The sequence below is a fragment of the Diospyros lotus genome, chromosome 3, assembly GCF_014633365.1.
Source record: "Diospyros lotus cultivar Yz01 chromosome 3, ASM1463336v1, whole genome shotgun sequence".
NCBI classification, from domain to species: Eukaryota; Viridiplantae; Streptophyta; class Magnoliopsida; order Ericales; family Ebenaceae; genus Diospyros; species Diospyros lotus.
The window spans coordinates 24087329-24210034 of NC_068340.1; the positions used below are offsets into that span (position 1 = coordinate 24087329).

At 36.0% G+C, this 122706-nt stretch overlaps 3 protein-coding genes across 3 annotated transcripts; all 3 read right to left on the minus strand.

The window, feature by feature from the left end:
* Positions 1-4649: 4649 nt before the first annotated feature.
* LOC127797253 (ACD11 homolog protein) lies at positions 4650-16278 on the minus strand. Its single transcript, XM_052329974.1, has 5 exons — positions 16082-16278; positions 15721-15976; positions 14312-14484; positions 10513-10658; positions 4650-5161 (listed from the first exon to the last, which is right to left on the minus strand). Exons 1-5 carry the CDS (start codon positions 16129-16131, stop codon positions 5055-5057), a joined length of 732 nt encoding a protein of 243 aa, XP_052185934.1. The 5' UTR covers positions 16132-16278; the 3' UTR covers positions 4650-5054.
* A 9019-nt stretch (positions 16279-25297) lies between these two features.
* On the minus strand, positions 25298-30174 carry LOC127797250 (protein NRT1/ PTR FAMILY 3.1-like). Its single transcript, XM_052329971.1, has 4 exons — positions 30063-30174; positions 29678-29895; positions 28775-29337; positions 25298-26417 (listed from the first exon to the last, which is right to left on the minus strand). The coding sequence occupies exons 1-4, from the start codon at positions 30133-30135 to the stop codon at positions 25514-25516; spliced, it is 1758 nt and encodes a 585-aa protein (XP_052185931.1). The 5' UTR covers positions 30136-30174; the 3' UTR covers positions 25298-25513.
* A 2527-nt stretch (positions 30175-32701) lies between these two features.
* LOC127797251 (ubiquitin receptor RAD23c-like) lies at positions 32702-87885 on the minus strand. Its single transcript, XM_052329972.1, has 12 exons — positions 87703-87885; positions 85895-86056; positions 83192-83239; positions 71628-71683; positions 71412-71513; positions 71122-71299; positions 36407-36559; positions 36266-36334; positions 36140-36187; positions 35894-36003; positions 35736-35814; positions 32702-33193 (listed from the first exon to the last, which is right to left on the minus strand). Exons 1-12 carry the CDS (start codon positions 87766-87768, stop codon positions 33077-33079), a joined length of 1188 nt encoding a protein of 395 aa, XP_052185932.1. The 5' UTR covers positions 87769-87885; the 3' UTR covers positions 32702-33076.
* Positions 87886-122706: the final 34821 nt, after the last annotated feature.

Sequence of the window (122706 nt, forward strand, 5' to 3'; positions counted from 1 at the left end):
AGAACAAGCTAACAAATAACCCCCTATTTTAGTTTACTGAAAAATATATAATTTCTTTTAATCTAAATACTAAATAAGTTAATAAACATCCCACTTTTAACTTTAAAGATTTCCTATGTATATATTATGCGTTCTAAAAAGACCAAATATTAATGTTCATTAAATTCATTTTTTTTTGTGCTGTAACACTTTTTATTAGTTAATGTTAAAATAAATATATTTATTAACATAAACATAACCAATAAAATTTATTTAAACTCAAAAAAATAAAAAATAAAAACATATTTAGTACATCTTATTTTGTGCCCTAGCAACGCAAGAAGAAAAAAACCCTAAATTTAATAGAGTTGCTCATATTTAATTTTTGCTTAAAATATTAAAGGTTTGTTTGATGTGGATTAAGGGAAAGTTTAAGTTCAAGTTAACGAATGTTTTTGATAAGCAAGATTATGAAAACTTTGTAGAGTGTGTGGGATACAAAAATTCAAAAAAGTTGCTTATTAATGAGATTTTGATTTTTTGAGAAGTCAAAAATTCCTTTTAAAGTGTTGCTATAAGCCTAATAATAAAACATTTGAATTTTTAAGTTCAAGTTAAAAATTTAAGCCTAATAATAAAGTTTAAGTTCAAGTTAAAAGTTGTTTGTAACTTTATAATCAAACATTTGAATTTTTAAATAAGTTTCTAATAATAATAATAAAAATTAAGTGAAAAACTCATATTAAAACACAAGTCCTAATAAGAGATTATGCAAACATTCATACACTTTGAAAAATAAGATAAAAGTGTGTTTATCATCCTGGCTGATCATTTGGAAATGGTTAGTTTCCCTTTTATTTTAGGAGAAAATATATTTTGCATTCTTAAAATTTGATATAATTATAAAGAGTATATTTTTTAATATTTTAAAGATTATACACTAATCATTTTATTATTCACAAGTTGTGTTTTTATCATTTTTTTACCATTAAATTTACGTTATAATAAATTACCCTTGATATTTTATAATCTACACAAATTTCTTAACCTTCATTTAATGGTGTTATTATTTGAATACAATAATAAAATTTATATGTGGAGAAGCATGCTAAACAAAAACTAGTTAGAAGACATATGATATATTTTTTTTCTCCATGTAAACACTTAAATACTTAAGTTGGTTCAGTCAAAAATTAAAAAGGAACTCAAAGAGCTATTGTAGTATTTTTGGAATATTTAGAGAGGTGAAAGCTCATAAATGGCAAAGTCCTTATGTTTTTCAGGATTAATTTTATCATCGTTTATTTCGACATTCAAGACAAAGATATTGAAAATGAATTAACGTGTTCTTGATAATGATATGATTCTCTCAGTTCTTTAAATTTGTCTTAGGTTTAGTTTTATTGGGTCATGTCACATCAATTGGAGATAAAGGTCAATATAATCGTAAAAATTAGGAGTGAGCAAAAGTTCGATTCAACCAAACTAATCGAACCGAACCGACAAATTTGGTCGATTTGGTTTGGTTTGGTTATTTTTGCCCTTAAAAATCGGTTCTTCGGTTTGGTTCGATTATTTTAGTAAAAATAATCGAAAAACCGAACTGAACCAAATAGCAATACCCCCTCCCCCCGAACTGAACCGCCCCTCTCCCTAACGCGGGCGCGGCAACCCCCCTGTCGAACCAAACCGGCCCTCCCTCCCTCACGCGGGAGTGGCAACCCATGTCTGCTACAGTCTTCTCTTTACTCTTCTCTTCATTATTCTCTCTCTAAGACTCTATCCCTCTCGCCATTTCGTCTTTCTCTTTGAGATCTGGCCGGCTGCAACACTACCTCATCTCATCTCTTTATAGATCTCAAATCTAGTCGCACTGCAGCATTGCATCATGGTCATCTCTTCGTCCCTTCTCACTCCCTCCACCATTACTCGCCGTCCCCGATGGCGAAGACGAAGGCTCTTCGAGTTCGAGGCTTCGTAGATCAGGCCGCCTCATCTCTTCGTCTCTTCTTTTTCTCTCTACCATCCCTCGTCGTCGTCGATGGCGAAGATGAAGACGAAGGTCGAAGACTAAGATGACGCGAATGCAAGCTGCTGCCGATGGCCAGAGACGAAGATGATGCTGATGGTTTTTAGGTTAGTTTTCTAGGTACAACTTCTTTTTTTCATTGAAAGTTTGAAACCTAGATCTACTAAAATCTAACCATTAGATGTTTTGAATTTTTTGGTATGTGGGTCATCGTGATTGGGGGAATCCAATGATCGGTTTCGATCATAAGAATCATCGGCCGACTAGGTGGCCGGCGATAACAGCAAGGCAGTCTCTTGTTTATTTTTGTGTTCTAGTTTATTTTCGATTCATTTTCGGTTCGATTAGTATGGTGTAGGCTTCGGTTAGTTGGGGTGGGTTGGTCAGTTCAGTTCGGTTATTACATATAGTCTGGTTCAGTTCGGTTCATAATTTTTGAGCAGTTCGGTTCGGTTATAATCGATTGTACACTCCTAGTAAAAATATGAAGAGAACACACATAATTAGTGAAAATTTATGTGTTAAGTGTAATTTATATTTGTAAATACATATTTTATTAATATCAATAACATATTGATGTAATCTGAACGGTGACATTATATATATATATATATATATATATTACTAAACATTCAATCAGTGAACTATGGATCGAATTCAAACCAGTATTTTCAATTCAATTATTGTTCAACTTTAATAACTTTTTTTTTGGGGGGGGGGGGGGATTTTAACAAAATTGAGTCCAAAAATACAAGTAGATTTAATTGTTTCTTATGAAATATTATCTGAAATGAAAATATATTTGTAAATACATTACTATAAAATTAAAGTTTAGTTCCTATTATTACAAAATTTGCTAAAAATTTAAGGATCATGCTACATGTATCAACAAGATATACAAGCCCGATAATAGAATTAAATTTCATCTAATAATAAAGTCCGATCGGACTTCATCATTAATCATTGGGCTTCATCCATAAGCGACAATGGCAAATTAGGTGAGAACATTTTTATATTTTGATGTCTTCGATCATCCTCTCGGTAACCTAATTATTTGTACAAGTAACATTTTCAAAATTTAAATATTCACAAACAAATTGAAAACTAGATCATAAACATTTTTTTTTTTATTCGATTGGAGTATTCGAGTTTCGCCGATTAATCTCCAGGGGCGGGTAACCTTCCCCTCTAATACACTCCGGGTAAATTCGAATACGGACATAACTTATACACACTCAGAACTGGACATTTAGAGCAGTCCATACAGAACTTAAACTTTTCAGTAAGTTTCTGCACTGATTCGAACCCTAATACTCCATGTAAAACTTTAAATGCTTTACCACTACACCATACCCATACCCGTGAGAACAAACATAAATTATTTTAATTAGACACCATTATGTAGATTAAGACATCAAACATCATACATGTAATCTAAATAACTAACAAGAAATAATATTTTTAGGATATTTCTATATAAAAAAATTTAATTGAGTAATTTGGAAAAGTATTTTTCCTTTTAATATAATTATTATGGAAAAATACTACTTGTGCAAACAACTGGGTTACGAAGACGTTAAAATACAAAAATGCCCTGGACTAATTTGCCTTTACTATCTTTGGATAAAGCTCGATCGGGCTTCATCTTCATCTGAGCCTGAGCGGGCTTCATCCCATGATGAAGTTCGGTCGAGGTTCATGATTGATGATGAAGTCCGATTAGACTTCATCATCGGATGAAGTTCGATTTGGTCGTTGAACTTGTATATCTTATCGGTACATATAGCACGACTCATTATTATGAGTGACATTACTTTATCTAAAAATTTCACTCTTTCAGTTAACTATTCTAATTATTAATCATAATCAGTACAATAACAAACGACATATCCGGTCTTTATCCCATTATATGAGGTCAGCTATATAAATTCTAGACTTCCATGCATTTTTGTCTTATATCATATCTTCATTTATACCTATATATACATTTCATATCAAATTTTAATGTCTCTCTCAAAGTCTTTTTGGGTCTAGTTTTACCTTTATTTTTTGACTAATTATTCTATTTCATCAACTCTTTTCATAAGAGCGTCTCTTATCTTTTTCTCACATAATCAGACTATCCTATCATGGGGTGAGAAACCTTTTCCCTCGCAGAAAAAGCAAATGGAGGTGGCTGGCTCTGGCTGCAAGGCATTTTGAGTGGCGGCCACTGGGAAGCAAGGCATGTGCTGAGCCACAAGCCACACCCAACCTTCAAACGTATATAACAAGAAGAGACATGCACGATCCTCGTGCGAGCGTGGGACAAGGTGGTCCAATTTTGTCATTCTCCTTTAACCATGCTCACTGTGGGATGATGTGCATGTGTTGGATATAGATTCATTGCGCTGTATAATAATCTATAATTTACACGTATTAAATAAATAAATATATGGGTAAATTGCAAACATCATCCTACCAAAATTTGAATCTTGATTTTAAGCAATATTATTAGAATCTCTTATCATATTGCCAACCCAGCCAACAAACTGGAAAGCTTAAGCTTCATCTCATCCTTCAATGTTCATTTGTGGAGTGCCTTTTTTGTATCACGACACGAGGGCCACCGTAAAATGGTGAAGAGAGAGCTTGAGAGCAGCAAACAACACATTCAACGAGGTAGACTATACATACATCCATACACAAGAATCCATTGTACACAGAAACTCGTATCTCTGGCGCTAATGATTCATATACAATCAAACGAATGGAATGGTTAAATAAAACAAAAAAGGAAGGGGAGAATTGCCTGAAATTTTTAGCTACAGATGATATTTCCTACCAGCTAGTGACATCTCTCTCTCTCTCTCTCTCTCTATATATATATATATATACTGCTGCTAAGACTGCTTTCAGTACAACTGGGGCAAAGTTCACTGACAACATGGAGTCGGCGATCCCCAAGTGCATTAGCTTTGAGAGACTCATGGCAACAATGCAGACTTGTTTCTTAAAGAAAAAGAGAGCTGCATCTTCTCCAAACCCTCCCAGAACAGGTAACAAGTTACCAATCCAAGCTGATATTCTTTGAAATATACAGCTTATCTATGTACTCTATAACTGGGAGTGAAGCTTTTATATACTTTCTCATTTCCCTCTCTGCTGATTCATCTGTGGCAAAGATTGATGGTTTCGGTCAAGAACACAATCAAAATTTTGATTTCACCAACAATAGAGTAAACTAACAACGTGAAACTTAAATAAGCATAGAAACATGGACATATCCAAAAGATGAATTAACCAAGAGGTCAAAACTTAAAATGTTTTGCCTACAAAATAAATCCACACTGCTCCTATGATTGATACAGAAGTAGTTTCTGATGGGGGATGTGAATTTGATCCTAACGATCAGGACTTGCTCTGCTCCCAATGGTAAGTATAGGATTTGCTGTAATACCACGGGTCATCACTTAAAGTGCTAATTGAAGGTAATTTATGAGTTTCATGGAGTAAGTAGTATACTCAAAACCTCCAAAATATACTATCAATGTGGGATTGCTCATGACAAACTCCCCTCTTTTTAATCCCTGGCGTACTCGCCAGGTAAAAAGGATACGTGGCAACCTGGCATCCCTTTCTTGAGGAGGACAGGCCATGGCATCAAACCTACCAAAGTGGCATCCTCTTTTGGGTCCAATCAGGGAAGACAATCCTTGAACTAAAATCCCTAACTGGTTGAACAAAAAGTTGAACCTGGTCAAGTTGCAGAAACAGTAGCACATCTTGCACTGAACTCCGGGGTGGTTTCCTAGGGATTTTGGGAGGTACAATGGCTGGCCATTTCTCTTGGTCACCTAAGGTTATGTTTAGAAGTTTTTGGAGCTGAGGGAAAGAAGCGTTTATAAAACAAAGGAATGGGAAGGGAAGGAAAGGAAAGAAGGGGGAGTCACCCTACTCTTGTTTGGATGTTTAATGAAAAAGAGGGAATTTTCTCCCCCCTTGTTTGGGACTTTAAGTAAAAATGAAACAAAATGGAAGGGTTATATTATTAAATTTTCAATATAATCCTTATATTTTATATTCAAATGACCGTACAAAGGACAATAAAGTAAAAAAACAAATTAATTAAAAAGACCTACATCCCCTCCCGTATCTTCCAATTTGTGGGGATGAGATTTTAGAGGAAGGAGGGGGATTGGGTCCCCTCCAAATTGGATTCCCTTCCCTCTTCAAACCTTTCCTTCTCCCTCCATTCCCTTAATCCAGACATTGCCTAAATAGGACATCATCATAGATTCCTTGCCTTTAGACTTTGTTTGAGAGGGGGTTAGCAATGGAATGTAATAGAAATGGGCATTGAGTGAAAAGAAAAAGTGTGGAACAGAATGCAGAACATTTTCTTCTTGACTGGGACAGTAGGGGATGAAAAGTAATGTAAAATACTTTGTCCGTGTTTGGGAGAGTAGTGGAAATGGATAGAATGGACAAATATTTAAATCAAAATTGATGATTATACCCTTTTAACAGATGCAATTAAATGAGGTTAATTCAATTTCAATTTTATCTGATCTGTGCCCATCTCTACTTCATTCAGTAAGCATATAACCTTGATGTAAGTTATTAATAAATGAAAACAGCAATAAAATCTTGTCTCAGACTTGAAAAGATGGAGTGATATAAGTTTATTAATAAATTAAAAGTATCATTAAATCTTGTCTCTAAATTGGCAAGATGGAAGAATGTTTGTTACCAGAAGAGAACACAGAAAATCATCGAGTATGCAATTAGAAAGCCAGATGGTAAATGAAGGGATAGATAGAGTTTTTGAAGTTGCCGGATGAATTTGGATTTTCATAAAATCATTGAAGGTTAATGATGTCAAAACACAAAAATGAAACTTTCTGCCTATTTCCTTTCTATCCATTCTCACCTAATTAAAGGAGACAAAAAGTGGAGTTTTGGAGGAGAATGGATGAAAAATTTATATTTCCATTCCATTCTATTATTATTAATATCATCGCCACCAACATCATCATCATCTTTCTCAAACAGCGAGAAACTGAGAAACTCTTTCCACCAATTTCCACTCCATTAGTTTCCATTTCATTCCTCTCCCAACGCACTCTTACTGTTGTGAGGTGGCAAATCATTTCTATGGACATTTCTGTGGTAAGCACAATAATTGGGGGAGGCCTATTCCTGAGCATTGAGTCTCATCCAACTTTAGGAATGTGACCTGGCCATCTGTCACCTAGGCAATGAGAATGACAATCGCTTCTCAAACAAAAACTAGGAACGGGGCCACATAATAATATTTTTACTGATTTGATCCTCCTTAGTTTCCACAAGGGATGCAATCTGTGACGTAAATCATAGGTGCCTTGCAGTCTATAGCCAACTTTTCTTTCTCTGAAGGCAAGGGAGGAGATCATGTTATACAGGTTTTAATGCTTTGCTTAAATGTCAAGCGGCTTGGGATAAGCTCAAGAACTCTAAGAAATTATGATTGATGATGTGCACTTTGTGCTGAAATTGCATTCCTTTCCACATCTTTACCGAACTCTCCTCAAAACTAGGGTCTTGTGTGTCCATTGCCATTTCTTGGAAGCACCTAAAGAAAGAAAGTGGATCTTCTCTGTCGTGTAGTGTTTCTGTGATCAGATGAAAGGCAATAAGATGATCATCAACACACACAAAAAAAAAAAAAAAAAACTTACCATGAAATGGCTGTTACCAATTCAGTATAATTCCCAAGTTGTAACTGAATGGAGTGGCAAATTAGCATACTAGTGTAGGCTTTTTTTAATAAGGATTTCTCTTAGTTGCATATTTGGGGCAAATTTGTGAATCCCTGGAGTATCTATGAAACACAGGATATGTTCTTTATTGTTACCCTTTGGTCCATAAAAGCCTATAAATTTTGGGAGAATGTACCTCCTCCAAATACAGGTCATAAGTGATAGCAAGAGGGTATGGCAGGCGAGATATCTAGATTTTTCCTAGTAGACAACGGCTTGGACTTGTTCTTGCAGGTTTACTGTTGCAATTAACAAGACAATAATTGGCTGTTCAAATGGTTGGGAAGGGGCCTGGGAGCAGAGGGTCTGCCATCTTGCATGGCAGGGGAGGCCCCTTGCTCTAATTCTGGGCCCCTGCCCAAGCAGTCAGTTTTGGACCCATCTTGACTCCCCGTTTCTAAGCGAGGGCTAAGTAAAGGCAAACTCTATGACAAGCATAAGGCCTTTGAGGGGTGAATATGGTTTCCATCATAACTTGTTGGTCTTTCTGTGCATCTGCTTTGCTAGTCAATGTACTGGGAATCTGCTTTCTTTCTAGGGAAATTAACAACAGGGGAGGTGTTTCTTCCTCTGGCAAAGCCTATAAGGACCTGCTGAGCTCGGTTCCACTTTGCTGGGGCAGCAACGTTGCACTTCCCATTTTGACAGGTGGTATTAGTAGTCGATAGGCAAAAATCATAGGTTCCTCAGTGGACTACGTTGCTGGCAGTTTAAGTGATTTTTTTTTTTGGGGGGGAAAAAATACTACAATTTTAAAACTTATTTAAAAAAGTAATGCAACATTCAAACTATTTACAAAAATACTACAAATTATGCCAAGTCAGCATCATCTGCCAGCATGATGATTTTAACTGGACATAACTTGCTAGCGTGAGGAGCGAGTTTATAAGCTTCTCACTCCTCATAGGAGTGAGTTGCACCAGTGCAAGTGCAAGCACTTGCAACTCATTCCTGTGAGGAACGATTATGTCAGAAACTTGGTCCTCACGTGAGTGAGTTCCTTTTTAGTTGAAGTCCTTAGCGACTGTGAATTCTGAAGTGGAACAATATGTAGTATCTAGTTTGAAGTAGTATTTTTTCAAATAAGTTCTAAAATTTTAGTATTTTTATAAAAAATTCCAGTTATATGGATAATTGGTATGCTATGAGAATTTCCTCCACATAACTGAGCCACCAGAGGGAGAAGGAGCAGAGAGAGGGTCACTATGAAAGATACAGAAGGTTATGTTCATCCTCTTTGTTCTTGTTGCCCGGTCTTTGGAGCTTTACCCACATATATATAGACAGTGGCCTTCCATGTGACCCACACAGGCTTCCCGTAGAACATGGCCAAAAGATATGTGATAACCTGACATCCCACATCCCTTTCTTGAGATGATGGCCTGTTGCATGCCAACTGAAGTGACAATGTGGCATCCCCTTTTGGGCACAATCAGGGAAGATAGACCTTCCTTTTGTCGGCTAACTTCCAAGAAGACTCTTTCAGCTAGACAATTCTCTGGGATCCTAGCCCTCCAGGCTGCATTCTCAGATGGATCCTGAGGCTAGATTCCAAGCTACTGTCAAGTCTTCGAATTGGGGAGGCTAAACAACCCAGGAAATGGGCTCAGGGAGAGTAAACAGGGGATAGCTGGCCAACCCAAGGGGTGTGGCCACAGGGAATAGATGGAGGTGCATTGGCTGAGTTAGGTGGTTACAAATATTCGTTCTAAGGAATGTCACATGGTGTGATGGAAATATGTCTCTTTCATGTTTCATGACTTGGCATAGCCCACACCAACCCGTTGACTTATGGGAGCAGGGGATGGAATGAGGTTGATTGAGAGGTTTGGACCTATCATGGGTGTGGGAAGAGTTCTTATTGGAGGCTGGCAGGGTTTACTAAACCTGTCCTGAACCATCACCTTACCATTCCAGTTTCTGAAGATCAGTTGTCAAGCATGCCAACTTTGCTTTGTCACAGCTTTTTGTACTACTCAAATAAATTAAAAGCTTGTTGGAAAACAAAGCCAGCTTTAATTTATTTTTTCAATTATCATTTCTGTTATATAAAACCGACATGCATGTGAAGAAAAAGACGACATCACATAATCTCAGTGTTATGTCTAAAGCAAATTAATATCAGGTAAAACCATTCCTAGGATTGACACAATAAAATCTCAAAATGATATTAAATACTACAATTTTAGAACATACCAAATTTCCATTCTCAATTATCATTTCAAATTAGTAAAAACAGTTAAGGAGGACATGGACAAATATGGGAGCCTAATATATTTCAGTATTATATACAACAGGAGTAATATGAAACTAAACTATTCCTGGAAGACTATAATCAATCTAAAAAAATTTTAGCACTCCAAGTTCTACAACATGCTGACATAAATGCAGGCAATGTCTTCTCAATTTCTCCATGGCATCATTAGTCCAAGCACCAATTTTTGTAACTCATACACATTACTCAGACCCATTAGTCTGCTGATATTTTCCTCATACGTTACTCATTATTTACTGTTACATGCTATTAGTAATATGGTACACACTATTAATACTGTCCACTTGGTTTCATGTAACCAGATAGGTTGCCTCCTGTATCAAAAGAAAGCCTAGGGGTCCAATTCAAACTTTGATCATCCAGTTCAGATAGTCATTAGTATTGCCTTTTGATGCTGAAAAAACCTGTAAAACCATATTTTTCTGCCCATAAAGAGATTATAAACTCACCGGTTTCATTTAGGTTCAGCAGAAGTTGTTCCCTTGTTGGGAGAGCACACATTCCAGCATAAACTGCTGTCCTAATTGCCCAAGTATGGTATGGTGCAAAAACTTGTGCATAAGCTGTTGATGCTGCTTCTTTTAAAGAGCCATAGCTGACAGAAAGAAAGAAAAATGTGATTCATTGCCAAAGAGAAACAGAAGCAAAAAAATAAAATATCCATATAATTGATGACAGGATTGGAAACCTCAAAAAATTAACTAAAGCACTAGGGTTGGTCTGAGAGGTGCTATTATGTTTATCATAAACTCAAAATTTGATTTTGGAAGTTTATATACTGCAGTATCTTGCTGCTCAAAAGATAAAATTCCTGGTTCAACCAGAGGTATATATATAAGCATACAAGAATGACAGGAATAAAAGAGAGTCAATCACACTATGAAGGTATGACACCAGAACTTTCAAACGATTCAAGAGATTGGCGTGCAAAAAATCCATGTTCAAAGCTCATTTCTCTAAAATCATTAAAGTGTTGCAAACACAGTTATTAAAACTCGACCGAACTGGCCAGTTGGAAAAAGACAAAAGAGATGTATATAGAATGGTTAAAACAGGCAGATATTTCTTTTTATCTAAAGTACTTAATAGCCCACAATTTTTAAAGATCTCTTTCCTCTAATAGGTGGGCAAATTAGTCTTTGGAAAAAACAAGAAAGACGGTCTAAACAGTCCTGACACCTTCATTTGCTTAAAATCTAATCTCTGGTAAGTGTAAACTCTTTGCTTCAATCCCCTACTCTCTGTCTTGATGAAGGCCATTCCATCCAGCCATTGCTTTGCCTCCATCACCAATAGTTTATATCAAACTCTACTTGCATGTATTGTGATAATGAGATTTGAACATCTTAGTTAACTTTTTATATTTTTAATTAGTTTGTAATTATGGAATTTGATGTTTTAGTTAGTGATTCATGTTCTTATGTTATTTTAATAATTTTTCTTATTAATAACTGCTAATAATATTTTAATAATTTTATATATAAACCTTTGAACCAGCGGTTCAACCAGTGCCCCTGCCAGTTTGATGACCAGTTCGGTTTTAATAACTATGGTTGCAAACAGATAATTCATTGGAGTATCTCACTCTTGCCCCTTTTCTTATACAACATGGTACTCTTTTTGGACACTGCTCTAGGAACATCTCAACAAAATGGTTGTATCATATACAAACATCATTATAGTTTAAACTCTGTAAGTACCCTATTTCTTGTCCTGAAAACTTTTAGGGAGAAGTTGTTCTTACTGTAGTATATGTAATATCAATTGTGTTTGCTTGCTTATCACCAACAACTGATCTACTTTTGAATGTTCGCATGGAATTTCCCCCAACTATAACCTCCCAAAAGATTCTGGTTGTGCTTGTTTTGTCCTCCTCCAACCTCATGAACATAACGTCTTAAAAGCTTGTGCCCAAATATGTTGTTTTTTTGGCTTATCAAATTGAACATAAAGGTTATTGTTATTGGGATCCCTTCCCTCAGCACCTCTATCTCTCTCATTATGTTATATAAGTGTAATGTACCTTCATCCTCTCATCCTTTTCCCTTCACTATTTTATCTTGTGAATTATTTTCTAATGATTCTAACATACTTATCACTACAAAGCTCCCACGATTTGTCACCTTCAACTCTCCCTTATGAATTGGCACCACTTGTTGGCCTCCTCGTCTTGAATTTTTTGACCAATTCCACATCTCCAGTTCCTTCTTGTTTGACTTAGGTAAAACATAAGTTCTTCTTCATGACTATCATTGTTTTTCCATCATTATTTCTATACATGAGCTCATTCTTATCATAAGGCCAGTTCTGACCCTCTTTGACAGCATGCCATGCAGAGCAATTGCATAATTTAGAGAAATTCACACTTGAACTTCATTGATATTCTTGTCAATAAGATTTCCATTGATTATAAGTTGATTTACAAAATCAAAACTGGCTTTAATGGTTCCATGGAGCACTACAAAGCTCATCTTGTGAACAAAAGTTTTATTATGAATATGGCATTAATTATGAGAAGATATTTGCTCGTCTTACCTCAATTTGCAATTTGTTAGCTATTGTTGTGGCCCATTAATGAATATTTTGGATGAATGTTTAAAATACCTCTTTGAACGATCTTGAAGAGGAAGTTTACATGCAACATTAACTAGACTATTGTTATCTTCTTACCAAAGTCTGTTGACTTTGTCGAGCCCTCTATGGTCTTAAGCAAGCTCCTCTAGCATGGTTTGTCAAATTCAGTACCACAACGACAACAACATATCAAGCCTTAATCCCATCATGTGGGGGTCAGCTAATTGAAATTTAGTACCACACTTGGTATTTTCGTTTCTTTGCTAGTCCCCGTGATTTTGCTCTTTTTACTAGCAAAACAACTCACAATATGTTCTACTCCTTTACGTAGATAATATGATCACACCGGCAATGACACTTTAGGAATTTATGATCTCAAACACTTTCTCAGATAAACATTTTTAGATGAAATATCTTGGTTCTCTTATCTATTTCTTGGGTTTTGTAGTAATCTCCACTTCTGATGGTTATCACATCTCTCAAGCCAAATAAGCTTCAGTTTTCATCTCAAGTGTTGTCCTATAAATCTGTCTTAGCTTCTCAGTAATTGTAGCACAATCTTCATGATTAATTAGCTTGATTGAGAAAGAGTGAATCATGTTAGGCAATCTTTTATTATAAAAATCATCTGCAATATACCTAATCTATACTGAATACATTATACATCAATACAACTCAGTTTTTCTCCTCAACTTACTATGTGATTATTGGATGTGCAATATCAGGATACAGCAAGTGTACACACCCCATTCCCCAGCATACACCAGATGTGCAACTTACTCCAGTTGATGCACATTTTTGTTAGTGACATATATCCTTCCCAATTTTGAGACATCGTAGACAGCAGCATAACCAATTTAATATAAAATAAGATAAAAGGAAAGTACAATTTTGTGCAGATTGAAGCAAGCAAACAATACTAAAATATTGAATAGAAGAAGCAGAATAATTTCCGGTTTCCTTTTCCAATTTTCAGCAGAAAGCATCCAAACAAATGTTATTGAGCTCAGAAAATGATGGTGATGCAATTAATTGACAAGAGACTTCAAACTAAATATATGCAATAATCCAAGCAATGTAAAATAAAATGACATTTCTGAACCATAATGTTCATAAAAGGAAAATGCATCTAGTTGGATGTAGCAACTTCCCATCTGAGACATGCATGCATAATAGGGGATAACAATACTTCCCATCTATATTTATGATGGTGATGCATGCATGCATCTAGTTGGTGAGCTAGAATTCATGTAGACAACACCCAACCTAGACGAATTAAGGCTTAATATGTTGTTTTTAATAACCAGAGTACATAAATGAAAAAAAAAAAAAGGATAATCATAGAATAACAAGCTACACTCGGAGGTATTGGATGTGAACAAATTACTTATATTGCAAACTTCAATTCCTTAAAGAGATTCAAACTTTTCATTTGTTAGGCCACCGCACAAGAAAGAAAATAAGGAGATCAGATAACTCGATGACAAATACTCAAATATCAAAATAAAAATATTCTTCAATTTATATTCTGGAGAAACATGATCTATTACCAAAGCATGCGACTGCATTAACAAGCTTCAACAACAGGCCACTGAAGAGTTCAGGCTTACAAGTACCAGTAAACCTTGTAGTAGATAAAAGAAAAGGAAGATGATATAGAGGAGTGGAGCATACTCTGAGGACAAAAAATTTTCAAATAATGCTCTAATGAGGTCAAGGCCCTGCCTGACTCTGCGCAAATTACGTGAGAGGCTTCCTGCTGTTCTCACTGTGTTATTTCCAACATCAACTTCGAGTATCTCATTTAAAGTGCCATATTTATCTGATGCTTCCACAAGATTGCGTACCTGAAGGAGTCAATATAGCATTACTACAGAATTTTCTGATTTGAAACAAACAACACTACATCTTTGCATATTTTATGTACAAAAGGGAAACTCAACACCTGTCCTTCACTCCAGGCTTTCATAAATATAAACTCTGTCCCAAGCTTTTCTTTTAAAAAACAGATAAAAAAAGCCCAAAAGAACGTAAAAAGTAAAATAAAAGTTGCAGTGCTACATAAAATACAATCCACCCATAGGACTGAAGGTCCCTTCTTTAAAATAACTGTAAGTGAGAGTTCAAATAAGACCTCTTTACTCTTCTGGTGGACAAAGTAAGACAATGCCTGAATTGCTAACTCAAGACAACCAACACCAGAAAGTGATGAACTGAAAGACCCAACTAGACATTTAGTCTCTCCATCCTTATTGGGTTTTCAGTAAATGTCCCATAGACTTTTACTCCTTCTACAACAGTCGAAGGGAGACCTTAGATGTGTTCAACTTGATCAATGTGCAATCTTACAAGCTGGTAGCATCGGGTATGAACTATACTACACCACTTATAATTGTCCTCTACGATAAGAAAGGATGGTCCCAAAACTGAAAGTCATATGTAGGGAAGGGAGATCAGGGGATCCATAACCAAATTAAATGGTATATCTATTCTAAGGAAAATGCTTGAAGAGAAGGATTTTGACCAAGTAATCCCACTTTTCCTTTTTTGTTTATTGATAAAGCACGTAGTACAACAAGCTTTAATCCCAGGTGGGGTCAGCTATGAGAAATCATCTAGTAATTTCAATACTTTTGCGTTTTCTTTTTCTTTTTCTTTCTTTTAAGTAGCCGGCAATCTCATTGTTTTTTTTTTTTTTTTTCGTTTTTGACTAAGTAGCTAGTAAATAGTAATACTACTATTCTTTTTTCCTTTGGTTTTGTTTTTGGATAGCTGGGAATCCCGTCTAAGAATTGCATGCCAGTGTTCTTCATTAGATTGGGATTGATATTGTCCTTGTTTCATGCGATAGAAAATTGTAAGAAGCCCACATTTTGTCCCATGATGGAGCTTGTGTTTGAGTGATCTATTTATGTAACAGTAGTCTAAATCTCCATGTCTATTTATCTAATCACCTCGTTCTCCCTCATATACTATGATCACGAGAGTAATTTTCATTTCGTTGCACGCTTTCTATAAACATTGATATAATATCTTGTACCCCAGATAGGGCCTAGTGGAAAAGAGGGGGAATTCGATTAGACCTTGGAGCAGTATTCCAATTCGGCGAATTTGAAGGCGATGCCGAGGCAGCCGAAGAGGACGGAGGCGAGGGAGCAGGCGTCGCAGAAGGACTTCAAAGGGAGGTGGCCCTGGCCGGAGGAGAAGGAAGCAATGCCAATAGAATTAACAAATTCGGAGAGATCCTGAAAGGCGACGGCCACGGCGCAGAGAGGCGTACGTTCGTCCTTGGGTTCTTCGGAGGCAGCAGCTTCGTCCTCTTCCGAGCTGCTCATTATCCTTCCCAAATCAAACAACAAAGATTAATTCGCATTTCTGAATTGTTAGCAGCAAAAGAAAAAAGAAAGAGGAAATCGAGAAGGAGATAGATTGGGGGGAACTGACTGTTGATCGACCTCCTTATCTCTTCGGTTGAAGAGGAATTGGAAGGCCATTGCTTCCTAGCGTTGCGGTCGGTTTCTGTCCCAAACCCAATTTCCAGAGAGAGAGAGAGGGAGAGAGAGAGAATTTTTGAGGGAGGAAGGGAAGGTGCTGGTTATGGTCATTATTCATTCGTTGGGGAGAATGAAGAATTAGAAATGAGGGTTTACCGTTTACCAATCGATTCGACTTTCGCGCCACCCGTCCAAAGCCCAGTGCCGTTTCCACCTCTTCTCATCTCTTATAATAATATTAATTAATTAATAATAATAACAATAATATTAAATAACCTTTCTGCGTCGTAGGTTCCTTGCTTAGGCGATGATGTGGCATTAACGGTGCCGACAACAATGTCAAACCGGCTATCCAACCGGTTGGGTACTATTCCAGCAAGTGGACGAGTTACCTTCCTATATACATTTGTAACAAATAAAAATATGCTGAATAAAGGGGTAATTTTTTTTTGGTTTAATTGAAATAATTTAATTAAATTAATTAAAATTATTAGTTTGGTTCGATTTGATTTTAAAATGTGTAAATTTCAATTCAATTTAGTTTTCGTATTAGAAAAATCAAAATAATTGAACAGATCTAATTTTAAAATAATATTATTTTTGGCTAAGTTAAACAAAAGAATGAAACAAGTCGAACCAAATAGAATGAAGTGACCTTTTGGCTTTGGCCTTTCCCCTTTATCTCTCGTCATCATTTCTAACCGATCTCAAGTTCCCAACAATCAACCTTGTTCCCATCACTACGAGCATCTCTCTCCCACCGCAAGTTGCTAGTTTCATCACACCATACTTGCCCATTGAAGCCATCTTTGCAACCACCATTGCCTCAAATGTCACTTTTATTTCTTTCAACGATTTACAATATTTGAGCTTAGACCCCTTTAGTGAGGTTTTTGTTGGTCTCTTAAGGTATGACTACTTAAAAATAATTTTAATGAAAAATACCTCTTTTGAAAATACATATATTATAAAAAATATTTTATAAATTAATCAAAAATAATTAGGTACTACAATTTGTATATTTATTTAAAATATTCTTTTTATTAATCATCAAAACTTAATTAGAAATTAAATAGAGTAAGTTAATTCAATATTCTCTTCTTTTTTTATGACGACAAAAACATGATTTTTGAGATTATTAATTTATTTAAAAATATTTTTATAACACCCTGCTTTCTCAGGGCGTTAGTTAATGTAAGATTTCGAGGATATATATTTTTTTTCAACAGAAACTCAACACATAAACCGATCCCCGAAGATCCCGTTATATATTTTCGGTATATCAACTTAGAATCATTAATAAATTAATACAGGTAAATCACTTCAAATGCGGAAGTTAGATCAAAATCTCAATAGAACATAAGTGAAACCACTTTATTCATGACATAAAGCCGAACCAATGTTTTACATGACGTCGACAAAAGGTAAAACATACTTGAAAACGACATATTATAAACTATTCACTAATCGCCGTCATTTCTCGACAATCCCTTTTCCTTTCGCACTACTGCATTCGCTTGGAATGTTTGAATATTCCAGGGACAAAGTCCATATTAGATAATGAATCATTTAAGTGAGAGTTCAAAACACGTTTTCATGAATAAATGCAAGACATGAAATAAATCAACACATCCCGATAAGCCCTACCCCAAGAGAATCTCACATAACGCTTAACCCTACCACAGGGAAAAAATAATATCTCTAAAAGCAATACCACCATACCGACACATTGGCACAACATGGTTCTAGCTTAAGAGGGGCAAGGTTAATGCATCTCCGCAACACCTCGGGAACAATCGTTACCACTCCCGGCCTAGGAGGGTCACATCAACGTAGGAATCCGGCTCACCACAATTACGTCAGAGATTACGTTCCCACTCAAAAGCTTCCAAGAACCATTACCCAATCCTAAATCAAATCTCATATGGACCACCAGTCGTCCTAGTGTAACTTTCCTGGCCATACGGTCTGGCACGGAAACCTAGGCAACTATCCCTGCCTACACACCAACACAAGATACCCCTATATATTATTCTAACAACACCCTTGGGGAATTACGGCTATACTATCCAAACAATATTCCATATAAATAACACAAAACGCATGACAATGGCACATATCCCAACTCAATGCATCATATAAACACAATTTTATAAAATACAATGCACATGTATAAAATATTTAGGGATGAACCTTCCTCATCAAACCAACCGTCACCGGTTATCATTTGCATGAAATTACAACATATTTAGGTAGCACAAATACCAAGTTTTTAGAGTAGAAACACCTACAATAAATCAAGTTTTAGGAGCGAACACTCACCTCGAACGTATTCGGAATGCCTCGATTTTCGTGCACTACCTCAATTTGCGTGCTAAACCTCAAACACCCGTACTTTATACTCAACCTCGAGCCACAACACTTCCTAAACATCATATTTATTTAAAGGAACATCAAAATCTATTTTTCCTTAATTTTTCATAATTTCCTCTATTTTTCTCTTAATTTTTACATTGATAATTCCAAATAAATACTTTCTTAACTAATTTATCAAATTTTTCTCCACAACAATTCATAATATGCGAAGTACTTCAAAAAAAAAATTTAGAACTTACCCTATTGCTTCGTTTGCACGAAAAACGAGGTTGATAGTTATAAAAATCGAGAAACTGGAAAGGCCAACACTAAAACTTTTTACACAAACACCTAGATCTTATTTTTCTCAATTTTTCAAGAATTTTTTCAGAATTTTCCATCCCTTCACGCACCCACATGCGCTGCGCGTGAAAGAGAGAATGAGACTGGCGTGTGAGCTTCACGTGCCGATCGTCTTCTTCGGCACCGGTACACTAGAGATACTGGATTCCGATGCCATCTTCTTCTATACCTTCAATCGATCATCATGACACCAAGAATGGCTTGAAACAAACCCTGGAAGACCCCCAATTGATCGGCCAAAGCTTCGGCCAAGACGTCTACTGCACTTTCCAGCGACGCTTCGAAACAGCTTCAAACATGTTTCAAAACACACCAAATTCTCCAGAATTTGTCCCCTTGATGCAAGAATCAAAAGCCCTTTATCCACTCCATTCGAATCACTCTCAATCATGAGTAATTTGTGTGCTAAGTTTCGACCGAAAACCTAGCTATTTATTGGCGAAATTCGACCATTTTGCAACCAATTAGAGGCCAAGGCTTGGCCCCCAAGCCTCCCCATGCCGTATAAGACATTCCCCAGCCCTCTCTCGGCAGTCCCATCGCCGGAAATAGGCTCTACGTGTGGTGGCAGTGCAGCGGCCGTTTTCTGCAGGTTTCACATTACTTTTTGCTTTATTACACTTTGGGCCCATTGTTTCTTCCAAATGCCATTTTGACCCTTTCCATAACACCCATAATCTTTCCAATGCTACCATTAAGGCCCACAAATTTTGTACTCCTCATTTCATTCTCGAAATTTTTGAAAAATTATCTTTTTGACCTCCATTCGGTAAAATTAATAAATTATACTTTGACCCAATTGATTGATTTGACCCTCAGTCCTTTCGTTTCAACCCAAAATCGTTCAAGGATTGTTCTACATATAAAATATTGGTCCTCAAAACACTCTGTTAACTTTTTGAAAGTTTCATACGTCGATTCAATTTTTTAGCTTGATCCACAACTGTACTGAAAATCGTTCCCGATCCAATTTCTTTTAACACCTAAAATCATGTCTCGAGTCACTTGTCAGTACTATTCCATTTCCCTTAACTATCTAGGGTCTGGGATACTCCATTCGGTCGATTCGGTCACTTAAAACTGTGTTAGTGTATCCTATAGTCTCATTCTTTCGAAAATTTCATTTATACCCTTCGTAAAATCCCATTTATAACCTTGAGAATTTCCCGGATATTACAATTTTAAACTCCCCTTTAATTTTATACTATTAACTCCCCATTTCAAAAATACTAATAGCGTACATAATAAATAATACGTAAATAAATTTTGGTGAAAATTTCAAGGACCAAAAAACCTGATTGCCTAACTCTCGTACATACAATTTCTCATTACATAAAATTTTTCATACTTACATAAAATCTCATTCTTCTTTCCCTTTTTTATCATAATCAAAAGAGACATTGTTAATGAAAAGGGTAAAGATGTAAACATAATAATCCATAAAAGAAATTAACCAATCATAATTCATATAAACATAAGCATGATGGATGATAACTAGAAAGTACTAAATATATAGAAATGTCATGAAACACCAAAAATAGTACATAACAACCATCATGAACATTATTAGAAACATCACAGTATTTTAAACTATGATGTAGTAAAATTATTTGAAGATAATATTTTTCATAAATTAAAAATAAATATAGTTGGCGATAATATATGTAGCCATACATATGCATCGTATAAGATTTTTTGTAAAAATATTTCAAAAAACTTTGATCATTTGCTGTTAAGAACATAAATAATAAAAGCAAGTATCACGAACATCATAAGATACAAAAAATAGTCACCTCAATCATAAGCCCAAAATACAATAGTAAAACCTAGGCATCCCTAGGTTGGCTTGCAAGCTCTAGTCGACTATTCTGATTTTGTAGTCGACTTTCATGGGCAAGTTGACTTCCCTAGCATGGGAGTCGACTGTGCTTCCAGATATGAGACCATACTAAAAGGATCATTGACCTTAGGCAAAAAATAAATACTTTTATTATTCAAAACGTATAATCAACCGGGATATACATAATCATGAAACATAAAATAGTACATCAAAAGTATCAGGATTAATATCACAAATGTCACATCAAAATATATAATATGTAACAGCAAAATAGTTCATGATACAAACAATAAGCATTTATCACATATGTATAATCATATTTATCATTCATATATAAGAGAACACAGTTAGACATTTGGGAATAAACAAATAAAACATTAATGGTTAAAATTGTTCTCTTTCTGAGTAACGTTTATATTTTTCAAAATCAAGTACTAGATACTCGACTAGTATATGAACATATTCAATTGGATTTTACAAGTAATCGATAAGTCTCACTCGAGTGTGATTAAGTCATTACTTGACTAACTCAAAATCTACAGAGACCTTTTATTAAGCACTCGACTGTGTCAAGCTAAACTTACTTGACTAACAAAAGCATATACTCGAGTCGATTGATGAGAAATATGTACTCGACTAAAAAGATATTTGGAATTTCGACACCAAAAATATACTTGATTAAAAAATTCTTACTCAATTGACTTTTACTAAGAGAAGTCGACTTTTACATAGAGTTGACTCTTTAAGATAGATTTGAAAAAATTGAAGACCTTAAGCAAAAGTAGACAACCCAATCTATTCAAATTCATTTTTTTAAAGCTAGATCTATGCAAGTTGGCTCAACTTTTGATATGAAGGCCACATTGTTACAATATTGATGCAAGGATGCCTTAGTCCTCACACCTTGACTTGGTTCTTCAATAATTTGATCCATAGGATGATTTTGTATAATTTTTTAACTTTTGGGAAGCTTACTTAAATCATCTTCATCTAAGGGTTTCTCTTGGATTTTAGATTGAGAATTTGATAGATCATCCTTAACATCTTCTTGAATATTTGACTTCTCAATTTCTTTAGGTAGGTCTATAAATATTGTCTCTTCATTTTCATTTCTTCTTTTTGTCTCAAGAGACTCATTAAATTTTACATGAATGAATTCTTCTAAAGTGTTTGTTTTAATATTACACACTCTATAAGCCTTACTAGTGCTTGAGTATCGAAGGAATATGCCTTGGTTACTTTTACTCTCAAATTTTCTTACATTGTCCTTTGTATTTAGAATAAAACATTTACATTCAAAAGCTCTAAAATAGGATATGTTAAGCTTTTTGTCATAATATATTTTAAATGGTATTTTCTTGATGACTTGCCTTAGATTGAATTTATTTAGAATATAGCAAACGGTATTAATTGTTTCTACCCAAAAATAAGTTGGCAAGTTATTCTCCAAAAGCATAGTCTTAGCCATCTTTTGAAGAGTCTTATTTCTCCTTTCAACAATACCATTTTGTTGCGGGGTTCTAGGTGTGGAGAATTGATGAAGAATACCATTCTCTTCACAAAACTCTATAAAATACATATTCTCAAATTTCCCACCATGATCACTTCTAAGATAGACAATTTTATCATCTTGTTCTCTTTTAATTCTCTTAGCTAACTTGACAAAACTTTGAAAAGTTTTATTATTTTGAAGTCAAAAACATAACCCAAATAAATTTAGAGAAATCATCTACTACAACATATACATAATGTTTTTCACCCAAAATTTTAATTTGTGTGGGTCTAAATAAATGCAAGTGTAAAAGTTGTAGAGATTTACTGATAGAAATTTAAATTTCATTTTTGGATCCAAATGAAGCTTTAGTTTACTTACCTTAACAACAAGTATTACAAAAAATTTCTTTATTGAATTTCATCTTAGGAAGCCTGACAATTAGATCGAAATTTTCTTAATTAGGTCTAGATTTACATGGCATAATCTTTTATGCTACAAAAGAATATGTTCATTCTTTCCATTAGGCATTATCTCCGAAAGTGACAAACGCTACATCTTTGAGAGTGAGATCTATGAATAAATCTCTCACATCAGTCTTATGCCTTGAGTATTCACTATCCATATACTATTTGCTGCCCATTGTGGTCCTCATGCACATTTGCACTATTAAAATCACCTTTTAGTTTTGGGTACCCTTTTGTAAACAAGTCCCTTGAATTTTGCTTCTTTTGAATAAAATATTTTAATAATTTGTGAAGCATTTACTTGAGGCACATTTACAGAAGTTGAGATATTATGATCTAAGGATCTCATTTTTTGGACTACACCTTTTGGTATCCAAATTTGCACCTCGTTGCTCTTCCTAGGTTGGGCTTTCCACTTAGGTTGTTTTCACTCTCTCTTAGGTGTCTTATACCTTGATTTAGGTCTAGAATTTTTCCTTGAAATTAATGTGGCTAGAGTTTTCTCAATTAGATTCTTTTATACTAATAGTTTGTTGTTTTAAATTTTAATATTTCATTTTCTTCTTGAAGTTTGATCACATGATCATCAACCTTGTTTTTACTTTCTTTCTTTAATTCTTGAGTCTTTTTTTCTATCTTTATTTCACCCTTTAATTTATCATTTTCTATCTTACGGGATTTCTTAGAAATTTCTAACTCTTTCTTAAGAGATTGATATTTTTTATAGAGTTCTATGAAAACTTCTTAGAGTTCTTCAAACTCCATGTTTTCTTTTTCTTCTTCCTCTTCTTCTATAGCCACAAAGCACACACATGCCATCTCTTCATTTACTTTTAGGTCTAAGATTTTCTTATCCTTCATGTTTTTATTTAAGACTAGTTCATGAGTTAATATAGTTCTTATGAGCTCTTTCATTATTAACTCTTTAAGGTTTCTTACTTGGGATATTGTAGTCGTTAAAGGCTGCCAATCTAAGGATAGGGATCTAAGAATCTTCTTGACTTGATCTTCTCCTGAAATTGATTTTCCTAATATTTTAAGACTATTTATAATTTTATGAAACCTACCATTGATCATTTGACTAATCTTTTCATTTTGGAGTAATTTAAACTCCTCATATTAGGACATTAGCAAATTAATCTTAATGTCTTTTACTTGATCAGTTTCTTCATAAACTACTACTAATTTTGTCCATATCTCATGAGATGTAGAACAAGCAGAAAGTTTTTTATATTCACTAAGAAGAATTGAACAAAATATTATGTACTTAGTTTTATGATCCATTTGATGTTTTCTAATATCTTCTTCGGTCCATTTTTCTTCTATATTTGAAGATGTCATAAAACCATCTCTAATTATTTTTCACAATAGATAATATATATATTGAAAACAAATAAGAATTCATCCTCATCTTCCAATAAATAAAATTTGTGCCATCAAAGAATTGTGGTCTAAAGGATGATGGTCCTTCGGCTATGACTTGGTTAGAGAAGGAACCCATTTTGGATCTCTTCTAAGTTGAGGTTTAGACTAAGGATTCAATTATTTTAGAAGGTTGCTTTGATACCAATTGTTGGTCCCTTACAGTATGGCCACTAGCTTAAAAAACATTTTTAATGAAAAATACCTCTTTTGAAAATACATATATTATAAAAAATATTTTATAAATTAATCAAAAATAATTAGGTACCACAATTTGTATATTTATTCAAAATATTATTTTTGTTAATCATCAAAACTTAATTAGAAATTAAATAGAGCAAGTTGGCTCAAAAGTTTCTAGTGATCTTCTCAATTTTCTGGTATACACACAGACAAATAGAGGTGCGTATTTTAGACATTAAAACCTAAATATACTGAAATTCAATTGTTAGATCCTTTTGATTTTTGGGTATGTGGTTCGTTGAACCAATGTTAATTTGGTGGTCAATTTTGATCGTTGGAATATGTCGTGAATGATGGTTGGCGACGTTATTTCAAAAATGCAAGTTTTGACAATAAAATTAATTTTAGATCTATAAAAAATTAATTGTTAGATCAAATTTATTTTTGAATATATAAATCACTACCGTTGCGGGAATTCGATGATCGGTTCCGATTATTAGAATCACAAGTTGATGACAACAGTGAGGCCAAAAATTATTTCGATTTGTTTGGTTTTTAGAGTTTTTTTTGTTGTTGCATTTTTTGGTTATTTCGATCAGATTGATTTTTTTTATATTTTTTTAAATTATTTCAATTTTTAGTTTGTTCATTTTTTTGGTTTGTTTGGTTAGTTTGATTCCATTTTTTTAAAAATTTTAATTTATTTAATTTTAACATTTTAATCAATTCGAGAAGTGAATTAGCCAAACACTTAGCCCTAGATATAGTGATATAATTACTTTTATGTTTTTCGCAACTTTAATGGCTCACATCCAAGTCAAGACTTGCTCAACAGCTAGGCCAGACCGCAGGCCCAATTAGCAAGGAGAAGGCCCACCTCAACTTCATCGTTTTAACTATCCAACAATTACACCACTTTCCATGTATGAAATTATATTAGTTTACTCCCTCTCCTTTTTATATTAATGCCATCTTTGTTAAATGTTCTAATCATAATTATATGGGTGCTAATCAACAAAAAGAAATAAACCCAATTTTGGAATCAACAAACACTCTTTTTGATAATAATAACTTTGCCACTTCTCTTTAAACAAGTGAAGAAGTGATTAAAATGACTACTTACCTCAGTGCTATGCTTACATGTATAAAAGTATTTGTATTAAGCATTTTTATTATTCAAAATATAATATCTATATCTCACTCATTGATCTCCACAAGCTTGTCCACTGAAAAACACAATTGCCAAAAAACACAAGCATATTAAACATGGCTGGCATTGGCAAGTTCACTAGTTTCATTTTCCATGGGTTTACCATCTTCTTTCCTGTGCATCTGAATGGGCTTGAATGTGTAGAATCTGGCACAAAATATGTAGTAAAATAGGTTGACAATCTGCAGCAATGTGATCAACCAGTAGAAGTACTCCAATTTTCCGTCATTTAAGTTATCATCCGGAAGCCAGTTTGATGCACCATCACCACCACCAGTGAACTTGTGCACCAGTGAAACCAGAAAGGTGCTCAAATAGTTTCCCAAAGAAATGGCAGTCCAGAACAGAGCCATGGCTGTGCTCTTCATGCTCTCTGGTGCCTGATCATAGAAAAACTCCAAGTGCCCAATTGACACGAAGGCCTCAGCCACCCCATGAAGGCTGTATTGTGGCACCAGCCAAAACACGGAGATTGAAATAGTGGCATTAGCCTTGTGGGTTAAGCCATGGGCCAAGGCTGCATTTTTCCTCTTCACCTCAATGAAGCCAGAGACTAGGGTGGCTAGTATTGAGATGACAAAGCCGATCCCCATCCGGTGGAGATACCCGATGCCTCGCTGGAGCCCGGTGAGCCTACGAACCACCGGGATGAGGATGCGATCGTAGACGGCAATGGTGACGAGCATGGAGGTGGTGGTGAAGACGTTCATGGAGCCGGGAGGGACTTGGAAGGACTTGGTTAGGTGTCTGTCCATGGTTTTGGCTTGTTGAAGGGCAAAGGTGTTTTGTTGAGCATAGGCTGTGAAGAGAATAATTCCTGCGGCCCATATTGGACCCATTCGGATCACTGACTTCAGCTCTTCCACACGATGAACGGTGTTCAGCCTCCATAGGTTGGGGGATTTGAGACTGTCTTCTTCTTCTTCACTCACTATGGCTGCCTTGTCCAAAAATCTATATATATATATATATATGTGTGTGTGTGGTAATATAAAAGAAGCAATTAATTATTCTCAAGGACTAATTTTCTGCATGGAAATGTGCATGCGTGACAGATTAGATTGCAAGTATGATAAACTAAAGCAAACCATATTTCTATCTAGCTAATCGACATGACTAAATAAATTAAATAATTGAATCCACCAATTTCATAAAGATGACATTTTTTATTCCTCTGTTTTGTTTCTTTGATCTTCAAGATAGCACATGCTTTTTTTATCTGTTTATTTTTCATGGGTATTAATAAATCAACTTCTATATTATTACCCTAAGCAAAAGAATCTTATGTTATGTTAGAAACTAGCTAGTGTTTACTGTTTATGACAGGAAATTTCCACCACTGTACCAGAGTGTAAAAAAAATAAAATTAAATATTTTTCATGTATGCATATGAAAATGTGTGAAAACGCAGATATAGAATTTTATTCTCTTTTCCATGTTTTTTTTTGGTTGATATATAAATCTGGGTAATTCTAAAAATAAGGTAGAGTTTAAATATAATTAGGACAAAGTGACAAAGTAATGGTCAAGATAACTATTCAGATCTACTAATTTCTAAATTTATCTTATTTGGAGACAAATTTAGTAAGACAAAAATAAATACAATGATTTGACTAGCTAATATAAGAATGGTATCTATTGTCTAGATGAATATTACAGGATTTAAACTTCCGTTCTCTTTACTGTTTTTAAGTCATTTTTAGTTTTTAATTTTTTAAAATAATAAAAACACATTCTTTTTTCTATTTTTAAAAATATATTTTTGAAAACAAAAAAAAAATTATAAAGAAAACTCAAAATAACAAAAAGTTATTTTGAGTGTTTTCATCTAAAACAAACTCTAAACTCTAAATACATTTATTTATTCATATTTTATTATTGTAATGGAAAAAAATATTACAAAATTCATTAACTTTAAAATGTATATATATTTTTAATAATATATTAGCATTAAATATTTATAATTTATTGAATAATCAAATTTATTGAATAAAATATCATTAAAAAATTATTTTCAAAATTTCAAAGAGAACGCATTTTATAATTTTTTGTTTTGAGAAATAATATTTTAAAATGACAAAAAAACATATTTTTAATTTTTTAAAAACAGATTATCAAAATAGAAAATAAAAAATAAATTCAAAACTTAAAATTAAAAATTAAAAAATAAAGAGAAGGCAAACACAAACTATATACAAGCTCATGACCTATTTATTATGCATAACCATGGAGTATTTTTTTTTTTATTTCTGAAATTTAAAAATGTCATTAGATATCTCAAAACTATAGAGGAATCCACAAACAGTACTAGTTAGCATTACAATATATTTGCCTGCCCCACTGATCATTTATAAAAAGAAGCTATCAAATCTAAGAAAATGCCAACCTGGTTCTCTGTCCTAGCTACCATTATAATTGAATATAGAAATGATACTGTTAATGTTAAGCTTATTGTTTAAAAACTCATCAGCATCGATCCAGTACCCGGCCAGGTACAAGAAAGTCGAAATAATATTTAGGATGACTTTATCAGGACCAAACCTAATTAAGCCAGATTTTGTTTAAGAACAAATTAAAAGCTTTTGTAGGTTAGCACCACAAAAATAATAATGATAACCATAAAGGAGCCTCACATATGGAAAAGAAAAGGACAGTCCAGTTAGATAGTTTGATTCATCACATTATTTTAGTAATATTTTATTTATAAAAATATCTGTATATCTTATCCAAAGCTATAAAGATAGCTGAATATGTAAAATTCCCCCAAAATTAAGGTTAAAATATGATTTGTTGTAGTAACTATTATGTACAAGGATTATATACACGTGGGCGCATGATTAGCACGAGATGATTGAGAATTAATCATTCAGCATCCACAAAGGAAGTGGTCTCCAATCTCTCTCCACCGAAGGAAACCAATTCTGGAAGTGGATTAGGTGGTGATTCCAAGGCCTCTCTTTACCTTTTTATTGAGAGCAACATGTTCAGATACCAACATACTTCATGCAAATGAAATTATGAAACAAATTAAGAAACATAATAGTTGATTTAGAATCTTAGATAACCCTTTACAAGAAAATATTAAATAGTAGCATGTGCATGCAATTAATTATTAATTTCTTGCCTACCCCTAAACATGGAACATCCATATGTAATAAATCATAAAGAAAAGTCCAAAGACAAATGCTATAGAAACAAAATTTTTGTATATATGATAAAAAAAAATCATATAATTCAATTAATATATTGTTGATGCTTGAAAAAAATATATATATAAAAGAAAAAAACAGAAAACTGGGAGGATTGCTAACCTCAAGTTCTTGGTGTGAACAAGCTTTCCAGCCAAAGAAATAGCAGCGTCAAGCTCCTCGTTCTCATACAACAACTTAGGATCAGAAACCATAGCCAGATTTCTCTTCCTAAAAGCCGCCACACAAACTTGTAACAATCGCGTAAAAGGGCTTCCAGCAGGATCTAAACGTCGATACAAGGGAAATCCTAACACAAACACGAGTATCGAGAGGAACATAGCAATGGTTGGAACTCCAAGCCCCCATCCCCATCCAATGTTGTCCTGAATATAAATAATCACTGTCACTGCAAGAAGTATGGAAGCTCCCAGGCAAAAGTAGTACCAATTGAAGAAGCTCCATATCTTGGTCTTTTGCTTTGGATCCGTTTCGTCCAACTGGTCCGCCCCGAACGCCGCCACGCACGGCCGGATTCCGCCTGCTCCCACGGCTAATAGGAGGAGAGATATGTAGAGGACCGCTAGCTGCCCACTGTTAGCCTCTTGGCACGGCGTTTGATGGCCTTTGCATGCGGGAGGCCTTAACTGTGGCACTACTGCTGATATGGTCAAGCAAGTCATCCCCTAATCTCAAAGAAAATTAAAATAAAAAAAAAAGCAAAAGAAAGAACTTGTGTTAAAATAAAAATAGAAAATAATTATATAAAAATGTTTTGTGCATAAAATACTCATAAAATAATTTGACAGCAATATTTTTTATAATTATAAATTAATTTGATATGTTTTTCTCTTCCAATATAATTAAATTATATCTAGCTATACACATGTTTGCTTAACTTTAATTATCCTTTGACCTAACAAATAAATTTTAGTAAAATGGGCGATTAGTTGATAAGTTTAATTTTTTTTTTTTTCAATTTTTGGCTAAGAATTAGATACTAACTAATAAGAATTTATTCTTAACTATCTGATAAATGAAGGAAGCAAGAGTAATAGTCCAGAAGCGGCCTGCAAATGCATCGGCGACGAAGGCTCCGAGCAGTGGCGTCAAGCTTGAAGTTCCAGCAAAGTTGGTGAGAGTATTGGCTGCTCTGCTCAATGGCATGTGAAGCTGCTGTGTTAAATAGCTCATCATATTGCTAATGAAACCCACCACGGCCAACTTCTCGCAAACTTCATTTGCTGCAACCACACCATACATTATATAAACACACACACACGTATATATATATATATATATATAGTAAGAGAACGATGAATACAAAGTGCAAATGATTCTATTATTAATCAAAAGAAGAAGCATTAATTTTAATTGTAATTATTAATTAACAAGAAGCTAAAAGGCTCACCGAAAATGAAGGGCATGGTGATCAATCCGCCCTTCATTCTACCTCTCCTCTCCTTCACTTCCACTATTGCCATTTCAACTCTTTTTAGTGTGCATTCTAAATCGCCCACCAAACTCCCATATTTATAGGCTGCATCAAGTGACTGATATATTCCAAAACGTGTACAATTACTTAATCTATGAAATATATATTATATACGGTCCCAATTCATAAAAATCGAGATGGGAAATATGGCAAACAAATCGTACAATTGAATCCTGAGGAGTGGCAAAATGATACGTATAGATTTTATGGGTGCTTTGACTAAACTAATTAAAAGATAAAACATAGGCTGGTAAATGTATTTAATCTTTTAAGAAGTCATGCTTTATTATCACTCTGTTAGGGAATCTTAACCAAAATTTCTCAGCTAGCCAAATATCAATCGTGTAAATAAATTTAAATTGAATAAATTAAAGAGGAAACTCAGTTTAACCTTGAAAATAAATAACCCATTATTGACTTGATTGTGGGGATTCAGCTACTACCTTCAACTTCCTCAGTTTGTGAATAATTAATTAATTACTACCTTTTGTTTTATCAAGTGGGCTGGTTGGGTGGGCCCAACCAAGAACCAAGTGGCCCAATTTGAAACCTTCACATTGGGCCATCCTTAGCCTCTCTTCTTCTTCTTGCTGGCACCATCTTAAATCCTCTTATGATTTTTCGTGTAATAATTGACTTCTTGACTACAGCAAGTTGTCAAGGCCAGTCGCAATGTCGGCCTTATGAATTAAAGAGAATCTCCTTTTGCATTCCTTTTGGAAAGAAAGTAGAAAATTGTAATATTACTGAAGATGGGATGGGAATAGTCCCGACCAAATGGCCTTTACATAAAGGGCAATCGGTCAAAAAAGAAAATTAGTTATCTTTCTTCTTCTTCTTTTTTTTTTTTTTTTGACTGATACAGCAATTATATTGTTATAATTATAAATTATATTGTATATTAAATTATTTATTCCCAATCAGCGAATATAAAAACTAAAAAGAGTTATTTCACACGATTGTCACATAGACGATTATTATTGATTTCATGCTTAATATTTGTTGAGTTAATAAAAATCACTTCATCTTTATTTTATGTAATTCTCTTAATATTTATAGTGTTGAAGGTATCATTTTTATTTACAATCAATTTCAAACCCCCCAAATAAAAGAGGAGCCGACGTTTTAACATAAAATTAGTAAAATCAAACACCAAACACCATCGGATAATAAACGCAAACATTTGTAGAGGAAATATATAGAAACATTCTAAGATATTTCCAATTTTGCAGTCATAAGCACAATCAATTACTAATGCTACGATATTAGAAGTCAAAACCTTCGCGTGCACTTGTTAATGGGGATTTAAGGCCCGCCAGTACTGGATTTTGTACAGAAGAATTTTACTTTACTTTTTTTTTTTTGCTTATCCCTTAAGCTTGTTATTTGTAGACCTCAGAACAAGGGTGGGAATTATTGAATGAAATTGATGTGGTGGCATTCTTATCTTATCTAATAATGCTCTCTAAGATTAAACTCCTAAAGAGAAGACAGTGCTCCCTGTACCAATGGCCATCCTTCAATTATCCGATTGATTCTCCTTTAACTTTTAGTGGAAAGAGACCACACTTACAGAGGAGAGACAGCCCAAAATTCTTTTCTCTGAATTTTGATGGGCCATCTTTAAACAAGAGAATTTTTTTTTTAAGAAAATAAACCTATTTTGTCTTAATTGGAAAGAACGTTTTATTTTAAAAAATAAGAGTGAAACCCTATACAATGTTAAAGCGAAAAAATTTTATACACCAGAAAAGTTGTTTCTTACAATTTAGTCACCAAGCTGTATTAAAATGTTCATATTGTAAATTGTCTAATGATTCTACTTAACCTTGATGACAAAGTCGTCGTTAATCAATGGGCGGAATGATTTGAGGTAGCAGTTCCACGCCCACTCCTAACCCTGTACGGTCAATCAATTAATGGGCTGCCGCTGAGGTTATTATGGAAAGAAATGCTCTTACGGTGAAAAGCATTATGGAGCAAGTTCCCGTGCTTAATCATTGGTCAAAATGGCCATAAACTTGTCTCGAGGGCTTGATGATTTAAAATGGTTTTAATTCCTCCTGGGTTCCTAGAAAATTAGAATGTTCTATTGTAAGCATTTTGCATAGAGAATTATATAATTTAGTTGTGATTAGTAAACTGCGATTATCTCAACCGTCCCATTCATTTTTATTTTTATTTTAAGTAAATAAATCACAATTTATTGACCCGTTCTCACCTAAATCCCATTCATTTACCTCCCCCACTTTGTTACTCTTCTGTGCAGACATCGCCCAAGTGACGGCCACGAAAGCAACAGGCACGCCAGAGGTGGTCACATATTGCCACACTAATTTCTTATTCTGATTGCTAAATTTGTCAACTGCCATCACAGGCCATTTCATTCAGTCCAATTACTCGCCACAAAATGCAGGATATGATCTGGCAACAGTTGAGCCCAACTACTTATAGCGAGAAAGATAGAACACGTCCAAACACGCTCAGCCACTAAGTTCATCCTCAGAAAATCAGAACAGCAAGAAAAAACTGCCAATATCACAGCGCACCAAACAAACAGCATGGAACCCCCTTCCCTAAAATCTTGTACATGATGAACCTGGAAATGTAGATCATTTAAACCCACGTGATGTGCCACCCCAGCCAGTTAAGAGGAAGCAGCACCTATATAGCATGACTAACGTATATCTCAACAAGTAAGATATTGAAAAAAGACATGAGACATGATAATAGTTACATATTGACATTAAGTGTATCTATCACTAGACTTGTATAGGTTCAAATATATGGTTTGGGATGACGAATGCACGTTCGGGGTTAAAGAAGGAAAGGACAAAAACGTGAAAACATGATCAAATACCAGGGTATGAAAGAAAGTTGAAGAAGAACGAAAACCAAGGAAGAAGAGATAGGGACCATGCCTCCACGTATCAATCTTCGAATTCATGCATATGATCCAGAAGGTAGTTAGCGGCCAGCTCCTCATTCTTGTTGCAAGCAAAGAACACCTCCAGTACAATTGCCCGATCAAAACCCATTGCTTCAAGCTGAAATAGGGGCAGAAAAGCATATCGTTAAGACGCCTAGAGCAAGCATTAGCAACCTTCACCGCCACAACTCCCATCTCCAGGATCCAACTCCAACCTTGCGCGTCAATCAAATTATAGATATGCAACACCCAAGAAAAGAAAGAACATTGCCCAAACAAAAATGTGATTAACTAGAACATAAATTAAATTATTACATCTACTTCGATGTAAATTCGAATCTTCACAATATAAGGTGAATTTAAGTCTGAAAATATCTTGCAAAATGCTATTTTTCATGCCTCCACCATTTTCAATACAAAAAAATATAGAGGTGCATTTAGACTTAAAATGTAACGTTAAGGTTCAAAGGAGAAGATTATATTTTACTATAGTCCACTCTGAAAAAAATTGGTAAGAAAAATAACATAAAATGACCACTCTTGAGATTTGATCTAAAAATAGACAGTATCCGTACATTTAGTAAATACACTAATATTGAGCCCAAAAAAAAAAAATACACTAATAATCTTTCCTTTTGAAAGTTAAATCAGATTCTTCACGTGGTTAAAGAGTCCTAACTAGACTTAACTGGAATTAAGTAACAAATAAAATATAGTTGCAATACCAAAAACACGAATAGTTGATTGGCTGGTATAAAAGATCATTAAATAAATGTACCAAACAGCCTTTATTGTATTTTTTCTTATACCCTAAATGCCTTCAAGGTTACAACAACCACTAGATTGTAAATATACAGGTTTTCCTTTTCAACACCAACACTTACACTTAAAATTAGATCATGGGTGGCAACCCAAAAAAGGAAGAGGCAGCTTTGGGTAGCTAAACTTAAATAATGTGTCAAATAAGGTGAGTAATTAATTTTGATAATCTTGAACTTCGGCAAGTGTACCTTGAGGGCATTTTGCAAGTAATAAGAATATGATAAAGAGTGATTTGTTACTTTTCTTTAGGATCTAAAATGTATAATAATTTATAACTTATTTGAAGATCTAGCCCCCCAAAAAAACTTATTTTAAGAACATTTGACAATATAACTCATGTTTTGCTTATGTCATGAAATTTCAGTCACATCCAGTAACAGCTCTCTAATGGTAGAAAAGAATGTGATACAACTTTCAAAAAGCAAAGGTGTGATCAGAATATTTTTTGAAACGTTGGGAATATTTTCTATTTATAGACCAACTGCAAGGGTGTATAGTACAATTTACCTAATAACATAAAGGAAAACATCTCTTTAGTAAATCACACCTTGTTAAATTCATACACTAGAAATTATTGTATGTTCTTTTAAATGATTTATGATTTCATATATACTAATCTTAAATTTTCTTAGCATATGCAATGATGATCAACTGGATGATACTTTGAGAAATTAAGAAACATATAGATATCTTTTATTTATGATTATTAGTTTGTATATTTCTTGCCTTTAGTATCGAAACTCGTATTTAATTTAAATTCATGCAATAGCCTTCTAAATTTTATTTTCTAATTTCTTAATCTTCTTTTAGCATAAAAATTTGGAAACTTTCCCCCTAGACAAATTCTACTCCATCCTTGAATATGAGACAATTCCATTGCTTCTGAATAATATTGAGATTGGAATTACACAAGGATCAAGTGAATTACAATGTGACTTAAAAGACCCATCCACATAAAGAGACTCAGCTGTGCTTAAGCAGAAAGAGCGAGTACACACAGAACAACATATCAAGCTAAATCCACAAGGTGGGGCTGATGTTTGATCTAACGATTTTTGTAAGACATTTTTTCTAGCTGCAAAAATACGTGCACCTTAGAATGCACAACCAGCAAACAGCTAAAGGGTTGCAAACATGAAGTTTTACTACCCAGCAATGCTGCATTTCTGGAGAACCTCAACCTAAAAGGGGTTCTCAACCTAAAGGGTTGAAGTTTAAACATTTAAAATTTCCAGTGCTCAAGTTTTCTTTTAATATTAATTCACAATTCAAGCTTTCAAGTGCTAACTAGAAAGTTTCACTAACACACACCCATGCTTGAAGTCTTGCCCAATCAAACATCAAATAAAAAACCCAAACTTAAATCAGTTGCTTTTCATCTTTTTCCAGTCTTACCAATTTCAGTATTGAAAACTTTCCAGTAAATGAATTCATCATCCCAACAGTGAACTAACTTGAGCAAGAAAAAATTGTAATAAAAAAGAAATCACAAAAGCATTATCAAAAGTACACAGGAATTATTGGTTATGAACCAATTTGCAGTTTGGGCATTTTTCAGGAAAATACCTGTAATTGTTTGAGAAAATTTTCCGAAAAATGTTTTGTCAATCAAAAAAATGAATTAAGCCTAAAAAGATAGGCCCTTCAGCCTTTTTTTTTTAAATAATCCAAGAAATTAAAAAAAATGGATATTTTCTGCAATATTTTGAGAAATAAGTGAAAATTTGATAATTGATAAAATATTCAAGCTATTTCTGGATATTATGAGTCCAACAATTTTGCAGCATGAACACAAGGAACATCCAATCCAAACAAAGGTAGTAAGAAACAAAAGTTACCCGTTCTATGGCTTCACGTTCCTCTGGTGTAACTGTAACAGCCTGTGGCATTGCTGCAGCAAGATCCCCCAGTAGGTTCCTAAAAGCAGAACACAAATCAGCAATGTTGTATATCTGCTACAATTACTCAAAAGCACTAAACCAACATTAGAACCTACCCTTCTCCACCTTCAACAGGTTCATTGATCAGGCGAAGAAAATCAGCCTGGTGCTCCTGGATAAGCCTCACCAGGTGAGGATTTTGCTTCCCTAGCTCCTGAAGCATGGGCTGTCATAGGAACAAAAAGAGGCCTTGAGGATCCATAGACATGGAGAAAATTACCCACTTGATCAGGTATGCAAAGAAATTAATCTATAACTATTTATTAGCAACTAAAATGAGATCTGCTGCAGTGCTGTTAAACCTGTAATATTTGTGGATTTGCCTGCACCATAGCTCGCAGGGCTTGGAACTGAAACAGGAAGCAAGATGTTACATCAGATATATACATAGCAGATACAGAATATGTGAGCATAAGGGGATGATGTACCTGTTGACTATTGCGCAGAAAATCCAGGGTGCCTGCACCAGCAGCAGTTGCACCCATGTTTGGCAGTCCCTGTTGCAGGAAACATAGGGTGGTTAAAATTTTCCAAACAAAACTGATTAAGAATGACAATAGATCAGCTACCTGAGGAAAGAGATCCAATGGATTAGCATTGGGTCCACTTGGAGGAACAGAAACTGGTTGCGCAGGTTGCTGAGGCTGAGCTGAAAAATTTGCAGCTGGGCCACTAGCAGTGCCTTGAGCCGCAGGAGGAATTTCGGCTTGCTCAGGGATACCCTAATATTAAGTAAAATAATAAAATATAGCTAAAAATTTAAAGACAAGCAATATGTATATTTGACATAACCTCTAGTCTTGGCGTCAATGATGCCTAAGGAATTCATAAGAAAAGTATTAATAATTATTTTGTCTCTTGCTGTTCTGCTTTACATCTCACAGAGAGAAAGCAAAATGATAATAGAACTGTTCCCCACTCATAATAAAATCTTCAGGACATGATGGTGTAAATGTATAGAAACATAGAAGAGCAAAGCCAGTTAAATGTATTTTTATGGATTATATCACACATACAAGTAACAGACTCTGCATTAGGAGAGAATAGGATCTTATAGTGAATCAGTGAGGATTAAGGAATGAGACAAAATAAGAAAAAATAATTACACAGTACATTCTCTGCCCCAATTTATTTCCCAAAATGTTCGTCATGGTTAACATGATTAAGTTATATGAATTAAAAATATACAGTTGCTGGGCAAGGCCCAAAGCTTATGAAAATTTATACCAACAACTTGATAGAAAAGATGGGAGAAAGAAATGAGAGGGTGATCAAGAATAGGCAGGAGGAGTATTTCTCAACATTATTCAATGAAGATAGAGAAGCAAGTGTTATGTTGGGGGCATCTTAGTTAACTCTGAAGAAGATGGAAATTACATGTTCTATAGATGTTTATTTCCAAATGAAATAAAACAAGTATTGAGAAAGATGATAAATAGCAAGGTAGTTGGGCCAAATAATATACTGATATAAATAAGAACAAGACTGGAAGAAGCATTTCTTAGATAATGAAATTGTTTAATGTAATCCTTTGAAATAAGCTGAATTCTTGAAAGCTTACTTGAATATTATTGAATCCGAGTAGAGGTATTTATACAAGTACAAAATATCTATTCTATCTCCTAGAAAATAGGAATAAATTCAAATTTAGATTACAATAACTAATATTGGAAATGCTGGAATTTATCTTCTGCTTTCAAGCTGTATCTTTCTCCTGAATCGTGGAGGTTCATGTTATCTTCTAACCTGCCTTATCTTTTAAATCTTGAAGTCTTATTTTATCCAACCACCTTCTTCCGTTTTTAAACTTGAACACCCAATCTCATCGTCCAACACTCTCTTTCAAGTTGGAGGATAAATACTTGTTATTCCCAGCTTGCCAATTAGAGATTCGAAACCTGGTCTTGCCATGGCTTTTGTAAACACATCAGCCACTTGACTTCTTGTAAGAATATAGGATAGATTAATACTTCCTTCCTCAATTTCCCTCTTTATAAAAGTTCAGTCTATTCTCACATGTTTCATTTGATCATGTTGAACTGAATTTTTAACAATACTAATTGCTGATTTACTATCACTGTACACATTTGTTTACTATGACAAAGGAATACGTAAATCTTCCATCAGTCTTTCTAGCCAAATTACTTCACAAATTTCTTGAACTATAGCTTAGAATTCTGCCTCATCACTACTACGGGTAACAACCGATTGCTTTTTACTTCTCCATATAACCACATTTCCCCCTACTTTAGTACAATAACCTGAAATTGACCAGCCACTTTCAAAAGACCCTGCCCAATCCATATCAACAAAGTCCTCAATTCCTCTTTATGTTGTTTTATGAAATAGCAATCCCTTTCTAGGTGTCCCTTTTAGATACCTTAGGATATGAAAAACAACATTAATATGTCTTTGAGTGGGAGAATGCATATGTTGACCTATTACACTCACTGCACAGGCTATATCCAACCTTGTAAGGGATAAGTAAATTAATTTTCCCACCAACCATTGGTATCTTTTCTTTTCCATCTGAGCATCATCACTGATTTCTCTAGATTTTCAGTTCTTTTTGTCATGTTAGCTAGCTAAGTTGTCACTGTAGCAAGTCTACTATACCTTGTAAAATAAAATCGTGTTTGACATAACTGGAGGAAAGTTCTAGCATGCCGTGGGAATTGTTGTAAGCGCAAGTGGGCAAGTGGGGCAACTATTTTGGTGCCTAAACTTAGCCCCAGTACAAATACTACTGATCTGTGCCTAGCTGGATATAATGAATGAAATTGAAAATTAGTTTCCTTTTCAATTCTCATTCTCTTTCACTCTATATTTCTCTATTCTCCCCCTAAATTCCCCAATTCCCTCACATCAACCATTCTCAAGCAATTGAGAATTCTCTTGTTAGATCAGGAGTCTAACAAATTGGTATCAGAGTAAGGCCCTAGTCGTTGAATTGGAAGAGAGATCGAACATGGCCGACAATACCCGAATGAAGCACATGGACACTCAACTGTAGCACATGCCCATTTCAATGATGGAGATGCAGAGCCAAGTGGACTCAATGGAAGGAAGGATGGAGACGGTGGTAGACTAGAAATTGGAGACAATGGCAGGAAGGTTGCACCCGAACATGCGCGAGTAGATAAGGGAAGAAATGCAGAAGCAGGGGAACATATTGCGGGATTAATTGCAACAGTTCATGCGCATGTTTTCGAGACAAAATCAGGTAAGGATATCTCCTGATTTTCCCCCTAGAGATAAGATGGATGAATGGAAATAACACCCACAATGCGGGATCATCAGAGTTAAGAGGGTGATCCAGCAATGGTGGGAGAGAATCAGGTGGAGAGGCAGTGAGGCTTAAAATTTCCCACACCAAACTAGTTTTCCAGTACCAAAATTGGAACTAACAGTGTTTGAGGGGCAGAAGCCCCATTGGTGGATAAGGAGGTGTGAAAAACTGTTTAGCATCCACCAAGTAGCAAACGATAAAAAGGTGACCTTAGCATCAACCTACCTTAACGACATGGGGGATGTGTGGTTCTAGGGGTGATCTAGAGTAAGGGATCATTATGTCATGACCTTGGGTATTATAGGGGCAAAGATGTAATTGAATTACAATTACAGTTAGGAGGTATTTTTGTAATTCGGTTACAGCACATGAGTGTTGTTATTATGTTATTTTCCCTTTTTGTCTTGTAGTTTAGTTGATTTGAGAGATTTGTTTGGTAGCTAAGTGAGGCTATATATATTGCTTCAGCTGTAGGAAGGAGATATGATGAAAATGAATTGAAAACTCTATTTCTCTCTCTCTCTCTCGGTGATCTCCTCCCTTATCTCTTGCTGTTCTCTCCCTCCCAACTGATTTCTCCCCCAAGTTCTTCTCTTAATATTCTCGATCTTCCTCTCATACCTTAGCTCATCCCCAAGGTTCACGACAAATGGTATCAGAGTAGTTAATCCTTGACTGTGGATTTGATTCCAGTTGAAGGCGATTACTATGGTGAGCGATTTTCCTTGGCGATTGTGGTCAGGCAAATTTCGATGGCGTGTGGATTTGATTCCAGTTGATTGGAACTTCCAGACGAGGAAGCAAGCCCAACCCAAAAGGTGAGAAGCGATTCTGGGTGAGGCGAAGCGTTGTGAACAGACAATGCTCGCAATTGGTGAAGGAGTCCGTCAAATGCATTCTCGGAAGCTCATGGCCTACCGTTTGCACATCGTCTGGTGCAGTCAAGTAGCAGTGTTGGATGCGAGTCAGGTTGCTTAAGACGAGGATGAGACTCACTTTAGAGGCGACTTTGAAGGATGGTAACGGAGCTGACCTCGACCATCCAAGCAAGCTTAGGGAGCGACAGTAGTGATGCGGGTTGGTCGAACGACTGGAGTGGGTGACCAGAGGGTGATGTGAACAACTAGGAGGTCGCGATTTGGACTTGGGAGTGTTGCGACTGTCCAAGGTGAGCGGAGTCCATCGAAGGTGAAGCAGATGGCCTAGGCGCGTGCGACTGAAGCGGAAGACAGGTTGAAAGAGCTCCACTGGAGTTGACGACAAGGGTGAGGAAGGCTGTCAGCCAGTTCAAACGAATTCGTTGAATAGCTATTGTCAAACGAGGAAGAATTGAGAGAGAAGCAGGGTCAAGTGATTTCTGATCACCTCACGGCCCCAATCGGAACGCATCACAGAGCGAACTTATGCTCCTGACTGTAATGGGCTGGCAGATCCGAATTTTCATTCAATTTTTGCGATAGGAGCAGGCCTAGTGCTTCCGATGGTAATTCCGTGTCACTTGAAGGTGATTCAAGAAGCAGCAACTTCTAGTGAAGATGCGAAGGAGAAGTAGGAGGATTGGATTGCAACCAAGACTCCAGTAATCTAGACCAGACTTGAAGACAAGCAACCCAGGAGGATTCACGAATTGGAATTTGGAAATTCTTAGTGTCTGATCCACAGTCGCTACGGGTGACCCTCGAAAATTGATTTTGAAGCACGAGGGTGGAGCGTTGGCTGCTATTTGAGGCTGAAAAGGGAACACGAAGCAAATCCCAGTGAAATTCCGATAAATTACGAGACCGAGCTAGTGGATGCAACTAGTGGACGGTGATTGGGTGACGGTAGATAAATTCAGCTTCCAATATGATTTGGAAGGTGTCTGCTGGACAACAATTAGGCTCAGAGTTCGGGAGGACTTTGACGGCGATTGAACTAAGAGGATTCCAATTGGTTCTTGGGATATTGTTGCCAACATGGTTGTTCGAACAAGGAAGGCGAAGCAAGTTAGCCAATCTGAATTTTTGTTTAATCTTTAGAAGCAGCTTGTAGAAACGGGAGGAACATGCCAACGATTATTGGCCATGATTTCTAGCAAGTTGGGCGAACTCTCTTATCAGATCTGTTAAAGCCACGCCAGCTAATTTACGAAGGTGACAGTGGCGGAATTCTGGTAAATGAAGTGAAAAGGATCTGGAGTCCGATTATTTTGCCGAATAGAGGCCAACATAGGTGAGTTTACAACAGTTTCTTTGGTGACTGCTGACATAAGCATTGAATTGGAAGGCAGGTGGCTCATCTTGCTAAGAAATTGAAGACTGTTGAGGGTTGAGAGGCAATTGTTTATCCTAGGTGCTTGTTGTGAAGCAGATATCAAAAGGAGATGAGGTCTCAATTGCAGTCGAATGATGCTGCATTTTCAGTGGCTAATTTTCAAGCAATAGAGTAGCCTCAATTGCAGCGGACCAGTGTTGCATTTTCAATGGGGTATCCTACTCATGAAGCTAGGGGCGACAGTATATACATGAAGCAGAATGCTTCATTTTCAGTTGGAATGGAGCCTTTATGATAGCCAAAGAAAGCTGCATTTTCAGTTGACCAGAAGCATCAAACATGGGGAAAGGATTTTGAGGCAGCCACGGGGACAAGGAAAAAAGAAGTGGGATTGATGAAGAATGCGAGAAATTTGGCTGTATGTTCCACGAGAAGCTGCAAGAGTTTACAATGATACTAATAAAGAAGTATCATTACAACTTCCCCGCTAAATAGTTCGATGATTATTGCGAGAGTTTTAACAAAGACAAATTCCTTAAAATAGAGCCGTTGAAGGAGAAATTGAGGAGGTAGGAAGTAGATTCATTGCTCACCTCCAATGTTGAGCAGAAGAAGTATACCAGTTTAGGCAAAATTGACAAGGAAGATGCCAACTCATTACCTTCGTTGGCTAATGCATGGGCTGAAGGATTTGGGGGTGTTTCGGATCAGAAGTTTGTGGGAAATGGAATAGCATTGGATCAAGAAAATCTGACTGAAGGAACCTCAATCTACACAAATATTGGGGCTGAAATCCTTCCTCCTATTTTGGACCTACCAAAAGCTAAGGATTCTTTGGATTGGGGTAAAATGGGTAGCGAGAAGGTGGAGAGGAATGAGGAGTACATGGAAGAAGAGAGTGAGGAAGAGGAATTGGAGAATGATAGTCTCTCAAGCACTCTTACTAGTGCTAAGACACTTGATTCTATTGATTTCTGGAAGCAACAGAAGGAGGAGCCAGAAAAGCCTCTTCACCAAGTACTTAAGGAAAAGGAACAAGGTATTGCACCGGGCACCTTGCTTGGAACATCTCACATGTATGTCATTGGCACGGGCACGCAAGACAAAGCAAAGGTAACATTGCAGCAAGAAGAGTTGGAGGTAATGTACAGGTAAGAGAGAATTGAAATTCTGTCCATAATTGAAAAGGATGGGGTTGTAGGGCTGACGGCACATTTGGAACCATTTTTAACGACACTAAGGAAGAGGCAGATGGTTGAAATTGGTGTGACAGCAAAACGTAATGCTGTTGTTGCTGTGGAGAAAGAAAAAGAAGGCAAAAAAAAAGGAAAAAACAAGATAAGAAGGAAAAGCGAAGAAGAAACTATTGGGTGAAGATGGGCATTGGATAAAGAAGCAACGGCTAGGTGATAATAAATTTCTTGAGGACAAGAAACATTTCGGGGGGGGGGGGGGGGGAATTGTCACGACCTTGGGTATTTGGAACGACCCATTATTCGGTCGAATTATATTAACTTGAGAAATGAATATTTAATTAATTGAATAATGATTATGAGGCATTATGTGTGTTATTTTTAGGTAATGTGACCAAAGTAGGGCGAATGTGGAAAAAGATCAAAGGATTGATTCTAACGGAAATGGGACCCACGAGTTTGCAAGGTATGTAAATAAGCATTTTATGGAATGCGAGGTATGAGAAATATTGCAATATGAATTTTAACTTAAGTGTGCATAAATATATAAGGGAAATGGTTTATTAAAATAAAGGAGATGGTTATTAGTGGATATATATATATATATATGATATTATGTTATGAGTATAAAAGGGGAATTGTGAGGGAGAAGGAAATAAAAGGGAAATTGAGAGAGGGAGCCATAGGATTGGGGAAGTAGAGAGCTAGGACTCCAACTCTTCTACTTCTTCTTCTTGGATGATCAAAGTGTCAAGAGAGGTTGGTGCAAGATTTTAGTTAATTTTTCATCTTCTTCTTCCTCTCTTAGCTTGTATGTTTTGTTATTGAAGGTAGGTTGTGAACCCTTTTTTCTTGGTGGTTCTTCAAGATCTAATCAAAGGGAAGGCTTGGTAAAGGCAAGTTCTACTCCTCTTCTAACTCTTTAAATCATGATATTTTGAGGATTATTTGTGGAAGAAGAGAACACCCATGCTTTTTATGCTTTTGGTTGAGATCTATGTAAAGATCTTTGTAAATCTTCTTAAATTCTTGAATGTGATGGTTGGAATTGTTTGGTTACCTCAATAGGGTTTGTACCACCCTATATTTGTTTGGGAATAGTGTATTTTTGGGTTTAGATTTGAGCTTTGGGAGAGTTGGAGGAGTGTGGGGGTATGTTGTTCGTCATTTTTGGGTTCTGGAGGTTTAAGAGTCGACTCTGGGGTGTTAAGAGTCAACTCTACATAAAGGGGTTCTCGGCTAGGTCGCCTCTGGGGATGTAAGAGTTGACTCTGCCTCGAAAGTCGACTCCCCGGGCGTTAAAAGTCGACTCTCGTGGTAGACTACACTGCGCACCCTCTACTATTTTACCCATAACTTTTTATATAAAAATTCGATTGACGAACTGTCTAAAGTGTTGTAAACTAGACTTGATAGACTTCTATTTGACATATTATAGGTATTATTTGGACAAGATTTGAATGGTCTCCCTAGGGTTTAAAGTCATACCTATCAGGATTGGGAGCCAATCCACGTTCTGTGTCATTACTTGGTTCGAGTTTCAGGGTCTCGTGAATAACTATTATGAGAGATGGTTGAGATGCATATGTGGGGTGTGTCTCATGCATTATCATGCCATGATGTGTATATATATATATATGTATATGTGTGTGAGCCTAGGTATTGGGTGGAGCTAATTGGCCTCAGGGGTCGTGTGTGGTCGCGAGCACCGCCCTTGGTGTGGAGCTTTCCGAACCCAATGACCTCACGGAATTTGAAGTGGTTATGACCTTGGGTTGGAGCTGACTGTCCTCGAGGGTTATGCGTGCTCACGAGCATAACCCTGGGAGTGGAGCTGTCTGTCCCCAAGCGTCCATTGCTAATTGTACAAGCTTATGAAAGTCATATATGTGCATATATTTTCTTTGGTTATGGGGCTAGTGTGCGTGACTTATTGGGTGTTATTCCTTTTCCTTATGGCGAATCACTCATGTTGTAATCTGATTTTCATTATCATCCGTTGTTATGCTTGCTGGGCCTCGTGGCTCATTCTATTGCTTCTTACACCGTTCCAGGAAAAGGCAAAGGTAAGGCTGAAGGCGAGTCTAGCAAGGGTGGATCTCTAGGGACTTAGCTGTGTACAAAGATTACTAAAGACAAAGTCATTAGAAGTCTTTTGTTGTATTATAGAGAACTTGTCAGTCTCTTATATTTTGAAGGCCTATGTATATGTTGTTGTGATCATGACTTGGGCTTTTGTATCTAATGAAGCTTAGAACTTTTGTACTTATGTCATGAATGTTGTACATATGTGATAATACAAGAAGTGCTTATGGATGTTTTGTTGTTATTCCCTCTCTTGTTGTGGTTGGGTTGAATGTTCTTATTTGAGTTATTTTTGTATCATTCTATTGATGACCTCCTCGCGGATCCTCTATGCTAGCCGAGGCTCCGAGTGGCGGGCCGTCACAGTATTATAGGGGCAAAGCTATAATTAAATTATAATTACAATCAAGGGATATTTTTGTAATTCGATTACAACACATGGGCGTTGTTATTCTGTTATTTTCCCTTTTTGTCTTGTAGCTTAGTTGGTTAGAGAGATTTGTTTGGTAGCTAAGTGAGGATATATATATTACCTCAATTGTAGGAAGAGGATATGATGAAAATGAATTGAAAACTCTATTTCTCTCTCTCTCTCTCTCTCTCTCTCTCTCTCTCTCGGTGATCTCCTCCCTTATCTCTTGTTGTTCTCTCCCTCCCAACTGATTTCTCCCCCAAGTTCTTCTCTTAATATTCTCAATCTTCCTCTCATACCCTAGCTCATCTCCAAGGTTCATGACACATTATACTTAGGATGACTTCACCAAAGGGTTATGCGGAAGGTTTGGTGAGAGGGGGATGATGGACATTGTAGAGGAATTTAATAGGTTGGAGCAGGATGGTTTGGTGCAGGAGTACCAATTGAAATTTGAGGAACTAAAGTCCCTGATGTTGAATAGGAACCCCTTTATGACTAAGGAATATTTTGTCTCCAACTTTGTTGGGGGGTTGAATGATGAGATATGATCGGCGATTAAGACGTTGAAACCACAAACCGTGCAAGGGGCGGTTGAGGGAGCCTCATTGTAGGAGTTAACAATGGAGGCTTTAATGAGAAACAAAGGAATTAGAACAGAGGGGTGGGTCAGTCAAGGGATGGTGTTGTCTAGAGGAAGGATGCAAGGAAAACAAATCACAAGAGGGGGTATCAGGGTGAAGTACTTGACATCTACACCCCTTACCACGAATTTACAGTAGAGGAAGAAGTTGATCGAACAGAGGAGAGCAACAAGGTTATGTTTTAGGTGTGGGGACAAGTACACCCCAGGACATCTATGTAAGAAGCAATTACTCCTACTGGAAGGAGGGGAAGAAGAAGAAAAGGAAGAATTGGCTGAGATGGGAGATGAGGAGGAAGGCAGTGGGGCTATTTCCTTGCATGCGATTAGTCAATAGCAAGATCATTAAGGTTGAGGGGAAGGTACAGGACAATAACCTCATGGTTCTAATAGATAGTGAGAATACCCATGGTTTTATTGATGAGAGAACAACCAAGAAGATGAGATGCCAATTGGCTAGCACTCAACCCATGCCCGTCACAGTAGCTAATAGGGATAAAAAGATCAACAAATCTGCATGCTTAGGATTCTGTTGGGAAATGCAAGGGGAGGATTTCCAGGTTGATTTAAGGTTACTCAAATTAGGGGGGTGTCATATTTTGCTAGGGATTGATTGGATGCGGGAGGTGAGTCCAATCAGCTTTAATTTTAACAACATGGAAGTAACCCTATAGAAGGAGGGAAGCAGGGTGGTGTTGCAAGGAAATATGGAGGTGGGAACATGCAAACTGATAAAAGAAAAGAAGCTGCAGCAACTATTCAAGAAGAAAATAGCATAAGTGCCATAATTGTTCTCAATTGAAGCCACTGAGCAGGAGATAGACGTGGAAGGAGGCTCTAAACCCACCTGGCAAATACATGAACTGACCCTCCTTGATTCATTACTGGCTGAATATCAAGATCTTTTTGTAGAACCTAAGTCATTACCACCCAAACAATTATTAGACCACACCATACCACTCTTACCCAATGTGAAACCAGTAAACATCAGGTCTTACCGATACCCACCAAAGCTGATGCAGTCACCAATCAAGACCCAACCCAAAGCTGACCCGACCACGTCGGAACAATATTTTAATACTTCTTAAGTTTTAGAATTCTACTTGATTTAGGATTCAATTTCATGTTTCTACTTGATTTAGGATTCTACTTCATGTTGAATTAGGATTTATTTCTATTAGGATTTTAGTTGGATTTTGTTTACAAATATTAGATAGATTTGGATTAGCCAAATACTATAAATATGCCTAGGATCTAGAGTTTGTAATCAAGTTTTTCTTAATCAAATTTCAGCCACCTATTTGGGTTTTCTTAGCAAAACAGTCTTGTTTTTGCATCTTCTTGAAAGCCAAGCTTCGGCCATTGAAGTTTGCTCTTTCAAGGGTTTATTTTGGTGTGTTTTTTCACACACGCGCTACACGCTGCGTCAGGTGGTATCAGAGTGGTTAATCAACCAATTAGATGGCTAATCTTGAAGGTAACAGTAGCAACCAGCCTCGTGACGGTGATCAGGGGTTGTCTGCAGTTTGGAGAGCAATTGAAGAACAGCGGGAAGTAACTCGTGTCAACTGAAAAAATGAATGGTCTTTAATCTTGTTCAATCAAGAAGCACACGAGTACAATAAATAACAATCATCTTCCTGCTATTTTTAGGAAGATTCTAACTGCTATACAAGAACCTATTTTTAGAAACTATAAATAAAGAAACAAAAGGCTATATACAGATTTACATTCCTACTTTAGATGATCCTATCCTAGGCACAAGATCAACTAAAAATAGAAAGATATAAGAGACTAATTGATTGACTAAAAGAACAGCCAATCGTAATCCTTAGATATCGGCTAAATTAGGAAGCTTCCATTCCTTGCTGCTGCCTTGTATTAAATACTCACTAACACTCCCCCTCAAGATTGGAATGGATATCATCCATCCTAATCTTGCTAGAAAGTCTTCGAAATACCATTGGAGGTAATCCCTTTGTAAGAATATCCGCTACTTGATCACCAGAGGAGACATAAGGAGTGCAAATCAAACCATTGTCCAATTTTTCTTTGATAAAATGTCTGTCCACTTCAATATGCTTGCTTCTGTCGTGTTGAACTGGGCTGTGGGCTATACTGATCACAGATTTGTTATCACAATAGAGTTTTATAGGACCTTGCCATTGAATTTTTAAGTCCTCCAAAATAATTTTTAGCCATAACAGCTCACAAATACCCAAAGCCATAGACCGAAATTCTGCCTCAGCGCTAGATCGGGCTACAACATTCTGTTTTTTACTCCTCCATGTCACAATATTCCCACCTAGGAAAGTGCAATAACCTGAAGTTGATCTCCTATCCACCATTGAACCTGCATAGTCTGCATCAGTATAAGCTTCAAGAGTCAAATCATCACATTTTTTAAATAGAATCCCTTAGCCAGGCGCTCCTTTAAGATAGTGAAGTATCCTATAGACTACTTTCAAATGAGGTTCTCTCGGACTGTGAATAAATTGACTGACTACTCCAACCGCATAGGCGATGTCCGGCCTAGTGTGAGCTAAGTAGATGAGTTTCCCAACCAGCCTTTGATAAGACCCTATATCCACTGCATTTTCTCCTAGAGCTTCTCCTAACTTGTGATTTGGATCAATTGGGGTGTCCATAGCTTTGCATCCCAGCATCCCTGTTTCATTTAATAAGTCGATGATATATTTTTGCTGAGAAATAAAGATACCTTTTTCCGAATGAGCCACTTCTATACCCAAGAAATATTTGTCTCCCCAGGTCTTTAATTTCAAACTCTCGAATTAGGCATTCTCACAGCCGTTGCATTTCGGTTTCATCACTCCCTGTAACCACAATATCATCAACATAAACAATAAGTATAGTGACTCTCCCTGAAACCGAATGCTTCACAAATAGAGTATGATCTCCTTGACTTTGCTTGAACCCTTGAGCAACCATTGCTTTTGTAAAACGACCAAACCATGCACGTGGTGATTGTTTCAAGCCATATAGGGCTTTATTCAACTTACACACCTTCTTTTCCTGATTAGGAAGCTCATATCCCGGAGGTATGTCCATGTACACTTCCTCTTCAAGGTCCCCATGTAAAAAAGCATTTTTGACATCATATTGGTGTAATTTCCAGCCAAGGTTAATTGCTAAGGATAGAAGAACCCGAACTGTATTTAATTTCGCAATAGGAGCAAAGGTGTCTAAATAATCAATACCATATACCTGAGTATACCCTTTGGCCACTAATCTGGCCTTATAGCGGTCTAGGGAGCCATCAGCTTTGTACTTGACAATATAAATCCACCGGCAGCCTATAGGGTGCTTTCCTTCAGGTAGATCAACAATTTTTCAGGTCTGGTTTTTCTGTAGGGCTGCCATCTCTGCTTCCATGGCTTCTCTCCACTGCTTATGTCCTATTGCTTTAGAAAACGTCTTTGGAACAAAGGTAGTATGCAGGGTAGTGAGAAAAGCTTTGTGAGGAGAGGATAATTTTGAATAGGAAAGAAACAAATATAATGGATGTTTGGTGTAGGCTCTAGTTCCCTTGCGAAGAGCAATAGACCAATCCAAATCATTAGGGAGATCGACAGATTCAAGGGTCACAAGATTGGGACTTTTAGGGCTGTTGTTAACAGCAGTTGGAGATTCCGTGAGGATGTTACCTGAGGTTGAGTTGATAGAATCAGTAGCTCTGTCATCTGCAAGAGTAGGCTTTGTGGAGGAGGATGCTAGATCTAGTATAGGAATTTCAGCACCTTTTCTTCTTGAGTAAACCTGTAATGGCCAAGGGGATTTCGGGAATGATTCTGTCACTCCTGTTTTCTGGGTGCTCTCTGGCTTAGCAGCCGGTAAAGGAAACAAAGGTTGATTCGAGCAAGTAGGAGTAGGAATCATAGACTGATTTGGGTCAAGAGATGAATGATCGGATTGATGGAAATAGGACTCTTCTTCTGTAAAGGTGACATCGGCTGACACAAAGAATTTTTTTGTAGAAGGGGGATAACACTTGTAACCTTTTTGAGTGGCTGAGTACCCAATAAATATACATTTTACAGCTCTTGGGTCTAGCTTACCCCTGCTAACGGAAGGAATATGAACAAAGGCACTACACCCAAACACCCTAGGCTGCAGACTTGGACTGATCATACGACAATCAGGGAATGACTTAGTGAGCAATTGGATTGGACTACAAAACCCCAGAAGCTGAGATGATAAGCGATTGATAAGGAATGTGGCTGTTAGAGCAGCTTCCCCCCAATAATGTTTGGGAACATTATGATGAAAGAGAAGTGCCCAAGTAACATTTAGAATGTGCCCAATTTTCCTTTCAGCCACCCCATTTTGTTGGGGAGTGTAGGGACAAGATGATTCATGTATGACTCCCTGTTTTAGGAAAAAATCAGATAGGGAATGATTGAAAAAATCTCTAGCATTATCTGATCTAATCCTCTTAATGCTCACTCCAAACTGATTTTTAATCATGTTAAAGAATGTGGGAATCACATTACTTACATCAGCCTTAGTTTTTAAAAGATATAGCCATGAGGTTCGAGTATAATCATCAATAAACACTACAAACCACTTTGCTCCAGAGATATTAAACATAGATGAGAGACCCCAGATGTCACTATGAATAAGGGAAAAAGGTGAACAAGACCTTTTATTTGAGGAAGTAAACGTGGATCTCCGATGCTTAGCCATTTCACATATAAAACAATGAAAGACAGCAGTACTTAGACCCTTGAATAAATCTGGAAACATGTTTTTGAGAAGAAAAAAAAGATGGATGACCTAATCTGTAGTGATGCAACCACAGTTGGTTTTTATTAGACTGAGCTAAACATGATATGATCTAATCTTTCCCTTGTCCTCCCTCCTCTCTAGGTTCCTCAAAAAGAAATAGGCCTGCTTTCTCTTTAGCAAGTCCAATCCTCCTCCTTGAGCCTTGCTCCTGCATCTCGTAATGGGTAGCACAAAATATGATATTGCAATTAGAGTCTGAAACAAGTTTATGAATAGATATTAGGTTAGCAAAAAGTTTGGGGACGTGCAACACATTTTTAAGGGTGAGGTGCCGACTAAGAATCACATCACCTTGGCCTGCCACAGTGTTTGAAGAACCATCTGCTAAGGTGATTTTTCTGGAACTAGGACAAGGAATATAAGAACTAAAATGGGTTGAAATTGGTGTCATGTGATTAGTGGCACCAGAATCTAAGATCCATGAGGTAGGGGAATTATTTTCTGAAGCATATAGGCTATAAGATATGGTAGAGATACCTGTGAGAGCAAGAGAGGCTACACCCTCAGTTTCTGTACCTTTTCCGAGGGATTCCAATAGTTTTCTCAGCTTGCCAATTTCCATTTGATTCAGCTCTGGGACATTTTCTTGCTCGGGTTCCTTTTGATTTTGAGGCTGTGGGTTACTGCTGGCTGCCATATACACCTGGCCAGAATTCTTCCCTGAAGATCCTCCCTTATTAGGCCGCCCATGAAGTTTCCAACATTTCTCTATGGTGTGCCTAGGCTTTTTGCAATAGGTGCACCATAGGTTATCTCTATCAAAGGGCTTCTTCTCATCCTTTCCTTTGTTTTGGGCCTGACCTTTTAGAGACAATAGAGCCGAAGTTTCTATTGGATTGGTTTCTAACATAACACCTCTCCTTCCTTCTTCTGCCCGAACTATAGAAATAACTTCATTGAGGGACGGTAAATCTTCTTTTCCAAGAATCTGAATTCTCACAGCATTAAAATCAGTATTTAGCCCAGCTAGAAGATCATATATCCTTTCCTTTTCAACAAACCTCTTGTGTAATGCAACATCTTCGCTGCATGTCATCTTTAGACACTGGTAATGGTCTAATTCCTGCCACATAGTTTGCAGAAGATTGGCATATTCTGTGATTGATCTAGTACCTTGCTTTGTTGCTGCCACTTTAGTTCAAATCTCATAGATCTGGGCATCATCTTTGATCTTGGAATATGTCAACTTAATAGCCTCCCAAATCTCCCTTGACGTCGATAGAAACATCACCGTGTCGCTGATTTCAGGGACCATAGAATTCCATAACCATGACATTATTAAAGAGTCTTCTTCGTCCCATGTAACAAACCTTGGGTCATCGGTCTTAGGGCCAGTCCCTTCTAGGTGACTAAGCCTCCCTTTGCCCTTAAGAATGGTCCGAACCAATTGAGACCACTTCAAATAATTCTTACCATTTTAACGGTAAGCTATCTGAAGGCTTGGCAGATCCCCACTGGTATTTCCGCCATTGTTGCTGGTCATTGAAGGTTCAGCCACTCTCGTATTGCTGGAATCGGTAGTCTCAAGGGTTTCAGTATTAGACATGATTCAAGCTGGACTGAAGAAAGGAGGAAGGGATCAAGTTGAACCAAGGAGGAAACGGCCACAATAGTTTCACAGATCGGAAAGCTATTGTCTTGGCTCTGATACCATGTCAACTGAAAAAATGAATGGTCTTTTTAATCTTATTCAATCAAGAAGCACACGAGTACAATAAATAACAATCATCTTCCTGCTATTTTTAGAAAGATTCTAACTGCTATACAAGAACCTATTTTTAGAAACTATAAATAAAGAAACAAAGGGCTATATACAGATTTACATTCCTACTTTAGATGATCCTATCCTAGGCACAAGATCAACTAAGAATAGAAAGATATAAGAGACTAATTGATTGACTAAAAGAATAGCCAATCGTAATCCTTAGATATTGGCTGAATTAGGAAGCTTCCATTCCTTGCTGCTGCCTTGCATTAAATACTCGCTAACAACTCGTACTATCTAGCAGCGATTGGAGCAAATTAGCAACCAATTGGGCACTTTACTACGAGTTGATGATGACAGTAACTTGAATAATGGGGTGAATCAAGCCGGAGCAAGAAGACCACCCATTAATCATGTCCTTGTTAATCCTAGAAGACCAGTGATTGAAGATAGCGATGAAGAGGATGATTTTGGCCAAGCAATAGCTAACCCTGGTGGTAGAGGGGTTAGGAGGAATGCGCATCAGCACAACCATTGGGGCAACAATGAGTATAAACTAAAAGTTGATATTCCTACCTTTAGTGGAGATCTTGATATTGAGGGGTTCTTGGATTGGATCACTGAGGTTGATCGTTTTTTCGAATACATGGAGATTCCAGATGAACGACAAGTAAAGCTAGTGGCTTACAAGTTGAAGGGCGGTGTATCTATTTGGTGGGAGCGATTAAGAGAAACAAGATTGAGGGAAGGCCGACAGCCAGTTCAGACATTGAGACGAATGAAGCAACTGTTAAGAGGTAGGTTTTTACCCCCTGACTATGAACAATATATGTTTGAAGCTTATCAAAGATGTGCAAAGGGAATGAAGAGTGTGAATGAATATACCTCTGAGTTTCTGCGATTGACGGAGAGAAACCAATTGTTAGAAAGTGACAATCAACAAGCAGCTCGTTACTTGAATTGATTGAAGCCTGTTATTCGTGATAAAATTGGGGTTCAGATGGTTCTGAGTGTGCAAGAAGCAAGGAACTTAGCTTTAAAGACTGAGTTAATATTGAGTGAAAGAGCTCGTAATGACAACTATCGTCGGTATAGTGGGAACGAAAATAAACAAGCAGCTTTTGATAAAGGCAAGTCAGCTCAGGGAGCACAACCCTCCAATCCACCCCATACAGTCAACCCTAATAAGGCTATAACGGGGGAAAACATTCGAGGTATTACTTATAATCTTCCAAAATCCCCTAATCCTTATGCAAAGCCTATTCTTTTAAAATGTTTCAAGTGCAATGAGGTTGGGCATCGATCTAGTAATTGCCCAAGGAGAAAAACAGTTAACATTGTAGAAAGGGAAAAGGAAGATGTTGCTGAAGAGGAAGTATATTGCGAGGCTTATGGGGAGGATGACGAAGAAGATTATGGACATGGGGAATATACCTGTGCAGTGAGGAAGTTAATGCTATCTCAAAAGAATGAAGATACTACTCAACAGCATAAGTTTTTTCGCACGAGGTGTACGGTGAAAGGAAAAAACTTTGAGTTGATTATTGATAGTGAAAGTCAGGAGAACATTACAAGAAGAGACGTGGTGGTAAAGATGCAATTAACTCCTGAAAAACATCCAAGCCCTTACATGATTGGATGGATCAAAGAAGTTGGTGGCATACATGTGGATGAACGCTGCAGGGTGCCTTTCTCTATTGGTAAGTACTCCGACAAAATCTATTGTGATATTGTTGATATGGATGCTTGCTATATTTTATTTAGGAGGCCTTGGCAATTTGATGTGGATGCTAAGCACTCGGGTAGAAAGAACACATATCAGCTTGAAAAAGAAGGTATGCGTTATACTTTGTTACCCATAGTGGAAAAGAATCAAACCAAAACTTCTAAAGTGGAGGGGCAAAATTTTCTTACAATTACACATAAACACACTGAGTTTATGAAAGAGTGTAAGGATACTCGAGAGGTTCACTTATTGGTTATCAAGGGAAAGAGTATGAGTGAGCCATTGAAGATGAATCAAATTCTAGTGGAGGTGCAGGAATTGTTGGAGGAATTCCATGATGTGGTTCCCGAGGAGTTGCCTAATGAGCTACCTCCTATGAGAGGTATTCAACACCACATTAACTTGGTTCCTGGTGCTAGCTTGCCTAACCTACCATACTACAGGATATGAGTCCCAGGGAGAATGAGATTTTACGTGAGCAGGTAGAGGAATTGTTGAGAAAAAAGGGCACATTCAAACTAGCATGAGTCCATGTGCAGTGCCAGTATTATTGACACCAAAGAAATATGGGAGTTGGAGGATGTGTGTTGACAGTAGAGCCATCAACAAAATTACTATTGGGTACAAATTTTCAATTCCTAGGCTCGACGACATACTTAATCAACTTGATGGGGCCGTGATTTTTACCAAAATTGATCTTAGAAGTGGTTATCATCAAATTAGAATTCGACCTAGAGATGAGTGGAAGATAGCTTTCAAGACGAGAGATGGGTTGTTTGAGTGGTTAGTCATGCCCTTTGGACTAACTAATGCACCAAGCACTTTCATAAGACTAATGAATTAAGTATTACGCCCTTTCATTGGTAAATTCGTTGTGGTGTATTTTGATGATATTTTGATATACAGTAAGTCTATTAATGAGCATGAGGGGCATATTCGAGATATGTTGAGTGTGTTTTGGGAAAACAAACTTTATGCTAATTTGAAGAAGTGTACTTTTATGAGTGAGAGCTTGTTGTTCTTGGGCTTTGTTATAAGCAAAGAGGGCGTAAAGGTAGATGAGGAAAAAGTGTGAGCTATTAGAGTGGCCAACCCCTAAAAATGTCAGTGATGTGCAAAGTTTCCATGCGTTAGCAACTTTCTATAGGCAGTTTATCAAACACTTTAGTAGTATTGTGGCTCCAATTACTGAATGTTTAAAGAAAGGAAAGTTCCATTGGGGTGAAGAACAAGAGCAAAGTTTCACCTTGATAAAAGATAAATTATGTACCGCTCCTGTCTTAGCTTTGCCACGCTTTGACAAATTGTTTGAGGTTGAGTGTGATGCGAGTGGAGTGGGTATAAGTGTTGTGTTGTCCCAAGAAAAAAGACCAATTGCATTTTTCAGTGAGAAGTTATGTGAAACCAGAAGAAAGTGGTCTACTTATGATAAGGAGTTTTATGTAGTGGTGAGGGCTCTTAAAACATGGGAACATTACTTGATTGCCAAAGAATTTGTTCTTTACACGGATCACCAAGCTCTTAAGTACTTGAGTAGTTAAAGGCAATTGAGGAGTGATATGCATGCTAGATGGTCTGCTTTTATCGATAAATTTCCATATAAAATTGTGCATAAGTCGAGTCAGCATAATCGAGTGGCGGACGATTTGAGTAGGCGTGTGGATTTGATCAAGACCCTTAGTGTTGAGATTGTTGGGTTTGAGTACTTGAAAGAATTATATGCGACAGATGAGGATTTCAAACATGTGTGGAAACAATGCATGTCTCAGCAACCATCAGGAGATTTTTATGTGCATGATGGGTTTCTCATGAAGGGAAATCAGTTGTGCGTCCCTTGCACATCTCTTCGTGAGAAAATTATTCGAGATTTGCATGGTGGTGGCTTAGCAGGGCATCTTGGCAGAGACAAGACTATTGAAGCTATTATGGGAAGGTATTATTGGCCAAGAGCAAGAAGAGATGTTTCTATTATTGCGGCGAGGTGTTATATATGTCAAACAGCTAAGGGGCACTCTTCTAACACCGGTCTCTACATGCCATTGCCTATTCCCAATGCTATTTGGAAAGATTTGTCTATGGACTTCGTGTTGGGTCTACCGTGAACCCAACGAGGTATGGATTCTGTTTTTGTAGTAGTTGACAGGTTTTCCAAGATGGCGCACTTTCTTCCATGCAAGAAGACGGCAGATGCAGTAGCTACAGCCAAACTGTTTTTCAAAGAGATTGTTAGATTACATGGAGTCCCTAAAACTATTACTTCGGATCGCGATATAAGGTTTTTGAGTCACTTCTGGATTACCTTGTGGAGAATGTTCGATTCATCTTTGAATTTCAGCAACACAGCACATCCCTAGACTGATGGACAGACAGAGGTGGTGAATCGTACCTTAGGAAATCTGATTCGCAGTGTTTGCAAAGACAAGCTAAGACAATGGGACCTAGTCATAGCTCAAGCGAAATTTGCCTACAACGCCATGCATAGCTCAACAGGAAGATCACCATTCTCTATTGTATACATGAAAGTTCCTAATCATGCATTGGATTTGGTAAAATTGCCAAAGGTACCAGGTTTCAATGTTGCAGCTAGTGACTTAGCCGAACACGTTCAAGCAGTTCAGGAAGATGTCAAGCAAAAATTGCACGAGGCGAATAAGAAGTACAAGGCAACAGCTGACAAGCATAGAAAGCACAAGGTATTTGCGGTTGGAGATGAAGTCATGATATTCTTGAAGAATGAACGAATTCTTGCAGGACAACAAAACAAGCTCAAGCCAAAGAAATATGGTCCTTACAAGATTATAAAGAAGATCAATGACAATGCTTATGTTGTGGATTTACCAAATCATATGGATATTTCCAAAACATTCAATGTTGCTTATCTTTCTTTGTATTTGCCGGACGTTGAGTTGTCATACCCAGATCATAATTCGATGACGAATTCTTCTCAAGTAGAGGTGAATGATGCGGTCACCAATCAAGACCCGGCCCAAAGCTGACCCAACCACGTCGGAACAATATTTTAATACTTTTTAAGTTTTAGAATTCTACTTGATTTAGGATTCAATTTCATGTTTCTACATGATTTAGAATTCTACTTCATGTTGGATTAGGATTTTAGTTGGATTTTGTTTACAAATATTAGATGGATTTGGATTAACCAAATACTATAAATATGAAATTGAGAAACTGGTTAAAGAATTGTTAAGCCAATCTATTATCTGACCTAGGCACAACCCTTTTGCTTCCCCCATCCTATTGGTTAAGAAAAAAAATGGCACTTGGCACTTTTGTGTTGACTGTAGATAGCTCAATGCCATCACCATTAAGGACAAATTTCCTATCCCAATCATTGAAAACCTACAAGATGAGCTTAAGCATGCCTCAATATTCTCTAAATTGGACCTATGATTAGGATGGATCCTAATGATATACCTAAAACAACATTCAAGACACACCATGGACATTTTGAATCTATTATCTGACCTAGGCACAACCCTTTTGCTTCCCCCATCCTATTGGTTAAGAAAAAAAATGGCACTTGGCACTTTTGTGTTGACTGCAGACAGCTCAATGCCATCACCATTAAAGACAAATTTCCTATCCCAATCATTGAAAACCTACAAGATGAGCTTAAGCATGCCTCAATATTCTCTAAATTGGACCTATGTTTGAGATACCACCAGATTAGGATGGATCCTAATGATATACCTAAAACAACATTCAAGACACACCATGGACATTTTGAATTCACAGTGATGCCTTTTGATCTCACAAATGCCCTTACCACATTTTAAGCCCTTATAAACCAAATTTTCGAGCCATACCTCAGAAAATTCGTATTGGTCTTCTTTGATGACATCCTAGTCTACAGTCCTTCCTTTGATCAACACCTAAACCACCTTAGGACTACATTTGAGATCTTGAGATTCAACCAATTGTGCATCAAGCAGTCAAAGTGCACATTTGCACAAAAACAGGTGGAATATCTTGGGCACATTATTTCAAGGGTTGCCGTGGGTACAGATCCCAAGAAAATAAAGGCTATTGTGACTTGGCCTAAACCCACCAATATGAGGACCTCAAGGGGATTCCTAGGGCTCACCGGCTACTACAGGAGATTCGTGAAAAATTATGGTATGCTCAGCAAACCATTGACTAAGCTACTGAAGAATGAAGGATTTAAATGGAACCCCAAGGTGGAAAAAGCTTTTGAATAGCTGAAAAGGCTTTAACTGAGGTCCCCATACTAGGCTTGCTTGATTTCAACAAGCCATTCATGCTGGAAACAAATGCTAGCAATTATGGAATAGGTGCAGTCCTATCTCAAAATGGCATTCCTCAGTCAAGCCCTAGCACCCAGGCACCAAGGTCTCAGCATTTATGAAAAGGAGCTAATGATTGTGTTAATGGAAATAAAGAAGTGGCGAAACTATTTTGAAAGAGGAAAGTTCATGATCAAAATAGATCATGAAAGTTTGAAATTCTTGTTGTAGCAGAGGCTGCATACTTAATTGCAAAAGAAAGGTATGGCCAAACTCATGGGGTTGAATTATGTGATTCACTTCAATAAGGGAAAGGAAAGTGTGGCAGCAGGTGCTCTATCTCGTTGCCATGAGGAAGGGATGTTTGCAACTATCACCATAGTGATGCTAGATTGGCTCCAAGAGGTCACGAATAGCCGTTAAAAGGGGGAATGAACAAAGGAGCTACTGGAGCAACTAAGCATTAATGCGAACAACAGGCCAGACTACACATTGATCAATGGAGTGATAAGGTACAAAGGCCAAATGGTTATAGGGGACTATGAGGAGCTGAAGGATAGTTCATACACTGCATGGGTCTTCAATTGGTGGTCACTCGAGCATACAAAATATCTACTGCAAGGTTAAACAAGTATTCTTTTTGCCCAATTAAAGAAATACGTGTGGGATTATGTTTTGAGATGTGATGTGTGTAAACGATGCAAACATGAGACAGTGGCTCACCCCAGACTACTACAACCCTTGGACATTCTAGACGACCGTGCATGGACCAGCGTGACCATGGACTTCATAGAGGGGCTTCCAAAATCTAAGGGTAAGGATTTGTATCTTTGTTGTGGTAGACATGTTTACTAAGTTTAGCCACTTCATTGGGCTATCCCACCTATTCACAGCCCAAGAAGTGGCTACAGCATTCATGGAGAATGTGGTAAAACTACATGAGATTTCTCAGTCTATCGTATCAAACTTAGACAAGGTATTTACTAGCTCTTCTAGAAAGAACACATGAGGTCTTTGGGCACTAAGCTCCTGATGTCTACTATATACCATCCTGAAATGGATGGTCAAACAGAACAAGCAAACCAGTGTTTGGAAGCATATTTAAGGTGCCTGAGCTTCTTACAACCCAAGTGGTGGCACAAGTGGCTAGTAGTAGCTCAATGGTGGTATAACTCGAGCTACGCTACCACAGTTTGATCAAAATGACCCCCTTTGAAGCTCTTTATGGCTACAAATCGGACTTACTTCCAGCTATAGGAGGACACACTACGGTGGCAGTAGTTGGGGCTTACTTGCAGCAAAGACAGGACACTATCTGGCTAGTTAAAGTAGAATTGGCTAAGGCAAAGAATAGAATGAAGCAATTGGCTGACAAGATGAGGAGTGAAAGGGAGTTCACAGTGGGAGAGGAAGTTTATTTGAAGCTCAACCAGCAGCACCTCAAGACACTGACCCATCAATCCATCTCCAAGCTAAGCCCCAAGTAGTATGGGCCATTTGCCATGATGGAGAAGATAGGTATTGTGGCCTACAAGTTACAACTGCTGAAAGATGCATGTATTCACCCCGTCTTCCACGTTTCTCTTCTCAAGAAAGCTATTGGAACATAGAGGTCCACTCCTACACTACCTCCTACGGTGGGATAAACCCCAGCAAAGGCATTACCTACAGTTATAGTAGACAAAAGGGTGATTCACTAAAATGGGGCTCCTCTCATATAGATACTAGTCCAGTGGTCATCCCTCTGCTCACACAACACCACATGGGAGTATTTGTCAGACCTTCTCAATAATTTCCTAATGCAGCAAGCTTGCTACACATTTCTTGAGGACAAGAAATGCTTTAAGGGGCAAGGATTGTCACATTAGCTAGCTAAGTAGTCATTGTAGTAAGGTTGTTATACCTTGTAAAATAAAACTGTGTTTGGCATAACTGGAAGAATGTTCTAGCATGCCGTGGGAATTGTTGTAAGCACAAATGGGCATGTGAGGCAATCGTTTTGGCGCCTAAATTCAGCCCCAGATCAATATAAATACTACTGATCCGCACCTAGCTGGATATGATGAATGAAATTGAAAATTAGTTTCCCTCTCAATTCTCTTTCCTTCTCAATTCTCATTCTCTTTCGCTCTCTAAACTTCTCTATTCTCTCCCTAAATTCCCCAATTCCCTTGCATCAACCATTCTCAAGCAATTGAGAATTCTCTTATCAAATCAGGAATCTAACACTTTTCTAGAGGTATTCCAGCAAGTCTATACCCAAGCATACTTGTTTCTTTTAACAAATCAAGTGTATATTTTCTTTGTAAGATGAAAAAACCTTCTTTACTCCGAGCCACCTCCATTTCTAAGAAATACCTCATTGTTCCTAGGTCTTTGAGTTCAAATTCAGCTCTCTATTACTTCTTTAAGCTCTCTCTATTTCTTACATGTCATCTCCTGTAACTATAATATCATCCACATAAACGATCAATATAGCTTTCATTCCATTAGTTGTGTGTTTTATGAACAAAGTATGGTCTGTTTGTCCCTGTTTATACCTTAACCGATTTAGAGTCATGCTAAACTTCTTGAACCAGGCTCTATAACCTGTATAGAGACCTTTTAAGCCTACAAACCTTTCCAGTGTCCACTTCTTGCTCAAAACCAGGGTGAACCCGCATATATATATTTCCTCATCCAAATCTCCATTGAGGAAGACATTTTCAATATCGAATTGATATAAAGGCCACTCTAAATTAACAGCAATAAAGAATAATACCCTGATAAAATTCAGTTTAGCCACAGGAACAAATGTCTCTTTACAATAAATCTCATAGGTTTGAGTAAACCCTTGGACCACCAATCGAGCCTTATATCTTTCAACAATTCCATCTAAATGATGTTTTATCGTGAATACCCACTTATATCCAACTACCTTCTTATTTGAGGACAATTCTGCTACATCCCAAGTATTATTACCAACTAGGGCTTTCATCTCTTCCAGAACAACCACCTTCCACTTAGGATCCTTCACAGCACTTTGGGTGGTTTTGGGGATTTCAACGTTGTTGATACTTGCAACAAACGCCCTGAACTATGGACACAACTTTGTATAAATCAAATGATTAGAAATAGGGTACTTAACACATGACCTTAACCTTTTTCATAGTGCTATAGAAACAACTCAATCCAAATCATCCATCCTTGTAGTTGTAATATCCCAAGAAAAAAAAAAAAGAAATTGAAAATGATAATAGGGATAATATTATAACCATAAAAAAATAACAAAAAAGTAAATGAAATTAAATTAGTTAAATCAATTAATTTGTTAAAACGTGTGGCTGTGCAGTGCGCTTGGAGAACAAGCATCAAATCTGATATTTTTCTCACATTGAGAGCAGTGGCCGAGAAACAGAGAAAGGTTGGGGGAAAGAGAAGTCGCGCGAGAGAGAGAGAGATGAGGGCTTGAGAGAGATCGAACGAGGGAGAGATGAGGAGGTGGCGGCCATGGCAGCGAAGCAGTAGCAGCCGCTGGAAGGCGACGGTGGCTGCTGGTTCGGGCGAGGAAGAAGACGCAGGGGAGAAGAGGGAAGCAACGGCCGCGGGGAAGAAAGGAAGAAGAAGGAGAAGAAGAAAGAAGGAAGGAAGAGAAAGGAAGAGGAAGAAGAAGAAGAAGAAAGAGAAGAAGAAGAAGAAGGCGCGCAGAGCAGTGCGCGGGAGAAGAAGGGAAGAAGAAGAAAAAAGAAGAAAGGAAAGAAAAGAAAATAAGGAAAAATAATAGGATTTTTGGGATTTTTTGGCAAAGGAAGTGATCAGATACGTGGGTAAAAATTAGTCGAAGCATGTCATGTTTAAATTATAAATTTTTCGCGATTAAAATTAATTAATTTGAGTCCCGGTTGTGTTATTTGCTAGGAAATGATTTAATTTGCATCGGGAGCTCGAGTGAGGTCGAAATCAGCTGATTTCAGGCAAGTTCCTAATGCTTTCCTCGTATTCTTTAATTCCCGTGAGAAACCCTGTGATTTCTCGTATTTTATACCCTCCCTTCGTCTGTTTCGGCTTGTTTATTAATTATGGAATTTTGAGTCATCCGATTTAAATTTAATTTATTAAGCTGGCTTCGAGGATTTTATTAACATGATTTAATTTAAAATAAATATGAGACTCGTTGAGATTTTAATTGTGGTGCGCTTACGTGGGATTTTAAACGGCTAAACTAATTATATTACACGGTAGATTTATTTAATTAAAGCTGCAATTTTATTTATTGCCAGCGAACGTTTTATTTCGCAGCGGGTGCGTAAGAAAAGCAAGGAACGGCCGTGTAAAGGCAAGCTCTTAACCCCCTCTTCTTGATCTTTAATTCCCGTGAAACACCCCGTGATTTCCTGTACTTTATTCTCTCCCTTACTTTAATTCGGCTCCTAACCTTATTTGTTAAATTATTATTCATTGTTCTAATTTAAATTAAATTCGAGGCTTCTATAATTTTATCCGTTGTGAGCCTACGGGGGTTTGTACCGCCCCCACTCCTTTCGGGAATGATGCTGAATCGGTTTGGGGACTAGGTTCCTAGACGTGAGGGTTTAATTACGATTTTATTGGATTTACTTACAGTTTTTCTCAAATTTATTTATGGTTCGGTTAGAGCTATCGAGCAGTGGGGCAAGGGTCGGTTGTTGGTGACGTTGGGGTAGACTATGGTACGGCCCTGATGTGGACCGTCGGGTGGACACCCCTAGTCACTGACCGTTGACTGGTGCCGGGCATTGCTGACTAGCTCTACCGGTATGTGATTTACTGCATGATTAGATACATTGTATTACTGTTCATGATTTGATATGCACATGGGTACGGGATGCATATTAGGATATCCATTTATTGAGAATGCTTGGACACGGACATTCTAGTTTGGTTAGGTTGCATCCACCGCGAGCATATGCATGGCGTGTGGTTTACTATGTGGGCGGAGCATGGCCTGATGCCTGGATGTATGGGCGCCTTGTATCACGTTGATGCTCACTACGCCATTGCATTTTTATGTGCATTGCATGGATACTAGTAGTATTTAGTTCTCGGACGGGAGTACCGTTCCGAGGGAGCCTATGGCTCGGTTGTCGGGAGTACCGACGGATACAGGTGACGGGAGTACCGGCCTGGGACAACGCGCGCAGGTTTGTGGAGACATTTGTTGCCTTTCAGGGCAACGGCAGGTTGGTATGGGACTTGGGTGCCAAGTGTCTTATGTGGGCCCCAAGGACCGGTATGTGCTTTTATTTTATGATGCTATTGAGCTGTTGTGTTGTAGCGTCTCATGGCTTGTGTGTGCCTGGGGGTTTATTCTGGGGTGAGATTTCTGGTTTTGTGTAGCCTTCAGCCTTTTCTTCCTTATGCTTGCTGAGTCTCTCGACTCACCTTGCTTTCCATCATTCCAGGTAGTGGCGGCGTGGGCCATAGCAAGGGAGTCAGCTTTAACGGCAGAGTCGGTGTGGTGTACAGGCAGTCTCGTCAATCCCTGTCAACTCTGATGATTGTGTAGGGTCTACTCTATTATTTTCTTCTGTGCCAGGTGTTTTCTCGAGTCTTGTGTATTTCGGCACAGGAGTTTGTGTTTGTTTATTTATCTTGTGACCGCTGTGTTAGCGGGGTACCCGTAGTGCATGCATGTGTTTTTCTTTGCTTCCGTTGCTCTCATCTTTGAGTATGCATGCCGGGGTGGTTTTTGTCTCTGTGTTTATTACTTTTCTCCTCCCGTAGGCGCTCCCGTTCGGGTAGTCCGGGCGGCTGGGATATCCGAGCGGGGGTGCTTACAGTAGTAGTGTTGTCCTCAGATGGACTAGCCTCAGGATTTAATGGCTAATTGTGTTGAGGTTCCTGATGGCACTTAGGCCACCTGGAATAAACTAGGAAAGGACTGTCAGGAGCTGGGAGGTACCTATCAAGGGCTGGAAGGTAAGTGTAAGGAGCTGTTTTAGGAATAGCATGTAAGGTTGTTTAGATCAGGCATAGAGATATCAAGAGGGTCAAGAGCCGCTACTAGTATGCTGTCAAGAGTTGATGCAGATGCTCCCCTTTGAGAACATACTATCAGTGTAGAGGGAATAGAATTAGGTAGAGGAAGTGAAATGAGGGGATCCCAAGGCCATTCTGCACCTAGCAAGCTCCTCTAAAGATGTAGGAGGATAAAAGGGGTGATCCTCATAGAATGTTACATTAGAGGACACAAAAAATTTGCGAGAGGGGGGACAATAGCACTTAAATCCTTTTGGGGAAGGAGAATACCTAATAAATATACACTTAAAGTGCCTTTGGTTCAAATTTGGTCCAAGAGGGATTATTGTTGAGAATATATACAGTGCAACCAAAAACCTTGGGAGAAAGAGAAGTAAGGAGATAGGCATGGGGAAATAGATCATGAAGAGTGTTAAGAGGAGTTATAAATTCCAGGGCTTTAGAAGGAAGACGACTAATGAGGTAAAAGACGGTAAGAACAACTTCCCCCAATAGGAATGAGGAACATAGGTAGTGAACATCATAACTCGGGCCACCTTAAGAAGATGTATTTTTTCTCTTAGCCACCCCATTTTGTTGAGGGGTGTATGGACATGAACTTTGATCAAATATGCCATGTTTAGAGAGATAGTCAGTGAAATCATGGGAAAAATATTATTAGCCATTACTAGTTCGAAGAACATGAATAGGAGTTTGAAACACATTCAAAATGAATTTGTGAAACCTTTTGAAAGTGCTATTGGTCCCTGATATTTCTCTCATAAGATAGACCTAGCAAATTCTAATATGATCATCAATAATGTTATGTCATTTGTACTAGATTAGGACTTTTTTTGTTGACAAATATATTTTGTATGCCTGCATTTGTATGTTTCTTTTATGTTTTATGGTTAGAATGTGTATTCTTCTAGAAGGCATGTTTCTAGAAGGGTGGTTGACCAAATTAGTTATTTGTTATTTCCAGTCAGTCAATCAATTAGTTAGACTATTGTAACTCACATCCCTATGGCCTATAAACAGGGATCGTGAGGGTAGGTAGGTCAAGAGCTTCATTCTGAGAAGGTTTTTTATTTCTATCTTGTGAGTTGGAATCGATTGAGTGGCTGAGAGTAAGGCTGGGGACAAGCTTTGTAATCTCAGTGAATCTAGGTAGCTTTCAGGGTATATGAGCTGGGTATGGATTTGGGTATTCACTGTAATCATCCTAAAGTTTGTATCAAGACAGTAGATTACAAGGAGGAAGCATCAGTCTGGATGTAGGTCCCATATTTTGGGACTAAACTAGGATAAATCTTGTTGTTCTTACTGTTTTTCCTTTATTTTTGTTTACTTCTTTTATCGTTTGTGTTCTTGGAGGTGGTGAGTGATTTTTGTGAGTCATTGGGCTGAGAGAATCTAGAGGGATTGTTGTGTTCTTACTCTTAACAAATAAAGGTTATAAACCAACGTGAACCTAAGATATTGGGATGTTTAGCAAGACCCTAAATGTCACTATGAATCAAGTGAAAAGATTTAGATGGTTTATAGGGTTGTATAAAATAATGAGAACGAGGTTGTTTAGCAAGAGTACACTACTCACATTGAAAAGGTTGTTCTTGGGATGATGTCCCCTCGTGAACGCCTCATACCACCCAACCCCAAGGGAATGGTAGAGGAGGTAAATTAGGGAGTCCTCGCAACCAATGATCGAACACGGGTCTTGTCGCTTTACGTGAGGGAGATGTGACCTTTCATGCAAGCCCCAGGTCCGCTGGGCTCTGCCCCTAGGGGCTTGAGACAAGGAAAGGTTGTTCTTTATTAATCAAAAGGTGAGGATACAAGGATTTTAGATATAAGAAACTAGGGTGTCATTTATGCCACAACAAAACATTGGCATTAAATGTTACATTAAGGACAACTTTATTGGTTGGAAAACTTGGAACATCTTCTGACATATAGTAAGGGCCATCTCTTGCCTTAGCACTACCAATCATTATCCCCGAAGACGAGTCCTGAAATATACAGTAGGATGGGAAAAAAGTTACACGACAATTCATGTCTCTTGTAAGTTTACTAAATGATAGTAAATTACACTGCAATCCAGGTACGTGTAGAACATATTTCAACTTTAGTTTTAATAAGCACATTGCTCCAAACCCCAAGGTAGGGGAGGTTGTGCCATCAGCCATAGAAATATTAATAGTTGTGCTACAAGGTGTATAATCTATCATAGAATTAGCCAAACTTGACATATAGTCTGATGCACCAGGATCCACTATCCAAACGTGTTTAGGGAGCATTTATGAGATTAATGAGTACTGAGGAATACCTTGTAGAGCTACTAAACCTGTTGGCTTAGGAGTAGGAGGACTTGAGGGGTTTGTACCTGTGGTTTGATTTAGAAACCTGTACCAAGCTTGAACCTGCTCTGCTAATAGGTTTAGATTTGTTATGTTCTCAGGTTCAGTGGAGACTTCAGTAGCATAGGTTGATTTGGTTGTTTCTCTCTTATTTCGTGGCTTCTAGTTTGCTAGTTTGCCATGAATCTTCTAGCCAGTGTTCTAAAACGCGCTACACGCTAGTCGGGCGCTCGACTGGGGCCTAGCACCTAGGGCGCCTAGGCGAGGACTAGAAAAATTGTTTTTATTTTTGAACATTTTGATGTTATTTTTAAGTAAATTAAAATTGAAACAACAAGTGAAATAATGAAATTAAACTTGGGAAAATAAATTGTTGTTTGCCAAGAGTCAACAATAGCAAGATGCAACAATAAAAAGTTGTTATAAATATTAAATAACATTAAAAAATATTAAAATATAAATAACATTTAACTTGTTTGCTCACAAGTTACAAATATTAAAATATTTAAAACAATAATAAATATTCAAATAACAAATTCACACATTAATAAATATTAACATAAACAATAAATTAAATAACAAAAAGTAAAAAAGGCAAGGCAACAGCAAGCAACAAGCGTTCTTGCTGCTTGCTTATTGCTTACTGCAGGGTGAGGAGTGAGGAAAACGAGAGAGAGAGAGAGCTGGAAAGCAGAGTGGAATGAAGGTCAGCGGCGGCAGTGTGAGACGAAAAGGCTAACAGAAATGGAAAGCGGCGACGGCGATTCCGCAAGAGACGGCAGTGGTGTGCAACGAGAGAGGCTTTGACAGAAAGGGCAAGCGGCGACGGTGACTCAACAAGAGATAGTCGGCGGTGGTGTGCAAAAGAGAGAAGGGGAAATCGACGAGGTAAGGGGAAACAAAAACCCTAATCGGCCAGGCAATTCACGCGGCTAGGCGGCCGCCTTGGCCGACTAGGCGCCGCGGCCGCCTAGCCGCCGCCCAGTACCGATTAGCCGGGCCGACGCCTAAGAGGGCCGATTAGGTCATAATCGCGGCGGTCTGTGTCCGCCTAGGCCAAGTTTTAGAACACTGCTTCCAGCATGCTTCCCTTGTGTGGTATGGTTTGTTACAGTGGTCACACCACTACTTATCCTTTCCTTGATTTCTTGGTAGTATCCTCTTTTTTTACAGTAATAAGAGCAGAATTTTGAGGGCCTAAGATTGAGTTTGTATGTTGGGTGAGTATCACCTTACGCCTGTTTTCCTCTCTCCTTACCTCAACAAGCACCTCTCTTAGTGTAGGAAAGGGTTTAGTATTTAATAATCTTCCACAAACTTCATCCAAATCTGAGTTAAGACCATGGAGAAAATCAAAAACACGATCATTTTCTAACATTTTAGTGTATTTTATGCTATCAGTTGGACACTTCCAACTAACAGTGTAGAATAAACCCATCTCATTCCATAACTCGATCAAAACATTATAATATTATGTAACATTAAGGTTATCTTGTCTAGTTGTAAAAATGGCTGACCTAATTTCAAAACATTGAGAGATATTCTCCAAATCTGAGTACATTTCTTAGACTACATCCCAAATCTCTTTTGCAATCTAGTAGAAGAGATAGGCTCTACCAATCCTTAGCTCCATTGAGTTGATAAGCCATGCCATAATAGTTGAATTTTCTGCTTCCCAAATGCCATAATTTGTTGTTGTGTTTGGTGGGATAGGAATAGCTCCTGTCAAGGATCCAACATTTCCCTTCCCCTTGATCACAAGCAAAACATATTGAAACCATTCTCTAAAATTACTCCCATTCAATTTATGTTGAGTAATCTGTAGAGGATGTTATCAATAGGGTTTGTAGAAAAATTAGACTAAGAATGAGGGTTAGGAAAACTCGTGGCTGAGGCTTTGGTTATGGTTGGGTTTGGTAGAGTTTCGGCCATGACTTTCAAACAGCCTAGACATTAAGATCTAGGTTACCAAGACTTGGCTCTAATACCATGAAATAAGTTGAATTCTTGAAAGCTTACTTGAATATTATTGGATCCAAGTAGAGTTATTTACATAAGTACAAAATATCTATTCTATCTCCTAGAAAATAGGAATAAATTCAAATTTAGATAACAGTAAACAATATTCGAAATGTTGTAATCTATCTTCTGCTTTCAAGCTGTATCTTTTCCCTAAATCTTGGGGTTTTATCTTATCTTCTAAGCTAGCTTATCTTTTAAATCATTAAGTCTTATCTTATCCAACCACCTTATCTTCCCTTTTTAAACTTGAACACCCAATCTCATCATCCAACATCCTTAAATTGAAAACGATGTTGGGCGAGTTGAGAAAGAGCACTTTAGTTCCCATTTACAAGAATAAAGGACATCTTCAGAATTGTGAAAATTATAGAGATATCAAGTTAATGAGCCACTATGAAACTTTTGGGAGAGAGTGATTGCGCAAAGATTAAGAAAAGAAACCAAAGTGTTGGAAAACCAATTTGGTTCCATGCCTGAAGGTTATCAATGGAAGCTATACATTTGTTGAGACAAAATTCCTGATAAAATCTTATGGAGGGTTAAAATTACTTATACATAAGTTATTAAAGACACGCATCATGGAGCAGAAACATGTGTTGAAACATGAGGAGAAGACACCAAAACTTTTTCAATTGCCATGGGATTACATCAAGGATCTCCATTAAGTCCTTACATATTTTCCTAGTAATGGATAAACTCACTAATATCCAAGTAGAGGCATCATGGTTTGAGTTTAGTGCAGATGACATTGTCTTGGCAGATGAGACAAAAGAAGTCATGAATGCTAAACGTGAGATATAGAGAACCATTTTAGAATCTAAAATTTTTAAATTAAATAGAAGTTTAGTAAAAATACAAGTGTAGTTAAAATGAACAGATGGTAAAACTAGAAGATCAATTCACATACATGCACACACACAAAAAAAAAAGGATCAATTATCCCCAAAAAATTGAGAGATTAATGAGGATGTAACCCACAGAATTAAGATGAGATAGTTAAAATGAAACAATGCATCTGGTGTTCTATGTGATAGTAAAATCCTAATAAAGCTAAAACGAACATTTTAAAATAGTCATAAGACTAACTTTGCTATATGGCACGAGATCTTAGGTAGTAAAGCACCAACTTGTGCAAAATATGCGTGCAACTGAGATGAGGATGTTAAGCTGGATGTCTGGCCATATAAGAAAGATAAAATCAGAAATGAGACTACTCGCAATATGGTCAAAGTGGATGAAATGGAACGAGTATTTAGCAAATGAGGGAGGGGAAAACCAAGAAAAACTTAGTGGGAGACATTTAAAGGTCGTTTAGTTGTGGAAAACAGCCCCGATTTTCCATAAAATTACTCCACATAAACCAAAAAATTAGAAAACTAGTTCAAATACAAAAAATTTCCAAATATAAAATGGAGATGTGGAAAACGCGACTTTCCAGAATTGAACTGAACTTAGAAAACTCTTAAAATAAATTTTATAAGTTTTCCTTATTAATTTGGAGAATTGGAAAATGCAGTTTTCCAAATATTTTCCCCAAATCAACTCCATCTCCTTCTCTAACACAAGTTACACAAAAGAAATTAAAACATCTCCTTTTTTAACATATGTCCCAATTTTCTAGATTTCTAACACTTAAATACATTTTTCAAATTTTCTGTGGAAAATGAAACCTAGAGATTTATAGAAAATTGGAGATAGAAAACTGAAAAATCATTTTCCACAACTAGAGAGCCCCTTAAGTTTGATATTTAATTATATACGGATCTTATAGAAGGTCATAGATAGAAATAAATAGGAAGCTAGAATTTATGTAGTTGAACCCCCAAAGTGGCATAAGGACTTGGTATGTTGTTAGCTGCTGCAAAGAATTTGATTCTCTTCCTTAGTTCCTTGTAAAGGGCAAATGATTGTCGTATCTTTTTCCCAATAATTGACAGATGGAAATTCATTACACGATCTTTTAACTTGTAGCCATTAAAATGACCAGAAGACCATTTTTACTTCAACTTTGCAGGTCACTACAAAAACATCATGAATTAGCTGTATATTTTACTAGTAAGATAGAGGATGCAACAACAAACTCAATATCTTTCTTCCCTCCTCCGTCCCTAGTAAATCACAAATTTAGAGGAAGGAAAGAAAGATGAAGAGAACAAGTGGAACAGACAAATTAAGGCAAGAAGGGAAAGGGATAGAGAAATTGAGAAGATTATTAGGCTCTTTATTATTTCTTTTGAGAGCTAGGGGTGTATTTATAACAATTTCTATTTTTTTGACAGTTGTTCCCTTCACCATTACTGCACATTGCACAAGGTGGGACTAATTATTATTTTACACAAAAAGCATGAGTAATAGGCTAATACAAACATATCATGACAGAACATCGTCAACACTCATTTACAATTTCATGAAACAGGTAATTGACAACAAGAACTTATTATTGGACTTCTTATATCTGCATGATTATGACATAACATGACTGGTCAAACTGTATTCCCAAATTGCCAATTGAATGAACAGAAGAAGGATCAAGCAGATATATTGAAACTTACAGAATATAAATATTCAACAGCTCTCTCTGGGTTATTGTAAGCAGCTCGAAGAGCGCGGACAACAGTTTCCCTATCCCAAGTCCCTCCACCCATATCAAGAAGTTGCTGGATTGTTCCCTCGAGGTTACTACCAGAAACTAGATTTGATGCTGCTTGACCATAAACATCAGACTCTGACCTGGTTGAACATGCCTTATTGACAGTTAAGTGGAAGAAATGCAGCACTTTCCCAGATAAACAAATTGATGCATGTGATAGAAAATGATTACTAAAGAAGAAAAAATACTCACGCAGCAGTAACTGCAGAATCACGAGCTGCAGCTGGAGCTGGAGCAGGAGAAGGAGCAGGTGCAGGAGCAGGAGCAGAAGCAGGTTGGGGCACAGGTGCAGGCCTGGGGAGAGAGAACACAAAGAAGAACATGTTGTACAAAATTCGATCACAAAAACATAAAATAATATTATTGAAGGATTGTTTTTCACAGTTTCTGCAGTAAACTCAGACTTACAGTGTTGAGGTTACTTCTGGAGCTTGGATAGCTGCAGTAGAAGGTGGGGCACTTGTCTGTGGCATTTAATTAGAGAGCATAATTAGATGTATCTCACATGATAATCTGGAAACAATCTAAAAAAGAGAATGGTGATGACATACTAAAATACAAAAAAAATAAAAAACGTGCCAGTGAGTCAGCCTGATTTAAGATGCTATGATTGATGTCAGTACATGTACACTATCAAACTGAAGTCCACGCACCTAATAAGGCATACCTATGGATGTAAACTCTATACTACATGATCTGGAAGTAGCAAGCATGCCTTTTTCACCCCCCCCCCCCCCCCCCCACCCCAAAAAAAAAAAAAAACTCAGAAAAGCCTGACATGTAAAGAAATTTAAACTACAGATAACCCACCCCACAAATAATAAAACCATAACATCTTACATACAAAGTCCTTCCAGCAGAGAATTTGACTTCAAAGATTTATTGAGTTAATATGTATTCTAAGAAAGGTTTTTGTCACGACCCCAAGGAATTCCCAAGGATATAATAGTCATATGAATTATAGGTTTCTTATTTTGATTGTATTGTTGCTATAGCTGTTAGTATAGCCAATTGTAAGCCTAAAAATAGGCTTGAGTAGTTAGAGAATGCCATGCTTATGAATGATAATTGAATTCCATTTTCCCTCTCTCAATTCCCCCCCCCCCCCCTCTCTTTGTGTGTAAATAATATTCTCCAATTCTTGCTATTTATTCCCCTCTTTTAGTCTAATTTCCCTCCATTTCTTCCAAATTCCCATCCGAACCCTAGCCAAACCCTAGGGTCGTAACTTTTGGTATCAGAGCCGATGATTCTCAGCTGTAATTTCAATCGATTCTAAGGAGGCAAAGGCGATTTCCAGTGCTTTAGACGAGTAAAATTCGACTGATAATTGAAGTAGATTCAGGCGAGAAGGATTAGTGCCAATGATTCTTGGCGAATTGTAGGCGAAGCCGGTTCCATAATCGGATCCGACTTGAATTTTAATGGTGACGGTCCTTAGATGTTGAATTGGTTCTGGACGATTCAAGAAGCGAGACATTGGAGGTGTTGGACAGTGATTGGGTGAAGTAGACGATGATTAGTTGCTGGTATCAAGACTCAACGAAATTTAGAGTAGGTGGCTCGAAATTGGAAGGCAATCGTTGAATCACTTCAATTCTGATGATGATTCGAAATTAAACGTTGTTCCAACGATTCAAAAATTGAAGCGCGTGTAGGGAGCGAACGTTGTTGTTCAAACAATACGAAAATTGAAGTGTACTAGAGGGACGCCTGATGACAAGGAACATGACTGGAAGAGACATGGCGTGGAAGAAGACCAGGTGAGTCCTTCGATTAACTTTTGGTGGACTTGAAGGCACGGAATAGGTCTGGGCAAGCGTGGAACCCCAACAATTTCAAATTGAGATTCTAGAGAGTAAGGAAGGTTGTCGATTACAGATCAGTTGCAAGTGGCGAAGCCGAGCAAAGCAATTTTGGCTTAGAATTGAAGATGATGTAGGTCGGGAGAGTTTTGATAGTGATCAACGAATTCTGATCGATTTCTAGTAGCCACAGAAACCAATCGTATCCTTAGGAAGACTACAGTAGAGCAAGACCGTGGCAACTTAGCTGCGCCAGATCCGATGGTCCTCGATAGATCGGTAAGGGTTGGAATTGCAGGCAACGCAAGGCGAGCGACTCTCGAAACCGGTCTAGGTCACTGCATGTGACCGAGGTGGGAAGGAAGGCGCGATCGAAAAAGGTCCAGAAGTGAATTCTGCAAGTGACGATGCTGATATTTTGCCCAAGTTGATTGTGCTGGAAGTCTAGAAGAAATCAAAGAGAATATAAAGATGATCAAGTGGCAATTAGATTGCAGGACTTAAATGTAATAAACTATAATTAATAGGGGTAGTTTAGACTTCATAACAGTCAATTATTTCCCCTAGGAAGATCCGCCTCTCTATTTTATAAATAGAAGGGTGAGGAAGCCAGATTAGATCATCAATCAATTTTTAATTTCATTCTCTTGTGTTCAAGTACAGTGAGAAGAGAGAGAGTTGTGATAGAATAGTTCTTGGAGTCTTCATGTGAGGTTTGTATTCAAGAGATAGGAGAAGGCAAGTGAGAGGGATTTTTCTACTGATTTCCTAAGTTCTTAGTGGATTGTTCTCTTCTTGGAGTGCTGGATGTAGTGTTATTTCTATGGCATGAACCAGGGTAAATCGAGTGTGTTGCATTGTGGTTTGCTTTCTTGTTCCTCTTTTTAATTATGTTGATTACTTACTTTCTGTTTTTTTTTTTTTTTTTTTTATCCTTGTGTAGTGATTGATTTCGGTGAGAATATTGAGTGATTCTTGGGCCATATTAGTACTCGGTTTTAACAAGTGATTCTCAATTGCCTTGATTTCAATTGTGATTCTAAACTCAGATTTGGAAGTTGAGCGAGAGGGGAATTCTAGGAAAATTCTGACTTGATTCCGGCAGATTTTATGGGCTGCAGCAGAATTGACTAACATGGGAGGCAAATTTAAAGCTGAACCAGGTTCAGAAATAGTAGGCCTAGCAGATTCTTAGAAGGCGGTTATTAGCAGTGTACGATCTGATTTTGAAGGAAACTCTAGAAGCTGACCGATTCTTGATTGTTGCATTTCAGATCAGGTGATTATCGAAGGTTGTTCAGCAACTGAACTTTAGAGGTTGTTTCTAAATCAGAGATTAAGAAAGATTGTACAGAACAACAATCTATGGAAAGATCAATTTTATGAGGTTGTTGATCATTTTAAGAGGCGGAATTCTGAAGCTAGGGAATCTAAGGTAACGCAGGAGGCAATGACCCATAGCCGAGAGGATAGTGCGGCCAACAAACCAAACATGCGTTGGGATCTAGTTGCCTCTAAAGAAAGAGTGCAAAGACACTTAGAGAGGCATCGGAAGATGATGACGATGGAGCAACATGGCCAACAGATCAACAGCATGTTCAACATGTTGTCTTCGCCACATGAATTTCGATTTCCACCATTTTTCCCTCCCCGAGTAGCAGCTGATCCAATTCTGCCCAACCATGGTACCCTCCCTATGACCCATGGCTTGCAAGAGGCAGAGGAACTACTGGCCTTAAAATCGGAAATTCAAGTAAGGTTCATCTTCCCTCGCTTCCCATCACGCCCCAATGCCTAGGGAAGGGAAGGCGAGGGGGATTGATATTGCTGGAAATTTACATGACCAATTTGGGAAGAAGAAGAACATGACTAAGGTGACTAAGGAGTTCAACAATTTAAGGCATGAGGGATAGGTGGTAGATTATTGGGATAAATTTGAGGAGCTGAGACCCCTAATATGGGGTGCTCAGCTAACCCTGACAGAGCACTATTTTGTATCAAGATTTGTTAGTGGGTTGAAGGACAAACTAAGGTTAATGGTCAAAATGATAATGCCTGCAAACGTGAAAGAGGCAGCCGAGAAAGCAAGGTTGCAGGAACTCACCTTGGAAGCCATCTTTAAGAAGCATGGGTTGCAACCTAACGAATCTGCAGAGAGGAGCCAACAGATTGAAGGAGCCTCTAAGGCTGCAAGTTATGACCAGCAGGAATCTGAGGAAAATTTAGAGTTGGACTAGCTAGTTGTAACTGAAAACTCCAGCAATGAAGAGAGATCGGACATGGATATCAGTAAGAATCACAACTAATATTTGCAAGAAGCTAATGGAGTAGCATCGGAAGATGAGGATGATGTTGCAGATAAGTTCCATGCCAATGATGAAAGACAACCATGCAACAAGGACTTGGACCAAAGGAAGAAGCAGGAGGCTGAGGACTTGCACAATCCTGCAGCTATTGAGAACAACCATGTGGTTCAAAAGATGATGGAAAAGGAGGCTGCTGCCACACGGTTCAGGAGTTCGGATATTGGAGAAGGAATAGTTGACATGAAGGTCCTCGAAGTCTCTATTGAAGATAAGGAAGAAGAAGAGGTTGGGAAGATGGGAGAGATGACCACACCAACCTTGAAGTTTGAAGATTACAATGGTGAGGGAATTAGTGCTTTAATCAAAGTGAATGCCCAGTGGAGCACAATTCAAGGTTGGTTAGAGACTGACAAAGGCTGCTTGTGCTTGGAAGAATTTTTTGTTGAGGGGGAACAAGACTCTTGTTGTTTTGTTTATTCCTATTTCAGTTTGAGAGCTGCAACGTCGAATCAGATTTTGGCCTGCAGCAAAGTTGGAATTCCTTTCTATGATTGGAAATGATATGGTTGCAGTAATAATGGTTCAATTGGAACCATTCTCAATGGCAATCAGGATGAGGGGGATAGCTGGACTTGTTGTTGCAACAAGTCATAATACTGATGTTTTTGAAGAAAAAGATACGGAAAGGCAAAAGAAAAAAAAGATAAGAGATAAGAACAAGAATAGGCGATGAAAAAACTAGATTATTAAGGCTGGAATTGACTAAAGAACATGGTCAGCAGCTGCCAATTCTTGGGGACAAGAACTGTTTAAGAGAGAAGATTGTCGCGACACTAAGAAATCCCTAGGGATATAATAGTCATACGAATTATAGGTTTCTTATTTTGATTGTATTGTTGTTATAGCTGCTAGTATGCTGTTAGTATAGCCAATTGTAAGCCTATAAATAGGCTTGAGTAGTTAGAGAATGCCAAGCTTATGAATGATAATTGAATTCCATTTTCCCTCTCTTAATTTCCCTCCTCTGTGTGTGTGTGTGTGTAAATCTTCTCCAATTCTTGTTATTTCTTCCCCTCTTTCAATCTAATTTCCCTCCGTTTCTTCCAAATTCCCATTCAAACCCTAGCCAAACCCCAGGGTCGTAACAGTTTTATTTTTGGTTCTTTTTACGTGTGTGTGTCTGTTCCTGATCCCAGACATCACTTTAGTCGAAGATTTTGTTTTCCTTTTATTTCAGGTAACACAATAAAAAATTATATGCTAAACCCAACAGACCATTGGCGCCATGCTTACCTCCATAATAATAGGCCCAATACACCGCATATATAGTAATTGGCTGGAAACAAACATTTGCAGCAACTCACAAATTTCTGCCATTGAGGCCTTCAGGCATGTCAGCCCAAGGTATTGAAATTTGAAGTTCTGGACAATGAGTCAATCCTAAGTCACCACCATTCATCTATACACAGTAATGCCAGTTGCCACAACAAAAGAGTAGCCATCATCCAGCATGTCTAGTTGTTGAGATGCCCAGGGAGGTAAACGAGTCAGCAAGACAATTCGGGCAAAGAGAGGGTGGAGGGAAAGAGAGAATGTGTGGTATGATGGCTAGTAGTAAAATTCATCGATCCACCTCATGGGGGGCCTCTCTCTCTCTCTCTCTCAGCCTACAAGGAGCATGCCTCAACAAAACCCAAAATCCTAGCTTCCAATCCACAATCATTGAATGTCCTGTTCTAAGGAATCAGGTCAGAACTCAAACCCCTGCATCAGCCTGAGCCATAAGATGATTGTCCCTTGGTACAGAAGCGTTTTAGCTAAAAGGAGGCAATCCAAGCTCGTTCAAAGGAGATAAGCAAGTTCATGATGCTTAAGCCATTTTTACCTAAGGGGATAAGCTTTACAGGCCTATAGTTGGAGCGATGCAATCCACATGTCACCTCATGAAATTGATATGTTCTTTTTCTGAAATTGCAAGCAATAGATTTGTGATGTGGTAGTCACTGAATATGCCATAGACACTGCCAAAACATGTACTGCTCCAACATTTCTTATAGGAAGTTTTTTTGAGTAGGAACAGACTAGGAAGCACAGAAACTTATCTGTGCCTGACATATATCGGACACAAATATTAATCAAAACTCTGGGGCATGCTTTTTTTTTTTTTCATTATTACTTTCATTTTGGGACATGTCCAGGACACATGCAAACTGGCAAGCCCTAATTTTGTACCCTTACTTTTGTTTTGGAACATTGTTATGACATATGAAAAATGATATGTCCTGATTTTTATTATTGCTTTCATTTTGGGACACATTTACAGAACACACAAACACATGTGCCTAACAGTTGGATACATGAAAGACAGGCCTGAGGACATAATGGGATTTTCAGCAGAGTTCTTAGATTCTTTTTTGGGATGGAGTTCACAAATACAAGAAGTTTTTGCGTAAAGAATAAAAACTATAATTGAGCCTGATTATAATTTTGACAAATAGCAGTTTTTTTCCTTTTTTTAAGTTCAGTCTTGTTTATATTATCATTATTATGGATTTAAATATATTTATAAGCTATCTAGTGGGATTAAGGTTTGTGATTATTGTTATTGTTCTATGTTAAGTAATGGTGTTTTTTAGTATACATGTATCATTATTGTAAAAGGGACGGTATCTTCATATTGGATTAATAGCATTTTTTCAATATTTTCAATGTTTTTAGTTATCATGTTAATGAACACTACTAATAAAAATATAAAAGATTATTTTTTGTCATATCTATAAGAGGGGGTGTCCCTAATGCAGGAGGCTCCCCTGCTTTACGAGGGTTGGGTGAAGAATATTTTGTCACATCCATATCCCTATTTTTTTCAAATTGCTATGTCCTACATTTCTATATACATATCATACCCATATATGATCTACTTCTTGGGAAATAAAACTCACCCAAGATAACTACTGGTCTTCTGACAATAAGTTTTCAAGTTGACTCCAATGGTTAGATATAATACATTCATGTGGAACCACTACATATCTCAAGTTTCAAATGGGTAAAAAATAATTTGGGATTCTAAAGATCAGGAAAAACAATTCTCAGTGAGCATGCACTGACATGGGCGTGGGGGGAGGCAAAACCCCAAATAGGGATTGCTTGCTAAAACTAAATACTCTAATTCAAGCATGGAAAGTGCATATCAACATTTTGTTCTTCTTTGATGAGTAAGAAGTAACTTTTTCAAAGATCCATTTTACAATTCATAATCAAATGAAGTATTTCCAGTTGGAACCAGTATTAAGGTGTCAGTCTTCACATCCTATGGTAAAAACAAAAGACTTCTATCACCAAAGCAGCTTAGTGTAATGTGATGCCCCACCAGTTTGGGATGCAGCCCCTGTGATGGGCAAGGTTGACTACAGCAAGTCAAGCTGACATAGGCAGGCACCTATCATCATGACTAGATCCATTGACAAGAGATGGGTGTTGCCGTGGACGGACTTGCTTGGGTGTGTGGCTAGCAAGGTGGCACACAAGGGCTTGCAGCAGCATAATGACTAGTTAGCATGCACCAAGGGAGATAGCAACATGGATGGCTTTGGTGTGGGAGTGTCATGCCCTGCCGAGATCTGGATGCACACAGCAGCAGGCTACAGAATGAAGGCCTGGTGGTTTCCTAGAACGTTTCAAAAGTCTCCAGTCTTCGATAGAGTATAATTGTCCGGATGGCTCTGAAACGATCTAGGATCCCTGGAGAATTCCACTTGCTTCTAAGTTCAGGAAAGGCCTAGAGTGTTATAGGGTTCTCCTGGAGGACTCTGGATGATTCTAGCAGTTCTAGAGTATTCTAGAGTGTCCTATGTTCTAGTGTATCCTATTGTATTATCTAATAGTAGTTGGTACACGTATTAATGATGAATGTTCTAGAAGTCAAACTAGGTCATGGATCAGGTTGGATAACCACCATCAATTATGAGGTAGGGAGCCTAATATATAGAGCCTTTCATGTTTTCTATTAAAACTTGTGGCAAGTTCAATACAAATGCTCCTAGAGAGCTGCTCTCACTAGGTCTCTCTCTAGCTTCTGTGTGCCTCATATTCTCAAGCTCTTTTCACAGGCGTGCACGCTGGTTAGTCTGGCTAAGCAGCACCAGGGGATGTCAAGGCTAACTGCTGGTCACATGGTCACTTGGAGGTGTCTAACATCATCAAATCATGCATGGAATTTAACTTGTAACAGACTTATGTCAGAAAAGCATTTTGGTTCAGCAAACTCTATAACATATTAGTGGTAGTGAGCGTCAAGAATAATCCTAGTTCATTCTGTGTACAAATGAGAGAAGGAGAAAAGAAGAGGAGATTATGATGTAGTTTGTTATTAGAAATAGGCAGCTTTATTCTCAGTTGTCTATGTAACAGCCTACATGGCAAGTTAGTTTTGATCTGTTTTAATACACAGCAGTTACCTGCTCGGTTTGTTACTGCCAGCTGTGAGTAACAGTTAACTTTGTTAGAGATTCAGTTGAGTAGCATCTAAACTCAACTAGTCAGATTGTATCATTTGATATCTCAATTAAGAATTTGAGGATTCAGTTCTTTCTTCTCAGTTCTCTCAATTTTTCTTTCATTTCTTCTTTTACACTGAGGTTAGGGGATCGCATGGTCCTGGTGTATAGTTCTCCTGTACTTTTCTGAATCCTTGCATTCAGGGTTTCAAGGTACCTTTTCTACTGCTTATGAGCAACAGGGGTGAACAGTACGGTCTGTCCAATACTTGTTCATAAGGATTTTCAGGACCTGTTCAACAGCTCTCAAGTAACTGGACTGCATAATCCATTGAGGGAGAGATACTCAATAGCCTGTGGGGTAACAAATATGCGTAATTGCCATGACAATCAAAAAGCTGGTCTAGAGGAGCAAGCAAAAGCTTACACAGATTGTAAGAGAGATATAGACACTTTGGAGAACTTCTGAATGGATAAATATATAAAACCAAAAGGTTTGACAGCAATAACATTGATGTGCCTAGGAGAAATGCACACTGATATTTGAGTAGAAAACAAAAATGAAAGAATTGGTAACGAAGTGGCATTAAAAGGGAGAGTTAATTGAAGACCTTCCACCCCTCAAAAAGGTTGACTCAGTAAATATGTTTTATAATTTAGACAGAAGATGGACAGTGAAATACTTGCACTATGTTAAGCAGATGGGAGAAGAAAAGTTACAGTCACTGTTTTGACTATAAGCAGTTACAGTCACTGTTGTAACTGCACATGGGTGCATGTGCAATGCTATGAGGCTATATAAGCCACAGCTAGAGAGGATGGAGGGGCATGTGGTTGAATGGTAATTGAATATTATCATTTCTCTCTGCTACTCTCCCTCTTTCTACTGATTTCTTCCCCCTCCTTCAATTCTTCAATTCTGATTTCTTCCCCCAATTCCTATCACAACCCTAACTAACCCTAGGGATATGACAATTGGTATTAGAGGAACGATTCTCGACTATGATTCCGTCAAATCCTATTAATATTCAACAAGCATTGAGTATGAGTCAAATTGGAAGGCAAGTGGCTCATCTTGCTGGGAATTGAAGGTCATTGAGTGTTGAGAGACAATAGTTTATCCTAGGGGCTTGTTGTGAAGCAGATATCGAAGGGAGATGAGGGATTCAATGTACAAGACTTCTACCCCTTGGTCTTCGAAGTGTACAGCTAGGGAGATGTCGGCCATGGGGAGCAATACATACATGAAACAAATGAGCTCGCAATTGCAACAAAAGAATGCTGCATTTTCAGTTGGAGGTAGACATTGTGAGGAGTTTGGCCAGAAGCCTCATGCATGGGAAAAGAAGTTTGAGAATGAGATCGGCCACTTGGACAAGGAAACAAAAAAGTGTGGTACATGATACAAGCAAGGAATTCGACCGTAAAATACACGAGTAGTTGCAGGAGTTTGTAATGATACTAACTAAGAAGTATCACTATAGCTTTCCCGTTGAATTCTTCAATGATTATCGCAAGAGTTTTAACAAAGAGGAATTCCTAAAAATGGAACAATTGGAGGAGAAGTGCAACATCAGAGATGATATTAATGGTGAATGGCATTACCCAAAGGGAATCGGTAGCAATCAGATTGACAGGGCGGTAGCAATCAGATTGACAGGGCAGTAGCAATCAAAGGGACCGTCGGATATTTTTGAAAAAGAAGTTCATATAGAGGAAAATTCCAGCAAACACAAAGAAAAAGGAGTAGTTGGATTGTTTGCATGTGATCAAGAGATTCCGACTGAAAGTTCAACCAATATTAAGGAAGTTGACGCTATAAATGAAGCGAACAAATCAATAGAAACTCAAGATTCTGAAGATGAAAGAAGTTAGATGAGGAGATTGGTGTAGACCACACTTTACAAGAACAAGAAGCTAATGATCTCGATGATGAATAGCCTACACGCCAAATTGGAGATGAGAACTACTACAAAGATGGCTTTCATACATCTGATAGATTGGGTAGGGGTATTGTTTCATCAAATAATCTAGCTATAAATCATGTTAGGGAAAAAGGTCAAGATGGAGGCTAGGTGTCAGTCATTCAGAAATCATTGGCTGGAATTGAAGCTACAGCAGCTTCTAATTTTAATGCTCACGGACAGCCTTGGTTTGAGTATCCAAGGCAAGTCTACAAATTTCCATCGCTACATTTCCAGAATGTTGCTAATATTTTTGTAGCAAAGCATGGCTGTGGGTTGAATGGGGATACAATAACTGCAACTATGACTATAGATCTGCTTCCCTTACTTGTATTGGATGATAATAAAGTACTAACAGAAGTTACGAACATGGATAGTCCTTCCGTTGGACTCCAAGGTTTAGCTACTAACTATATCAGTCCAGAAGTAGTTGATCATGCCCATAGATTGGAGACCAAGGATAGCTATTACCGAGGGTGGTTGTATTGGGCTTGAACTCGATGAAGTTTTCCCTATAGAAGTTTTGGGTCAATTTAGGCCTGGAATTGATCTTGGAAACCTAAGAATGAAGACGAAGAGGCCTACAAGGAGAAAGAAGGAAAGAGCAATGAAACAGATTGAGAGAGATGGTATTAGGTAAGAGTAGTGACCAATTGTTAAAGTTCTTGGGGACAAGAACTTTCTCAAGAAGGGGGAAATTGTCATAACCTCGAGGATCACCAAGGATAGAGTAGGAAATATAATAGTATTTAACTTACATGCATTACCATAGTTTGTAATTTCCTTTCCTTTTTCTGTTATAGATATTTGTTTTGGCTATAGGCAATTATAGTCACGGTTGTAACTGCACATGGGTGCATGTGCAATGCTATGAGGCTATATAAGCCACAACTAGAGAGGATGGAAGGTCATGTGGTCGAATGGTAATTGAATATTCTCATTTCTCTCTCTACATTTCTCTCCAATCTCCCTCTCGTTTCTCTCTACTATTCTCCCTCTTTCTACTGATTTCTTCCCCCTCCTTCAATTCTTCAATTCTGATTTCTTCCCTCAATTCCTATCACAACCCTAACTAACCCTAGGGATGTGACACTCCCCTATTTTATACCTATTTTATAAATAAAATAGGAATGGTACTCATAAATGAAAATCTTAATAATCTTCTGCCATGCATAAGTTTCAACAATAATAGGTGCAAATCTTTCTATCAAAATGTCCAAATAACAAAGGACTATAAACATTTAGTCCTATAAAGTATAAACAACTACAGCTCATCACAAAATAATCAAAGCATCATCAGCATCTCCAGTTCTCGGATAATCTTATAAGTAGAAATAGAAGTAACATCAACCAAAAAAGAAGGCCATATGTCCAAAGAACATGCAGATAAATAGTATATACCTTTGCTGTAGGTGCAGACGATGTGGTTGAACCTTCACCAGATGGACTCTTTATTCCAGCAATGCATAAACACACAAAACAAAAGTTAGTACAAACCAATATTAATTTTGACAGGACCCAGCAATTAGAATAAAACAACACCAACAAATGGAAACTCAAAATAAGGGGGAAAGGAGAGCATACCCATATCTTTTCCATCTTGTGTTTCGAAGAAACATAAGGATATATCCAGAGAATGTGAACTTAGACAGGTTCTTCAGATTGTATAATGAGAATTAATAGTGGAAAACTTTTGTTAAAATATAGCCTTTTTATTTGTATTCCTTGCCCACAATAGAAATTGCAGATCAGAAATCATTAGCTGTGGCTCTATTCTGTTATTTTAATCCACTCTGCATGCAACACTTAGGCTAAATGGATCTCCTCTACTAACCAAGTTAGTGGGTTCCAGCTCCATTACTATAGCTAGGCAAATCCATTCATGGAATGTCGCTTCCCTCTACTACATAGGTTTTGCAGATTTGTTCTACAGTTCTGTTCAAGCAACAATACTAACAGAATTAAGTCTGCTCCACTAAACTAAAGCATATCCACTCCACAATTATAGTTAACCAACTTCATTCACAGAACACCAGCTCTCACACCACTACTTAGGTTATTCGCTTGCATGGCTCAGATCCAATAAGAATTTGCAGGTCCACTCTGCTACTCTGGTTATGTGGATTAGTTTCGTTGCATTGTTTAAGCAGCATTGTTTGTCCACTCCACTACTTAGGTTTCATGGATCTGCTTTCCTATTCTTATTCTGCAAATCTGCTCTACTACTCCAGCTAAGCAGCTCCACACACAAAATGCGACTAAATTGCAGTATTTACGCTTCCTTTACCCTCTGATTCCATTACTATTATCTCTTCCCAATGCACTGTTAGAATCTCTTGGAATGGAGGTCGGAGTTAAGTACATCAAAGATAAATTGTCCAAAAGATTTTTACCTTGACTGATTCATAGAGAGAGGATCCAAAAACAAAGAATATGCGCAACTCAAGGGTACAACTTGGATCATACTCCAACACCCTCTAACTCCAACAACAAAGACACCTCTCAGCCATTACATGGCGTCACTCTATTATTCACATGGGGTCATCCTAATGGAGTTCAAGCCACAACCCATGACCAAATTACACAATACCTCTGGGTGGATCCCTCCACCCTAAATAAAGGTTCAAACCTCTATGGAGGTTTGATTGCAATATACAAACAGAGCTTCCTGCAACTCCTACTCAGTTACTCCATTGCTGCTCTCAACTTCCCAAGCATCTTCCTTTCTAGTTTGACAATTCTTTCACTAGCCCATTGTCCACTATAATTCCAAGAAGGTTGTCAAACAAGCTCAGCCCTTCCAACCTACCTGCTCACAATCCCTTAATGTGAATGGAAATCACCATGGCTTAGGCTTACAACACAGCAATGACATTTTAACATTAGAAGACAGCTAATTTATGCCAACATGGAAAAAGTCACATACAAATATTTTTGTTGAACACTTTAGCCTCAATTCAAACTAAGCAAGGCTAACAAATTTATTATTTGGCATGTAAAGTACTGACTTGTGGAAGAGATACTAAGACTTTTCTAATTATAATTGAATTCCAACAAGAAGCTACACTAAATTCTCTCTTCTGATATGTGAACTCGCAAAGCACATCTAAGAAAAGGTATCTTAGGGTACATTACTTGTAGAAAATATTATCTCAGTGGATGAGACCAAAAAAAGGTATAAACATTGACCTTGAGTTATGGAGGGACACCTTAAAATCCAGAGGCTTCGAGTTAAGTAACATATGGAATGCAAATTTAGTAAAAATAGAAGTATGGGTGATGGTATGGTAATACTTGAAGATCAAGTTACTCTTAGAAAAAAATCAATTTAGAAATTGCAGGCCAAAAGTTCTAAAAGAAAGAAGAATTATTAAGACGCTACTCCCAAAGGGAGAAGTCAACCAACATTTAATGCGATTGTAAAATTATATTAAAACTAGAAAGAAAAACTTATCAAATAGCTATAGACCCATAATTGTTTTATAGTTTTTAGTGTTGGACAGTTGAGCACCACCATGCATCAAATACCAAGCATAATTAAGATGACAGTGTTATAGGGACTGGGAGTCCATACAAGAAAAGACCAAATTAAAAACAAAAATATTTACAGTAAGGTGGTGGTAGCACCAATTGAAGATCAGATGTGCAAGATGCAACAAAGATGGATAAGACATGTGAGAAAAAGACCAATAGACACACTTGTGAAGTGAGCAAATCAAATGGAATGAAAAAGATTTCTAACAACATAGAAGAAGACAAAAATAAAATGAAAGAAAAAATTGATGAAAAACCCGTATGTATAACATAAGATATAATAGTCTTACAAAAGATAATGCCATAGATAGTAAGATTGGAGAAATAGAATTTAAGTAGGCAACACCACTTAGTGGGATTAAGGCTTGTGGTGGTGGTGAAGTAGAGTCTGCAACTAGTTACTAACTATAATTTATGATTACGAAACTGACTTGAGGACTTTATACTGCAATAAGCAAATAACAATGACCTTCAAGTGGGCAAAGTATGCAAATAAAATCTATCTAGCCCATTTCATTGAACACAAACATGCATATATATTATATATAGATATATAGGAACTTCAATTACCTTTGTTAACATGATGACAATAAAACTATTTTCAGCAACCTTGTTTTCTTCCAATGTGGTGCCATCTTTAAGAACCTTTCCTTGATGAATAAGCATCTGCCGTGGAGCAGGATACACTTCTGCTCCTTGAATGGATTCTATGTTTTTCTTGACATCAGCAACCTGAAGAAGACAGGTATAAGGTCAAGCAAGCATGCTCTACCAAGAAAACCTATGAAAGCCATGCACCATCTGTTTCAATTGGTTATGTCAATCTTAATTCCCCATTCATCTCCATCCAGGGAAACAACTGAAATAAAATAAAGAGTACCATGCCCACTCTAATTAATGCGATCTACTTTATTTTTCAGCCCTTTCCACCCAAGCATTACCCTTTACGTAACTCATAGCCATAACGTAAATCATGCCTATTTACCAATACAAAGTAAATGGTACACATATATTGATTCTTGTCTTGCTGTATTCAATTTAAATATCTACATTATGGCCATTCAAAATTCTTGGGACTTGTATTCCATATATGCCCTCTCATGGTGGGACAGAGGCTTAATATGTTGCTGTTTATGCATTCCATATGTGCCTTCTCTAGTATGAAAATGTTCCAATATACTTCAAGATCATCAGTTATGAAGCAATGACATGTCTCATATCCATACAGAGATGTACAAGATGAACTTGCCAAATCAACAACAATATGTGTTAGATGCATGGCACAGCATGTCAAACAGTGATAACCATTAAGTACATCCAAAATGTGTGAAACATACTATATGTCATGTTTAAACGACGACTTGGTCATAAGTAGATTTACCTGAAAATTTCACTTTTTACATTGTGTTTTCATGACAATTGCAAGTTAAACTTGTCAGTTTAACCATTCTAAAGTGATAAGTTAACGACTACAATCACAAGTCTTAAATCTCACTAAGATGGGTCAGCTACTGATAAGTTATTTACGATTGATTTAAAATGCTTTTACATTTGTACTAATGGTGATTGTTGAAAATTGTTTGACTTTACATTGAATTATGTTGTAACTTATGAAGTGAATTAAATTCTTGTTGTTTACCATTATCTTGGTACTATATGTATATTATATTTTTATCAGACATAACAAATCCTCATTACTCACATATTCACATTATAACATATAAAAATACAATTTTTTCATGTAAGTCCAACCTAATAAACCCTAATTTCTAATGAAAAATGCTACTTGCACATCCTTGTTGACACCCCATTAATCAATTACCAATATACCCCTCACTTAAATTAGAGTTTAAGTAAGGGGTATATTGGTAATTGTAAATTAGAGTTTAAGTGAGAGGTATATTGGGAATTGATTAATAGGGTCTAATTTTATCCTTATATATTGATTCCACTAATCAATGGACATGGTCATAGCTTGACCAGTTCCTCCTCCCCTGCAAGAAAACCAAGAACCAATCATAGTAATCATCAGAAAAGTGAAGTTCCCGTCATTTCAACCAGACATAATAGAATCCTCTTGATTAAGAAGTATAAACGCATCATCCAGACGACATTTTTAAGCAACGAGCTTCGCGAATCCACATAGAAACCGCCTTCATAAGAGCTTCATAAGAGTCCAATCTCGTATAAACCCACATGATAAACCAATCTAAGTTCCTAAATTTGTTAAATCCAAACTAACTCAAAAGCATAAAATATTTTCTAGCATTATAACCAAAATTGGAGATTGTAGAAGATTAAAGAAGGTAACAAAAACCCTAACTGCCCGTCAAAATCGAGAAGAGCAAAACCCTAGCGGGAAGAGAGAGAAAGCGAACCGTGTCTTCAGGTTTCACTTCGATTTCGAAGTGAGTACCCTTCAGCGTTTTCACGAAAACCTTCATTGCTGATCACCGGCCCTACGGTCCCGACTTGGAGAGAGAGAGTAGAAGAAGAAGAAGAAATGAGAAAACCAGAAGGACCAAGCAAGAATGAGGATCGCCGAAGAAACTTACACACGCTTCCTTTGGAATATATGAATGCCACCTTCAAATCGACTGATTTTACTACTATACCCTTCTCGGAACGAGTGTTTTACACGCTCGAACGCTATATATTTTAATCTAAAATAATAAAAAAAATCCTAAAATATTGTAATTCTACAAAATCATTTAAAAATATTTTTTTATTTTAAATTTATCAGAAAATAAAAAATTGATAACAAAGTATTTTCAAGAATGTTTGTTCTGAAAACACAAAAATTGGAAGAACCAAGAACCAATTAGCAAAGGCGATCTAAAAAATAAACATAGATTCCAACCTATATAATAAAATTTTATTTTCTCTAAAATAGATTTTTGAATCCACCTCTGCTGCTCCATGTAACTCTTATCTAATAAAATATAAATTTTTTATAAGGTCAAATTGACTCGTAAAGACAATAAATTTAATAGATTTGTTCATGTATTTAATGATTTAATTTAACAAATTTGCCTTCGTTAAGTATAAAGATGGTTATCTGTCAACTTTTAAAATTAATAAAAAATTATACATTTGTTATAAGATATTTACATCTAAAAAACTTATAATTTTCCTCCTCTGATTCTAATCATGCTACGCTGAATGCAGCAGGCATGCAACCATTCTCAAATTCCTTTATTTATTAATTAAATATAAATTGGATAAGAAAACTTCTTAAATGTTAAGAAAATTAAGGATAATAACCATGTTAATTGCACTATTAGTCATATAAAATATTTTTTGTTTTTTAAATTTAATTTTTATTAAATAATTTAATCTTTTATTTAAAAAAACTCATTTTTCAAATGAATTAATTTTTTTTTATATTTTCTAAGTTTTAAAAATTAAATTCTAAAACTTTTTAAATATAAAATATTATAACATCTTTAATTGTAAAACTAAAATTAAAAATTAAAAAATATTTTCGAAAACTAATTTTTATAGCGGTTAGGAAGAAGACAAGCTTGAACGTGCAGTGTAAACTTGTCTTCAAAATGGATGGCATCAATTATATAAATATATATATATATATCATACATCCCGATAATTAAGTTTATTAAATTATTCACAAATCACATGATCGGCGGCGGCATCAATATTGACTACTTATAATGGGGGATAACTCCTTCGAATATAGAAAATTTTAAGGAGAATTTTAACTCTCGTTTAATTTTATAATTAAATATATCAAACATTTTATGTTTTAAAAATCATAATATTTATTTTCAAAAAATTTAAGAAGCATGACAATTTTTTTCTAATTTATATTATAAAGATGAAAAGGGTTTTGAACCCGATTTTCGATGTTGAAAGTCTATTGAATGTAGATCATAGAGATTGTAATATCCCTATCCAGTTGGGCAATCCAGCTACAATGAATCTAGTAGGAGACTCAACAATGGAAGCGGAGCAATTGGGCAAGAAGCATGGTAGGCAATCACAGCCAAATATGGTCGATGGAAATCGGTTGCAAGAAAATTCTCCAATTTCGATGATGCTATTGCAATAGGTGAATATGGCAGAGAATGAGGATAATAGGCTAGATGATGCAACTAATGGGTGTCAATCTAACCATGGCAATGGAAATCCCACTTCAATTGTGAATGGTTGTTATTTCTATATCAATAGAGAATACACTCTTTCAGGTTATGGCAAGGAGAACGCAGCTAAGGATCATAATGATTGCCCACAGGATCCTATGACCAACAACACAACTAGAGTTAAGCCATCATGGGCACATATTTTGGACTCCTTTGGTCCTTGTGATCTTACACACCTTGAATATATTTCCCCAAGAATATGGATAATGGAATTCCAACGATCAAGTCTATTAGGTAATGTCATCCTTGTGGTGTTAGAAATGAACTCCACAATGGAGTCATCCTCAAGAACTCAGCGATAGGTTGTTGCATAATTGCATGTCAATGTAGCATATCTTACTCCCTCTTTTGGAATCCCAAACATATTATGAATCAAGTTCATGTTGACCTCGAACTCCATGGATCTTATGTCTATCTTAAATCTTTTGTCTGACTTTCTATTATTAAAAATGTTGTTCCCATTCGAATAAAAGATCTTAAATAAATCCACCACAATGTCCCAATGAATTGTCATGAAACTCCACCACCTAAAATCCTTGAAGGCGTGGAAATTTAATTGACTCAAGAAATTGAATATCTAAGAATCGACCATGAAATACCTCATGGTCGTCAAAGCTGTCTTCAAACCTTTCATTTTGTTGCGAGTTGGAGAATAGCTCAATTGTTGGTTGTGGCTGTGGTGCCCCTCTTACATGTTCTTTCCCTTTGCTTGCGTTTTTTGTTTGTGCCTTTTTCGATTACACAAAATCCAACATTCAAAATTAGTTAAATAGGTTGAATAGTTTGGTGGGCGATTTGTCAAATGGACTAGATTTGTAGCGAATGTGAACGATTAAACGAAATGGAAGAGAAATTAGGGTTTATGTCGATTGAAATGAAAGAAATGGGGAAAATGAATAGAGAATGTCAACTTATATAGCCCTATAATCAATGAAAAAGGTCAAGAGTTTAAAGAAAACGATTAACAATTTTAGTGTTATTCTTCTATTCTTTCCACATTAATGAAAAATAGTTGACAGTTATATTGAAACAATCGATAATTTTTCTCTGTCTTTTTCAAAATTTGCTTCATAAAAATATTTAAAAATAATAATTACTTTGAGATGTGTATGTTGGTCTCTTAGGGTATAACCACTCAAGAGGGGGTGAATTGAGTGATTAATATTTTTTTCAATTTTAATACATATTATTAATTAATGATTTTATTGAAAATATATATTTAATAAATATAATAAATTTATTTGAGATTAATAATAAATATAAACCACAAGATATAACAAAAATAAATACAATGAGGCACAAGACAATTATAGTGAATTTGGTGTCTTCACATACACCTAGTTCACTCTCCCAAGGTTTAACCATTCTTGGGAGATTAATAATAAATGTAAACCACAAGATATAACAAAAATAAATACAATGAGGCACAAGACAATTATAGTGAATTCAGTGTCTTCATATACACCTAGCCCATTCTCCCAAGGTTTAACCACCCTTGGAGTTTCACTAAATCAAAATCACCAAAGTTTCAACACTAGCTCACCTTAGAAACTAGATACACACCTAAATTACAATGGGTTCTAGGCAACCACTACACCAAGATTTTCTCCCTAGTTTACTTTGAAAACTAGATTCACCTAGATTTTAACGAATCTGGGAAACCTATACAATCTTCAATAATAATTTAAATGTTTACAAATAATTTGTCCACACTTGAACACAAATAAACAATTAAGAACAAATTATACAAGGCAATAATATTTAAATAAATTTGTAACCTCAAATGGAGAAGTTTGGATTTTGTCATAGAAGACTTAAAAAACTTTTCTCCTCTTACCTTGTGGCTCTTTGGTGGATGAACAATGAATCTTTGAGAGCCTTGGAATGCTTGAAAATTAGCTTGAGAGCTTTTGGGAGCTTTGGATATGCAATATATGCAATGGATACTCAAAAAATGAGTTTGGGGGGTATTTATAAGCATTTTAGCTACTAAAGAAAAGGTTAATATGAAGTTTAAAATTTAAAAAATGTTTAGTTTTTCTCAAACAATAAGAAAACATGTCTCACCTTTAATTCAAAATAAATTTACTTTTTGCATGAGAAATCAAGATTTGAAAATTCAAATATAAGCTTTTGAAATATAAATGATTAAAACAATAAAACATGTCTAAAGCAATCTCCTTTAATTCAAAATAAATTTACTTTTTGCATGAATAAGATAAAACATGTTTAAAACCAATTCTCTTTAATTCAAAATAAATTTACTTTTTGTATGAGAAAGAGAAAACATGTCTAAAAGTAATTCTCTTTTAATTCAAAATAAATATATTTTTTGCATAAGTAATAAAAACATTTATCAATAAATGAAAATTCAAACACAAAATTTTGAGATATAAATGATCAAATGAATAAAACATGTTTAAAGACAATTCACCTTTCATTCATAATAAATTTACTCTTTGTACTCACTTTTAATTCAAAATAAATTTATTTCTTTTATGAGAAAGAAATACATTTATATCATAAAAATATTTTTATTAATCATCAAAACTTAATTAATATGAGCAAACTGGCTCAATGGCGTATAAATTACATTTTTCGCAGAAACCAACACTTCAATCATGCATAATGTTGGGTCCCTAGAATCCTGAAACCCAGAATTCTTTTGGGGGCTCGCCATGAAGGTTCTACACTTCCAAAGTTTAAGGAAATAAAGTTGTGTCTCTGCTAACAATAATAGCTTTTGGTATGGTGGTAAGTGTTTGATCATGGGTCTAACTGGTATCAGAATGAGGTTATAGGTTCGAACTGTCGCAGAAGCAATTCTAGGGGGGATTATTGGGTCCCTATAACCCAAATATCTTCTGGGGGGGCTAACCGTGAAGGTTCTACGCTGTTAGGGTTTAAGGAAATAAAGTTACGCCTTTTGTAACAGCTATAGCTTTTGGCATGGTGATAAGCGCTTGATCCTGAGTTCAACTCATCAAGCATTCTTAACATCAAAAACTAATCATTCATAATTCACTTCTAAAGAATTCAAATTTGTTATTATCCAAAAATTTGTAAATATGTCAGCAATTGTATCTACAAATTCAAGTATAATGTCCCATATTTGAACATGATCTTTGATAAAATGATGTTTTACTTTTATGTGTTTTGTTCTAGCATGAAACACGGGATTGTTTGTTAATGCTATTGTACTAGTATTGTTACATTTGATTGGAATATTATGAAACATTATGCCATAATTCTCAAGTTGATGTTGTATCCAAAGAATTTGTACACAACAACTTCTAGATGCTCCATATTCAGCTTCAGTTAAAGAGAATACAACTGTATTTTTCTTTTTACTAGACCAAGATATTAATGAGTTACCTTAGAAATGACATGAGCTACTAGTGCTCTTTCTATCTATTTTACATCCATCATAATTAGTATCGGTGTAAGCAACTAGGCTAAGCTAGCTTACTTACTTTTAGAAAGAATAATTTGAGGTTGGAGGATGATTTCAAGTATCTAAAGATTCTTTTGACAGCTTTCAAATGAGATTCCTTAGGATTTAATTGGAATCTAGCACAAAAGCAAATTCTAAACATAATGTTCGGCCTAATTGCGATTAAATAAAGCAAAGATCCAATCATGCTTCTATATAATTTAATGTCAACGGACTTATTTATTTCATTCTTCTCTAGATATGATGAACTACTCATGGGGTTAGAAATAGGCTTACATTCATGCATATTGAATCTCTTAAGATCTTTTATGTATTTTTGTTGGCTTATGAAAGTGCCTTCATTATTTTGTCTAATTTGTAAACTAATAAAATATTTTAATTCTTCTATCATACTCATTTCAAATTCCCCTTGCATTAGTTTAGCAAATTCACCACAAAGGGTTTCATTTGAAGCACCAAAAAATTATGTTATCAACATATATTTGTATTAGCAAAATATCTTTATCATGAGTTTTAATAAAAAGAGTTGTATCTATATTTTCTCTTTTAAAACTTTTGTCTCAAGGAAATTTACTTAGTCTTTCGTACCAAGCTCTAGGAGCTTGTTTTAAACCATATAAAGTTTTGGTGAGTTTGAAAACATGGTTTTTGTGATGTGGATTTTCAAAACCAGAATGTTGTTTCACATACACTTTTTCATTTATAAATCAATTTAAAAATGCACTTTTTACATCCATTTGAAAAAGTTTGAAATTTTTATAACATGCAAAAACTAAAAACATTCTAATGGCTTTTAGTCTAGTCATGGGTGCTCAGGTTTCATCATAATCTATTTCTTTTCTTGACTATATCCTTGAGCTATTAGTTTAGTTTTGTTTCTAATTACAACTCCACTTTCATCCATCTTATTTCTAAATACTCATTTGGTTCCTATTGTTGGATGATTATTTGGTCTTGGAACAAGTTTTCATACTTCATTTCTCTCAAATTGGTTTAATTCCTCTTGCATGGCAATGATCCAATTTTCATCTTCTAAACCTTCATTTATATTCCTAGGCTCAATTTGAGATAAAAATGCAGTGAACCTGCATTCACATTTCATTCATCAAAAATATTTTCACTAAAAGTGTTCCCTCCTTATCTTCTAAATATAACTTTTTAAAAATTTTAATTCAAGTCATCATTTGCTTCCTCACAAGGCTTTGATAGGTAATAATTTGAATCATCAATCACAACATGGATTGATTATGCTACTATTAATGTTCTCTTGTTAAATACCCTATAAGTCTTACTTTGAGAGGAATGTTCTAGAAAAATATTTTCATCACTTTTAGTATCAATTTTTTTTAATACATTTTTTCTATTATTTAGAATAAAGCATTTATTACCAAATATGTGAAAATAGAAAATATTTGGCCTTTTTCCTTTGAAAAGTTCATAGGGGGTTTTCTTTATAATGGATTTATGGAAACCCTATTATTGCAAAAATCTATTCTTTCTTTCAACAACAATATTTTATTGAGGGGTTATAACACAAGAGAAGTTATGTTCAAAACTGTTTTCTTTACAAAAACTTTTGAAATGATCATTTTCAAATTCTCCCCACGGTCGCTTTTAATTTTTGAAATAACACAAACTTTTTCATTTTGAATTCTTCTACAAAACTTTTCAAAAGATTTAAAAGTTTCATTCTTAGAGAAGAAAGGAATATAACCCAAGTGAATCTAGAAAAATCATCTACTATTACAAATGCATATTATTTTCCTCTTAAGCTTTGAGTTCTCATAAAACCAAAAAGATCTAGATGAAGCAGACCTAAGAGCATAGATGTTGAGACTTCATTTTTAGGTTTAAATGATTCACAAATTTGTTTCCCTTCATATAAGCATCACACATATGATCTCTTTCATATTTTATTTTTGATAATCATTTAACAAGATCATTTTTAGAGAGTTTTGCAAGGATGCTCATACTAGCATATCCTAATCTATTGTACCATAGCTAATAATTTTGTATAATAGAAGCAATGAGCCAACTTTCTATATTTGATGGTGAAATGTCTAAATATACTACATATACATTTCCTATTCTATTTTTTTTTACCAATTTTCATTCATTTGATTTCAAACATAAAACTTCACAAGAATTTGAATCAAAACACACTTTATGACCTTTATCACATAATTGGCTTATAAGTAAATTATCCTTGAGAAATTTAACAAAGAACACATTTTATAATAGTAAGTTAGGGAAAAAAATTGTATCATGCCAAGGATTTTACCCTTAGAGTTGTCTCCATTGACAATGTTACCTCCACTTTTTAGGCGATGTTGTTGAAAAAATGCTCGTCCCTCGTCATATGCTTGGAGCAACCGCTATATAAGAACCACTTGCTCCTCACATAATTTGATACCACTGCAACTTGTCCAGAAAAAAAAAAAAAAGTTATGTTGTTCTCTTTGGTACTCACATTTTCTTAGGTCCTTTTATGTTAGCGTTAACATCAATCTTTGGAACCCAAATTTGTTTAATCCTTGTGAGATTGTTTCTAATAAAGTATTTATTAATTGAATGTCCACATCTCCAACAATAATGACAAACTACCCTATTTCTTATGAAGTACCTTTTAATAAAAAATATATATATGTATATATTAGAAGCCCTTACAATGGTAGCGACTACAACAAAAAACACTTATTGAGGCATTTTTTATAAGGTATTTTTTTTTTAAAAAGTGCTCTATAAAATACTATTTTAAGACATAATTTAAAGAAGTGTACTAATAAAATAATTCTAATGAAACACAACTATATATGCAGTGCCCTAATAGAAAAATCTAATAGGGCATAATTTTTGAAATGCCCTAATAAAATAATTCTAATGAGACATTTTGATGAAGTGCCCTAATAGAAAAATCTAATAAGGTAGAATTTTTAAAATTCCCCAATAAAATAATTTTAATGAAACACTTTGATAAATTGCCTTAATAAAATAATTCTAATGAGACACTATAATAAAGTGCCTTAATAGAGTCAATTTACTATAAAATTAATATGAACGCATGTATTAGTGAGGAGGCTTGCAGATCAGGTGGTCACGCGTGCGCATGAGGAATGAGAGGTCCAGGGTTCGAACCAAGAGGGAAGCGAGCACACTGGAGTTATTTTCTAGCCTACCACGCGGCTATTTCACGAGGCGTCATGAGGTCGCCTGCGAAGAGAAGGCCTTGCAAGAAGAATCAAGTGAAAAAGAAAGCATCGTGTGCTGCGGAGAGAGAGATCATGCGGAAAGGAATTAGAACCACATTTGTTTTCGGGGCATTTTTAAATGTCAATATATGTAAAATTAAGATGGATATCTTGATGGATTTATACAGCATTTGTAAATGTCTCAATAAGTTTTTAGGGTATAAGTACACGCGACACTTTGATTAGTGCCCTAATAGCTATAATGCCCCAATAAACTACATATTAGGGCATTTTTAAATGCCTCTTAATCTCAAAATTGTTGTAGTAATCTTTCCAACTTTGTTTTGAAATAGACCAAAACCAATTCTTTGTTTTTTTTTCAAAATTTCTTTGATTTCCTAAAATCATTTCAAATTTATTTTTACCTTCAACTAGTTTTTCAAAATATTCTTTTAAATCCATATTTTGTTTATGAAGACTCTCTTTTTCATCACTTAAGTCTTCTTTTCACTATTCAACGTGTCTTTTTCCTTTTTCAATGAAATAAGTTATTCTTCAAGACATTTAATTTTCTTCTTAAACAAATTATTTCTCAAACTAACTTTTTCATAATCTTCTACTAGCTCAGTAAATGCATCATATATTTCGTCCAATGTAAATTTAGAACTTGAGAGATTTGAAATGTTAGATGAAACCTCATCATCTTTTTTGGCCATGAGATAAAGATTAGCCACTTCTTGGTAGCTTGACCCTTCACTTGATGAATCTTCATCACTCCATGCAACAAGTGCTTTTTTTTTTTTTTTTATCTTTCTTTGAAGTCCTCTTTAAGAGATGACATTCCGTTCTTATGTGACCAAGTTTCTTGAACTCAAAACGACGAATTTCATTAACAGTATTATCTTCTTTATGATCTTTTGTCGGGATTACATAGATCTTATCATATGCGCGGTAGAATTAAAATTTAGTTTGCAGGTATTCTATTTTTTAGAAACTATGGTTTACTAATTGAAAGCAAAAACGAAAGGTTGCCATTTTGATAAAATTCGATTTCACCGTTAGGTTTTCCCTCCATATAATCCTCCAAATGTAGGATGCCAAGTCGGTCCACCCGAAATCACTTCTATCCAAGAATATCAAAGAGAGTGATAAGTAGAATAAATTTTTCACAAAAAGTTCTAACTTATCTTTTGGATTCACACCACTTTTTCAAAAACTCTCTCAACTTACAAGTGATTCAAGAAGTAGAAATGAAGGGTTAATGGAGCTATTTATAGAGTTCCATTAACTTTTCTCCTTTAATAGGTTGGGCTTCCAAAGCCCATTCTATTTAATACTATTGGGCCAAACCCAATCCAATGGTGTTTATTTGAATCCAATCCAATAGTGTCATTGGGTTAAGCCTAATATGCTAGCAAAAGGCCCAATCTAATTAATGATTAAATAATTACATTCGATTATAATTATTTATATAATAAATAAATACATTATTATTAGTAATTATAAAATTACTAATTTATCCATATTCTCTTTAAAAGTGATTTCTTTTGGGTGGGATTTTCTGGATTTACAAATAAATTGACAACAAGAATAATCAACGATTAATTATCGTAAATCATGAATGACATCTAGCAATATGTCATGATTACCCAATTTATTGTGAAGCGAGTATTGTGAACCTTTCACTGCGTTACCATATAATATGGTCCTTCTATCATTCTATATCCTAACAAGATATAAGATCATGGTTAGTAAGTCGAATCTCTTAATTTCGTCATATGACCAAATCCAAAATCAATCTTGATTAATTATGACACAACTCTTATGAAATAAATTCAATCGTCATATTATCTCAGCCAATGATTTATCATTAAGTGATTATTGGATCGCATAGGATATTCTCCTCATAAATCTAGAGGTGATAGATTTCATGTCTGATGCACACATACCTCATGTATCACTGAATTAGGCACATAGATACGTATGATTATTTTTTATTAGAACAACCATATAATATCGTTAATATCCTAATCCACCAATACATAGATATCCATGTCATCTCAGGTCTAAGGACTAGTTGCACATTCGCAGCTAACATTGAATCATTGACCCGTGAGAAATAACCCATGTGATTCAATGTTAACAGTTCCGTTCAGTGAACTCGTTCTTATAACGAGCACCCACTCATCTTTCTTCTATATGTCATATAGAATGACACGAGACTCACCAACCTTATGTTTCAGTATCTCATACTGAACAAAGAGGAAAACGATGTGCTGGCCTTTACGAGTTGCAATTATCCAAATTAGGAACTCTATGGCCATGAACTTGTTTATAGTATAACAAATTATAGATTATCCGTAACTCGTATTCTTCACTCTTAAAAATGGTATTAACTTCTTATTATACTAATGGATATATGTTTTATAATTTAAACCATATTACAATTTAAATAAAAATATAAACTTGTCATTTAAATAATATTTAAAGAATTACAAGATCGAATCCCTTTGTATCACTAGAATCGATTTTCAGGGCTCATATCTAACATTTTTATCCCTTTCGAAAATTTTCTTTTGGTTGAATTTCCTTCTTTTCAAAAATCTATTAAATCTAATAAGACAATATCTTCATTTTCACTATCAAAACTTCCATCTTGCTCTTTATCAACCTTAAAAGCAAGATTTTTTACTTTCTTTGATTCTTCTCTTATATCATTTTTTAACATAATCTCATGTGTCATTAATGAACCAAGTAAATTATCAAATGACAATATATCCAAATCTTTGGTTTTGATAATGGTGGTTACCTTAGGGCCCTTAGGAGGCTTCTTAGGATCTTCCTTATCTTCTCACCATTGGAGTAGGTTTTCCCCAATGATTCCAATTTGGTGACGATGTCTTTAAATTGGGTGAACATCTCTTTTATGGTTTCATCATCCTTTATTGAAAACAACTCATAATCATGAGTTAGTAAATTTATTTTGGTTTCTTTTACGTGTTTAGTTCCTTCATGTGTCACTTCTAGCTTATCATAAATCTCTTTGGCAATTTTGCATGTCAATACTTGGTTGAACTTCTCGGGCTTAGAGCATAAAATAGTGCGTTCATTACTTTGGCATTTATCTCTACTGCTCTTTTTCAATCATTAGTACATTCTTTTATTCTCTCCATATTCGGTAGGATTACACCTTCCATAACGGTTTGCAATATGTTAATGTCTTGCATAAGAAAATTAGAAATTCTTTTCTTTCAGTAACCATAGTTAGTTCCATAAAAAAGAAGGGGTCAGGAAGTACTTTGGCTTTCAGCTCGCTGTGAGTTGAAAATATGTGCGATTTGAGGACCTTCCTTAGGTGTTCAAACCTTAAAATTAAGAAAACTTGCTCTAATATCAATTGTTAAATTGACACAAATATGTCACCACAAACGTAAGAGAGTATGAATTGGGTGTTTTAAAAATTAGGCATTGTTTAAAAAAAAAAATTCTTGAAATTTGGTTTTAGTGCAATGAAACAGTAAGGTGTATGAATTAAAATTTGTAAAACTTGGAAAAATCAAAGCAAAGAACAAAGTAGACAAAAGCAATTTATAATGGTTTGGCTGAACTCGTCCTACTCTACTATCTTAGCTCTTCACTACGAATTTTAAAAATCATTAAAACCTCATACTTAAACTCAAATAGTCCCTCTAGCAACTAGCTAGGCAAATACAACCTTCTATTTGCACCAAGTAGACCCTTTAGCAACACTGCTAGAAAATGTACAACAACAATTATAAAAAGATGACCTAAGAAATAAATCTCTTACTCATAAGGTCTTTCAAATGAATATACAAAGTGTTGAGCCAACTTGCTCATATTAATTAAGTTTTGATGATTAATAAAAATATTTTTATGATATAAATGTTTTCTCTTACTCATGTAAAAAGTAAATTTATTTTGAATTAAAAGATAATTACTTTTAAACATATTTTCTTGTTTTAATCATTTGTCTCAAAAGTTTATATTTGAATTTTCAAATTTTGAATTGAAAGAGAATTGTTTTTAGAAATGTTTTCTCTTACTCATACAAAAAGTAAATTTATTTTGAATTAAAGGATATTATTTTTAGATATATTTTCTTATTTTAATGTAAAGATAAAAAAAAATTAATTAATTTAATTTAATTATATATATAATAATTAATTAAAAAAACGAAAATATAAAAAAAGAAAAGGGGGAGGCGCTCGACAGCCCCCCCCCCAAATCAGAAAATCTCTCACTCTCTCTCTCTCTCTTTTATTCTCTTTTGCTCCCTCTCGGATTTTTGGCGATTCCAAATGATCGAACCGTTCGATCTTCGATCCGACTTCGTTTTCACTGTTAAAGTGCCTTCGATCTACAAGGAGGTAAGTGCTTTGGCTTCATCTTTTCTGTTTTGCTTGTTGTTTTCATGAAATGAGGGTTGAGGCGCAATGGGGCTTATTGGCCGAATGTTTAAGGTCAGATCTACGAAGATCCGACCGTTGGATTTGTTTGATTCTTGGATATGTTGGTCGGTTTGCTTGAGGGGTTTGGGTGGCGGTCTTGGATCACCGGAAATCGCCGGCCACGGTGGCCAGCGACGTTGGCAGTTTGTTTATCCATTTTGGCCGAGAGTTTAACTCTAGATCTACAAAGATCTAGCCGTCCGATCTTTCTGATTTTTGGGTATGTTGCTCTCCTTAGTGTTGCGCACCTCAGGGTAGTTTCTAATCGTCGAAAAAATGGCCGGCGGCCGGCGAACGGTGACGGCCAGATTTGCCATTATTTTCGGCCAAAAATTAATTTTCAGATCTATTAAGATCTGACCGCCCGATGCGTTTCATTTTAATATATGTTGTTATTCGTGGCGAGGGCTTCGTATTGGTATATTGGTCAGCCATTTTTGGCCGGCTGGCGGTGGCAGTTTGATGGCAAGGAAAAAGAAAAGAAAAAAAAAGAAAATAAAAGAAAAGAAAAGAAAAATAAAAATAAATAAAATATAAGGAAAAAGGAAATGAGGGCTTTTGGGGTTGGGCATGTCAGGTTAGGTTTTAGCCTAGGATGGCGGGGCCCGATTGGGTTTTAGGATGGCCCAATGTGTTGGGCATGACTGACCCAGTTGTGGCAGCTCTTGGGCTAGTCCACTCGGCTTGTTCTCCCTTATCGCTTGTCCGTGGACCTAGGATGACTTGGTTAAGTTAGTCATACTCAAGATATCGAGGTTGATCTAATTTGGGGTTCTCTTTAGGTCTCCTAGAATTGGCGATATGATTGGCGAGTCATTTTATTGATCGGAGTCTTAAGGACGAAGCCCTATTAGATGACTTGAGGCCGAGCAAGACTGACCCCAAGTGTGTTCTAGGCTAGCCTATGATGATGACGTGGGTTTATTTCGAATCCTGATTTCTGATGGATTCCTTCTATTTTGAGGCTAGAATATTGCAATTTATTCCTTTTAAACCATTTATTAAATTATTAATTAATTATTAAGTTTTTAAGAAAATTTATCAATTTAATTATAAATATATATATGTATGTATTTTTGATAAAGGAGGAATTTATATAAAAAATATATATTATTTATATTAAAAGAAAACTAGTTTATGGGCAAATATATATATATATATATTATGATATTGCAGCCTATAAGTGGGTGTGTAGTTCCACTATACACTTACGCGTAGCATGCAAGGCGAGGCATGATGACGTAGTCGATGGCTTAGCTCGACGAATTCCATGACGTCAGATTTGAATATTGCGCGGGCCAAGGTATAAAATAATCAATTCAGGGTGTTAGGCAATGGTTAGGGTTTTCGGTAATTTCATTTCATCGTTATTCTTATTACCTAAATGTGACCACCCCATTCTATTTATTATAGGATTAGATTCTCAGGATTTTGTTCGATCTTCTCCCCAGACTCAGACTTGAGTCATCATTTCTCAAGCGAGTAGACAGGATATGTTATGTTTACCTTATATTATGCACATATATACTGTTTCATTCATAAATATTATAAACTTGTACTGATTTTTATATGCATAACTTGTACATGATTTTTATATGCGGATCATAGAAAAATACCCTTAAATGTTTCTAACTTGCATGAAATATTTTCATCCTACTAGGAGAGACATAAACTGAAAGATACCCTAATTGATTTCTTGTTTTGAGAATGTGAAATATTGAATGATATGGTGTATTTTAGGCACCACATGAAATGATAAATGATTATGATTTATGCATAAATTAGGGTATCATTTGCATTATTATTAGAGGACTATCTAGTAGATTCCCTGGTGACTCACAGCAGAAAAAGATCATGGTACTGTGAGGCTTGGCATGCCAAGGCCATGAGAGACACGGATAGTATGTTTCAGCACTGCTATCATGTGGGCCTTTATGATAATATTGTTTGATGATGATGTATGTGCCAATATATATACTTGTGTGCATGTGTATATAGGCGTTAGGCCAGTTTCTACTAGTGTGTCCTCAGAATCAGTGCATGCATCTCATACAAAAGTATAGGGGACTTAAGTGGTTAGGGAACAACTTATGGGGGTTGTCTTTAGGCACCTATTTTTCCTACACTATGTTTTCCTTTGAAACCTTAAATTATTTAAACTTATGGTTCATATTTCCACTGTTTATACTGTTATTACGTTATTATACTCATGATGATCATCCTAGCATTTTATTGTATACTCTCCTAGTGGGCATGACATACTTTATACTCGCGAGTCCACAAGACTCACCTCGTTTTATTAAAAATATTTTCAGGGAATTCTCCTTTTGATTATTGGTCCAACAGATCTTCTGGTATGATATCATACCCTCTTTTTGATTCCGGATGTATTATAGGATGCTCTGTGGAGACATACACGTGTTGTAGAGTCTGATGTTTTGTCTTTTATTTTTGTTGGCACATAATTGTGCCAAGGGCCCGAGGCACGGGAACAGATATGTATTTATGACAGCAGTGTGATAGATATTTTGTACAGCTGCTGTATATGGAATATTAAGATATTATGTTAGAAGGTGAATTGGTATTTTATTCATATTTTATATCTTGTCAGTAGTATTGTCTTATTCAAATCGAGCTAGAGAAGAGGCTTACTAGTCCATTGTGGGGCCGTTGGGCCTAGGGATTAGTGCCGATCATAACGTATCAGATTTCGGGTCGTGACATTTAATCATTTATGTTTTAAAAGCTTATATTTGAATTTTTAAATCTTGATTTCTCATTCAAAAAGTAAATTTATTTTGAATTAAATGTGAGACATGTTTTCTTATTATTTAAGAAAGCCTAAATATTTTTTGAATTTCAAATTTCATATTAACTCTTTTTTTAGTAGCTAAAATGCTTATAAATGCCCCCCCAAACTCATTTTTTTAGTATCCAAGTACTTCTATTGCATATTCAAAGTACCTAAAAGCTTCCAAACGCTCTCAAGAAAAGTATCCAAAGAATTCAAGGCTCTCAAAATATTATTGCACATCCACCGAAGAGCCACAAGATAAGAAGAAAAAAGTTCTTCGAGTCTTTTACGACAAATTCGAACTTCTCCATTTGAGATTATAATTTTATTTATTTATTTAAATATTATTTTCTTTAATAATTTGTTCTTAATTGTTTATTTGTGTCTAAGTGTGGACAAATTATTTGTAACATTTAAATTACTATTGTGGATTGTATAGATTTTCTAGAACCATTAAAATCTATGTGAATCTAGTTTTCAAGGTAAGCTAGGAAGAAAACTTTAGTGTAGTGGTTGCCTAGAACCCATTGTAATCTAATTGTGTATTTAGTTTCTAATGTGAGATAGTGTGGAAATCTTGGTGAAAATATTTTAGTGAAACCCCAATAGTGGTTAGACTTTGGGAGAGTGGACTAGGTGTGTGTGAAGACAGCGAACCACTATAAATTGTCTTGTGCTTCATTGTATTTATTTTTGTTATATCTTGTGGCTTATATTTATACATAATTTATTATACTTATCAAATATATTTTTCGATAAAATCATTAATTAAGAATATTTATTAAAATTAAAAAAAAAATTAGTCACTCAATTCACTCCCCTTTTGAGTAGCCATACCCTAAGGGACCAACACAAGGGCTAAAGTAGAATTATACAAATTATATATGTAGCATTTTGAGAGAAAAATATAAACGTTTGAGCTCTTGAAGAAAAATGATACAGCTTTGATACTTGTATAAGCTGAATAACTTTCTCCAGTGCATCTTTGGGTTGTATTTATAAGTTTCTCTCGAACTTAAATTAATTAGTTGTTGTTTGGAGCTCTTAGGAGCATTTAATATGTAATATCTCAAAATTTGAAAATAAATAATAATTATTCAAACTGGTGTTTGAGGACATTATTGAATATTTGAGAATTTAAGAGGAAGTATTTATTTATGTGGTTTTGAGGAAAATAAGGAATTAAAGGTAATTAATTAAATTATTTGGAAATGGTTAATAATTAATAATTATTGTATTTGTGGTGATTATTGAATATTTGTGGGTTAAAAGGAAATATTAATTTATTTGGGTATTTGGAGATTTAAGAAAAATGTTTATTTATGTAATTTTGAGGAAATAGGAAATTTAGGTATTTAATTAAATTATTTGAGAGTATTTATGGAAATGGTAAATAAATTAATTTAGTGAAATTTCTGAAAATTATGGGGTGAAAGTGAAATAAGGAATAAAAGAAGTGTGGGGTGTGAGTGGCATTTTTGGAAAGCTGTGGATGTTGGTGTAAAAGCTAAAAAGTGACTGAAAGTCACTTTAAATTTAATTGAATGCACATATATGTTGAAGGTAAGCGCGGGCGCACGCGAGGGCAACCAAGGGCTGAACGCGGGATCGATCCCGCAGGCATACGCATGAGGCTGGGAGAGATTTGTTGATTTTTTAGCAAATTCCTCCCTGAAACGACGTCGTTTCGGGGAGGCGATGGTGCCTTCCAGCGGCTACTCCAGCCGCTACGTGGCTCTTCCCCATCCACTCTTTTTGCAACTATTTTAAGCCCATTTCAAGCGTCTCCAACCAACAGAACAGAAAGGACATTTAGAAAAATGAGCAACGCGCGTGAAGCCATTTTGAGGAGAAAAATCAAGATTAAATGTGATTTAATGCACGTTTTAAGTGTCTAGGTAAGTTAAATAAATTATTAGAGTATTATTCACATAGAGATATTAGTTTTATACGGATTAAATCTTGTTTTTAGGTCGTATTTTGGCTTATTTTAGTGTTATTATTATTTTGCAGTATGTGGGCATTTAAGGCTAAAATTTGCAAAATAAGGCAAGCTCTATTCATTTTCTAATTTTTAGTAGCCTCTTATACCCGTAATAGCTTCGATTTTATACCGATTTAGTTAGATTAATGGAGATACGTGTATGGGTTTTATATCAAAGCTTAGTTTCATTAGTAAAATTTATTAATTTGTGCAGCGGCTGAGTAAGGAGGTAGGAATCTGCTATTAAAAGGCAAGCTCCCAACCCTCTCTTCATGTTCTTTAATTGCCATGAGAAATTCGGTGGTTTCTCGTACTTTATCCTCTCCCTCACTCTAATTCGGCGCCTAATTTTGCTTGTTGAGTTGTTATTCATTGTGTTTTAATTTAAATTAAATCTGGGACTTCTAGGATTTTGTTTGTTGTGTGCCTACGGGGGTTTGTACGGCCCTCAGTCCTTTCGGAATGATGCCGAACCTAACTTGGGGACTAGGGTTCTAGGTGTGTGGGTTTATTTATGGATATATCGGGTTTATTTATGGTTCAGCTAGGGTTATAGAGCAGTGGGGCAGTGGTCGACTATTTGGTGACGTTAGAGTAGACTATCGTACGGCCCTGATGTGGACCGTCGGGCGGACACTCCTAGTCACTGACTGTTAACCGGTGCCGAACACTACTAATTAGCTCTGCCAGTATGTAATTTATTGCATGATTTGATATGTCATATTCCCGTTCATGGTTTGATATGCACATGGGTACGGGTTTCATGTGGGGATATTCATTTACTGAGTATGCTTGGTCACAGACATTTTAGCTTGGTTAGTTTGCATCTGGCACGGGCATATGTGTAAGCACCCCCGCCCGGATATCCCAACCGCCCGGTCTATCCAAACGAGAGCGCCTACATAAGAAGAGAAACAAACACAAGACAAAAATACCCTGGCATGCATACATACGAAAAATATAACAGCGGAAGCAAAACAATATACATGCACGCCTACAAGTACCCCGCTGGAACAACAGTCACGGGGTACATAAAAATATATACAAACCCTGTGCCAATAAGTAGGAAAAACGAGGGACAACCTGGCACAGTCAAAAATAAGAGTCAGGACTCCTAACAAAACATCAGAGAAGACGGGGGCAGCAAACTGTACATCCTACCGACACGGATGGCTATTAGGTGACGCGGTCCTCGCCCTCGACTTTAGCTTTACCCTTACCTGGAATGATGGAAAGCAATGTGAGTCGCAAGACTCAGCAAGTTTATATGGAAATGAAGGCGGTAAATGAAACAGAAAAGGATATCACCCCAAATATAAACCCACATGTACACACAAGTCATGTGACGCAACAACGCAATAGTGCCGCATAATAAAACATATACCGGTCCTTGGGGCCCACATAAAACACCTGGCACCCAAGTCCCATACCAACCTGTCGCTGCCCTGAAAGGCAACATAAATCACCACAAACCTGTGCGCACTGTCCCGGGTCAGTACTCCCGTCACCCGTATCCCTGCCGGTACTCCCGACAGCCGAGCCAAAGGCTCCCTCGGAACGGTACTCCCGTCCGAGAACTAATAACTACCAGTAACCATGCAATGCATATAAAATGCAATGCGTAATGAGCACCAATGTGATACAAGGCGCCCATACATCCAGGCATCAAGCCATGCTCCGCCCACGTAGTAAATCACACGCGATGCATATGCCCGTGCTGGATGCAACCTGACCAATCTAAAATGTCCGTGATCAAGCATAACCAAATCATGATAATCCCATCATGCAGCCCGTACCCATGTGCATACCAAACCATGCAACAAAGATAAAATAAAATGTAATCAGGCATGCTATAATCACATAACAGCAGAACTAGTCAGCAGTGTCTGACACCGGTCAGTGGTCAGTGACCAGGAGAGACTATCTAACGGCCTAAAATAGACCGTATAACAGTCACACCGTCACCGTACAGCTAACCCTTGCCCCCACTGCCTAACCACTCTAGCCAATAAATAACCAAAAATCTAATAATAATACCCGACAGCTAAGAACCTAACCCCGGGTGAGTACGACATCATTCCCATAGGCTTGGGGGTGATACAAACCCCCGTAGGCAACAAACGAATAATACCCTCGAAACCAGGTTAATAAATTAAATTATTAAACACACCATTTAAATTCCATAATTTATTAACAGCCAAATCCAACAAAGGGAGGTCAAATAAATTGACATCGAAAGAATCGACAATGAGGGTATAAAGAACTTGTCTTTCCGAAGATACCCTTAAGTTCAATTTGACCAAACGTGGTTAAAGTTATACAAACTGCAATATTTCAATTATTGACAAAATTAATAAAATTGGGCCCCAAATAAAATTTCAATCGCAAAGAATATTAATTACTAACTGCTCTACATACCTGGATAATTAAATCAGGGATTAAACGGGATTTAATCCAATTTTTGGCCTCAAAATTTCTCAAATTTACGTTGCGAGCTCGCTGTCATTTTCTGCAATTTTCCTTACTGCTTGCTGTTCAAATTCACGCCCGAAATTGGGCTAAATTGCGGCCAAAAACGAGTGGGGAGGGAGGCGCCACGTGGCAGCACGCGGTAGGCCGTTGGGGGAGGCCACCGCCTCCTTCGAAACGACGTCGTTTTGACGCCTATGGCTGAATTAAATCAGCCAAAATTTCCCCTCCTCGCGCGCAGCCCCCGCAATTCGATCCCTCATCCGCTGCCTGGCCGCCTCGCGCGCGAATCGCCCGCGCCCACGCTCGCATCTAACCTATATATGTTTTAAGTTATATTTAATGTGACTTTTGGCCTCTTCCGCGATTCACGCCAGCACCCCTAAACTTTCATTATATACACAAACATCCACTATAATAATTACAGAAACGCCCAGAACTTTCTAAAAATCACACAAATTAATTTATTATTTTTTTTCTTTTTCCAGAAATTCCTAAATAACAAAATTAATTTATCTTAATTTCTTATTTCCTTAAAATCATATAATTAAATTTTATTAAAGCACAACAAATTATTTTACCATTTCTTTTAATTTAAATTACCCCAAAATTAATTTAATTTACCATATACGAGCGTTACAATATGCATTGCGTGTGGTTTACTATGTGGGCGGAGCATGGCCTGATGCATGGATGTATGGACGGCAGTGTATTACGTTGATGCTTACTACGCCATTGCATTTTACGTGCATTGCATGGTTACCGATAGTTCTCTGGTCTCGGACGGGAGGACCGTTCCGAGGGAGCCTACGGCTCGATTATTCAAAGGTTCGGGTGTCGGGAGGACCGACGCGAGCTTATGGGTGACGGGAGCACCGACCCGGGATGGCGCACACAGGCTTGTTGGAGATATTTCTTACATTTCAGAGCAGCTACAGGTTGGTATGGGACTTGGGTGCCGTGTGTCTTGTGTGCGCCCCAAGGATCGGTATGTTCTTTTATTATGCTATACTAATGTGTTGTAACTTCTCATGGCTTGTGTGTGCTTGGGGGTTAGTGTTCTAGGAGAGTTTATTAGATGTGTTCAGCCTTTAGCCTTTCTTTCTTTATGCTTGCTGAGTCTCTCGACTCACTTTACTTTCTATCATTCCAGGTAGTAGCAGTGTGGGCCATGGGCAAGGGAGTCAGCTTCTAGCGGTAGAGTCAATATGGTGTACAAGTAGTCCTATCAGTCCCTGTCAACTCCGATGGTTGTGTAGGATTTATTCTATTATTTTTTATTGTGCCAGGTCATTTCTCGTATCTCATGTATGGCGGCACATGAGGCTATGTTTATTTATTAATCATGTGACCACTGGGCTAACGTGGTACCCGTAATGCATGCATGTATATATGGCTCCGCTTCCGTTGTTTTAAGTCTTGTGTATGCATGCCAGGGTGGTCTTTGTTTTGTGTTCCATTCTTTCTCCTTCCGTAAGCGCTTCCGTTCGGATAGTCCAAGTGGTTGGGATATCTGGGCGGGGGTGCTTACATAATACTTGCAAAAACTAACCTTTTAAAATTGTTAGTGAATAAAATGTTGACAAATTCTCAAACTGGTCATCTAGTTCCATTGAAACATTTGAAAATTTATTTTGTCTTTAGGAAACATTCAACATTTTTTAAAAGGGATCGACTTCTTTCAACAAACGATCGACTGTTTTAAGCAACAAGTTGACAGTTTTTCAAAAAGGTTGACGCTATAGAATGACTTTTGAGAGTTTTTGAACTTACACAAAAATAATAGTGTGAAAAACCCCTATCGACAATTTACAAGAACTGTCAACTATTTTTCTTCAAAGGCTAAAAACAATCAACTTTACTCTCAAGAAAGTCAATAGTTTTTGGTCATTTCTTCAGCCCCATTTGTCAAAGGCACAAAGTGGTCGACATGGAGACAAATAATGGTCGACAATTTTTCCTTAAACCTTTTAAAAAGATGGTATGGTTTTGATATACTATATACGCCAATTCATTTGATTTCAAAATCTTTTTTCTTTGATGGCATAAATGATGTTTTCAAATATGATAAATTTGCCACTAAGGATTTTGTAGGCATTGACAACACATTTGTATCAAACATTATCCTTTGGTAATAATGGGATTTTTCATTTTTAACTTTCAAAGATATAAAATGTATTTCATTTTCAAAATTTTGAAAATCCCAAGTCATCAAAATTTTCATCATCAAAATAATATCAAAAGAAAAAATAACACATCAGTGGGTGCCCACCGTGTGTACTCACTATAAAGTTTTTGGTCACAGCGTGTCTAGATACCCAAAGATTCTGATGCAAACCCGATGCTCTGATACCAACTGATATGAACCCGCGATGGAACGAAGTCAAAGGAACCTACAAAAAATTGAAATAAACCCCAGAAAAGCCAAAATCAAATATAAGGCAAAGAATTTCTAACTCGATGATTCACGAACTAATAATTTGGACTATGTTAAAATCTAGACCTATTGATGTGCAGAAACAAGAACCAAGAATTGTGTTCTTGAACGTCACAAAGACTGCCCAGATCTTTGATAAGTTCAGGTCTTGAACGTGATGTTTTACATTTGATATGGTTTTGATGATAAAAAATAATTATATTTTGATGATGAAATTATTTTGTTAATGGTTATTAACTTGGTACTCCAAATTACTTTTATATGTTCTATTAAACACCAAAATGAAAATCAATTTTATCATGCAATCAAATGCCAAAAATCTTATAATAATTTTTTTATGATATTTGGAATATTATGTTTTATTTGGTTAAAATGTGCAAAAAATTTATTCAAAAATATTTTTTACCGTTGCTACAGTAACAATGAACATCAATAATAAACAGTAAATTCGATCGTTGTGAACAGTGAATTCGACCATTATGAATAGTAAATTCGACCGTTGTGAACAGTAACGGTTATAATAATGATTAGTTTATTTTGAAACTCTTGAGATACCTATAAATACCATTTAATTATACTCTTAAGACAACCAAGAAGCAATAATAAATTCATTTGACCTAACATTTATATTTTTACTTCTCCATTATACTTGTGCTTACATTTTTCTCAAAAGGCTTTGATTATCATTTGTATCATTTTGTTCAAGTTTTGTGTTTATTATTAAGAGATCTTGTAATTAAGAGATTGACTGCACTCCCACCCTGCAATTAAAATACAATAAAAATTTTATATTTTTTTCTTTATTTAGGTGAGAGCTTTATACTTGTCAGTGTACGAGTGCAGTTGTAGTCCAAATTTAAATTTATATTTTCTGAATGAGTCTAGGTCGTCCACTGAGAGATTTATTTATGACAAAATAAAAAGAATGTCACACACAAGCACACACGCATTTGGACAAATTGGCAACCAGATTTTTTATGATTTTTTAAACAACAGATACTAGGAAATAAATTAAGGCAGTAATTGAAATAAATACTTAAAGTGAAAATATAAAATTGGATAGTACTTGATTTAAGACAATTTCAGTGCCAACTCGTTGATTCCCAAATTTTAACAGATAAGGTTAGTAACATTAATTTAATTTCAAATATGAGGGTTTGTTATTAAATGTAATTAGAGATTATGATAGTTCTAGTTTAAGCAATCCTCATACATGATATGTGAGATTCTAATTTAAGCAACTACTATAAATCCAATTACAATTAATATACAAGACAACTAAATTAATCATCCGGATTTGGGTATGATAGCGTTTCCAGTTCTAGTAACTCTCATGCGTGACATGAAAGCTCTAAGTTAGGCTTACGCTCCAATCCAAACCTAGTGATTTCTCAATAATTAAGACTCACTCATACTGAAATTTAAATTAATGTTACTCATTTAAAGTGCAACTTTCTTTGGGAATTATTGGAGTTGGACACTGTCCTTGCCTTAACCCAAGATTAGATTTAGCTACTCATTTCCATTTAAAAGTTAATTGACATGAATTTAAACGACGTAATTTAAATAACAAAATTTAAATGACAAGAATTAAAATAGCAGAAACTAACCGGCCATTTGGGAGGTGGATAATTAAAAGACAAGAATTAAAATTGCAGAAATTTAAAGGCATAAACTAACCGGCCATTTAGGCGGTGAATAATAAAGTAACCATAAATGACATAAGAATTTAAAAGAAGAAAGAAAGGAAGTAAGATCACAAGAGAAAATACTAAAGAAAATGAGAGAGAACAAAAGCAATTCTTAAAGAGAGAATTTTAAGGAAATAACTAAACTTTGATTCAAGAATAATAATCACACTTACAAATGCAATCAAGTGAGCTATTTATAGGCCACAAGATGCAATATAAACCACACAATTTCAATTATTCAATTAGACATAATTATATCTAATGGGCACTCACACACTTAATGTTAAATGGATTTTAGCTATAATACACACCTAATATTAAATGGATTTTAGCTAAAATACATACCTAATAAAGCACTCATAAAGTTAAATAGATTTTAGCTATAATACACACTTAATAGTTGAATGGATTTTAGCTAAAAAATACACCTAATAAAGCACTCACATTAAAAAATAAAAATAAATTTCTATAAATTGATTTTTGATCTTCAATAGGATTAAAAACAATCCTTGGGGTTTCTCCAAATAATATCTTCCATGGGTTGCTCAAATTGGGTCTTAATTCTTCATGGGCTTGAATTCTTCATGGACTTTAATTTTTCATGAGCTTGAATTCTTCATGGGTTTGATTTCTTCATGGGCTTGATTTCTTCATGAGTTTGATTTCTTCATGGACTTGAATTCTTCATGCCTAAAAAAATAATTTAATGTTATTAATAAATTATATATTATATATATGTATTACACATGGCACATATATATATTACATGCAAGCATATAATGATGTATATGTATTTTATATATTATTATTATTATTATTATTATTATTATTAAATTTTACTTTAAAATTTCATTTCATTCATTTTTCAATTTAAACTTGCATATAACCATAAAATATATATTAATATCTAATTTAAACTATTTTTAATATCAAAAGAAGGATATAATTATAACAAAATTTTTACAAAATTAACCACTAATCAGAGATTCATCTCTTAGACTCTCTTTTCTATACATTTCTTGTATTTCCTAACAATTTAAGATAGGGGGCCTACTTGTGTATAAGTAGGAGGTTTGTATTTCTTAGCGGTTTATGTTAGAGAGTTTACTAGGTTTGGTAGGAGGTTCAGTAGATTAATTTGAAAATTCTCAATAAGGAGCTAAGATAGTGGATTAAGGTTGGTTTAACCGAACAACTATATATCGTTGTGTCCCTCTTGCATTTATTTTTATTGTGCTTCATTGTTTTCTTGTTTAGTTTTTAAAACATTCCAAAAAGTTTTAAATTTTTCAAACACCTAATTCACCCCCCTCTTGAGTTGTGGTGTCATTGTTATATAGTTATAATAGAATGCCATAAAGAAATCAATCATTTGATAAGTTTAAAATTTTGTTCATTTAAGAACAAGATAGAAAAAGAGAAATATTTCAAATTCAATTCATAATCTCCTTCCCTGGATATTTACAATGGAAAAGCCTTTAAATGGTCAGAAATAATTAAATATTAATTCTATTTGGAAATTAATAAAAATCCTAAACCTAATGGGTTTTAGTTAGCCTAATCCAACTACAAGTTGTAATAATAAAACTAGTTCAATCCAACTATAAGTTGGAATAATAAAACTAAATAGAGCTAAATAAGAATCCTTGTTAAAAAGGAATTAAAAATCATACAATTAGACTTCTAAACTAAAAGGAAACAAAAATTCAAAAATCTAGAAAAATAACAATTTTTTTGCCAAAATAATTAAAGTGCCAATTTGACACCCTAAACGACGGAATTTGGCCCAAAAAAAAAATAATGGGCTCAAGGGCTTTAGCCTATAAGTTCTTCTCAGTGGCTCGTTTTTACTTGGAAAACACATACTATTCATCTAATTCCAACACGATTGACTGATTCGATTGCATCATTATTAGTCGGCCCTCCATGATTCTCATCAGATTCTTTGTCCAGTTTAGGTCGAGCCAAGTAAAGCCCAAGGGCCCCAATTGACTCAGGTACATACTAAGGGCATAGGTGCTAAAGTTCTTAAGAAAAATAAGGTTAATAAGCTTTTAGCTACTCCTAGGAAGGCCTTCCCCATTATCTTTGTAACGCCCCGTAAATGCCAAATTAAATTAATTTTGGGATAATTGGATTTAAAAGAATTATTAAAATAAGTTGTTGGGATTAAATAAAAATTTAATTATATGATTTTATGGAAATAAGAAATTAAGATAATTAATTTTGTTATTTGGGAATTTCTGGAAAGAGAAAAAAAAATTAAAATAAATTAATTTGTGTGATTTTTAGAAAGTTCAGGCATTTCTGTAATTATTATAGGGGGTGATTGTGTGATTAATGGAAGTTGTGGGGTGCTGGCGTGAATCGCGGAAGAGGGAAAAGGCACCTTAAATATAATATAAGTTATATATAGGTTAAGTGAAGCTTGCGGGCGCGAGCGGTCGCGCGCGAGACTGCCAGCGGGGAGACGCGGGTTCGAGCCCCGCTGGTGCGCGCGCTGTGAAGAAATTTTGGCTGATTTTCAGCCAAAATCCTTGCCCAAAACGGCGTCGTTTTGGGCAAGGCGGTGGCAGCCATGCGCAGCTGCTGGGCGCGCCACGTGGCGTGCTGTGGGCCGCCCCTTTTGCCTCTTTTAAAGCCCGAATTCGGGCACTTCTTTTGCTCAAACAGTGAGCAAATTTTTACAGAAAATTCAGCAGCGTGCGCGACGTAAATTGTGAGATTTTGGGGCTGAAAAATTCAGATTAAATTGCGTTTAATTCCAGATTTAATTATCCAGGTATGTAGAGCAGCTAGTAATTAATATTCTGTACGGTCAGAATTTCGTTTTGCGTCCAATTTTATTAATTTTGGCAAATAATTGGGATATTGCAGTTTGTATAACTTTTACTGCTTTTGGACCCAACGAGCCTAAGGATATCTCTGATAAGGCAAGTTCTTCTTACCTATCTCGTCGTTTCTGTCGTTGGCGATTTATTGGGCCTCCCTTCGTTTGTTTCGGCCATTAATTAATTATGAAGTTTTTAAACGGTTAGTTTAAGATTTAATTTATTAAATGGATCTCGTGGGTTTTATTCGTTGGTTGCCTGCGGGGGTTTGTGCCACCCCCCCTGCCTGTTGGGAATGATGCCGTACTCACCCGGGGCTAGGTTCTTAGCGGTTCGGGTATTAATTGGATTTTTGGTCATTTTCTGGCTGGAGCGGTTGTGCAGTGGGGGCTAGGATCGATGGTTCGGTGACGGAGTGACTGTCGTACGGACTACCTTAGGCCGCCGGCGAGTCTCTCCTACCCACTGACCGTTGACCGGTGCCAGGCACTGCTAACTTGCTTAGCCGTTATGTGATTATAGCATGCCTGCTTATATTTTATTCTCGTTGCATGGCTTGATGTGCACATGGGTACGGGCTGCATGTTGGGATTAACATGATTTGGTTATGCTTGGTCACGGGCATTTTAGCTTGATTATGATGCATCCAGCACGGGCATATGCATCGTGTGTGGCTTACTATATGGGCGGAGCATGGCCTGATGCTTGGATGTATGGGCGCCTGGTATCACGTTGATGCTCACTACGCCATTGCATTTTATGTGCATTGCATGGCTACTGATAGTATTTAGTTCTCGGACGGGAGTACCGTTCCGAGGGAGCCTATGGCTCGGTTGTCGGGAGTACCGACGTGGATACGGGTGACGGGAGTACCGCCCCGGGACAGTGCGCACAGGTTTGTTGAGGATATTGTTGCCTTCCAGGGCAGCGGCAGGTTGGTATGGGACTTGGGTGCCAAGTGTCTTGTGTGGGCCCCAAGGACCGGAATGTGCTTTCACTATACTGCACTGTTGTGTTGTAGCGTCTCATGACTTGTGTGTACTTGTGGGGTTGTGTTTGGGATGGTCTCTTCTTTTATTTATAGCCTTTCATTTCTTATAAACTTGCTGAGTCTTGCAACTCACCTTGCTTTCCATCATTCCAGGTAAGGGTAAAGCAAAGGCCGAGGGCGAGGATCGTTCCATTTAGCAGCCGGCCGTGTTGGTAAGGTGTATAGTTAGCTGCCCCCGTCATCTCTGATGTTTTGCTAGAGTCGCTGTCTTTTATTTTTGACTGTGCCAGGTTGTCATTTGTACCTCCTATTGTTGGCACAGAGTCTGTATGTATTTTTATATACTTCATGACCGCTGTATCAGCGGGGTGCTTGTGGGCATGCATGTTTACCGTTTTGCTTCCGCTGTTAAATTTCTTATTTATGCATGCCAGGGCATTTCTGTCTTTTGTCTATTCCTCTTCCCTTCTGTGAGCGCACTCGTTCGGATAGACCGGGTGGTTAGGATATCCGGGCGGGGGTGCTTACAATCTTAATTGAGATTGTTAACACTGCATCTAAGGTTGTTCCTATCAAGTTAAATGAGGTTGGGGATTTGATGGCAAATGGATTTTTCTCTCTCGTGGAGGAAGACATGGACATTCTTTGCCTTGGGGAATTGACTCTCCTATTGAAGGAGGAGTTGTGGATGGGGTAGAGATAAATATAACAAATAAAGATAAAAAAGGTTGTGTTAAGGACAATATAGGCGCCTCTAACTAGGGACCCACAACAAGATGACATAAAAGCCAAAATCCATTAAAACATTACACATCCTCCTTGACAACGGAAACCACACTCATACTTTCTTACTCATAGACAAACATAATAGTGTCCACATGCCCACAAAAAACAAAAGTAACTCAATATTACACACCATATCAAGGTCCATAAACCCACCATATCCCCTCAGGGGTACAACCTGAAACATAAACAAGCATAACTTAATACTACACACCACAAAACACCCCCAAAGACTTTTGATTGAGATGGCTCTGTACACATCGCTACCCCATGGATTCTGATTCACTTGGCTCGCCTTCTACTTTAGCCTTACCCTTACCTGGAATGATGCAAGCAAACATGAGCCACAAGACCCAGCAAGTATAACTGGAAGAAAGCGAACATAAGAGTCATGGGTATCAAGAAGCAAAAGAGACATGAATGTCATTTAAGGTACTTTCACATGATAAAATGATGATACATGCATCCATGCTCGTATGCAGTACTTTTTAGAACTATAAACATGGGACCGAAGTCCGAAACCTTGGGATCGAAGTCCATAACGTAAACTTGGGACCAAAGTCCATAACATAAACTTAGGACCGAAGTCCATAACATAAACTTGGGGGAACGAAGTCCAACTTTGAGCTCAACACTTTCTCTGCAGATATATCCTACAGACTCGTCCACTGCTTGCATTATGAGGTCTTTTCATTTTTTTTTTTAAATCGTTTTCATGTATATGCTTTATGCATTATCATAACATGCATATTCGTAATAACTTCTCGTATATAACTGACATGCAATCAACGGAGCAATATGCACAATAGGGCAACATTCATGCAAGACAACATCAAACCCTTGCATGTCCACAATAAAGTATCATTCCCAAGGAAAGATATGGTCATACAAAACCCTATCTGAGATTCAATAGGTATAAATATAAATCATGAAATAATTTACTAGAAAAAGAAAAGTAACTTGTAAAATAGGAAAATAACTTGCAATTTAAAACATAAGAGGTAGGATCTTGCAATAACAAAGGTTAGAGAATGAAACTTGCAATTTAAATCATAAAGTTGAGAAAAAATGAACTGAACTTGTAAAATAAGAGAAGAACTTGTAAAATAGTAATAAGAACTTGCAAACATGAGTTTGAGAAGAGGGAGAAACTAAACTTGCATATTAATAAAAAAACTGAGATCTTGCCTCTTAAATGAAAAAGAAGAAGAAGAAGAAGAAGAATTTGCCTTAGATATTCTTTTTTAACTTCTACTACGAATTAAGGTTGCTTACGTCACAGCCCAAACTTACACAAACATTTTTTTTCCTCAATTTCCCCCAAAATTCTCCCAAACTTTCCCCCCCAAAATCTCCCCATTCACTCAAAGACATGGCTGATTTATAAGCCAAGGGGTAGGGGAGGTGGTAGGGCATATAGGAGAAAAAAAATATATATTTTTTTAAACACCATAAAATAATTATTTTCTTTGAAATTTTCAAATATTCAATAACAACTTCAAATAATTATTTTTAATCCCAAAAACATACCAAATAATATTTTCCATTAATCTCCATAAAACCTCACATAACTCGATAAATTACCCTAAAGCCCATAATTAATTAGTTTACTTAAATCCTCAAATCACTTCAAATGTCAAAATTAAAAATTGCTAATTATCTCAAATTTTGAGATATTACAATTAGGATTATTCATTGAACAAATAAAAATAGCTCTAGCTCAGGATATGTGTCGGTGAAATCCAAGTCCTAGTTGAAGAAGGAGATGAAGAAAAGGAATGCCCTTAAAAGAGCCAAAAAAAAAAAAAAAGGGTTATAGTGCTGCAAGTCTAGTTACTACTACTAAGAGTTCTAGCCTTCTTCATTTTTTCTATTTATATGGTATAAGGTTAATTTTGTGTTAGTTTTGTGGGTTTGATTGTGGTTTGGCTTTTGCTTATTTTTTTTATGGTTGCTTGGAGGATGCCCTAGTGTAAGGTGTAGACATTTTACAATTTTTTTTATTAATATATCTTTCTTACAGAGAAAAAAAAAACTGATTTAATAATCAAATTACCAAACAAAAAAACATTGAAAGAAGTTTCTTATAATTAATACTATTTAAAAAAACGATTTTGACATTTTTATTTTCATTATTATATATTATTTTTTATTAACAATATATCTTATGTTATATTATTTTATATATGTAGATATTTATATCAAAATGGTTAATGAAAACAATGAATTTATGGTACATTTTTGCAATAGAAAATAGCTACAACAATGAAGAAAATACAAAAGAATTAATCAATGCCATGCCACCAACTTCGACTTGTCTTCAAGTTTGTTTTTTTTTTAAATTCATTTAATTGTTAAGCTGATTAATTAATTAATCAAAGCCATGCCACCAACTCATTTTCGAGGTCAAAATCATTTGAGTATTAGATGACGGTTCTTGCTAATACTTAAATGACAATCTCTTTTGTGGGTTATTTACACTCTAAAAGCTTTAAAAGCCAACATATGTTAGTTTTGTTGGTTATGTTTTTACGTTGAGATTTAAAGTTTTTAAATTTAAATACAGAATTAAGAACTTTATAATGGAAGGTGAAAATAATATAACACACGTGTAATTTTAAATACAAGTTTAACATAGTGGGAAGAGAGAATTTTCAATTATTGATTGTTTACTTTAATAAAAAGAAGTTTAAAAAAGTGTTGACTATTACTAGAGCACTTAAATGAATAACTAATTAATATTTAATAAAAAAAAATACATAATGTATGATAATTTGTGCAGATCGAAGTTCATCATGTTCTTTATTTATGGGGAAGGGAAGCCGAAGCCGAAGCCGAAGCCGTGTTGCCTGCCCTTTAGAAGTGGCAGGTGGCTCCACTCCACCCTTGATAATGCTAAATATATATAATATGCTTTGCTCATTCTTCAATCAAAAAGTAACGAAAGGAAAGGTTGGCCAATGCCAATATTGATGCACGTCACCGTCACCATCACCATATATATGAAACACCAACTCTAACACAATGATCCAACATCACACATTTTTATACCAAATATGACTCGTAATACAGAATTGCCAGTTATATATATATATAGTAATAGTAATAGTAATAGTATAGCATGCAACAATATATAATAATAATTTGCTTCAATTATTTATTGGCAAACTATCGGACCACTTTGCAATTTGCTTCAAGCAACATTGTAATGTCCGGTACAAGTTGGCCTTCAATAGCTTGGGACCCCACTTGGGTTGATTCTGTCCCTTCCCCCCTTTTTATTTCTTGCTCATCCTGCTTTTTTTTTTTGGGGTACATTAAATTACAGAAAATATGAAATGATATTACAACAAGATATTTAAATCAATTAACCTTTCAGGATACGCTACACTCAATATTTCTGAGATTTAGGAAAAAGACATATATATAAAGTATCTATTTATTCTTTAAAAAAAAAGAAAGAAATATCTCACTTGCTCTTATTAGACTTTTTCATTTTTTATCCAAAAAAACTTGTTTATTTTTTTTATATATCACTACTTTACCACCTTTAACATTTTTAAAATTATCAAAATACCTTATCTCTTCAATTTCTCTCTCTCCCATAAGAAAGTTTAGGGTTTGTTCTTTTCATGTTTTAATTTTAAATTTTGATATTTGAATTCATTTTTAATTTTGTGTTTTAAGTGTCTGTTTTAAAATTATTAAAAATGTGTTCTTTTGGTCTATAGTATTTTTAGCATTTTGAAAATTTTAAACGTGTTTATAATGAATACAACTAAAATAATTTTTTATTATTTTGAGTATTTTTATAATTTTTTTATTTTTGAAAAATTGTTTTTAAATATATGAAAATAAAAATATTTTCATTACTTTAAAAAATTAAAAACTAAAAACAAACTAAAAATAGCAAAAATAATAAGGTCTTACTCTCCCTCTTTGAGGCCAATTTTGTGGGTTTCCAATCTAGAACTCATTTTAGGTTCTTGCGCTATAATCAATATTATTCGTTTCGATTAGAACAAAAAAGAGGGAGATGAAAAATAGAGAAAAATTAAATTAAATATTGTTAATTTTCTACTTCCAAGGCATTGTTATCTCCACATCATGCTTGCTTTCTCCTATAATAGAGATATCCCTCATGATCCATGAAATTCTAATTTAGAGAGAAAGTGTTCAATCAAAAGAAAAAATTAAGATACATAGAGAGAGAAATAACCTTTATAGTTTTTCATGCCAAATAATAAAGTTAGTTTGTAATTATCAAATAAAATTTTTCTTTTAGTTTTAATAAAATTTTACTATCATATAAAATGTTAGATATATTTTTTTATTTTAACTAACTAGCTTTAATTGTACGAGCACTTAAACAGAGCATTTATTCTCCTTAATTATATGACTTTTTTTTCACTAAAATTAAAATAATATACAATCATATAGATAAGAGCATTTATTTTTAATGATGGGGCATTCCAACTCCAAATGAAAAATACTCAAATAACACTCAACTAAAAGGGGCACATGCACATGATCTAAATTAAATTAAAGACTCAAGCAATTCATATAGATCAAGATTTAAGAAGTTAGGTCTAAATTCATAATAGGCCCAAGGCCAATATAGAGAATCAAACCCCACCCAGGAAATCAACTAGGGCCAAAGCCCGTACTTCATTGGCAACTAGAAAGGCTAACCTCAAGATTAATATTTGACTCTTCACATGGTCTAATTCTATCCTTTTAAAACTTTATTGGGAAACTATATAAAGACACAATTTTTTAGGAGTTAAGTACCTCATTAGTATAAGAGAATTCATTACAGGATCATATCTCGCCCTCTTTTAATTTGCAAGTAAAGCAAGTCTAAACAATCTCATATTTGAAGATTGCTAAAAATATTTCTAAACCTAAAAAAACCAATAAAAAGCACAACCATTATATGAATTAAAAGGAGATTGACTCCGAAACCCTCATCAATTATTTTTTTTTTATTTTTCTTTCTTTGGACATATTTTAATTCCAAAATATTGTAAGAGCGACATGTTTTGTAATTACATTCAAAAAATTTGGTTTTTGTTTTCCTTGATGTACATTCATTAATGAACACCATCATTTCGTAAACAAAGATATGCATAAATAAAATTTGTTTTGATGTGCTAATTTTATTTTTAATTTCGCTATTGTGCTCTCTCATCTCTTAATCATTTTGCGATCATGTATTTTTAAAAGAAGAAAAAAAACTTAGGAAATAATTTCAATGGTCCTTTAATTTGTCATATGATTTTCTTTTAAAGCAATAGCCTGAAAAACTTGGTAAGTTCAATAGGCTCGGGATTGGGCTTCATTCCGTTGGTTTATTTGTGTGGCCAGGCATTCAATACTGGGCCGGGCTGCCTTTACCTAGACCCGCCATTATATGGAGTTCTGTAATAATGTGTTATACTCAATCTTTTCAATTATTTGAGTTAGTTTTTATTAAAATGAGTAAGATAGTATTAAATCAAAATATGATTAGAATATTTTTTAAATCAAGATATGAAATGATTAAGATAAGAATGAGAAACATTATAATATTTTTATTAAACTGTTTGTTAGATTTTTTTAAAATGTATTGGAGGACATATAGGTCATTTTTAAATTTTTTAAAATGCATTAAAGGATATATATGTCATTTTTTTCTTATTCGTAAGTTTTTAAATAAATTTATCTTTAGGGGAATGAGAGATAAATTTATTTGAATAATTTCAAATAATAAGTCAAGTAACTTATTTTCCAAACGTTACCGAATAAATTTAACAAATATAATAAAAAATATTTTTTTCTAAAATACTTTTCATATCCTATTTTTTTAACTCATATCTTGATTAACAAACATTATTCCAACAAATAACAAACCCATATAATTGATATGCCTAATATATTGTTGTTAAATATTATGATCAAATGAAAAATTAAATGTCATCAAGTGAAAATTGGAAGTTTTAAGAATTTTTTTTTATAATTTTTAAGAATTCCCTTTTAATTAATAGAAAAGATATTCTACTTGTAAATATTATGGTTATTTTTAAGATTTAAAATTGAAAGGTATTCTTCATTAAGTGAAAGTCATAATAATAATAATGAATGATAACAAA

Excerpts from the sequence above, each read along its gene's own strand:
- LOC127797253 (XM_052329974.1), bottom strand. The coding sequence starts at position 16,131 with ATGGCCTTCCAATTCCTCTTCAACCGAAGAGATAAGGAGGTCGATCAA. Across the intron at positions 10,659-14,311 it reads GAAAATTTTTTGTCCTCAGA|CTATGGCTCTTTAAAAGAAG; the intron begins GTATGCTCCACT and ends TCTTTCTGTCAG. Across the intron at positions 5,162-10,512 it reads GCTGAACCTAAATGAAACCG|ATGAATCAGCAGAGAGGGAA; the intron begins GTGAGTTTATAA and ends TCTTTGCCACAG.
- LOC127797251 (XM_052329972.1), bottom strand. The coding sequence starts at position 87,768 with ATGAAGGTTTTCGTGAAAACGCTGAAGGGTACTCACTTCGAAATCGAA. Across the intron at positions 71,514-71,627 it reads CCAGAAGTAACCTCAACACT|GCCTGCACCTGTGCCCCAAC; the intron begins GTAAGTCTGAGT and ends CTCTCTCCCCAG. Across the intron at positions 36,335-36,406 it reads CATTGGATCTCTTTCCTCAG|GGACTGCCAAACATGGGTGC; the intron begins GTAGCTGATCTA and ends TTCCTGCAACAG.
- LOC127797250 (XM_052329971.1), bottom strand. The coding sequence starts at position 30,135 with ATGGCAATAGTGGAAGTGAAGGAGAGGAGAGGTAGAATGAAGGGCGGA. Across the intron at positions 29,896-30,062 it reads CACCATGCCCTTCATTTTCG|CAAATGAAGTTTGCGAGAAG; the intron begins GTGAGCCTTTTA and ends GTGTGGTTGCAG. Across the intron at positions 26,418-28,774 it reads GTTCACACCAAGAACTTGAG|ATTTTTGGACAAGGCAGCCA; the intron begins GTTAGCAATCCT and ends ATATATATATAG.